Genomic DNA, 113,518 nt, shown 5'->3' on the forward strand with positions numbered 1-113,518 from the left:
TGATGAACTTCTGCAAATTATTTCTATAACGCTTTTCATTATGGAAAGTGACAAAACAGCTCGCAACTCTACATTTAAGGTAAGGAATGACCCGCTCAGGCCCGGGGGGGGGGGGAAAGGGGGGGGTGCAGCTGGTAGATTGTTCTGGGCCTATGGAGCTCAAAGGGGACCCATGAAGGGGAATTTTAAAAAAAAAGTTTTACAAAACCCAATTTTTTTAAAGGAAAAGCACTATTGGATATATATACTTCATGCTCTGTACTTTGTGTCTATAACATACATGTCATTGCATCCCAACTATAATAACTGTTATGAGCTGGTCATTAATCTAGTATTCAATTCATTGCTTCTGAATATTGTTTCATTGTTTACCTACTAATGTGTACTGTTGCTTTTATTGTCTTTTACAGAGATACCTGTCCTCTTCTTAATATATTAGCAAGTACGTTTGAATGTAATTCATAAATGTGCAATTAGGACATTACTGATTTATGTGTCCATGTGTAGATGATGGGGGGGATATTAGTCCAATTCTCTCGGCGGTCCTGAGGACAATTCATGTGTGTTTGGGGGGAGGGCTGGATGCACGCGCGTGTGTGTCCGTGTGGAGGGGGTCTTCCATCCCCCATGTTTTCGGGTGGGGGCTCCGGGCCAGGACGGAGCTGGACGGCTCTTTCCTCCTTGCGCAACGGGCGGCCGGTCCGCTTCCAGCTAGGCGGTAGGTGGGAGGGGGGGGGCGACTGTCTCCGGATTGGCCGCCTCGCACCGCCGCTCGCCTGGGAGGCTCCGCGCCCCCCTTGCCCGAGCCTCCTCCGCCGCTGCTCTCGCCACTCGGAAGAGGAGCGGGAGACGAGGAGCCGGAGCGCGGGCAGCGGCGGGGCGTAAAGCCGCCAAGCGCCTGGCCAGTGAACAGTAACAAACTTGGAAGGGATCTGGGAGGTCATCTAGTCCAACCCCCTGCTCGGGTCAGGTAGCGAGGTGGGGCGGGGGCTCCCTCGGCGCCTCCTTCTCCTCCGCGGCGCCCTGCAAGACGGGCCGGCTGAGGGCAGTGGGAAGAAGGCGAGCAGAGCCCAGCAGCGCCGCCTCCTCAGCTGCGAAGTACCGTCCGGAGGGAGCCCGACGGCCAAGAGGGAGAGCGGCGCCCTCGGCACTACCAGCACCGCCGCTTTGGCTTCTTCGCCTCCGGCTCTTGGGAGCCCCGCGCCGGCCATGGAGGAGCCGTCGGGCCGAGTCACACTGAACGTGGGCGGCCTCCGCTACCGCACCTGCCGCGCCACCCTGGCCGCCTTTCCGGGCATCAAGTTGGCCGGGCTGGCGGAGCCCGGGGCGGCGTCCCGCTTCGCCTACGACGCCCGCGCCGACGAGTTCTTCTTCGACCGCAGCGGCCGCCTCTTCGAGCAGGTGCTGCACCTGTGCCACAACGGCCACCTGCACGGCCCCACCGCCTGCCGCGCCGCGCTGCGGGCCGAGCTGGCCTTCTGGGGGCTGGCGGAGGCGCGGCTGCCCGCCTGCTGCTGGAGCAAGCTCTGCCCCGACGACGAGGAGGAGGAAGAGGCCGAGGGGACCGGCCGCCCAGAGGACCAGCGCGGCCTGCTGGAGCGGGGTCCGCGAGGGACGGGCGGGCAGTGGGCGCGGTGGGCGCCGCCGGCCTGGGCTCTCCTGGAGGAGCCGCGCTCGTCGCCCTGGGCCATGGTGAGCCGACGTGGGGGTGGGGGCTCCTGGCCTCGGGTCGCCCCGGTCTGAGTATCTTCTTCCCCCACCCCCAGCAAAGAGCAGTCGCGGAGGGAACAGGCGCGCCTGAGCCAAATGTTGAAGGTCCTTGGACCTCTCTGGGCATGGGAAGAGGAGGGGGAGAAGGGGCGCTGAGGATTGCCTGCCACCCCTGCCAGTGGGCATCTGCCCAAAGAGCTAAGGGACCTGGGGAGGGTAGTACAGCTTCAGCCCAGGCAGGAACTCTAACCATAGTTCAGAAGTGCCATGGAATGGAATGGAATAAGGAATGCATTAGGAATAGAATAGAACAGCACAGCATAGCACTAGGAATAGAATAAAATAATAAAATAAATGAAATGAATAGAATAGAATAATGGAAGGGACCTTGGAGGTCTTCTAGTCCTGTCCCCTGCCTTGGCAGGAAACCCTACACCACTTCAGAAAAATGGTTATCCAACATCATCTTTAAAGCGTCCAATGTTGGAGCATTCACAACTTCTGAAGGCAAGTTGTTCCACTAATTAATTGTTCTGTCAGGAGATTTCTCCTTAGTTCTAAGTTGCTTCTCTCCCTGATTAGTTTCCACCTGTTGCTTCTTGTCCTGCCCGCAGGTGCTTTGGAGAATAGTTTGACTCCCTCTTTGTGGCAGCCCCTGAGATATTGGAACACTGCTATCATGTCTCCCCTGGTTCTTCTCTTCTCTAGACTAGACATACCCAGTTCCTGCAACTGTTCTTTGTATGTTTTAGCCTCCAGTCCCCTAATCATCTTTGTTGCTCTTCTCTGCACTCTTTCTAGAGTCTCCACATCTTTTTTACATCGTGGCAACCAAAAATTGAATGCTGTATTCCAAATGTGGCCTTACCAAGGCATTATAAAGTGGTATTAACACTTGACATGATCTTGATTCTCTCCCTCTGTTTATGTAGCTTAGAACTGTGTTGGCTTTTTTGGCAGCTGCTGCACACAGCTGGCTCATATTTAAATAGTTGTCAACTAGGACTCCCAAGATCCCTCTCACAGTTACTACTATTGAGCAAGGTATCACCTATACTGTACCTGTGCATTTCATTTTTCTTGCCTACATGTAGAACCTTACTTTTTTCACTAAAAAAGTTTTAGGAAAAACTTTTGTGTTCCCTAGATTCTCTGCCATAACCTGTATAGCATTGTCAGCTTCCATGCTTGTGAAAATTCATGGTCAGAGGGTTTATCAAGAGTTAGTGGCTTTGTGGCTGTTTTTTAATCTCTGGAATTTCCCTGTGGTGTCCCTTTCCCCAGGCTGACCAATCCCCAATGCCTCCGACCATTCCTTGAACATGCTCCGATATGTCAGTGTTTCTTCTAAAATGCCACGCATGGTGCAGTGTTCTGGGTCAAAATAGAGAAAGGAGCAGGGAGCAGGCATGATCCCGAGCTTCTCCTGTGGATGTGGCCTCCACCGACGCATAGTTTTATACCTGCATGGCGCTCCTGCCTCTTGTGGGGCTTCTGTCCACCACATCTTTTCTCCGGTTCCACCACAAAACCGCGGACGACAAAATCGCACTCGACGAAAGCGCGTACGTGACATCATCACAGCGCGACGAAAACATTGCGCTGTGATCGATAAATGTAAAAATAAAGCGAAAACCTTACCCTAACCCCCCCAAACCTAACCCTAACCCTAACCCTTAACCTAACCCTAAATCTAAACCTAAACCTAACCCTTAACCTAACGCTAAACCTAACGCTAACCCTTAACCTAACGCTAAACGTAACCCTAACGCTCTAAACCTAACCCTAACCCTAACCCTTAACCTAACCCTAACCCTAACCCTTACCTTTATGTGAATCGGCTTGCTTTAATTTTATTTTTATTTCAATTTTTAATTTTTTTCGTCGCGCTTTCGTTGAGCGCGCTTTTGTGGACCGCGGTTTTGACGGGTCACGCTTTTCTCCTCCACTGCTGTTCCTGGTCCTGCCTATTTCATCCCCCTTTGATTTTGTCCCTCCAATTAACCCCATCCTTTTTCTTTTCTGATCCTTGTTTTGGGATTCTCTAATCTCTAACAGAGCTCTTCTGACGATTGGAGGGCAGGTGGGAGAGCTAATTTAGAAGCCTCCCTTAGAAGCAAGAGAAGTTCAAACTTGGCCAGAAGATCTGCTGGGATCTGTTTTCAGGGTCTCCCTAGAAAAAAACTAATAGGGAGGCGGTGGCTCAGTGGCTAAGATGCTGAGCTTGTCGATCGAGAGGTTGGCAGTTCAGCGGTTTGAATCCCTAGCGCCATGTAACGGAGTGAGTTCCTGTTACTTGTCCCAGCTTCTGCCAAACTAGCAGTTCGAAAGCATGTAAAAATGCAAGTAGAAAAATAGGAACCACCTTTGGTGGGAAGGTAACAGCATTCTGTGAGCCTTCGGCGCTTAGTCATGCCAGCCACATGACCACGGAGACATCTTCAGACGGCGCTGGCTCTTCGGCTTTGGAACGGAGATGGGCACCGCCCCCTAGAGTCGGGAATGAGTAACACATATGTCCAAGGTGAACCTTTACCTTAGAAAAAACTATTTGACACCATAGAGGTCTATCACTGTCATTTAGTCATGAATATTCTTAAGTGATGAGTTATCGATCTTGGAAAAGGGCACCTTTCATTTTCAATGTTTTCTGGCCCAGCCATTTGAAATCCAGAGCCCAAACTCCTTCAACGAGGGCTGCAGAACACCTTCTGGTGACCAAGAAATGTATGTTTTGTTTTTTGTCTTCCTTTTGTAGACTTTTCAAGGAAGAAAATAGGAGTGGAAAGTCTCCAGGTGGCCCAAACTACGTCACCAAAGTCCAATGACAGAAGGGTTAAATGATGGTGGTTTGGTTTCGGAATTTAAAACTGTTAGCCTCCTATAGACATTCTCCCATTATCCCTACCACTATTTGTTTTTTTAATAGTATTTATTACATTTTCCAACATTTAAAAAACAAAACGCAAATGTACACTTGTAACAGCTTTTCCATATCGGTATACCTATTTTTCGTAACATTCCTATTCACAAAAAATTATATCTCCATATCAGTATCCTAAGTTATATCCTTATTTAAATACTCTCTATAACCCTTTTACCCTTTTTAACTTAAGTTCTACATTTACTCTCAAGCCAGGAATACCATCTATTCCAAATTTGATAATACTCGGCTTCTTCCCTCTCCTTCATTTCCATAGACAGTCTATCCATTTCTGCACATTTCATAAATTTTCCTTCTTATAATCGGGTCTGATTATCCCTACCACTATTTGATGGGAGGGGAAGAACTTAATCATAAAATAAGAGAAGGGAGAAGTGGCACATACCGGGGTGGGGGGGAGGTGAATGTAGAGTTGTATGTAGGTTTAAGGTGAAGTGATGACCCTTGGCTGGCGGTTGTGGCTGTGTTCCTCCTCTGGGTGATTTACAATCGAGTTGGGGAGGAGATGCTCCTGTCAACTGACAAGGGATCTCTCTCTCCTCCCTTGTAGGGCTTCGCAGTCATGTCCCTCCTGTTCAACGTTGCCCTCATCACCATCCTTTGCACCAAAGGAGGCCAACGTGAAGACTCCCTGGGACACCACGACTTCACCCACACCCACCACCTCTCAGTGGAGTCATTGTGTCCACAGAAACCTTCTCTCCTCCACCTGGAGCTCTTCTTCGTTCTCTGCTTCATGGGTGAATTTGTCATCCGGCTTGTTTCCTGTCCAGACAAAAAGAAATTCTTCCGGAAGCCCCTGAACCTGGTCGATTTCCTGGCGCTTTTCCCAGTTTGCCTGGACCTCTTTTTCAGTGGACGTGGGCACCAGCCTGAGGTTCTGCCCTGTTGGCTGAACTTGTTCCGTGTGGTGTATATCGTCAAACTCTTGAAGGTCTTCAAGCTGCTGGAGACCCCGATGATGCTGAGAGTCTTCCCCTACATGTTCAAGTCTGTCTTGAAGGAGACGGCCATCCTGATGTGGGTTTTCCTTTTCGAAATCCTTTTCTTTGGCACCCTCGTATTGTTTGCTGAATTGATTGCGGGTGACCCAGAATCGCTGTTTCATGACATTTTCTCGTCCTTCTGGTGGGGTGTGATCACCTTGACCACCATCGGCTACGGCGATATATACCCCGTCCAGACAGCTAGCAAAGCGATTGCGGCCTTAGCGGTGCTTTGTGGCCTGCTAACCATCATTATCCCCATCCCCATCTTTTTCATAAAATTCAAGCATTATTATACCTCCGCCGTAATTAAGGAGAAGAAGAGGAGAGAGGAGAAGGCGACGCCGACTGTGGCATCCTCGGACGTCTAATGCGGGGATTGAGGTTTTTATTTGGGGAAGGAAGCCCCTTTCCCTTCAACACTTCCATGCAGAACCAGCCCAATTACCGTATGAGATGCACCTTTTCCCCTCAAAAAAGAGGGTGAAAATCTGGGTTAATTGTTCTCACTGTCAGGAAATTTCTCTTTATATCTAAGTTGCTTCTCTCCTTGATTAGTTTCCACCCATAGCTTCTTGTCCTACGCTCAGATGCTTTGGAGAATAGCTTGACTCCCTCTTCTTTGAGGCAGCCCATGAGATATTGGAAGACTGCTATCATGTCTCCCCGGTTCCACCACAAAAGCGCGTAGGACAAAATCTCGCTCGACAAAAGCGTGCTGTGACGTCATCACAGCGCGACGAAAAAGTTCGAAAAATGTAAAAATAAAGCGAAAACCTTACCCTAAGCCCCCCAAACCTAACCCTAAACCTAACCCTAAACCTAACCCTAAACCTAACCCTAAACCTAACTCTTAACCTAACCCTAAACCTAACCCTAAACCTAACCGTTAAAGTAACGAAAAACCTAACGCTAACCCTTAACCTAACCCTAACGCTAACGCTCTAAAGCTAACCCTAACCCTTAACCTAACCCTAACCCTAAACCTAAACCTAACCCTTACCTTTATGTGAATCGGCTTGCTTTAATTTAATTTTTATTAATTTTTATTTGAATTTTTCGATCTTTTTCGTCGCGCTGTGATGACGTCAAAGGCGCGATTTTGTCGATCGCGATTTTGCCGTCCGCGCTTTTGACGGGTCACGGTCTCCCCTAGTCCTTCTTTTCATCAGACTAGATATACCCAGTTCCTGCAACCGTTCTTCATATGTTTTAGCCTTCCCTAATCATCTTTGTTGCTCTTCTCTGCAATCTTTCTAGAGTCTCCACATCCTTTTTACATCGTGGTGACCAAAACTGGATGCAGTATTCCAAGGGCAGCCTTGCCAAGGCATTATAAAGTGGTATTAACACTTCACGTGATCTTGATTCTATCCTTCTGTTTATGTAGCCTAGAACTGTGTTGGCTTTTTGGCAGCTGCTGTACATGGCTGGCTCCTGTTTAAATGGTCGTGCTGTGCTTGGAATGAGCAGCAGGAAGTAAATGAGAGCCCAAGATAAGTTTGTGGCATCTCCAAATGGAAGTTTTTAATCATATGGAGATTCTGTGAACTTCTTGAATTCCTCAGCAACTTCAGGCCACCATCTGCAGCAGGGGTTTAGTAGGGCTTCATACTTGTAAGTCGGGTGTGCCCGTATAAAGCTCAGCCTAAGCTGGGATCCCAGAAGTTTTAGGGCTCCGGAGAAGTTGCTCTCAGGTTTAAGACTAAGCAAGGAGCATCTGTTTCTTCATCACATCAATCTGAAGGATAATTCTGTGAACATTACTGCTTCTATTTACTATATTTTTCAGAGTATAAGATGCACCAAAATTTTGAAAAAGTAAATTTTTTTTTAAGTTTTTGTGCGCTGCAGGCCTCCCAAACCCTCTGCATGCCACATTTTCTGTGAAAAATGGAGCATCCAGAGAGTTTGAGAAGCCTGCAAAGTGTTCCTGGGGGATTGGAGGGGGAGGGGGGGCAAAACAAGCAAAAATGATTGTTTTTGCCCCTTGTTTTTCTGAAAAAAACAACAGGCCATGCCTAGTTCTTTGGGAGGCCTGTAGAGTGCTCCTGGAAGCTGGTGTGTGTGTGTGGGGGACTAGCAAAACATTCTGCACGTTCATTTTTGCAAGGGGGGCATGGTTTCAGTAGGGCAAAATGCTGTATTTGGTGTATAAGACACATGTAACGTTCCCGTGGTTCGCCCATGAGGCCAATGTTGAGAAAAGACAGGACACGAACTTTCTTGGGATGGAGCGACGACGACCCAGATTGGGGGTCTGAGAGTCCCTTTTATTGAGATAGGACAAAGGCAGGAGGAGCAATAGCATGTGAGTAAAAACAGCCTGTAAAAGTACAATTTCTAATCTACTGCTCAGTCTATATATGGTCAAATCCTGGACGTCAATGGTAGGGCACATCTCAGAATGTTATGTTATACACTATCAGGATGTTATGGAGTTTTAGGAGTTTGTTTTCTTCTGTGTGGTTCAGCGTGGCTCTGCATGCCCGGGATGAACTGGGCCATGGGTGACCGCTACGCCTACACAAGGAACTATATTACAACAGACACACCCAGATTTTCACCCTTTTGGGGGGGGGGGAAAGGTGCATCTTATACTCTGAAAAATATGGTAGCTTGTGTTATTTACTCATATTTGATGAGGGAACTTCAACTTTGTCAACCATTTACTGTCCTGTGGATTTTTTCCTCTGCAGCTTCCAAATTGCTTTTTCCTTGCTGAAAATTTAAGCTATGTAGCTTAAATCACTTTTTAATGTTTTAGTCAGCTTTTCCAATTATTCTTTTGAAAATAGTAGCAAATGTATGCACCAATGGAAATATTTCAGCACTGTAGCTATATGACAACATTTGTTGTAAAACATTTCCTAAAATTCTTATTCAATTTAGGAATACTGAAACTCAGCTTCATTTAAATAATGCTTTTGCATTATACATCTATGATGCTAACTTTTAAACAGCTCAATTTTAGCTGTTGTTTTTAAATATGAACGTATCTGATTGTTATATAAAATATAAATTTGATTTAAAAATAAAATTTATTAAACTGAATAACATGTTTTTGTTTTAAAATCTCAAACTAGTAAAGGAATGGCAATAACAGAATTTAGGAATTAAAAATTGAAAACCACAAATGAGAAACTGGCACTCACCCATTTAGCATCCTGGAAAACAGCTTGTGAGTTTCCTCCTTTGCTTGCATTTTAGAAAAACAACCACCTCTTCCCAGCAGAGGGAGCTCTTGGACTACCTAAAGGTGGTCCAAGATTTTACTTTAAAGATGATTAGGGGGCTGGAGGCTAAAACATAAGATGAAGTGTTGCAGGAATTGAGTTTGTCTAATCTAATGAAAAGAAGGTCCAGGGATGACATGATAGCAGTCTTCCAATATTTAAGGGGCTGACACAAAGAAGAATGGATCTCCAAAGCACCAGAAGGCAGAACAAGAAGCAATGGATGGAAACTAACTGAGGAGAGAAGCAACCTAGAACTAAGGAGGAATTTCATTACAGTGAGAACAATTAATCAGTGGAAAAACTTGCCTCCAGAGGTTGCGGGTGCTCCAACACTGGATGCTTTTAAGAAGATATTAGACAGCCACTTGTCTTGAATGGAGTAAAGTCTTCTGCTTAAGCAGGGGGTTAGATTGGAAGACCTCTCTAAGGTCATTTCCAACTCAGTTATTCTGTTAGTATTCTCTTAAAGGTGCAGCTGGGTGTGCAGAATAGATTCCAAGGATTAGCTGAGCATCACGAGGCCACAAGAAAAAGGAGGTCAGTTGACCCATTTTCCCCTCTGGGTATAATGATATTACAATGCTTAGTTATCTCCATTTTCTTTGCTCAATACATTCATTGTACATTTACAAAAGCTGTTGGTAATTCCAATCACAGCCCACCGGCCCCACAGGATTGAAAAACTAATGGACTATCTGTAGCTCCAGATTGAGCTGTAGGGTCCTTGGTGGTCTTTGAGCTTGGTGGCTTTCTTGCACCTTGAAGATGGGCAGACCTGGTTTTTACTGGCTATTATTACCTGTTTCCACAGACATTCCTCAGAGGAGCAGCGCTGCCATTTTCTGCTCTGGGGTGAAAATAATGTCTGTGCCATGGTCACCACAAGTGCGCTCTGTGTGGTGACCATAGAGGTGCGCAATGGGGAGCGGGGCCTTCTGTTGGTTCCTTCTGGACTGGCTGGCACGTGGAAGGAAGAAGCCCTATCTGATTGGCTGGTCACTTTTGTTGGGGATAGTCATGCAGTACCCTACTAGCAGCCTCCCTCCCTCCCTGCCTTGAGGAGCTGGAGGTGATCCACAGAGCTCTTCCCGCAGAGTGGAGGTGCCATTCGGTGTCCCCTGAGGCTCAACTGCTGTTCCAGCCATCTGCCAAAGCTGCATTCATTCCAGAGTGTCCCAGGCCCTCCACACGAGGGAGGACTGGGGCTGTTCGTTCTTCCTGGGTGGGTGACCCATCGTGGGTGCTCCACCTCTTTCTCCCCAGAAAGCTCTTTGGGCAGCTGAATAGCTAGGGATGGTGGTTGTCAGGATGCAGCCTTAGGAATGACGTGGGGAAGATGGAGCTGGCTGGAGAATACTGGGAGTTGAAGTCCACAAGTCTTAAAGTCGCCAAATTTGAAGACCTCTGTAGTAGACTTTTGTTTCTGCCACTGGCTGCCTCAGCTGCTGGGATTCCTGTTGTTCTGTCGTTGGGCACCCTACCCGATGTGTCCGGGGCACTTTTCACAGCATTTTCTTTTATGCAGAGTAGTTCTCCAGGTCTTTCTCCAGCTCTTTAACTCGCTTTTTGACAGCTGCCCAGGGACAGCAACTGCTGCAGTCCTTGTTACCCTGGGCATTATGGGGTTGTTTTTCTGTTGTCTCATCATGATTAATGGGTTTGTCTTAGCCTGGCTCTTCATTTGAGACCTGTCTGCAGAGGTGGCATTCATCAGGTTCTGACCAGTTCTGGAGAATCGGTAGTGGAAATTTTAAGTAGTTCAGAGAACCGGCAAATACCACCTCTGGCTGACCCTGCCCACATCTATTCTCTGCCTCCCGAGTCCCAGCTGATCTAGAGGAAATGGGGATTTTGCAGTAACCTTCCCCTGCCATGCCACACCCACCAAGCCACACCCACAGAACCAGTAGTAAAAAAAATTGCATGCCACCACTGCTTGATATACTTTCTGGTGCAATTGCCCTCCAGCACAGATCTCACTCTCAAAAAGGACACACTAGCCCCTTCCCCCTCCCCTGCCTCACCTCACATGCAGGAATTTATTTTTTGTACTTTTTATTTTCCAGTTTGTAGGATGTACGCTGCCCAGGGCCACTTGTTGAGATGGGGGGCTGTGGAAAGCGCATCCACAATGAAAAGTAACCATGCAATTAAAGCCCACACCCTTGTTAAGATGGATGCAGGTCAAAAGAGTCAGGATTTGCAGTCATGCAGCAGTTAGAGCTGCCATCTGAACTTCTTTCATGCTGATTTCTTTTTGAGATCTCTTATTTTTCTTCTTCATTGGAATTGTGCTAGACTGGGTTTTTATAATCTCGCTTTTCAAAGTTTCCCAAGATGCTTGTGTTGTTTTCCCCTTGATTATTCGCATTCGTGGAATCCTTCTCAATCTCTTAAATTGATTGAAATCAACTTTCCTAAAGTGGATTGAAATTCAACTCCCAGAATTCTGGGAGTTGAAATGCCCAAATCTTAAAGTTGCCAAGTTTGAAGAACTCTTGTTCTAAGTTGTGGAAGCTCACAATTTCAAGGCTGGTGACATAAGGGTGAAGAGGAGCGGAGATCCACTCCTCGCAACAATCTTGGTCCAGAGCAAGTTCACAAAACTGGTGTAAGCAGAAATCCCACCCCACATTCCCGCGCAGGAAAAGCGGGGCTGTTGGGGGACAGAGGGGCTGCAGGCGAGCTTCATGCCAGGCAGGGTGGAAGCAGGCCGGAGCCCCTCCGGGCGAGCGGCTGGGCATTCCGTAGCCCACCTGAGTCGGATCCCGAAGAGGAGGCGCCTTGGCCGGAGGCCGCCGCCCAGCAGAAGAGCTGCTCTGCGGAGTGGGGGGAACCCGAAGGCCGCCTCCCGCTCCACCCGGGGCGGCTTCTCTTGCCTCGGCTCCTCCCGCTTCATCTCCCTTCGGTCCCGGCCATATAAGGCCGAGCATCGGCCCCTCGAGGAGGAGGAGCCCTCGCCACGCCCATGAGGTCATCGCGCATTTTGGGCTACAATCGCAGGAAATCCTGGCGTGTTTGGCCGGGCCGTTTCCTGCCATTCAGCACTCCGCCGGGAGGGGAACGGGGGCATCCCTCTTGCCCCTCCCGCCCAAGGGGCTTTTTATGGCTTCTGAGAAAAAGCCCCTTAGGGACAACCGGACGATTGAGAAGCCCCCTCGACACCCACTGCCCCCCTCAGAGCCCCGGGGGGGGCGTTGGCTGTCGGACCCAGGTGGTGGGCTTCCTCCGGAGAGCGGAGGTGGGCCTGCAACGTCCGGGGGTCTTCCTGGGCATTCCCCGGGCGGGCCTTTGCATGCTAGGTTGCAACCGGAGATTTTGCTGGAGAAGATCTGGCTGAAGGCGGGGGGGGGGGGGAGGAAGAAGGCGACCAGGGACCGTCTTAGCAGAATGAGAGGAGGAGAAGAAACTCCATTCAGTGGCCTCAAATCGGGAGCTGAGCTGCCTTGTGGCTGCTAGAAGGGAAAAGCCTCTGCCAGCAGCTGCCCAGCTGGGTTTGGTTGAGACCCAGCTCAGAAAAGCAGAGGTAGGAAATTCATCTACTGCAAGGGTTTCAGTAGAATGGAATAGGATTTGGAATAGAATAGAATAGAAAAGAACAGAGAATCAGGAATAGAATAGGAATGGAATGGGAATAAAACAGAATTAAGAATCAGGAATAAAATAGAATAGGAATAGAACAGAAGAGAATACAATTCTTTATTGGTCAAGTGTGATTGTACACACAAGGAATGTGTCTTGGGTGCAGATGCTCTCAGTGTAATAAAAAGACAAGATGCATTCTTCAAGAATCATAAGGTACAACACTTAATGATAGTCATATGGTACAAATAAGCAATCAGGGAACAATATCAATATAAATCGTAAATATACAAGCAACAAAGTTACAGTCCTGCAGTCATAAGTGGGAGGAGATGGGTGATAGGAACGATGAGAAGACTAATAGGAATAGTAATGCAGCCTTAGTGAATAGTTTGACCGTGGTGAGGGAATTATTTGATGATAGCCCACAGGCCGCATGAGTCCCATGTGGGCCATGCCCACCCCAGCTCCGCAAATGGAGAAAACGTCACAAAATGTTACACAAGGGCAACGTGACACCAGAAGTTCGACACTTGTGTTCTAATGAGACTCACAAAGGAAGTCAGATCTTTGACACAAATCCTAGTGGCCCCATAGACCGGATGATGTGGTTTCCGTGGCTGCCATTCCCGCTCAGGGAGTTTGCTTTCTTCCTTCGCCCTGTAGTACTTTGATCTCCTGGTGGTCTCCCATCTCAGTAACAATCAGGCCTTGGTCCAATGGAGCAAAGCAGCCATTTGGCCTCACTGGTTGCATTTGCATAGCACCAGAGTTTGCTGGGAGGAGCAGCTCACAGTGAGTTCAAGAGGACTCAGGCTTCACCCAGGGCTCCTTCCCACCGCAATTGCCATCTGCGTTTGGTCAACTAGAAATCCAAGTAAATGAGGACAGATTTGATACTACAATTAGTCCAGAATGCAGCTGCGCGAGCGATACTGGGTGTACCAAGGTACACCCACACTACACCTATCCTCCGCGAGCTGCACTGGCTTCCCATTGGTCTCCGAGCACGATTCAAGGTGCTGGTTATCACCTTTAAAGCCCTACATGGCCTAGGGCCCTGATATCTACGAGACCGTCTTCTGCCGCATACCTCTCTAAGACCGATAAGATTGCACAGGATGGGCCTTCCCAGGTGCCATCAGCTGGACAATGTCGGCTGGCGACGCCTCAGAGTAGGGCCTTCTCTGTTGCCGCTCCGGCCCTATGGAACAAGCTACCCCCAGAGATCCGGACCCTACCCACTCTCATGGCCTTCCGAAAAGCTATCAAAACCTGGCTTTTCCGGCAGGCCTGGGGCTGTTGACCTCTTGATTGAGGTCCAACCCCGCTTAGACTGGGTGCATGTTGTGTTCTTTTAATTTGCTGTGTCTTATTTGTTTTAATCTTTTCTTAATATTTCTTATTTCTGTAAGCCGCCCGGAGTCCTCCGGGATTGGGCGGCCTATAAATTCAATAAATGGAAATGGAAATGGATATTGTTGCCATTACGGAAACTTGGTGGGATGAAACTCATGAATGGACTATACAGCTAGGGCCATTTAAATTGTTTAAAAGAAACAGACCTAATAAAAGAGGAGGTGGCGTTGCTATTATAGTTAAGAAATAACTACCGTAATTTTGGTGTATAAGACGCACTGGAGTATAAGACACACCAAGACTTTGAAGAGGCAAGTTTAAAAAAACCTTTTTGCACTCTGCAGACCACCCCAAAATGGCCCGTTTTTCTTGAAAATGAGCCAACTTTTTGTCAAAAAAAAAGAGCATGCATAGCTTTTAGGAGACTTATAGAGTGTTCCAGAGGGCTTGGCAGGGAGCAAAAATGAGAAAAAATAGTCCGTTTTTCACTCGTCGTTGCTCTCCCCAGCCCTCAGGAGCACCCTGGAAGCCTCCTAAAGGCTATGCATGGCCATTTTTACAAAAGGGGTGGGGTTTCAGGAGGCGAAAAATGCTGTATTCAGTGTATAAGATGCACCCAGATTTTCACCCTCTTTTTGGGGGGGAAAAAGGTGCATCTTATACTCTAAAAAATATGGTACATCTGTACAGAAATATAACAGAAGAATGATAAAAAACTGTTTTGATTTCATTGAGGTGCATATAAAAGGGAAAAAGAATGATGTTGCCATAGGTTTATGGCAATAGATGGACTTTTTGCTAGTCCCTTAACTGAGTTATGTAGGAAACACATCACGATAGTAACGGGGACTTTAGCTACCCTGACATCAACTGGGAGACAAACTCTGCATCCAGTGGAAGATCAGATTTCTGACAAACTTAGCAGACAACTTTGTTTCCCAAAAGGTACAGAAGGGAACTAGAAGGGTCAACCATTCTAGACTTAATTCTCATTAACAGAGATGAACTGATAGAAGGCATTGAAGGTACAGGAAATGTGTGTGTGTGTGTGTGTGTGTGTGTGTGTGTAAAACCATGCAATATTGGAATTCAAAATTATGGAAGCACAAGCAATAGAACAAAGTGAAACTAGAGTCTTGGGCTTTAGGAGAGCTGATTTCAATCAATTTAGAGATTGAGAAGGATTTAAAGGGGAAAACAACACAAGAAGCTTGAGAAACTTTGGAAAGTGAGATTATAAAACCCCAGTCTATCACAATTCCAATGAAGAAGAAAAACAAGAAATCTCAAAAAGAAACCAGCATGGCTGCACAAAGAACTCTGATAAACTGAAAAAACAAAAGAACAATTATAAAAAAAGGAGGAGAGCAGTACGTAACCTAAGGCAGAATATCAGCAAGTAGCCCAAGCCTGCAAAGGTGAAGTCAGGAAAACGGGGGCTCAAAATGAAGTCAAAAAACAACAATAGCAACAACCACCAAAGCTTCCTTCAATATGTAAACAGGCAACTGGACTATTAATGGGAGGAAAAAAAAGGCAAGAAGGGGATAATAAGCAGCAGAGAGAAAGCGGAACAGTTTAATTTATCTTTACACAAGGAAAAAAAACAGTCCAATCTATCAAAAAAAAACAAAAAAACAACAACCAACAACCATAAAATGCAGATTAGGAAAGCAAGTCAAAATAGGTAAGAAAATGGTAGGAGAACAGCCCTCGGTTCGCCCACATAACACCTATCCTCCGCGAGCTGCGCTGGCTACCTGTTGATCTCCGGGTGCGCTTCAAGGTGCTACTTACCACCCATAAAGCCCTTCATGGTAGTGGATCTGGGTACTTGAGAGACCGCCTCCTGCCAATTACCCCCTCGCGACCTATTAGATCACACAGATTAGGCCTCCTCCGAGTTCCATCCGCCAGTCAGTGTCGACTGGCAACTACGCGGAGGAGAGCCTTTTCAGTAGTAGCTCCGACCCTTTGGAATGATCTCCGAACCTTTGGAATGATCTCCCTGTGGAGATTCGTACCCTCACCACCCTTCAGACCTTCCACACAGCCCTCAAGATCTGGCTATCCCGTCAGGCCTGGGGTTAAAGATTATAATCTGTCCCCACCCGAATGATGAATGTTGCTTCTATTTTTAATTATGTATTTTAATTATGTATTGTTTTATATGTCATTGTGTGTATTCCCTACCCCATAAGTTGTAAGCCGCCCTGAGTCCCCTCAGGGAAAAGGGCGGCCTATAAATAAACTTATCTATCTATCTATCTACTCTGGACAGGTTCAGATCAGAAGTTGTGGATGCTCCATCACTGGAGGGTTTCAAGAAGAGGAATTGGGTATGTCTAGTCTAGAGATAAGAAGGACTAGGGATAACATGCTAGTAATCTTCCAGTATTTCAGGGGCTGCCACAAAGAACAGAGGGTCAACCTATTCTCCAAAGCACCAGAAGGCAGGACAAGAAACAATGGATGGAAACTAACTAAGGAGAGAAGTGACCTAGAACAACCAACCAGACAAACAACTTGCCTTCAGAAGTTGTGGCTGCTCCAATACTGGAAGCTTTTAAGAAGGGACTAGGCAACCATTTGTCTAAAATGGTACAAGATCTCCTGCTTGGGCAGGGGGTTGGACTCGAAGACCTCCAAGGTCCCTCCCAACTCCGTTATTCTCCTGTTCACTCCGGGACCTCCCGTCCACCTCGCTCAGAGGCAACCTGTGGCGGTCGGCCCCCTTCCCTCCGCCCCACCGGAGCTCCTGGGCGCCCCTCCTCGGGAGCTGGGACGGGGGCGGGGGGAAGAGAGTCGCACTTTCTTCCGCTTCAGCCTTGGAAGAAACTCCGCCAGAGGCCGCTCACACCTCGCTGGGGCGTCGGGACCCAACCGGGCAGGCAGCGGCGATGGAAGCAGCGCTCTTGGGCGGCTCGCATTTGGGGAAGGGGCTCCTGATCCCTGCCTCCCTCCCCAGCGACAGGCTCCGCCTTTTCCTCCCGGACCCCCAATTCTGGCAGCGGCTGGGGGGGCGGGGTAGTCCCTCCCGCGAAAGGGGGCGGGAAGGGGAAGGGCCCGGGGCTGAAGCGGGCTGGGGGACCCAAGGACCCTGAAGCCCATCCTGCGCGGCACGACCCAGCTTCCGAAAGGGCTCCGGCGGGGCGGACAAACCCAGCCAAAGGAGGGTGACGCTTTTCCTTGCAGATAGACTGCGCCGGGCTGCGGGAGCTCCATTGCTGGGCGGAAAAGAAAGGGGGAGAGACGGAGAAGGCAGGTGGGAATGCATAGATTCCAAAGACCGCGAGGCTGAATGAAGGGGAGCCGGCGACGTGGAACGCAGGGGAGAAAGATTAGAAGCAACAAGAATTGAATCTTGTATGACCAAATGCAAAACTCTGGAGGAAAATCCCACATCCCGTCTTGTGCCTGTGATCTGCGGAGGCGATTGCCGGATCGCCCGTCCTGATCCCCCCCGCCCCCGCGCGCTGCACCTTACAGGCCTCCCGCAGCACCCAGCATCTCATCGTGGCTTCCTTTAAAACGCCGGGAATTGCATTCCAGAAATTGAACGGCAAAGGAAGCCGTTTACAAACTTCGAATTATTTGGTTCTGCTCTTAAAATGTAATTTTATTTTAACCTCTTAATGCAGTGTTTCTCAACTTGAAGATGTCCGGACTTCAACTCCCAGAATTCCCCAGCCAGCAAATGGGAATTCTGGGAGTTGAAGTCCGGACATCTTCAAGTTGCCAACGTTGAGAAACACTGTCTTAATGGTTTATTCTAGCTTTTTAAAAAGCAAGGCGATCCAACCATTATTGCTACTTTGTCATACTGCAGTCAGTCTGTATGATCTTCTTGCAATAACTAACCAGGTGGTCCACTATTTCTTCAGCTTTTTTGCCTAGGCGTCACTTACTGTTTTCTCAGTTCTGGCTCTGTATTCATTTGTCCTTAAGGCTCCATCTTGTGCAGCCAGAATTGGTCCCTCGGTCAGGAAATTTCTCCTTAGATCTAAGTTGCTTCTCTCCTTGATTAGTTTCCACCCATTGCTTCTTGTCCTGCCCTCAGGGGCTTTGGAGAATAGCTTGACTCCCTCTTCTTTGGGGCAGCACCTGAGATATTGGAAGACTGCTATCATGTCTCCCCTAGTCCTTCTTTTCATTAAACTAGACATACCAAGTGGTACCATACCTGGACGAATGGCCAAAGACTGAAGCTACACTTCTTTGCACTTACTAATCACTGATACTCCTTCCTTGTGCAAAAGGGTCACCTTTGCAGATAGAAACTTGGGAGGTTTTGGGGAATAAACTGACTCTCTTTATTTAAGGGAAAGGAAGCTGAAAAAAAGGGGGGGTTTTTCTGCCTTCCTGTGGCTCTTAATCAATCTGGCCTTTCCTGTCAGCTGCCATGAATGTTGACAGCATTCATTGATCCTGGGCTGAACTGACCATCTGCATTCAAGGCGCTCTTGTCAGTATTTCCCCTCCATTCCACGGGTTCTTCTGCACCTTAATTATTACCCATTCTCTCAGCACTCTGCTTGTGCTCAGAGGCACACCTTCTAGCACAGCTTCCACTGGAGTAATCTAATCTCAAATCCCAATATTTGCTAGTGGTACCCAATGGATAAAATCCCTCACCAGACTCCTGGCAAACATCTGGGTGTTTTTTTGTTGGTTTTATTAACCACAAGTCAGAGAAAGGCCCTTTACTGACTCTGGTCTAATCTTGAGCAAATAAATACAGTCCTGGAACCCAGGAGAGTCAACAAACAAAGGATAATGGCTTCCCTCCGCTTTGTTGAGCTACTGTAACCGCAGCCAAATAAGAATAAAAAGGAAAAACTGAAAAGCACACACAGACACCTAACCTTAAGCTGACCTGCCTCTACAAGGAGGAGATGTTGTGATCTCTGGGGCCAAAGGAGTGTGGCTAAAGTCAATTCTCCAGGTTGCAATTCTGAATGAGTTGGGAAGCCAAAGCTGTCTGGCCAAGCAACTCAGTGCTTAGCAGGGAGTCTTCAGGTGTGTTCACAGGGGGGTGGGGGGAGAAGAGGAGGCGGCAAGATGGCAGCTTTTAACCAGGGCCATCATCTTGGCTTGTTTTACTCTTCCAAGATTCACCCTAACTTAGATTATTTGTCATGAGGTCAGAGCTAGTAGAAAGTTGGAGAGAACCTGGAGAAGAACAGTTCTGAAGCAGAGGTGGTATCTAGCACTTTCTGACCAGTTCCGGAGAACCGGTAGCGGAAATTTTGAGTAGTTCGGAGAACCAGTAAATACCACCTCTGGCTGGCCCCGCCCCCATCTATTCTCTGCCTCCTGAATCCCAGCTAATCGGGAGGAAATAGGGATTTTTGCAGTATCCTTCCCCTGCCACACCCACCAAGCCATGCACACAGAACTAGTAGTAAAAATTGTTGAATCCTACTACTTTTCTGAAGCTCTTGCCAATCCATTCAGCCTCATCTTGGGTCATGTGACCAGGAGGGGGAAGGCTGAGAATGGCAGTGCACCTGCTGAGCCAGGGTGTGTGGGGGTGATTCTGGAGTCCCCCATCATATGCACCGGACAAAGAGGTAGGCTTTCTAGCAGTGGTCATGCCTGGCAGCTTGGGCCCCTCTGTAGGGATCCCTGTTTGCTTGCTTATTTGCTTTTTTGTTAGCATATGGCATTTACAGAAGTCATGCAATCCCTGATATACAAATTGAGTTTAAATAAAGCATCAGCATAAAAATATGTACAACTTGCAAATAATATGAGGACAACACAATAATGGAGGTACTATATTAAATTAAGATTAAAAACCATAATAAAATCTCCATAATATAGAAATGCAGCAGAATAGATAGATGTTATAATTTGATATCTAAGGAAGCTAGCCCTCTAAAAGCTCCTGGTGGGACCTTGAAATGATCACCTTGGGTGCCTTGAAATGGTTCCATCACAAAACCACGTTCGACTAAAGTGCGCTCGACGAAACCGCGTAGCTGACATCATCACAGGGCGACAACAGTACGGAGACAGAAGCACGCTGTAAACGCTAAACCTAAAATTAACCCCTAAACCTAACCCCCCTAAACCTAATCCTAAACCTAACCCTAACCCTAAACCTAACCCTTAACCTAACCCTAAACCTAATCCTAACCCTTAACCTAAACCTAACCCTAACCCTTAACCTAACCCTAAAGCTAACCCTTACCTTAACTTGAATCGGCTTGCTTTCAAAGCGCTATTTAAAGCACGCTTCTTTCTCCGCGCTCGCTGTTGTCGCCCTGTTGATGACGTCAGCGACGCGGTTTAATCGGGCGCGCTTTAGTCGAGCGCGGTTTTGTCGTGCCACGCCTTGAAATTTCCTAAGGAGACCTAATCTTGAATGATATGGATTATCTTTTGTTCCGGTGCCCCACAGTCACATGGAGGCTCTCGGCTCCCACTTAAAATCCTACTCAGGGGACTGGATTTCCAGTGGGGCTGTCCACAGGATGGTGACTACAACCAACATCCTCATGCAACTGGTCATGCAAAAGCCAGGGACCCCACTGGCAGGACCACTTCTTGACTTCTTTTCACCACACCATGCAAGCTCCTGCCTTCAGCCCACATCTCCAATATCTCAGTCAGTCTGCATCAGAGGTGGTATTCAGCAGGTGCTGACTAGTTCTGGAAAACCAGTAGTGAACATTTTGAGCAGTTCAGAGAACCTGCAATTACCACTTCTGGCTGGCCCTGCCCTTATCTGTTCTCAGTCCCAGCTGATCAGGAGGGATTGGGGATTTTGCAGTATCCTTCCTCTGTCATGCCCACCTAGCCACGCCCACCAAGCCACACCACACCCACAGAACCGGTAGTAAAAAAAATTGAATCCCACCACTGGTCTGCATCCTTCATTCCGTGGCAGGAACTGGATGGCAGCCAGACAGTACCACCAAGCAGAGCAGAGCCAGGATGCCTCCTGACTGGCCCTTCAGCTTCGGGTCAAGCGGCCCAGCCAGGGGATCTCTGGCCAAGCAGCTTTTCCTCCGCTTTGCCATCACCAGCTGCAGATCACCGCTGATTTCATCCACCCCTTTGATCACTCAAAAGAGAGGGAGAGGAGAGCTGGCAGGCAAGCGCTTGGTGGGCACCTTGCCAAGGAAATATCTTGAGATTTTGTCATTTGCAGGGTGACGCATCAGAAGACCAGGCGGATGTGTGTGTGTGTCTGTGTCTGTCTCTGTGTGTGTGTGTGTCCTTCCGCCCAGGATCTTCATTTCCGTTGTCTTTTTAGTAAAAACGACTCCGTTTTATCTCAACAACTTCCTGTTCACATGATTTGCCATCAACTTCAGCACCATCTTCTCTCCCTCATCTTTCTTCAACCAGTAATGAAACTAATGCGATTTCTTGGAGCTCCACCCTGAATCCCATCGAGGTCATTTCAATTTCCTTCTGCTTCTCTCCCACCAGAATCACCTCTCAGATCCCTGAGCCAGTAGATCCTGGATCCCCTCTAGCATTTTAAAAACATGACATAGTCGTCACAATAATATGCAGTCCAGAAAAGTTAAAAATTCCAGTAACCACCACGTTTTCTTGAAAATAAGACAGGGTCTTATTTTCTTTTGATCCTGAAATAACCACTTGGCCTTATTTTTGGGGAGGTCTTATTATTTTTGAGCTGCAGGAGGCAGCGAGCATGGTCACCTCATGGATGCTGTTGTTTTGCAATGTTTTCAGGGAGGGCTTATTTTCCGTGGACGGCTTATTTTAGTGCATGCGCTCAAAAGTCAGATTGGGCTTATTATCCAGGGAGGTCTTATTTTGGGGAAAATGGTAGTGAAAAACACAATGGGTTCCTAAGATCAAAACCAAGATGTGGATCAGAATCTGAGCCAGCTTTGAGAGGATCGAGATATTTTCTGAATGAAAGTTGCAGGAGTACTACCTTGGGCAGGGGGGGTGGCCTCTCCCCTCCGGTTATTTGCATGAATGGTGTTGTGACTAATCTGTGTATCCATGCCAGGATGAATACCAAAGAATAAGAACACTAAGGGAGATGCCAGGACAATAATGAACCTTGTAGAAATTTTATTAGGAAAACTCTCCCCAAATATACTGCAGGGGTCTGCTCTCAATCTGCCAGGTGAGCCCAAGTGGCAACGAGGGTCCCCAGGATTTGACTCACAAAGGGATTGGTTTGATGGGCAAGTGTTAGAGCCCCCCGCCTCTCTTTCCCCCTCCACCCACAAACCTGCTTAATTCAGGCATCAGCAAGAAAAGTTATCTGGGGTCTCCAAACTTGGAATTGAAGTTCACAAGTCTTAAAGTTGCCAAGTTTGAAGACCTCTGGGTTAGATAGTAATAGCGGTTGTTTGTCTCCTGGGCAACCAAAGAGGGGAATAACTACCTGACTGAGGTTAGAGCAAAACCTTGGTTATCTCACAAAAGCAAATAGGAAGAGCAGCTTGTCTAAGCAACCTCCCTTCCTGATGCCACAGCATTGAAAAATGCAGATTACCCTCCGAAAACATGATAATTAAAAATAATAACAATCTGCGCGGAAATGGTCAAATTAACTTTTAAACTGCAAGATAAAGAAGATAAAGAATATTATGCAGAATGGGATAAATGGTATCAGTGGTTAGAGAATAGGAATAGCGAATACAAGTAGAATATTTATATATGTAAATATTAAGTTATAGGAATTATAAATATAAAGAGGAAATTGTAAATGTAAAAGGAATGGAAAGTACGTAAGACGATAAACAAAATGGGATATACTGATGTCTTAGGAATGGGAAGAATGGATGTTGAATTTGTTTTTTTATATTTTGTTTTGTAAAAAGTTTAATAAAAATTATTTTTAAAAAAATGCAGATTAATCACCATCAGGTAGCTTGATCCTGCAACCCCCTCAAAGGTCTTCTAATCCAATTCCTTGCCCAAAACCAAAGATCTTATTCCATCCCAGGCAGATGGCTGTCCAGTCCTCCTCCTCCTCCTCCTCCTCTTCCTCTTCCTCCTCTTTCTTTAAAATAAATTTTTATTAAATAAACATTAAAACATTGGACATAGATCGATCTTTCTGGCTTTGTAATTTCCATACATGTTTTAACATAACAACAAATTCAGTTCCTACTTATTGTAGATAGCTACTTTGATCTTATAAACATATCCCTTGTCTTCCTTTGTATATTTCTCAATGTATTATCCAGTTCCAATTTGGCAAACCCTCAGTATATTCTGTTCCGACTCCTTTTCCTCATTTCCAACCATTGATACATTTTGGTCAAAATTTCAAAATATTCTGTTATTCCCTTATTTTTTATCTCTAGTGTCAGTCTGTGCATTTCTACACAGACCAGCATTTTTATTATTACCTCTTCTTCGGGGGGGGGGGGGCATCCCTGTTTTTCCAATTTTGCACATAAATCAATCTTGCTGCGGTTATAACATGAAGCATTAGATATATAAATCCTTTACTATATTTCTCTCTTGTGATTCCTACTAGGAATAGTTCTGGTTTTAAGTCTACCTTTTGATCTAGCATCTCTTCCAACCATGTCTTTATCTGACGCCAAAATTCCTTGGCTTTTCTTCATAACCATCACATATGATAAAAAGATCCTAATGCCAAGTTACATGTCCAGCACTGTAGAGATTCTTATTCATTTTTCTTATTCATGTCCAGTCTCTTCTTGAAGACCTCCAGTGATGGAGCACCTAGAACATCTATTTGTTAGAAATTCTATTTGTTTTATTATATAAAATACAAAGAACAGGAAGTAAAATTGGAAATCAAGGGAAGGAAAAGCAGTGGGGAAAAGGGGGTGTGAGATACAAGCACCCACAACTTCTGGAGGCAACCTGTTCCACTGGTTTATTGTTCTCACCGTTGAGAAATTTCTCCTGAGTTCCAGGAAGGGCCTCTCTTTAAGATCACGTCAGTTGCCAAGTGCCCAAATTTTGATCATTTGACTATGGGGGATTCTGTGATGGTTATATGTGTGAGAACTGGTCATAAATCATTTGTTCAGTCCTGATGTAACTTTGAATGGTCATTAAACAAATGATTGTAAGTCAAGGACTGTATAGCCTAGAAACAAATTATTCCAAGTTACCATATTTTTTGGAGTATGACACACTACCCCCCCAAAAGGGGGTGAAAATTTGGGTGCATCTTATACACTGAATGTAGCCCTGCCCACCCACTGATCCCCACTCTTTGTCCTTTGCCTCCTAGCAATTTATCTCCTTGCAGGAAACGGGAAAAATGGGGCTTGCGGAAGTGGCAATAGGCTATGGCAGGGGTCGGCAAACTTAAATACTCAAAGAACCATTTGGACCCATTTCCCATGGAAAAGAAAACACCAGGAGCCACAAAGGTCCTAATCGGAAGCCCCCTGTTTAATTCTGGAGCTGACCGCAAGTTCAGTTCCCCTCCATAGAGTCTCCTCTTAGCGTGGCATACCTTTTCATCTACCTGTCATAACCGAAAGCCCTATCAATTGTGTAGACAACTGGAAAACCCTCCCCTTGCCATAGAGTCTTCTCCTGGTGCACTGTGCTCCCCCCCCCCCCCGGAAGCTCCTCTCAAAATTGTGGCGCCGACTAGTGACAGAGCTGCAGCAGAGGGAGGAAAGAGCCATATGCGGCTCCAGAGCCGCAGTTTGCTGACCCCTGCGCTACGGCAATCCCTGCAGCCTGAAACAACTGATCATCGGGAGGCCTGTGCTGAAACTGAAATTGAAAGTGAAACGGGCTGTTGGCTGTTAGCTGTTTGCTGCAAGGAGGCAAATTGCTGGGAGGCAGAGGCAGATTTATTTTTCTTCTGCTAATCAGGCTAAACTGAAACAGGCTGTTTACTGATTGTTGCAAGGAGATACGTCAATAACTATAAATGCCTATAGAATGTTGGAACTATTAGACTTATTTTTTAAAGACTCCTTTATTATTGTTCTAGACAACAAAATGAAGAAGCTTTTAGAAATAAATGCTTGATCTGAAGAGGCCCAGTGCTATTGTATCTTCTTTTAAATAGCAGAGAATATTGTATACTTCCAGAAAGCCACATAAATTTTAACAGCATCTGTACAAGTGTAGTCTGAAATGTAACATGACAAACAGTGTGTATCTTTTGTACTGTTTGCTGCAAGGAGGCAAATTGCTGGGAGGCAGATTTTCCCCCCTTGTTTTTCTCCCCAAAAAGCTAGGTGTGTCTCATACTTTGGAGCGTCTTATACTCCAAAAAATACAGTAGCTTAACTAGGAAAATCAAAGGGCCATCAAAGACAAGGAATAATGGATGGAAACTGACCAAGGAGAGATTTAACCTGGAAATAAGGAGAATTTTCTGACAGTGAGAATAGCCAACTAATGGAATGGCTCCTTAAAAGCTGCTCAGGCTGGGGCAGGCAGAGGAGGAGGAGTGGAGGAAGCTGCTTCTTACTTGGCCTGTGCAGACCTGCCGGGGTTTGAGCAGGTAATGCAGAGTAAGAAGTCTGGAAGGAGTTTGCCAGGATTATGAGAAGCTGTCAAAGAGCGGAAGCAAGAAGAGTTGGTTAAATCAAAGGCCAACACAAAGGGTTTAGTTTATTTTTGCAGTTACTTTTTAGTTGCCTTGTTTTATTCACGGGAGCAGGTCCCACAACTTCCTTTATTCTTTCGAGGCTTCGTAATATTACAAAGTTTGAAAGTCAGGCCAAGTGTGTGTGGGGCAGTTGGGTGGGGTGAATGGGTGTGTGAGTGACTGAGAGAGAGGGAGAGCATAGCTGGCTGGAGAATTCTGGGAGTTGAAGTCCACAAGTCTTAAAGTTGCCAAGTTTGAAGACCTCTGTTCTAGAACTTGGAAACGGAGTCTGGCACCGTTGCATTTCCACAAAGTCCGTTGTGGCTGACAGCAGCTGGCAACGCCCAGGTTATTTTTAGTTTTTTTAAAAATAGATTTTGACATAATGAATAGAGGCAAATTTTGGATGGAAAGAACCACCAAGGATTTTCTATGAGGCTGTGGATTGTAGTGGATTGTCGCCATGTTGAATCCTCCCAGTCCTCCCACTGTGAGACAAAGCCCAGATTTATTTTTGCTGGGCCTTTTGAATTACCAACTGATTCTGGAAACCATCTTTTGCAGAACTTTGTATTATAGAGAATAACAGAGTTGGAAGGGACCTTGCAGGTCTTCTAGTCCAACCCCCTGCCTGGGCAGGAAACCCTACACCACTTCAGACAAATGGATATCCAACATCTTCTTAAAAACTTGCAGTGTTGGAGCATTCACAACTCCTGGAAGCAAGTTGTTCCACTGATTAATTGTTCTAACTGTCAGGAAATTTCTCCTTAATTCTAGGTTGCTTTTCTCCTTGATTAATTTCCATCCATTGCTTCTTCTCCTGCCTTCTGATGTTTTGGAAAATAGTTTGATTCCCTCCTCTTTGTGGCAGCCCCTCAAATATTGGAAGACTGCTATGCTGTCTCCCCTAGTCTTTCTTTTCATTAAGCTAGACACACCCAGTTCCTGCAACCATTTTTCATGTTTTAGCCTATTACAGATAATGTTTGATTTATTCCCTCCTTACGGGGTTGGGACCCTTCCTTTAGCAAAGATCTCCTCCACCACCTCTCTGCAGTCCCGAGTTCCCTTTGCAGAGAACTCTGCTGGGTGGCCTTGAACTCTCAAGATGGCAAAAGGAGTTTGGCAAACAGAACTCAGCCCAAGAAGGCTTATGTTGGGCATTTGGAAGTTAAAGATAATGGGACATAAGAGGGATGGGCTACCTGTTCCAATTTTTAGCTATTCTGGTCAGTAATGAAACCTATTCTCCACCACACCCACCTGGTTCTGTGGGCGTGGCTTGGTGGGGGGAGGTCATGTGACTGGGTAGGCATGGCCAACTTAAAAAAAAACTTTTAAAGCATTTTCCCCTGGCAGTTTGGGTGAACCAGCAGGGGAAAAATGCTTTAAAAGTGTATTGGGGAGTAGTTTCCGAGGATCGTGTGGCATTTTTTTTTACTACCAGTTCGCAGGACCAAGGACAATCATCTGTACCGGGCCGAACCGAGAGGATTTCACCCGATTCTAGGGCACAGCTGCAATTGCTAACGTAGCATCACTACAAGAAAGTCAGTGCAAGCTTTTGCCAGAACTCTTCAGCAGCAGCTGCTGAGTATGGCTATAATCTGGAGGTTGGTATAGTTTACAGGGCTGTCCCCACCAGAAGTGGTATTCAGCAAGTTCTGACCAGTTCTAGAGAACCGGTAGCAGAAATTTTGAGTAGTTCAGAGAACCAGCAAATGCCACCTCTGGCTGCTCCCTCCCCCATCTATTCTCTGTCTCCCAAGTCCCAGCTGATCAGGAAGAAATGGGGATTTTGCAGTATCCTTCGCCTGCCATGCCCACCAAGCCACACCCACCACACTGGTAGTAATTTTTTTTGAATCCCACCACTGCCCAAGGGAAGACGTACAGAGCGCAGGCCCTTTCCGACTGCCTTTTAGAGAGGGTGTCCCCTCTCCTGGTTGCTCGGCTTTCAACCTGCTGATCCAGGTTGGGCTTTTTTCAGGGACAGATGCTAACACGCACTTTCACCTGCTACCGGAAGCTGAAATGTGCTGCCTTTGGCTTCAGCCTCCCCCACACCCGTCCCCCGTCAAAACATTTTTTACTACTGGTTCTGTGGTCGTGGCTTGGTGAGAGTGGTAGAGGAAGGTTACTGCAAAATCCCCATTCTCTCCCGATCAGCTGGGACCCAGGAGGCAGAAAATAGATGGGGATGGGGGCAGTCAGAGGTAGTATTTACCAGTTCTTCAGACTACTCAAAATTTCTGTCTCCAGTTCTCCAAAACTGGTCAGAACCTGCTGAATGCCACCTCTGATGAAGGTGTGTTGAATATGTTTGCTAACTTGAGTAAAAATAAAAAGGCAGGAAACAAACAAATCCTGTGAACATGGCTTATAAAATGCTTATCTCACTACGTTTGTAAATGTATTTATGAAGCATTCATATAATATTGTGTTGACAATTAAAAGCTGATGAGAAATCCTGTATCAAGGTAGCCTTATAACAGTAGCACTTAAGAGTTATATACCACTTTATAATCTTTTATAGCACTCTCTGAGCTGTTTACATGTGTTAGCATATGGCCCCCAATAACCTGGGGCCTCATTTTACTGACCTCAGAAAGATGGAAAGCTGAGCCAACCTTGAGCCCATCAGTATTGAACTTCTGGCAGTGGGCAAAGTCAGCCTGCAATACTGCATTCTAACCACTCACCCCCATGACTCTTATATGAATAAGTTAGCAATTAAATGGATAAAAATCCAAAATCAAAATAGCACAACAAATAATTTCAATTTGGAATTCAGAGTACGGAGACGCTCACCTGCTCTAAAAGAAATAAAAGCAACTAGATGGCAGAGCCCACTGTCAGAATGGATGCCTATTGGAGATGACCTAAAACCAGGAGACTAGGAGTTCTGGTCCTGCCTATAAAGCAGTGGTGAAATTAATTTTTTCTTACTGCCAGTTCTGTGGGCGTGGATTGATGGGGGTGGCAGGGGAAGGATACTGCAAAATCTCCATTCCCATTCCACTCTGGGGTCAGCCAGAGGTGGCACTTCCCAGTTCTCCGAACTACTCAAAATTTCCACTACCGGTTCTCCAGAACCTGTCAGAACCTGCTGGATTTCACCCCTGCTAGAAAGCATGAAAGCTGGCCAGGTGACTTTGGATCTATCACTCTCTCTCTCTCTCTCACGCAAACCCACTTCACAGGATTGTTGTTGTGGATAAAATAGGAGGAAGAAATATGTTTGCTGCCCTGAGTTACTTATATAAGGTAATAAAGGTAGGACAAAAGCAAGTCAAAGCAAAACTGCCTGGGAAATTCTGGGAACTGAAGTCCACCTCAATGATCGGACACTTGCTGCCCAGTGTGTTCTGCGCAGAAGGACGTTGGTGAAGTCCACCTATCTTAAAGTTGCCAAGGTTGAGAAACATTGTGCCAGTCTCTCAACAGATACATTGTTTTAGGAAAGAAAAAAAAACACCAATCAAAATTCTAGGGAGGTTGTATAGAAGGATTCTCTGTAACAGTGGGGGCAAACCTTTTTGGCATCGAGTGCCAAAAAGATTGCATGGAAAAGTCACGTGTATGTGCTCATCAGGGCCAGGCTCCGAAAAGCTGAACTTCCAGGTTCTAGTGCGCATGTGCACCCATTGATCAGCTGGCCGGCGAGCATGCACAGGCCCATTTTTGGCACTGCCGCACGGGCAAAGAATTGTGCTCTGGAAAAGCCAAACCTCTGGGTTCTGGCATGCATGCACACCTAATAATGAGCTGGGCTGCACACATGTGCACACTGGTTTTCGGCATTGCCGCGTGTGCAAAGGACAGTTGATCGTCACACGTACATGCTCACCAGAAACCTGGAAGACAAACAGGCAAAGCCATGTGTGCCGGGCGACATGGCTTCGTGTGACACTTTGGCCGTAGGTGCCATAGGTTCACCATCACAGCTGTAGAACTGTGGTCCTAGTCATAAGATTAGGTTGGATAAGGGAGTCGAGTGACAACTCCATTCATTCCTCATGGTATGAACTGCCCCCTGGGCTACTAACTGGCCATTGAGGAAGATGCCCCCCAAAGATTCAGCTGTTGGGTAAATGGCCTTCACCTCCGTCCCAGACTTTGGAGGGGCTACCAAGGAGGCTCCCTTGGCCCAACATTCCAGGATTCAGGAAGATGGCAAGCCCCCCCCCCCCCCCCGCAACTTTTCTTGACCATCCTCATAAATTCCTTGATTGTTGGAAGTCACCTGGAATGTTGGTATATATAGAGAAAATCAATCAAGAAAACTTCTGGGTAGAGTTCCTGAGTGGGCAGGGCAGGAGAACAGCATTAAATGAATTCAACTTCTGCATGTACACAATACAGGATCTATGACCAAGGCAAACGGGTCAGCAGCACCGACACGTTGCAGGAATATTTCAAAGAGTCGTCAGGCAACCGTTCCAAGGGAAGGCCCGTTGATTTAAAGGCCCAACCCGTATGGCTGGACGTGCTGATTTGGGGCTGGGATGAGGACGGTGGAGGGAAGCAGCTCAGCGCTCCCGCCCGGGCGCCCGATGTCTGGCAAGCGGCCCGGGGAGGGGAGTTGAGGCATCGCCCATGGGTCGCCCTCCACAGGCCCAAGAGCCGCTCTTCGCCGCCCACCGGGGAGAAAAGCGGCAGAGCGAAAGCGGCGCGTCTCCATCGCAGCGCAGAGCCCGTCGGCCGCTCGCCAGAGGCTCCCGAGCGTTTCCTTCCCGGGAAGGGAGCGATGCCGGAGCCCCCACCCCCGTCGCCGCCCGGTACCCATCCTCGACCTCGCCGGGCGCCCATCACATAGGGCGCAGAGCCGGGGAAACCCCGAGGCGGGGAGGGCGCGAGGCCCGCCCGGGAAGGGCGGGAGAGCGGCAGGAGCGTCGGGGCGGGGGCTCCAGAGCGCCGGCCCCGAATAAAGGCGGCGCGCTTGGCCGAGGCTCTTAGCCTGCCGACGAGTCATTCCCGCCGCTCAGCGAAGCTCCCAGCCGAGACGCCCGCAGCCCCAGGACGCCCAGCCCGCCGGCACGATGCCGAAAACGGTACGGATGGGGGGAGGGGGAGAGTCCGGGCCGGGGAAACAGCGGTCAGGGGGGCGCCTCTTCTCCAGCGGCGTCGCATCGCATCGCGGCTGTTCAGAGTGCGCGGAGCGGAAGGGCGTCTCCCGGGGGGGGGGACAGGGAGGGAGCGCCGGGGGCGCCCGCGAGGGTCTCCCCTCGTACCGGCCGTGGAGCTTTCTTGAGCCGGACATCGGGGGGAGGCAGAGGTGTCGCTCCGCCGTTCCGGCCGTGAATGGGGGCGTCGTTCTCGGAAAGGGGCCCAGGCCGGGGCGCACCCCCCTCGCACACGCGCTGGCCGCTTCCGCCCACGGCCGCTGGGTAGGGGACGAGTCCCTCGACCTCGGAGCGAGCCGGGCCAGTCCCTGGCGGCGCTACCAGCAGTCTCGCCCGCTGCGCCAGGCGGACCCCGCCCGAGGAAAGCGCTTGGCGCGGCGGAAAGTCCGGCGGCGGGGGGCGAGATAGCCGGGCCCGAGGCGGCGATGGGCGGGAGTCGCCCAGTGACCTCAGGGCCGGCCGTGGGGAGCCGGTCGGAGTCCCCCCCCCCCATGGCACCGGGGTTGGAGCGCCGGGCTGCCGTCGGGCGGGAAGGAGCACAGGGAGGGGCGGTGGGCGCGGCAGCTTTCCCACAGACCCGCCTTCCTCCTCGGGAGCAGCGTGGCTGAATCGGGGTCCGCGCGGGGGTCTGTCTGGGAACCGCCGTGCTCGGCTGACCAGTCGGCAGCGGCCGGGCCGGATGCCGGTGCTCGCCCGTGGGAAAGTGGGCCTCGCTACCGTGGGGTGGAAGGGGCGAGGCGGCCCAGCCTCTCCGGGTCCCGCTCCCGGCCGGCCTCCCCCCCTCGATTCTTGGCCGGGCAGGAAGGCCGCCCCGCGGAGCATCGCCGGCTGCGCTGCGGCTGGCAGGAGGATGCCGCGGCTGCTGAGGGGTGGAGGAGGGCAGAGGCCGGAGCTTTCCCGCTCTTAAGGCGGAGGGGCGGCGGCTCCGGGAGGGAGTTTTAGCAAGGGCAGAATTTCCCCCCGCGTGGCCATTTGCCCACGTGAGGCCCAGAGGCGTCCAGGCTGGAGAGGCAGCCAGGGAGGCGCTTCTGCAGGCTAGACCCGGCTCCCCCTCCTCCTCCCCTCGCCCGTCGAGTAAGAGAGTCCCGGTTCCTTGAGGGCGGAAAGGGCCAGTCCGGCCTGCCGTTGTTGCTCAGTGTTGGGACCAGCGGCGGGTGGCCGTCGGTGCTTCAGCTGGGAAGGGACATTTTGAGATGGCGTGGTGGTTGTTTTTTTTTAATGAAGAAAAGCTCCCATTTCCCTTGCTGGGACTCCCATTGTCTGCGTGCCTCAACGTTTTTCTCAACCTCGGCAACTTTAAGCTGTAGGGCAAGGGTGTCCAAACTTGGGAAATTTAAGACTTGTGGACTTCAACTCCCAGAATTCTCCAGCCAGCAGAGTTGAAGCCCACACGTCTTCAAGTTGCCAAGTTTGAAGACCTCTGTGTTCAATCATACACTGTGTTTTACAGACTGTGGTGCTGGGACTAAAGGAGACTTCCGGCCATAAGCAAGTGATCCAGATTAGTTTGGACATCCCTAGCTTAGATCTTGGAGCAGCCTTGCCCAACTTCTCATGACCTCCAAGGTTTGCAACTGCAACTTCAGGGCTTCCCTGGCTGGGGAATTCTGGGAGTTGAAGTCCACAAGTCTTAAAGTTCCCAAGTTTGAACACCCCTGCTGTAAGGCCTTCAACTCCCAGAATTCCCCAGGCAGCAGGACCTGCCCGCCATAATGTCTGGCCAGCTGCTTTTGGTGTATTTCTTTGCATTGCTTCAATGGCTTTCAGTAGCTCATACCTTTCTCCCATAACCGTTGCCTCGGTGGGGAAAGTTGGATGGACTCCTTCGGGCATAGGCAGAGGCCTTTCCCAGTAGTTCCTCTCTGAAGCCTCCTTTGTCTGGAGATCCCAGAGATGGAAGATAGGCCTTCTTCCTTCCAGGCCTGGGGGGATCTCCTGACTCCTGGTGCAGAAGGGCCCTGGTGGAAGAGTTGCAAGGGAAGCTGATTCTTTGGAGATCCAGAAACCTGAGCAAAAAAGGGGGACGGTCCACCTTTATTGCAAAGAAGCGAAAACTGCACCTACCCTCAGTAGTAGCAACGATGGGTCTAAGGGGAGGAGGGGTAATTTTCCCAAGAGACCAACATGACAAACTGGGTCTGTTGTAGAGGGCTGAACCAATGGAACTGAAGGTGTGGAGGCATGCAGGCACATGTGTAAACTGAAAAATAGTTGCCTTAAAATTTTAAAAAAAGCAACGTAGTTGCATTGTGTGCATGGTATATACACTTGTTTACATTTGATTTCTAATTTCTAAGTGATCTCAATGGGTCAGATGTAACCCTGGGGCTGTACAATGCCCTGCTCTGGTCTAAGGGATTTGCAATCCAGTATTGTGGACATCATCCCAAGTCTAAAACAGAAGCAATTTCCTTGAATGTGTCAACCTTACCAGATCAACCAGATAGGGAACACAACCAGATAAGATTAATTCTGCTTTATGGCAAAGCTACATGAACAGAATGTGAAAGTACAATTAATTCTGCAAGCCTGAGATCTTGGGGAGGGTTCCTTCTAAGTCCCTTGCCCCACCTAGCCACAGGTTGTGCCCTCTTATCTGGCCACTCCTAGGCAACATCTCTTTGCTCCTTTCCCCCAAAGTCATTCTGACATACCATTGCAAGATGTGGGCCCTGGGGACTTTGATGCTGTCAAGAATTGTAGTTGGATCCCTGTGGAAAGTTAGAGACTGCTGAGCAACTAGGGTTCCAGTTCTAGGGACCCAGGGCAAGGTAACTTGTGGAGAGCTTTGCGCTTTTGAGAATTGTCACTGGTTGCCTGTGGCTGCTCATAAGAATGGCTGCTGTGTGGGCACAGCTGTTTACAAACTGGTCCTTTACCAGAGGGCAGCAGTGCTGGAGAGATGCTCTGTGCCATCCCTTCTGGGATGCTCCCGCTCACCTGCCTTACCTGCATCTTTGCATGGGATTGGTTGGCACCCTGCCAAATGAAGCCATGTTTATTTTTGAAGAATGCCAATGGGACTGCTGCCCTTGGAGGCTGGCCTATTAACTTGTGTTGTTTTGTAATATTCTTTAAGTTAAAAATAAGTCGGATGGTGCAGAGAGATTGAGCCCTGCAGGAGAAACTGTTGATGCCAGGAGCAAAGCAGAGTTCCCAGCTACAGTTGGGGGGTGCGTGGCCTGGGGAGCAGCACATGGCTCATGTGCCTGGAGACTGGAGGCATGTTCCTGGAGCACCTTGTCTTGGGGGATTGATGGGAGCTCCCCGGTTTGCTAATCACATTTGTGGTTGGCCTGGTTTTGCTGCCTTCTGTTGGACGAGGGCCAGCCACTTTGGAGAGCTTCCATATCTTGTATTCTTCCTTGCCTCTTTCAAAATGGAATTTCATAGTTTTTCCCTGGGATGCTGAAATATCCATAGCTGACATAAGTTGCAATAAGCTATATCTTTCTGACTACTGGCTTTGGAAGAATAAGTTTTGAACTGAAATCATTGCAATCACTGTGCCGAGAATATGTTAGTTTGGAGCTGGTAAGATGAGCTTGGAGTTGTTGCAGAGCCTTGTCTGAGCTTGACTGGAATGGCTTCCTTGGCTAAGGAAGGTGAGGTGTGCTAAGTGGAGCGTGTCAAGTCTGTACTTGACTTCCTTTTGGGGGAAAAACAGGAAAATTTTAGGAGAAAAGATTCCAAGAGAAACGAGAAGGGACCATCTTGACTTATTTTTTAGCTGAAAAAACTTTGAAGGAGCAAAATAAGAGACTGGTTTGATTCGCTCACAACAGGAGAATGTTTTTCAAAGCGGCCTAGATGGGGGTGGGGGAAATGCAACGCACAGCTTCCTTAAAATACTAAGGGTATTGTGAGTGGATTCCCCCCCCCCGCCTCCCCCCTCTCACTGCTGGCGAGAAAGATCAGTTTGATTCTCTAACTCCTTGTTCCTTGGGTTGTACAATAGCTTCTTTAAAGAGATGGGCATCTGATACTTGAGTGGTATAACCTTTGAAATGAGATGGAGCTGCAGCTTTTTTTCTTCAGGTTTTTTTTTAAACTGCCATTTTTAGAAAGAAAGAAGGCAAATGACTGCTTTGTTCCTAGACAGGAGGAGGGCTTTTTTTTGACATGCCAGGCTAGCCCTATGGTAGGGTTTGAAAACCTTCTCTTGAGAAGGCGGATGTCATAAGAGCCCCCCCTTCTCCTCTCTTCCTGTTCCTTCGGAGGCCGTCTCCCTTCTGCGCCGACTCCTCCCTCTCTCCCTCCCTCCCCTCCCCCCCCAGGCATGGGGCCACCAGCAACAAATCTGCATTTTCAGACATTGGGTACATTTGCAGCCATCTAGAGCTGTGATTTCATAGCTTGAAGGTGGATCTGGGAAGCAAAAGCATGAGGCTGTCTCTGTATTCAGCCTTCCGAATCAAATTCCTAGTCCTTTGGGCAGGGGTCATTTAGGCACCACTGATGGCCAGAGTAAGCACGTGCTAGTTGCCAGGTGAACTCTTGATTCCCCTGGGTCAGTTGTCCTTGCTTCCAGTGATCATGGATCGAAACTGTTTTGTCTGATCTGATTTCATATTAAAAAAGTAAAACAAAACAAAGTCAGAATTCCTGGGATCTATTCGTGCAACTTTTCTCCACTTTGGCAACTTGGAGGAGAGTGGGCTTCAACTCCCAGAATTCCCCAGCCGGCCAGGAAGCCCTGGGAGTTGAGGTCTACACACCTTAAAAGTTGCCAAGTTTGAGAAAAAACGTGTCTTTGTGTTTGCAATTGCTGTAAATGATAAACTAAGAATGCACACTTAACCTTCTTAAGGCAAAAGTATGTCTTGAGTGAGCCTGAGTAGCACTCTTGCTTTAAGTGTGCCAGAATTACCCTGATGGTCTGACAAGTGCCCCTTTTCCCAGGCAGAAATCTTCACTGGGGTGTTATTTATTTTTTGTGTTATTCAATTTCTAGAGCTGCCTATCTCAGATGCAAGATTAAGTCTTAGATTATTTATTTATTTTAATCCCACCTTTATTATGTTTGTAAATAACCCAAGGCAGGAAACATACCTAATACTCCTTCTTTAGGGGTATCTTGTTTCTCCACAACCCTGTGAGGTGGGCTGGGCTGAGAGGGAGGGAGGGAGGGACTGGCGCAACAGGGGTCTTGCTTCAAGAGGAAACCTGAATGTGGTTAATTCAAATTAATTTGAATTAATTTGTTCATGTGATTCTTCATTTAATAATTTCTTTTTGTTACATTAAAATTACATTGGGAAGGGTTTATGGGTCTGAGGGCCAACCAAGGCCTCCACCAGCCTCAGGGTATTAGTAAGATTCCTTGCAAGCTGAAGGAGTTGGTGACTCATATTCCTTATCTTCTCCTCAGAGATTACAGCAGGTATGTGCAACTTTTTCCCAATCATGTGTGGGGCCACATTCCTGGTCCTGCCCTGTCTGACCTGCAAAGCCCAGAAATAAGCAGTTGATGACTGTTAAAGCTCCCCGTTTCTTGTATCACTTTGCTGCCCTCTCATGGCTGCCTGGACTTTTGCAGCCCAGATTTGTTTGCACAACATAATCTAGAACAAGGGTCAGCAACCTGAGGCTCCGGAGCCGCATGTGGCTCTTTCATCCCTCTGCTGCAGCTTCACAATTGATAGGGCTTTTGATTAAGACAGGTAGAGGAAAAAGGACGCCACACTAGGAGGAGACTATGGTGGGGGAAGCGGACTTCCGGTTGGCTCCAGAATTGAACCGGGGGCTTCCGGTTAGGACCTTTGTGGCTCTTTGAGTGTTTAAGGTTGCTGACCCCTGACCCCTAGAAAGTGGACAGGACAAAATGAAGCTGTGGTCAGAAATAAAACTAATTTAATAGAAAATTGAATTAAAATATTTATTATGCCAGTACTTTGATTACTCCTTGTGTGTTTAATAACTTTCCACTTGTACTAGAATAGAAATTACAAGTTGGCAGTAGTCTTGCTGGTTATTTCCATGCCTCTGGCTTGCATTCAGTATGTTTGTTTGATTTCTGTAATGATCAGTTAATATCTAAGGGTGAAGCAGCCTTGTGATACAATATCTTCATTTTGTCTCATAACAGCAAAATCCAGGGCCTTGGTGGTTGAACAGATAAACTATCTTTCTTAAAACTTGGTGCCTTCAACATTTGCGAACAGCCTTCAGAATTAAGTTTTTGAAAAAGTTCTTCCCCTGACCTCAAAATAGAGCTATTTGTGTTGTCAGGGATTCATCACAATTCCAGAGTTGTCTTCTGAGCAGAGCAGAAGTGTGGCGTTTCTGTACAGCTTTGTAGACGGTAGCACTTTATTGCTTTCCAACTCCGTAGTGAATGGCTAAAGAAAGCAGCCGTGCCTGAAGTGCGTTTATTCTCCGGATGCATGGAGGATACTTCTCCCAAAGGTGCTTTTTCAAAAGGCAGCTGGATTTTTTTCCTTTTTTCATTGAAGTCATTTCTCTTCTCATCCAAAAAGCTTCTACAGAACTGAGGAACTTTCTTGGAAGAGAAGTAAAACACCTCCAGTTACCTTTTGAAAAAGCACCTTTGGGACCATCATAAACTGGATGACTGAGAATCTTCATAGAAATTGAGGATACCTATGCCTGGTTTACATCTGTGTATATTTGTATGTTGAATACTTTCATAATCATTATCAGGGCTACTAAAAGGAGAGCAAAACCCATGGAAGCAAAAGGATTTTGATTTGTCTTTCTAGGCTTAAGGAATAAAAGAATTCTATCATCTTTGTGACTTGATTTTTTTTTAAAAGAATGCTTAGTTAAAATTTAAGGTTAGTTACTCTAGGGCAGTGATGGCTAACCTTTTTGCCATCGCGTGCCAAAAGCGGGGGGAGCGTGTGTGTGTGTGGGGGGTAGTGCGCGTGCATACCCTCCCCATGCACATGTGCGTGCAACCCCCTCTTGAGCGTGTGACCACCCTGCCCTCCCCCCACTTTTGGTGTGCAATGGCACGGTGGACCGATTTTTTGCCCTCCTTTCTAGGAGCCTGGGTAGGGCGAAAACTGCCCCCCCCAGACCCATTTCCTGTCTTCCTGTTTGCATGTTGGGCCATTTTTCACCCTCCAGAGGCTTCCTCCAGAGGGAGAAAAATGGCCCAACATGGAAACCAGAAATCTGTTTCTGAACTTCCGGTCTCCAAGTTGGGTTGTTTTTTGCCCTCCGGAGGGTGAAAAATGTCTGAAAATGAAGGCCGAAATCAGCTGGCCAGCATACACATGCACGCTGGAGCTGACAGGGCAACGTGTTGCATGCCCAAAGAAATGTTTCCGTGTGTGCCATAGGTTCACCATCAAGGCTCTATGGTTCTTTTTAGGTTAGGATAATTAAAAAAATTTTTTTGGGGGGAAGTAGGCTTTGTTCCTTATTGCTTAAAAGAGCTAAGTTACAAGACCATAACTTAACAACTCTGAATTAGCCCAGTAAAATAAAAGAGTCCTTCCTTCATATCAAGGTTTGACTGCTGGAATTGTATGACTCCTGGAAGTATTGACCAACTGCAAATATTTCATTCTTGGCCAGGGAGATCAAGTTGGCAAAGGCTTCTTGAGAAATGTATCCTCGTTATATCTAGAAGTGATCTGGTCCATTTCAGACCTGCTTTTGGTCAGGATGTGGGATGGAGTCTCCTGATTGATGATTGGAGCGTTGATCGGTTACTCTACAGCCCCCCCTGGCAGCAGTTGGTTGCTTATTACATGCCTGGTGAGTGGAAAGGGCTGGTTTCCTTGCTTGTCAGCATGGCCATTAGCCTGGGGTGCCTCGTGGGGCTCATCTTGTTCCCTTATTTGCCAGCAATGCAAAAGAAATCAGCTGGAGCTTTGCTGTGAGTTTTCATCAGTGTTTCAATAATGGTAGTTTTATTGCTGCCTGTCATTAACCCCAAGCAAATTGGCCTCAGATGTTGCTTCAGTTCAGTAGTATGTGGGATGAGGGTGAACAAGCTGAAATGAAAGCCAGACAAACCAGGAATCCAAATGTCTGTAAGGAAATCTGGCTCAGGGCTGGAATTCAGCGCAACTCCTCTGGAAGTGTTCTTGAAGTGTGTGTGTGTGTGAGGGGCTTCCTAGCAGTGCCCTATGGCAATTTTCAGATGAAAGCTGGGGAGCACATTTACAGAACTTGGCAACAGTTATCCATGCCTTTGTTGAATTGCAGTAGGGCTGCTCCAGTACATTTATGCATGAAAAGTACCCAAGAAAGCTGCTAGCCATGAATGGAATTGCAATCGTCTCATGCCCACACAGATGCTGTAGGCTGGTGCTGGTCACCGCTTAATTCAGTGTTAAACTCTTCTTTGAAAGCAGCACCGGCCATCTTGCTTGCCAACAAAATCTGGGGGACGGGGGGCAAGGGGTTCTCCGAGGGGGTCAAGATCCTGTTCAAAAAAGTGAAAAGAATATTCAGGATGGCTTGCTTTTAAGACTTTGGAAGAGTGTTCTATACTTTGCAGTATTGGAAGTGCTTAGGACAGTGTTTCTCAACCTTGGTGACTTTAAGTCCTGTGGACTTCAACTCCCAGAATTCCCCAGCCAGCTCTGCTCTGCTGGCTGGGGAATTCTGGGAGTTGAAGTCCACAGGACTTAAAGTCACCAAGGTTGAGAAACACTGGCTTAGGAATCGATGTGCTTTGCCTTTTAAAATGGGACAGTGCTCAATGGGTTGTGGTTATGAAGCTGGTTGGGAAAGATCATCTTCCCTTTTAAGGGAAAAAACTGAGTAATAATGCAAAAAGGAATATATGAACTGTTCTGTCTGCTGCCTCTCATATTCTACTATTTCATGTCTTGGAAGCATTTTACTAGCCGCTGCCAGAAACAAGATGTTCCTTTTATTGATGCCAGTTTATTACATTTTTACTAAAGACCTGCTCTTTTTTATGCTTCCTCCACTAATTTACTAAGCTTTCTGTTGTGTTACTATGATGACCAAGGAAAAAAACAGGGAAAAGGAGATGGAAAAGGACTTTCATAAGGTTCTCTAAAGGTGGTTTTCCTATAATTAAATTTGACTTTGGAGGACCTCAACAAACATCCTTTCCCATCTTCTTCCTCTTTTCTTTTTCTTTTTTGAAACAAAGATTTTTTTATTACATGTTTTAACTTCTTTTATAAACAAAATGTTGCTTGGGTTTCCCCCTTTACATCTTCTATTGTGCATAGTTCATTTTACATCATATTTCCATTTCGCCTTTCAGCCATTTTATTTTCTTTCCATATTTTCCAGCTTAACTTTAATTTCTTCTTAATCTATAAGCAATATCATTATTTGCCCCTCCAAGTTAATCAAATTTAACATTTCACTTTCATCTATTATTCTGTTTTACTCTCAATAACATATATCCTCAAATTTAATTTTGTATAGCAAACATTTCACTTACGGTGGTTAATTATCCACAATTAATAGTATTAATCTATTTCCCTCACATCATATTAGCTATATACCATTGGCTATATTTACCGAATTTCACTCTATTCTACTAGTAAATCCTTTTTCGTCTTTCCTCCTTTCAATCATTTTCTCTTAGTCTCTCAGAAACTTCATTTCTCTTATATTCTCTTCTCTGAACCCTTTTGCCTAGCCTTTTCTTTTTCTTGTAATTTCTAAATTACAAAATTCTCCAAATGATGGCTTTTCTTTTATTAAATTCAACTTTGGAGGACCTCAACGAACATCATTTCCCATCTTCTTCCTCTTTTCCCTGTTCATTTAAAAAACAACAACAATTTGCGCATGGAAGGAAGAACTTTCCCCGTTTCTGATTTTTCATGAAGAGAGCTAGAACTTCCTTGCTTGCTAGGCCTCTTGATTTATCACGCAACTGCTTCACCAGTATCCTTCCCTGGCAGGATATTGCCCACAGTGTGACCAGTGTGTTTCCTCTTTCATTTTAACACCAAGAGAGGCTTGGTTTTTATTAAAAAGGATTCCAGCTCTTTGTGTTTATTACTTAACATGGCTCCCTTGGGATGGTGAAAGTACTTGAATCCTTGTGCCCTCTCCATGATTTCCCCCACAAATGGCATAAAACACAGTGTTTCTCCCTTCCTCTCTCCAAAATGGGTTTGAAGCTCCAGAAATTGCTACAGCCATGCAGTTTTCACCATAAGAAGGGGAAATTGCTAAATAAATGCAAAGTGATCAAGTTTACTTCCGTTCAGTTGTATCTGATCTCAGAGACTGCCTGGACAAGTCCTTGCAGATTTTTTGGCAAGATTTTTCAAAAGTGGTTTGCCATTGCTTGCTTTCCAGGGCTGAGACAAAGGGACTGGCCCAAGATCACCCAAATATGGGACTAGAACTTACGATCTCCTGGCTTCTAGCCTTCTGCCTTAATCATTACACGAAACTGGCTTTTAATTGACTTACTGTTTAATTTTGTTGTTGTTAGTTGTGAAGTCATGTCTGACCCATCACGACCCATGGACAACGTTCCTCCAGGCCTTCCTGTCCCCTACCATCCCCTGGAGTCCATTGAAGCTCACGCCGACTGCTTCGCTGACTCCATCCAGCCACTTTATTCTCCATAGTGAGGGGGGAGGAGTATCCAGGATGGGTGTTGACTTTGTCCTCTCATGATTGGATGAGTCAGATAAGCTCTTTGGGTAACGCCCCCTGGCCAGCAGGACTACCCATTCTTCTGACTCATCTCCTCAAGGAAAAGTTGCACTACTCAGTAACTCCAGTAATTTACAAAGGAGTAAGGAAAATAAACTTGGATCCGGCGAATCCTGCCTCCCTTCATCGAACACAGCCTCCTCCTGCAAGGACTGGACTGCCACAAGCCCCCTGGGGCGGCACGCTGCCCTGGCCACTGAGTGAGACGGAGTCACTCAGGGAGGACAATTGCCGGGCAGGCAGGAGGAGAGGGCAATATGCTTCCTAGAAGCAGCCCTTGATGCAGAGGCTAATCAGGAGCAGAAGCGCTCCTCTGCTCCCCTCGGGTTGAGCCACGAAGCTGGCTAAAATACCCTGGAACACCTGTGCTGGCAGCCGACAAGGTGAGAGCCGGAAAGGCTTAGAGCTGCGGAAGACAGGGGAGAGAGCTGCAACCATGGCAAGCCTGCAAAGGCAAAAGCCATTTCCATGTGCTCCAGCAAGGAGGAGCCGTTTGAATTTGGAGCCGGGGCCATCTTGAAACCACATGGTCCAAAATGGCTGCCCCCAGCAGCTCAGAGCCTCAAATCTCAGCCCTCCGGCCACAACCGGAGGCTTGTGGAGCCCTTGAAAGGTGAGAAACCATCGCAGAGGCATTAGCCAAGGGCGGGGGATGCAGCAAAGGGCCAACAGGAGGCTTGTTAAGGGAGTTAGAGGCAGGCGGTGGATCTCCCCCCCCCTACTTCCTAGATGAATCAAGACTGCACGAACCCCCCCCCCCCCCAACCTGAGAACTCCTCACCTCCCAGAGGAGGATTCCCTTCGGCTTGGTGCTTCATAAATCCTGCCTAAAAGCCCGTTCTCTCCCTTTCTAACTGCATAGTAACAGGAAAAGCCCCCCCCCCCCCTTAAGGACACTCTCCTTTAAGGAGGAGAAAGAGACTTGGCGAGAATGCCATCAGAAAAAGGCTTCCAGCAAGAGCAGCGTTTTTTTGGGGGGGCTAAGTCTCCTTCACCCTTAAGAAAATTCTCCTTGAGTAGGAGAAGGAGGGGGGAGGGGCGGGAAGCCCCTGAGTAGGAGGCAAAACAAAAGCTGTTTTTTGTGGCTAAGTTCTGAGGGCGGGGCGATGGCAATTGCCTTGCAAAACCATTTGGAAAGAAGGGGGGAGGGGCCCCACGTGGCCAAGCCGAGGAAGAGTATTCAGCCCCCAGGGAGAGACAGAAGAACCTCCAATCAGGTTAGAGATTACCCCCCTCCCCCAAGGCTTTCCAAGGGTGGGGGTGAATAGGCAAAGAGCAAATGCTATACAATGCAATACTATGCAATACAATAGCAGAGGGGGCAGGAACCTTGTAGGTCTTCTAGCCCAACCCCTTGCCTAAGCAGAAATTCCTACACCATTTCAGACAAATGGCTATCATTACTAGTCAGCCCTGTAGCTCAATGGTTAACAGCTGACTCTGTAAACCACTTAGGGCTGAAAGCCCTATGAAGCAGTATATAATCCTAACTGCTATTGCTATTACCATCCAACAGCTGCTTAAAAAATCTTCCACTGTTGGGGCATTCACAACGTCCGGAGGCAGGTTGTTCCACTGATTAATTGTCTAACTGTCAGGAAATTTCTCCCCAGTTCTAAGTTGCTTCTCTCCTTATTAGATTCCACCCAGTACTTCTAATTCTGCACTCAGATGCCTTGGAGGATAATCAGGTTGCCTCTTCCCTGTGGCAACCCCTGAGATATTGGAACACTGCTATCACGTCTCCACTAGTCTTTCCTTCAGTAAACTAGACCTGCCCAATTCCTGCAACCGTTCTTCATAGGCTTTAGCCTCCAGCCTGATCCCTCTGTTGCTCTTCTCTGCACTCTCCCTAGAACCCCCACATCCTTTCTACATCATGGTGACCAAATTGAATGCAGAATTCCAATCTGGCCTTTCCAAGGCCTTATAAGGTGGAATGAACACTTCACGGGAGCTTGATTCTATTCCTCTGTTTATGCAGCCAAAAACTGTGTTAGGTTTTCTGGCAGCTATTGCACACCGCTGGCTCATATTAAAGGGTGGTCCACCAGGACTCCAAGATCCCCTTCACAGTTACTACTGTGGAGCAAGGTATTCTGTATCTGTGCACTTCACCTTCGTTGCCTAAAGGTAGAACCTTACCTCTTTGAATCCCATTTCCCTAGGTAGTGCCCAATGTTCAAGGGTACCAAGATCCTTCTGTATCTTTAGCCTGTATTCTGAAGTGTTGGCTATTCCTGCCAGCTTGGGGTCACCTGCTAACCTGATGACCCCCCCCCCCATCAGCATTTAACAAACAGAGAGCTAACAGTCATTCTGGCTCCTTCTCATGACCGCTTAAAGAAACAGTACTACTATCATGGCATTTATTTTGCTATCCCAAATGTTAGCTTACACACCTAACACCCTCATTCAAATCACTGATGAAGATGTTGAAGAGTACTGGGCTCATCACTCAGCCTTGGGGGACTCACTGCACTCTTCCTTCCATGAAGAGGCAGTCCCATTGAGGAGTACAGGTGTGTACACCAGTTACCAAGGCACCTGGTGTGACTAGGTCTAATCCTCAGTCTTCTACTTTATCTAGTAGTAGATAAAGTAGTAGTAGGTTATGGTCTACCTTATCAGGACTTGCTGAAGTCCAAGTTAACTATATCAATGGCATTCCTATGGTCCACTAGGGTTGTCACCGTAATCTAAGAAGATTTGTAGATTTAGATTTATTGAACATTTATAGACCGCCCTTTTCCCTGAGGGGACTCAGGGCGGCTTACAACAATGGGGGAAGGGAGTGCAAAACAAGACATAAAAGAAACGTGAATAAAAAATTAACTATAAAACACAACATTCACTATGGCTAATCTAGTATGATCTGTTTTTGACAAACCCATGTTGGCTTTGGGCTCTCGAGCCGGTTTTCTCACTTTCTGAAGGGGGGGAATCACATCAGCAATTCTATAGTGGTTCTCCGGTACTCCAGGAGCTCTGATAGATATAGTTTCAGTTGTTTGGAGATCTCATCCGCCAGCTCCTTCAGATCCCTGGGGTGTAACCCGGTCCTGGGAATTGGACCTTGCCTAAGATAGACAGGCTACCATTTCTTCCCTATCTCATCTTGGGTCCCTAATCTGAATTTGGGGTGCTGTTTTTGATAGGTTGGATAGTTTATCCCTGCTGGTAAAGACAGATGCCAAGCACGAGTTAAATAGTTCGGCTCTACCCCTGCTGCCTGTCACCTTCGGGCCACTTTCTCCCAGCAAGGGACCAATTGTTTCCTTAAGCTTTCTTGGTTTTATCAGGCGGGAAGATGCCCCCCTTTTTGTATTTTATTTTATTATTATTATTGTTGTTGTGATTCTTGTTATTATTATTATTTTACCTTTGTGGCAGGCCTTTATTGTGAGCCTTAGCTTTCCTCTCTTCATCGTTACACACACTCTAGTGGCCGCCCATTAAACTCCATCGGTGTTTACATTCAGAATATCTCTGCGCTAATCCTAGCCATAGAATCATAGCACCCTTATGGCCGGGGGGAAAAAAGGGTCAGATAGGCTGGTCCCCATGCCAGAACCCACCACAAACTCAGAATGGGATGCCCGACTATGAGAGATCGCAGAAGCACCTCAGATAGCCTATGAATTTAGACAACTTTCGCTGAGGGCAGAACATATAGCAGGGGTGGGATACATCAGAGCCGACTGGCTCAGCCGGACCAAGGGGACAGTTTGGAGCGGAAGCTGCAGCCAGCAATCTTCAAGGAAATGGCAAAGTGCTTCGGACACCCGGAGATCGACTTATCCGCCACGCCCTCAACGCTCAGCTCCTGAGGGTCATCTCCAGGTACCAGACATTGGGGGGGGGGGGGGCAGAAGGGGCGGACGATCTGCGAAGCCCCTGGAGCAGGGGTTGTCGGTATGCCTTCCGCCCTTACCCCTGATCCCCAGGGTCATATGGGAAACCCTTCGGGAGGGGGCAGAAGGGGTTCTCTTGGTGCCTCTCTGGCCCCGGAGACTGTGGTTGCAGAGCTCCAGTCGCCTTCAACGGAGAGGCCATGGAGATTCCCCCTGGAGGGAATATCCCTTAACCAGGGGTCGCTGGAGCACCCAGACCGTCAATGGCTCCAGCTGACCGCTTAGCTCTTGGAACGGAGCATCCTGGGGAAAGACCCTCCCCCCCCCCCCCAGGGTGATGCAGACTATCCAGACTGCCCGCACACCTTCCACAGAGCGTATATATGGCTCCATGTGGCAGGCCTCTGCCTCATGGTGTAATTCCCTGGGGCACAATCCTAGCCAGGCCTCAGTGCCTCAGATTCTGGACCTCTTCCAGGCAGGCCGGGACAGAGGGTTAGCTTCTAACACAATTAGGAGACAGGTCCCAGACTTCTCGCCAGTTGTCCTGCGTGGCAGGAACCAGAGCTTGACTCACCTTCCTGTGGTCAGACAATTCCTCAAGGGGGCTTCCAACCCCAAACCGCACGCAGCGTTCAAGTACCATTCCCGGGACTTACACAGGGTAGGGGACGCTCCAATAGGTGCTCCATCTGAGCCTTTACGAACAGCTTCCATTAAGTTCCTGATTCTCACGGTGGCCTTTCTGGTGGCCATCCCCCCCGCCAGGCAGATATATGAACTGCAAGCTCTCCACCGGGGAGGGTCTCTGCTTCCCCCACTAAGACAGAGTGGGGTTACGCCCTTCATCCCAAGGTGGGCTTCTGCTTCCATCAAACCCAGGAACTGATTTGCCCAACTTCTGTCCAGACGGGGGGAAAGAAGGGGCTCACTCTGGGCATAAGGAGGGCCCTGAGGATTCTCTCAGGAGAACCAGGCCAGTCAGGAAATCCGAAGCTCTGTTTGTTTCCTTCCAAATAGGGGCCTGGGTAACAGGGTGACTTCCACCACAATAGGTAGGTGGTTGCAAACCTGCGTTGCCACTGCATACCAATCACAGGGCTTACAGACACCAATCATATCACAGCTCACTCCACGCGGAGCGCAGCCACATCCAGGGCCTGGGCCACGCAGACAGCCCTGGCCGGAATCTGCAGGGCAGCCACGTGGGCTTCCCCCTCTCCCTTTGCTAGGAACCATAAACTGGACTCTTTACCCCGCAGGGCAAAAGCCTCTTGGACGCAGGGCCTCTTGGACGCAGGGCGTTGCAGGTGGTTCACAGGGCGGAGCCCACGCCTCAACTGGCACAAGCGGGGGACATGGGGCCTCTGGGGTCTCCCTCCCTAGGGACGTGCAGGCTTTGGTACGTCCCATCCTGGATACTCCTCCCCCCTCACTATGGAGAAAGGGCGTTGGTACTTACCTGATACGCCTCTTCTCATAGTGGGGGGAGGAGTATCCAGTCCCTCCCTGACTATGTTTGTACGACTAAGTTTTATGTTCACAGTTTTATGAAGTTATATAAATATTGATGTTGAAGACGATAAAAGCTAAGAACTGAATTAAGAGTCTGGAGTGAATGGTGCAACGAGTCGGATGGAGCTCTTCGTCAAAAGAATGGGTAGTCCTGCTGGCCAGGGGGCGTTACCCAAAGAGCTTATCTGACTCATCCAATCATGAGAGGACAAAGTCAACACCCATCCTGGATACTCCTCCCCCCACTATGAGAAGAGGCGTATCAGGTAAGTACCAACGCCCTTTCTCTGCTGTCCCGTGCTTCTTTTGCCCTCAATCTTTCCCAGCATTAGGCTTTTCTCTGGTGATTCCTTCCTTCTCATTAGGTGGCCAAAATATTTGAGTTTCCTCTTCAGGATCTGGCCTTCTAAAGAGCAGTCAGGGTGGATCTCCTCTAGGACTGACCAGTTTGATCGCCTTGCAGTCCAAGGGACTCGCAGGAGTGCGTATAGTCAAGAGTATGGTTTTCCCAGTTGCAACTTATGGCTGTGAAAGTTGGATCATAAGAAAGACTGAGAGCTAAAGAATTGAGGCCTTTGAACTATGGTGCTGGAGAAGACTGCTTAATTTTCTTACGGTACATTTAAATCAGATTTAGTTTCTTTTTCTGTTCTTTGGAGTCCAGCTCTCCAGCAGGTTCCTCAAAGACTAAGAAATAACTCTTTGTTTCAAAATCTAGACTGAAGAGATGAGCTAATTCTTCAAATTAGTCTGCCCTGGGGTGGGTGGGTATGTCATGAATTGACCTGCAACCAAAGGATGGATGGGCTCCAATAGCCCCACTGGGATCCTTGTGTTCTGACCTGGGAGCAATACTTGCCAGGGATCTGCTCCAGGATCCCACATTTGTCACTGATTTGTCCCATTGAATCAAAGGTACAAAACTTTGGATAGAATCCAGAACTTCAATGTTTACCAGTTCCCTGAAGTTGGCCTCTGAATAAAATTGGACTGAAACTAATAGTTAAGAGCCATCGTGAAATTCATTTTTTTTACTACCGGTTCTGTGGGTGTGGCTTGGTGGGTGTGGCAGGGGAAGGATACAGCAAAATCTCCATTTCCTCCTCACTCTAGGGGAAGGATACTGCAAAATCTCCATTCCCTCCCCACTCCAGGGGAAGGATACTGCAAAATCCCCATTCCCTCCCTACTCCAGGGGAAGGATACTGCAAAATCTCAATTCCAGAGGAAGGATACTGCAAAATCCCCATTCCCTCCCCACTCCAGGGGAAGGATACTCAAAATCCTCATTCCCTCCCCACTCCAGGGGAAGGATACTCAAAATCCTCATTCCAGGGGAAGGATACTGCAAAATCCCCATTCCCTCCCCACTCCAGGGGAAGGATACTGCAAAATCCCCATTCCCTCCCCACTCCAGGGGAAGGATACTCAAAATCCTCATTCCAGGGGAAGGATACTGCAAAATCTCCATTCCCACTCCACTCTAGGGTCAGCCAGACATGGTATTTGCCGGTTCTCCGAACTACTCAAAGTTTCCGCTACCAGAACCTGTCAGAAGCTGCTGGATTTCACCCCTGGTTAAGAGCTCTTGTTACTGTTTTTTAGATGCTTTGGTTGTTTATGACTTCAATTTACATGGCCACCCCTCTCAGATTCATGACTAGCCAGGGCGACCAATACAATAGACTGGGATGAAATGGCTCTGCTGGATGGGTGGGGGAAAGGTCAAGACTGCCCTCTTCAAGGTCAGACGGTGGGGGGCAACCCTGTATTGCCCAAGAGGCGCTTGCACCTTAATGGCCGGTGGAAGGGAGTGGGATGCCTGAAGATTGTGAGGGCAGGTTTTATTTTTTTCTCTGGGGGGTATTTGTAGGATTTTGTTTTGGTCAATTAAATACAATTGCCTATTTTAAGACCATGGGGGTTTGGGGGGGGGGTTGTCTCTCCATCCCAAATTCTGCAAGTTGTGATGGTGATATTTAGGGAACGGGTCACAAAAGAACAACAGGAAAAAATTCAAGAGGCCCACCCTTCAAGGAAGTGCTTGCTCTTTGAAGGGCAAAGAAATTTAAGCAGAACACAGTATAAAGTATTAACCAATCTATTAAAAATGGCGGATCAAACACCTCCTAAATATCTTGGCGCAATCCTCTTTGTTTACAGCCTGTTAATAAATGCTGGCTTAGAGGCCTCTTCTCTCCTTTGCCAGGTGCCGCTGGCTGCCTGCCTGCCTTGGTCCTTGGGTGTTTTTGTGGCTTCCAGGGAGTTGGGGAGGAAGAGAACGCAGGAAAAGCTGCTGCAGGGAATTGAAGGGGTTATGGCAAAATGCAGCCGAAGGACATTCACCACAGTTGCACCAGGTTGTCTCGCTTGCCAGCGGGAAAAGTGGGTTGTATGTCCTTGTGCAAAGCTGTTTCTCCCCAAGTGGAACTAAATGTTCTAGGGATGGTAGTGCATTGTGAAGTGTCTGCCTTCACTGCAGCTGCCTTATTCATTCCCTCAAGTTGTGCTTGTAGAGTGGTCAAAGTACCTAAAAACCTATGGAAGAAGTTCAAAAGCAGACAAAAGATGAGGCAGTTAGAAGTACATTCGGTAAGCAAATGGCTGGCATTGTTAATGCCAGTGAAGCTGGTTTTAGTCACTGGTCTCCAGGGCTGGGTTTCAACCGGTTCGCACCGGTCCCTGCGATCCGGTTGGTCGCCGAACCCGGAAGTAAGTAACTTCCGGGAACGGCGAAGCCCCCCCCCCCGCGCCCGCGCGCGCCCGCACACCCGCGCCCGCTCCTTACCCGGTTTTTTTGAATTTCGCGCTTTCCACGCATGCGCAGAACGCCTGCGCGATCCTCCAGGAGCAGCTGGAGCATCGCGCAGATGCTAATACGCATGCGCGCGGCACGTGCGTGCACGCGCGCGGCACGTGCGTGTGTGCAGACGCTGCGTGCGTGCACGCGCGCGCTGCGTGCGTGCGTGAGGACGCCGCCGGCCTCATTCCAACCGATCCGGTTGGAACGGGGCGAGAAACCCACCCCTGCTGGTCTCACAGTTTGATGTTAGCAACCACCTAAGTAGTAGTGGGATTCAAAATTTTCTACTGGCTTGGTAGGAATGGCATTGCTTGGTGGGCGTGGTTTGGTGGGCGTGGTAGGGGAAGGATACTGCAAAATCTCCATTTCCTCCCCACTCCAGGGAAGGATACTGCAAAATCCCCATTCCTTCCTGATCAGTTGGGACTCGGGAGGCAGAGAATAGATGGGGGCGGGGCCAGTCAGAGCTGGTATTTACTGGTTCTCCGAACTCCTCAAAATTCCCACTACCTGTTCTCCAGGACTGGTCAGAACCTGCTGAATACCACCTCTGCACCTGAGGCAAAAAAACTGAGCAGACTTTCTTCCAGGCTTTTCCAGAAATTAAAAGTCTCCGGAAGGCCAGGGCGCCTTCTTAGCTCTGAGGAAGTGTCCTGTCTGGGGGGGGGGGGGGGGCACGGGTCCCTTCCCTGCGATCTGCTCTTGACACGGATGGAAGTGAGAAGCCCAGGAGAAAATCCCCCCATCATAATGGACAAGGTGTTGCTGCTGTGTCACTTGATCACTAAATAGGTGCAAACACCACCACCCCAGTTGGGGTTTGCTCCTCTCCTGCTTTGAAAGGAATTTCAATAGTAAATTGATTGTTTCCTGATTGCTTATTTGTACCCTGTGACTATCATTTAAGTGTTATGATGCTTGACAAATGTATCTTGTCTTTTTATGTACACTGAGAGCATCTGCACCAAAGACAAATTCCTTGTGTGTCCACTCACACTTGGCCAATAAAGATCTGTTCTGTTGTGTTTTATTCTATTCTATATAAAAAAGGGGTGCTAAGCCTCTCTAAGGACTTTCGGCATGCAATTCATTTCTATTCTAATTCTATTCTATTCCCACTCCCTGTTCTGTTCTGTTCTGTTCTATTCAATGCTTTATCTGCTGGAACAAGAGCTGGTTGGGGGGAGTCAGGGAATTTTTCTACCTGGCATAAGAGAGGAGTTGGAGAGTGAGGTTGAAAAGCAGCAAATTCTAAGCATTGAATAGCTTGAACTGGCAGGATGGGGGAGGCTGGCAACATGCTTGGGAATTCGCAAGTGAACTGGGTGGACCCACCAGCTCCCATTTTCAAATTGCTGAGAGTAGCATAACTGTATTTTAACTGTCAGATCCAGCAGCTTTCAAATCCTTCCTTCTTTTTTAAAAGTTGAAGTTCATTTTTTTTCAGTGAAGCCTTGCTCACAACATCCTGCAGTGCTGTAGTAGTTCACAAGGCTGTCTTCATAATTCCTTGTGCAGACCAGGCTAATACGCCAAGAGGGCTGTTTTGCGGGGTGGAGTCAAAAAAGTCAAGATGGCAGCTGTGATGCATGTAAAAAGGGTGTGGCTTCAATCAAGGGGGTGTGGCTTCCTGTCAGGGAGGATCTTTTTTCTAGGACAGAGGTCCCCAAACTTGGAAACTTTAAGACTTACGGACTTCAATTTCCAGAATTCTTCTGGAGAATTCTGGGAGTTGAAGTCCACACATCCTAAAGTTGCCAAGTTTTAGGACCCCTTTTCAGCCTAGTTAGCTTGCTTGATTAAGTTGAAACTGAAAATATTTGCTCCATTTTGTGCCACATACTTATTTGGACATAAATTCACTTAAAAAAATAGGTTTGTCCCCTCATAGCTATATAATAATAATTAATACATTTTGTGAATCAATTTTGGAGTTGCTCACTAATGCCTCTGGTCTGGATGGTGGATTAGGGTTAGGTTTACTTCATTGCTTGTTTCCAGGCCATGAGTGTCTGTGTTAATTTTTGCATCTGAGGTTGGTGGAGGTTAAGATTTGCATGCTTGGCATTTAAAGCAGATAATGGGAAGGACTGTGCTTTAGAATCTGAGTCCATGGAGCTGATAACAAAGAATTTTATTCCAACTTGGAACAATCACAAACGTGGGATTTAGCTCTTTCTTTCTTTTATTAATTTTTTATTAAATAAACATTAAAACATTGAACACAGAGTGACCTTCCCAGCTTTGTCCTTTCCATACATATTTTAACATAACAACAAATACAATTCCTCCTTATCCTACATTGCTACTTTGATCTTATAAACATTTCTCTTGTCCTCCTTTGTATATTTATCTATGTATTATCCAATTCCAATTTTACAAATCCTCAGTATATTCTGTTCGACTCCTTTTCATTTCCAACCATTGATACATTTTGTTCCAAATTTCATAATATTCTGTCTTGTCTTTATTTTTAAGTTCTAGTGTCAGTCTGTCCATTTCTGCCCAGACCAAAATTTTATTTATTACCTCTTCTTCAGAGGGGGCATCTCTGTTTTTCCAATGTTGTGCACAGATCAATCTTGCTGCGGTTATTCCATGCACCATTAGAATATATCAATCCTTTACTGTATTTCTCTCTTGTGATTCCTAATAGGAATAGTTCTGGTTTTAAATCTTATCTTTTGATCTAGCATCTCTTCCAACCATGTCTTTATCTGAGCCCCAAATTCCTTGGATTTAGCTCTTCCTAACCAGCTGAAACTTTTGAGTCTTTTTCCGCTCCGAGAACTCGCTTGAATCTGGCAGGATAAATTCTGCAAAGGAATGCCGGTGTCCCCCACCCTCTTCTGCCAGACTTACTCTGCCATTGTCTGCAGCCCCCTGCCCGCCCCAGAAAGGCCAAAGGGAGCGAAGCCGCGTCGCCCCCTCCCCGTCCGGGGCCAGGAAACGCAGCGCCCTGCGGCGTCCCGCGAGCCCACCGCCTGCCGCGCTTTGGGGCCGGGGCGTCTCTGCTCCTCTCCGGGCGCCGCAGCCTCCCTCGGCCCCGCGCCAGGCTCGCAGGAAAGGGTGACTCAACGCTTCCTCCGGATGACGTCGCCGCGAGCCCTTCCCGGCCGCTGCGGCTCCAAAAGTGCCTTATTTGGCCGCCTCGTTCTCCGCCCGCCGCAGCCGCGCAAGGAAGCCTTGCGGTCGCGCTTTGGGGAGGCGGCTTCTCCGGCCTTGGATGCGGGCTCTGTCTGTCGTTGTGCAAGGCAGTGGCTGCTCTACGGAACGGCCCGCAAAAAAGCCCCCACCCCGCCGTCCGTCCGTCCGCCCTGGTTGCGGATTGACTGCTTTCTCTGTAGCCGCCTCTTGAGGTTGGCTCCCCTTTAATTGGCACTGGTTGGCAAACCATCCTGGAGCTTCGGGTATTGGGGTACAGCTGCCCCAACTCTCCAGCACCCCCAAACTCGCTTGATAAGAGGGGAAAGGAATCCATGGGCTGCAAGGGTTAGGTTGGAGGGAACCCTGCTGGGGGATGCTGGGCGTTGCCCCTTGCCCGGTCCTGGGAGGACGAGAACCCATTTTTGGGAGAGGGGGTGCATTACGATGAGGAGCAGTGAGAGGCCTTCAGATGCTGGTGCGTTTGGCTTGGTTTTCCTAGAGTTTTCTGTGCCCCCCTCCTGCCCCCACCTTCCCATGAGAAGGGTGGGCAACTGGGCAAGCCCACATCACATTTGTGTTTAGGGATGCCACCTCACTTTCTCCCCAGCATTGGCCAAACAAAGGGACATTGATAAGGCCTTTCCTTTCTGTTCTGTTATTTGCAGGCAGCCTTGGAATAAGTAACTTTCTGCATAAAAATAGAACAATGTCATGGAAAGGAGCAGAAACCCAGAATGCAGCAAATTAAGAAAAAACAGAACATTAAAACCAACCAATCAACCAGGTTAAGGGAGAACAAAAGTGGACAGAACAAAAACTTGTGTGAGCTTAGCAGACACACTTAATAACAGGAAGTGCCTCTCCTCCTGTTTCTGAATCCCCCACCCTCTCTTTTAACTATGGCTTCCTAGCAAAGCAAGCGGCTCTGGTTTCCTGTGCCTTCAGCATGCTGAAAGCGCCTGGCTGTTGCCCCAGTGGCTCTAGCAGGGCGCAGGAGGCCTCTTAAGCAGGCCTCTTGGAAGTCTTGGCCCTAGGCCCATACTTGCCCTTCTGCAAGGAAGTGGGAGGTGGTGTGAGGGGGAGGGGGCAGCGCGCCTGCAGCTCTTTTGAATTTGCTTTAGCTGGGGTGCTGGGGGGCCCTGTGGATCAAGGGGTGCCTTGAGCTGTGCTTGGCTCGCCTGGTCTCCCTTTGGGAAAGTGGCCAGGGGTATGTCTGTCTGTCTGTCTATCTGTGGGTTTTCCCAGGGTTTGTGAATTCTGTGTTGTGGAGAGGATATATCTGTGATGGCAAACCTATGGCACATGTGCCCACAGTGGCATTCAGAGCCATGTGCGGCATCGCCCGTTCCCCTTCCAGGTTTTTGTCATCACTGGCCTATAGAAACTCCCTCCTATTGATCTCAAGCCCCTGATTCTGAAGACGAGGAGGAGATGCTGGATGCCAGTAAAAGAAGCCAGACCCAGTTTGCCCATGGATGGCAGTGGGCAGACCCCGCCGTCACATTCCTTGTTGAGTTTGGTTTCCTCTAGGCTGCTTTAAGGACGGCTCTGTTCAGCTGTTCACCTCTAGGAAAGGGCTAAACTCTGAAGGAGGGGTAGAAATGTGCAGCAGTGATAATACCACAAGGATTCCCCCCTCCCCCATGCTCTGTGCTTCAAGGATAAGTCTTGCTGTTCTGCAAAGCTCTTGGTGGCTGGTCCTGGTCTTCAGAGCATGCTTGGCATTTCTGCAGGAACAGCTTTACTGCAGAGCTAATATTGTTACTTTAAAACTACAGTTTGCATGTTCGGCAATGCAAACTGGCTTTCTTAGCAGTTTCTGGGGCACACATGCACATGGCCATCTGGTCTTCCGGTTTCTGGTCTGCATGTGTGCATGAAGTCCTGCTGGCTGGTGTGCATGCGTGTTCCGGAAACCAGAAGATCATCTTCCTGGTGCGCATATGCGCTCTGGGCGGCTGCTCTTCCAATTTCTGGCACTCCCATACACATGAAGACCAGCTGGATTGCTGGAACCCAGAAGAGCAACAGGCAAAAACGAAAACTTTGTGCGCAAGATGGAAGCAGAAGGATGGAAACTAAGGAGAGAAGCCACCTAGAAATTAGAATAAATTTCCTGAGAGTGAGGATGATTCATCTGTGGAACAACTTTCCTCCAGAAGTTGTGAATGCCCCAACACTGGAAGTTTTTAAGAAGATGTTGGATAACCATTTATCTGAAGTGGTGTAGGGTTTCCTACCTAGGTAGGGGGTTGGACTAGAAGACCTCCAAGGTCCCTTCCAACTCAGAGATTCTGTTAATGTATTGCAAAGTGAAGGGAGGCACTACAGCCTTTCTAGAGAAGCTGTGCTCCTGCATTTCAGCCACCAGCTGCATTCACATGCTACATCTGTCCGGGATGTGAGACTGGCAGGCCCCGTGTTTTTTGGGGGGCCCAAAAAAATTCTACTCCGTGCCACATCAGTGTTAATGTGACAGAAAGAAAAATGATTCACTTCAACTACAGAGTTAATCTCATGAATCACACTATATTTTAATTCAAATATAAATTCTATGAAATAGTATCTTTCATACTTTTATTTATCACAAGGAAGGAGGGAATGCTTGTGCAACTTACACATGATACAGAACTGTGGGAGAGCTAATATCTAATACATTGGTAGAAAAATATGTATTGTGATCAATAAACTGCCTTGATTGGTTGTGTTGATGCCTCCATTTGTGACTTATTTAACTGTGTTTAATAATGGTTTGATACAATCTGAGTCCAGATAGGGTTGTGCACAAACACCCCTTGCCCCTCAGTGTCTGGAAGACAAAAGGCAGCTGATTCCACTTTAGTGATTGCCAAATTTAAGGTAAAGGTTTCCCTATGTGCTAGTCATTCCCGACTCTAGGGGACGGTGCTCATCTCCGTTTCAAAGCCATAAGAGCCAGCACTGTCTGAAGACGTCTCCGTGGTCATATGGCTGGCATGACTAAACGCCAAAGGCATATGGAACGCTGTTACCTTCCCACCAAAGGTGGTCCCTATTTTTCTACTTGCATTTTTACCTGCTTTTGAACTGCTAGGTTGGCAGAAGCTGGGACAAGTATCGAGAGCTCACTCCATTACGTGCTGCTAGGGATTCGAACCGTCGAACTGCGGAACTTTCTGATTGAAAAGCTCCGCATCTTAGCCACTGAGCCACGGCGTCCCTTTCTCTAGAAAGGCCATGCCCAATTCTTTCAACTGTTCTTCATGTTTTTCTCTCCAGGCCCTTAATCATCTTAGTTGCTCTTCTTCGTACTTTTTCCAATGTCTCAACATCTTTTTTGTAATGTGGTGATCAAAACTTGTCTTCTGGGATGTTGGCTAGTCCTGTCAGCTTTGTGTCATCTACAGATTTGATGAGTTCCCCTTCTATTCCCTCATCTAAGTCATTTATGAAGATATTGAAGAGTACGGGGCCTAAGACAGAACCTCTGTGTTACCCCTCTGCTTCCTTCCATGTAAATATAGTACCATTAAGGACTACCTGTTGAGTATGGTTTGTCAGCCACAAACACATCTGGTGGTGCATTTTTCTTGTTTTCTAGAAAACTAGATTTTTTTTTCTAGGTTTCCCACATTTTTCTAGTGGGGTCAATTTTAGTTAGGCCAATCTGCAACCAAACCATTATGCAGAATTGGGTTCTGCATTTGCAACTAAGCAGAGAAGTGTTCCTGCTTTAAAGGAAGCATATATCTCTGAAGAGAATTTTCAGTTTTTAAATTTTACACAGGGCCCAAGGGAGGGGCATATGTCTGCTTTGGATCCCATTCAGCATATTTTTTGAACTGTCATCTGAATCAATTCTTTGCAACAAAACTAATCAGCTGAAATAGTTCAAAGTATTATTACATTCTTTTGAGCTTCCCCTTGCCTTGGAACTTTAGTTGTGATAACAATAGCACTTAGACTTATATGCTACTTCCCAGAGCTTTCTAGCCCTCTCTGAGCAGTTTACAGAGGCAGCATCTTGCCCTCAACAATCTGTGTCCTCATTTTACCGACCTCGGGAGGAAGGATGGCTGAGTCAGTGACAAGAAAAAATGACAGTGACATAAGAGGCACTAAGACACATTTTGGGAGTGGGATTTATAGGTAGCAGAAATCCATTGGTCACTAGATGGGGAAATAGGGGAAATGATTATTACCGTTTTTTTCAGAGTATAAAATGCACCTTTTCCCCCTCAAAAAAGAGAGTGAAATTCTGGGTGAGTCTTACACACTGAATACAGCATTTTTGGCTTCCTGAAATCCTGCCCCCTTCACCAAAATGGCCATGTATAGCCTTTAGGAGGCTTCCAGAGTGCTCCTGGGGGCTGGGGAGGACAGGAATGAGAGAAAAACAGGCTGATTTTTGCTCATTTTGCCCCCCTCCAGCTCCCAGGAACACTCAGCCTCCTAAAGGCTATGCATGCCCTTTTTTTTTTTTGACAAAAATAGGCCCATTTTTGTGAAAAATGGGCCATTTTTTAGAGGTCTGCAGATTGCAAAAACTTTTTTAAAATTTGCCTCTTCAAAATCTTGGTGTGTTGTATACTCCAAAAATACGATATTTGTGCCATCTAATGCTCATCTTGATTTTCATAGCTCAGATAGTCCTCTGGGTTGCTGGCCTTGTACCAAAAAAGCTGGGATTGAGTGGCTCCTTCCAGGAATTTGGGGCTGAGAGGAAGCTGCGAATGTTCTGGTCAGTTGCCTCCTGATTGATGATCCTTGCTAATCAGATCGGGCTACCTGAGGTGGCACCACTGAGGCGAGAGGAAGCTACTTTCAAGCCTTGTTGAGGAAGGGAGGGCTGAAGGCAGTCATTCTCTTCACGGGTTGGGAAATTCCTAAAAACTGTTGTCAAAAGTCATTTTGATTTAGTCATGCATGCACCATATTGTTCAGGAACAAATATGATAATTGTATTTCAGTTAACAATCATGTAACAGTTTTAAGGTTGGAAAATGTGAGCACCCCGGAGAGACTGATCAGTTCTGAAAACATGCAGAAGAATGCAGTCTGGGCTGCCTGATAGTCTGTTCTGACAGAAAGGTGGAGTCAAATAGTAGTTTGTTTTGTATAACACACTAAACCAAATTGTAGCTTGTATATTTTTGACTTTGCATGTAGTTTGAACTCCATTACTGTGTTTGCAAACATGGTTTGATTGAACACAAGGTATGGATTCAGATTTCTTTTATGTCAGGGTTTCTCAACCGTGGCAACTTGAAGGTGGGTGGACTTCAACTTCAACTCCCAACTCTATGCTGTGTGGTGGTGTGGGCTGCCAGTGGCCCGCTGAGCTGGCAGCAGATTCGCACAGTGAGGAGGTTGCGGAGGAACATGGGCAAGTCTTGGATCCTGGGGAAGGCTCGGATGAGGGCTCTGCATCGGTGGCAGAGAGGGGACCAAGGCCATGTGGTAATTATTTGCTGCCTGCGGAGTCTGATATCAGCGAGGCAGAAGAACAGCAGGAGCCTGTTCCCAGTGTGCGCCTGTGCAGAGCGCCAGAAGGCAAGAACAGTTGAGAAAACAGGGTCGACTTGGGAGTAAGGCTTGGAGATGATTGGCCCCTCCCATAAGACATAAAAGAGGAGCGAATGGGATGTGAGCCTTTGCATGAAGCAATTAGTTCATCTGGTTGGTTCAAGCTTTGAAAAGTTCTGTTTGACTCTGTGCTGAGTTTGGCCTTGCTCTGCATTTGGCAATTAGGCCTCTGGCAGCCTTCCCAGGGAGATAAGGTGGCTGTTTTTCCAGATTCCCCTGAAAGACTGTGGCAACTCGAGCAGACATGTGTCAGAACCTTCACAGACTCTTTGTGAAGCCTTGCAGACTGTTAATGACCATAATTTCCAGCCATATAAATAAAAGAAGGTTTTTGGGACTAAGATTGTGATTTATGCTTTCTCAGGTCAGAACAGATGGGGAATTCTGGGAGTTGAAGTCCACCCACCTTCAAGTTAATGTTGAGAAACACTATTGTATATAACCAAGAGTGACTCAGCCTGAAATATAAATGCAGCCAATGGAGGTCAAGTGGGATTTTTCCAGCCCCCTCAGTAAAGAGGATGCCTTTAGTACAAGGAAGCGCAGTAGATGAACAGTCTTCTTTGATTCGTGCCTCCCCCCCCCCGATGGTTCTGGTGATGCCCCCCCCCCAACTCCTGGCCAGCTGAGGCTTAAGAGAGTAAAACCCCAGATTGCCTTAGGAGACAGCGGAGGAATCGGCTTAGAAAAAGAGTGGCTGCTATTTTAGAATAGAATAGCAAAGTTGGAAGGGACCTCAGAGGTCTTCTAGTCCAACCCCCTGCTTAGGCAGGAAACCCTACACTACTTTAGACAAATGGATATACAACATCTTAAACATCCACTGTTGGAGCATTTTCTGGAGCATTTCCACAATTTCTGGAGGCAAGTTATTCCACTGATTCATTGTTCTTACTGTCAGGAAATTTCTCCTTAGTTATAAGTTGCTTCTCTCCTTGATTAGTTTCCACCCATTGCTTCTTTTCAAGAGGAATATGTTTCTTCTCCATCTGTGGGATGTTGCAGCTAGATTGGAGTCTGCCGACTGGGGGAAGTCTGCTGGCTGTTTTGCAGCATGTCAGTTTTCCAAAAAGGGACACGGTGGCTCAGTGGCTAAGACACTGAGTTTGTCGATCAGAAAAGTCAGCATTTGGTGGTTCAAATCTCTAGTGCTGCATAACGGAGGGAACTGAACTTCAAAAAACAATCTCAGATAGACGCCAATAAGTGATGGGGGCTGCAGGTGCCAGGCGATTGAAGCGCTCTGCTCTACCCAGAGGGAAGGAGGAGGCAACCACCAGGAGCAGCCCCAGAGCCTGCCAGGCCACACGGCAAAATGGATGTAACGTGCCTGTCTGAACTGAGGCACAAGCTGCTGCCGCTGCAATTCCCTCAGCACCGCCGCCTCCCTCCCATCCATTGCGCATTTCCTTCTGCAGAGGCCAAGTCTACCCTTGAGATGCTCCCGCCTTTTATTCATGACCGCCTTTAAGTTGCTTGTGCAGTGATTGGCTGGGCCTGGCAAAAGACGGAATTGGCTTGGTAGCGCAGCCACTCCTCAATAAGCTTGAACGGAGTCCTGGGCCAGGGGTTGCTGGTGGCGGTGGCGGGGGAGGGTTTTTACCTGCCTGGCTTGTCAATTCCTCTCGGTCCTGAATTGCATGGCGTCATTTCAGCTTCATTGCTCGCCCCGGCTGGGCAGTTTTGTTTCGGGGGAGGAAGTCGGCTGGCAGAGCCGAGGTTTCATCATGCTAAAAAACACTGTGCGGCAGTTGGAAACTGCTGTGCGGCATTTTCTTGACATGTGCGCAGCTGTGCAGCCACGCAGCCGTGCAGCTTAGAGAGAACATTGGCGAGCTCCCATTCCTTGTCCCAGCTTCTGCCAACCTAGCAGTTGGAAAGCAGGTAAAAATGCAAGTAGAAAAATAGGAACCATCTTTGGCGGGAAGGTAATAGCGTTCCATGCGCCTTTGGCGTTTAGTCATGCCGGCCACCTGACCACTGAGACGTCTTCGGACAGCGCTGACTCTTGAGCTTTGAAACAGAGAGGAGCACCGCCCCCTTGAGTCGGGAATGACTAGCACATATGTGTGAGGGGAACCTTTACTTTTACTAGTTTTCCAAATATTTTTTTAATGATAAATAAAAGGGGTTATAGGATTTTTTTGCCCTAAGACAGGTAGTTCAACGAGCTGATGTCTCAAAATACCGCATTGGGGACCCAAGCTCTAGTGCCAAGCCAATCATAACACGCAAGGTTATCTCTCAGTTTGCCCATTGTTCATTGAAATCTCAGCCAAGCAAAAGCCAAGAATATATAGAAAACTAAGGAGTGCTGACACTGGCTTGCAGAAATAAATAGGTTGGACCTAGGTTTTTTTCCCCTTCAGGAGACCTGCTCTGCTTTTATATGTATTCTTCATCATCAGCTTGAAGGAGGCTCATTAGCAGGGCCTTTGCAATAAGAGAACCAAGCTGATTTCTGCTGTGGTTTTATCTATTGTGTTTGCATGCAGGCTAGCAAAGTCACAAGGAAATTGCTCTGCAGTGTGTTCGGTTAGGTAAGAAACGGTTAATACCAGAGGGCACTTCTGGATAAATCTGCCTTGCCCCTTTTCTGACAATACCCTGAGATTTACGATATTCTTCTGTTCCTTCTTGCTCCCTCTTACACTCAGCTAATTTGTGAGAAACGCTTGTGCTGTGGAAGACTTTTCACCATTGGAGAACTATTTCGATATCCAAGGGCAGGCTAATGTCTTTCAGCACAGACCTCGTTTCCTTCTCTCTGTCTTTTCTAATCTGATAAAAACAGTTGTAAAGTAGTTTGGTCAAAAAAGGAAGTTTTAAGAGGATGGGCACAGTCCTGTAAAGACTCTTAAAAATAGTGTTAAAAATACCCGCCCAGCAAAGACCAGGATCCATCCGGGTGGGGGACTTCTGACCCTGTGATGGCTCATCGTGTTGGCTGAGTAACTGCCGAGAAGTCCGATTGCTCAGAAAAAGTGATGGTTGGGTCATTGGGCCTGCCCAGACGATGAGGTCTGCTCCAGAAATAGCTTTGGCCAGAAATGGTCATCTCGGGGAAGCCTCTTATCTAGCTCTGATTCTGCCTGCCTGTGGTACCAATGGACAGGGCCTTCACAAAGGGTGTGTGGACATTTTGCAAGCTGGACTCACTCTGCTGGGGTTATTTTGGAGAAGTCTTACACCCCACACTTCTGCAGCCCAGATTTGCCTATCGGTGGTGGGGGCCAAGAAAAGGAAGGGCTTAGCAATGGGGAAATCCTGGACACTGGATTTCCACTCACCTTTTTATTGTAGGGGAAGTGTCTGCAACTTTAAACATTCAAAGAACCATTTGGACCCGTTTCCCACAGAAAAGAAAACACAGGGAGCCACAAAACCTAGTTGGGTGAGGCCAACTCGACATCACTCTCTCCCACCCAGTCACATGATCCCACCCAGCCATGCCTACCCATGCTTTGTGGCTGCTGGTGTTTTCTGTGAGAAACAGGTATCTCTCTGTGTGTGTCTCTCTCTCTCACTCACTCTTTCTCTCTCTGTCTCTCATCTCTCTCTCTCTGTTCTCTCTTTCTCTCCCATATCTGAGGCAAGCGAGGAGTGACTGGAAGGAGAGGGCGAAGGGCAGGGCCAGCCAGTGGTGGGTTCATCTGACAGGGAGCCACAGCAGGGGGACGAAAGAGCCACATGCGGCTCCAGAGCTGCGGGTTGCTGACACCCCGTGTAGGGGATGGGTCAGGTGCTGAGGAGACTCCAGTTCTAGTTCCTCTAGCCCAGGCAAAGTCCCTGGGAGATATTGAGCCACCCTATCCCACGCTGAGCTCTTAAATGAAGAAAGATGGGTATCTCCATCCCCATCTCTGAATCTTGTCCAACCTGGATCTGCTGTCCAGGGATCCCAAGGAAGTAACTTCCAACTCCTGAAGGGGCACTGAAGCAAAGGAGATCTTAAGGACATGGGTTTTGTTTAGAAATATAATCTTTCTGCCTATAATGGATTTAATGTAGTTGTCCCTGCAACAGTTTATGTGTAACACGTTTTCTGCAAATTTTCATTTTCTGGAAGTTCAATTATGCCATTTGTGGAGGAGTCAGAGGTGCCTGTTATTTCCCAGACCTGTGCTTTCTGACTGTGTTTACACATTACATTAAGTTATAATGTGGTTTGTTTAGCTGAAATCTGGGATGTTACATGAATCTAATCAATGATGATCAATCATAGCTTATGGTTCACTTGGCTGATTGTCGTACATCCATTGTAGAACAGTGATGCAATATTGCTGCCCCCTGATTTCTAAGCCACAGCTTAAGTCTCAGTATACTGTGCAGGATCCAATTACAGTTGAACTCAATAAACAATGATTGCCCAATCCTCAGCTTGTTGTGATTCTAGGAAACACATTAGACAAATGTGATGATTGACTTTCTCAAACTGTCCTGCGTCTCTTTCTTAATCTCTGGCCCAAAACACGTGTGAGTCGCAGCCTAATTGCCCGAAGCAGTGAAGGGAGACAGGGAGGGTTGGGGCAGCCTTGTATTGTAAGCCAGATCAGGAGGAGAAATAGCAGAGACTCTGGAGGGACGTGAAGGATGAAGTGTCCCTTTCAGCCCGTTGGGGTTGACCCATGTTAGAGGACTTGGCTCTGCCGGGTGCTTGCCTCTAGTGAGAGTGGCCATCCAAAGTGAGCGTGCACGGGGGTCGGGGATCAGGCAGGGGGTCATGCACGCATGCACAGGGCGGGCGGTGTGTTGCATATGCATTAAATTATATGTGTGGGTAGGCACGATCGCACACTTGTTTTCGGCGTGCAATGACAAAAAGGTTAATCATCACCGGTATAAGGCATTGCAGCTGCCATACGCACAACAAGGGTGGGCGGGGGAAATCTGAAATGCAAGGGAGGAGTGGACCATGAAGAGGGCGGAATCTACAGAAATGATAAAATGGACCTATTCGATCAGGGATAAAAGAAGTCCTTTTATAAAAATCTAGAAACTTTATGGACTTTTGGCTGAAAATTGAAAAAAAAATGAGTTGGGGATTTTTTGGATCTGTTGATAGAAAAGGGTTGAGTACGGAGAGAAGGGAATGATGTGTTGTAATTTTAAAGAGGGAGGAGAAAGAACTAAAGTCACTTGAATGTTTCCCCCCCACCTTTTTAAAAAAAATTCGTATAAAACTTTCTGGTTCTGGTTTTGCAAAGCAAAATAAGAGCTACGGATGGATGATGGTGTGGTGCCTAAAAGTAAATCCCTCAAACACTTCGGGGGTGTGTGTGCTTTTCTCCTGCTTGTAGAGATGTTGAATCTTCTCATTGCAGGCATTTAACTGAAGAGGGGGCTTAGGACTCATTAAGCTCTGCCCCAGAACCCCCCCTTTCTCCTCCCCCAGGGCTGAGAGTGGGAAGCCCTCCTCTAACCAGGTGGATGGCTGCAAGATGAACCGTGAATGTCGACCGAGAATGCAGGGCCCTTCCATCACAAACGTTGCTAAAAATAAGCCACGTTTAGCGAGTCTTTCCCTCTGCTGCTTTGGGGGAAGTCATCTTTGAACAGGATGTTTGTGGCTTCCTGTTCTGCGCCCAACCTGCCCTGTCTCTTAACTGTTCGGCTCTATCAGAGGCAGATTTCTGGTGGAACAGGCTGTTGGGAACAAACATGCTAAGGTTTTGGGAATGCTACCATCCCTATCCTGGTCGCATTGAGTCATGCCGGCCACATGACCACGGAGACGTCTTCGGACAGCGCTTGCTCTTCGGCTTTGAAATGGAGATGAGCACCACCCCCTAGAGTCGGGAACGACTAGCACATACATGCGAGGGGAACCTTTACCTTTTAAGGAGCACTCTCAACTTCTGGAGGCAAGACGTTCCATTTGTTAATTGTTCTTGCTATCGGGAAATATCTCCCCCTTCAACAAATTAGATTACGGGATAAAAGAGGAGCTCATCAAATTTTCAGACAATGCCAAGCTTGGGGAGAGTTGCTAACATTCTAGATCCGTGATGGTGAACCTATGGCACGTGTGCCAGAGGTGGCATGCAGAGCCCTCTCTGTGGGCACGTGTGCCATCGCCAGCTACTCTTCTGGTTTCCGGCACTTTGCATGTACCATAGTGCCGGAAACACGAAGAAGAAACAGCAGGCTGATGTGCATGTGGGTGCCGACCAGCTGGTCTTTGGGTTTCTGACACACACACACACACACACACACACACTCACACACACACACACACACACAGGTTCCATTTTGGGCACTCGGTGCCATCGCTGCTCTAGATGATTCTCAAGAAGCTGAAGGATCTTGACAGAGTGAAGACTGGGCCCTACCTATCTAACAAAATGAAACTAAGTAGAGAGAAAAGTAAGGTTTTACACTAAGGCAAGAACAACCCAATGTACAGATACAGACTGGGTGGCACCTGGCTCAACCATAGTAACTCTGGGAGGGATCTTGGAGTCCTAGTGGACAATCACTTAAATGTGGGTTGGCCGTGTAGCTGCCAAAGAAGACAATGCCGTCCTAGGCTGCATCGATAGAGGGATAGCATCAGGACCATGTGCAGTGCTGGTACAGTTTATACTGTGCTGGTAAGACTGTGATTGAAATGCCGCATCCATTTCTGGTCAGCACGATGCAAAAAAGGATGCTGAAACTCTAGAAAAGGTGCAGAGAAGAGCAACAGAGATGCTAAGAGGTCTGGAAGCTGAACCATATGATGAATCAGTGATGGCTAACCTTTTTGTCCTCATGTGCCAAAAGCGCGTGCATGCGCGATAGTGCACACATGTGCACATGTCCATAATGCAATGCATGCTGCCCCCGTGCATGTGTGTGCCCCCTGCACCCTATTTTGGCCCTAGCAGGCCTCCCTGAAGCCTCCTGGGACTGAAAATGGTGCACGAGGGACGTGCCACACTCCCTGTGCTCCCCCCGCACATGCGTGTGTGACCCCCTCAACCCCCACACATATGTGCATCTCCAGGATATGTGGCAGAGACCTGAAAATCAGCTGGCCAGCGGGAGGCACGCACACATGCATGGTGGAGCTCAGCTGGGGTGATGGCTCGCAGAGAGGTTTGCCATCACGGTGATAAATGAAGGACATACTGTAGGTATGTCTATTCTAAGGAAGAGAAAGAATAGGGGAGGTTTGAAGCAGTCCCAGTACTTCTCCTCACAGAGTAGAAGGAGTTGGGTTGACTTATTCTGCAGCGTCCCTGAGGGCAGTATAAGATTTTCAGAGAATCAACCTAGAACTAAGGATAGATTTCCTGATTTCCTAATTAATCAATGGAACAGCTTGTCTTCAGAAATTGTGGGTGTCTCATCACTGGAGGCTTTTAAAAAAAGACTGGACAGCCACTTGCCTGAAATGATATAAGAGTCTCTTGCTCAAGCAGGAGGTAAGACTAGAAGACCTCCAAGTTCCCTTCCAACCCTGTATATGCTATGTTGTAATTGCAGAGGAGCTGGTATTGAAGCTGCGTGCTTTTGGTGCCAAGTTTAGTCATTTTAAGCAAGAGTAAAATACATAAAAAGGTAATAATTCCCCTCGCACACATGTGCTAGTCGTTCCTGACTCTAGGGGGCAGTGCTCATCTCCATTTCAAAGGCAAAGAGCCAGCACTTTCTGAAGATGTCTCCATGCTCATATGGCCAGCATGGCTCAATGCCAAAGGCACACAGCTGTTACCTTCCCACAAAAAGTGGCTCCTATTTTTCTACTTGCATTTTTTACCTGCTTTTGAACTGCTAGGTTGGCAGAAGCTGGTACAAGTAACGGGAGCTCACTCCGTTACGTGGCACTAGGGATTTGAACTGCCAAACTGCTGACCTTTCTGATCGACAAGCTCAGCATCTTAGCCACTGCGCCACTGCGTCCCTTTTCTAAAATACGAAGGAGTGCCTTTATGCTTCACTGTACTGAGGGGACACACCTTGTTCTCTGTACTCTTTGGTGAACATGGCAGTGGTGTTTTGCTAATTCTAGTTAGTGCGTGGCTGGAATTCACAGCCAACGTTTGACCGATGTAATTGCTATCCTAATTTTCTGTCTTCGCTACCAAGGATGCCCTACCTCTGATTTATCATTTCAGTCCAATTCTCTCAAGCAGCAAAACCCTGCTGGTTGGAGTTGGCTATGCAAACAAACACTCCTTGTCTACATGGAGAAAGAAGAAGGCAGTAGGTTGGAAAAACTGAGTTATTTTCAAGATATGTAACTCCCACCCTGTACTGGCTGCCCCTTTCCTGGCAGCTATTTGAAGAAAACCTGGTTGTCTGGCTGGAAATCTCAGGACTCATTCCAAGTGGAAGGTGAAACATGCTTCCATGCTCCCCCTCGAAAAAAACCCAACCAGGGCCATAAACTGGGAGTGCCTTCTGCTTCTGATTAGCTTAAGGATATGAAAAGGCCTCTTTCAGTGAAGTTTGCTTTAATTAAACATAATCCCTTCAGCAATTGCAAGCATTTGCCTGTTGCCATAGTTGGGATTTTCCTCCCCCAGGCAAAGTGCCAAGACTAGAGATGGAGAAGGGGAATCGTTTGCAAAAGTCCACTGAAAACTATCAATGCATTTAAATAAATTTTAATAAATAAATATGTGAAGGCAGCCCCATCCCTTGAGATGCATCTTGGGGTGGGACATTCCTGCTCTCTCCACGGTGGTGCAACTCTGAAGCATGGGGAGCAGTGGTGGGTTCCAGCCGGTATGGCCCGGTACAGCTGTACCGGTAGTAATCAGGCGCAGCAGCCACTGTACTGGTACAGTGGCTCATTTGGCCCACCCCCTGCCAGCGTTTCATACTTGTTTTTGAAGCAATGGGGCCAATTGTGCATGTGCGCACAGTGTGTGGTGCCTGTGTGACTTCCAACGACAGCTGGGTGTCGCAGGGGCGGTGGAGTGCGCACGTTCGGACCATGAGCAGCGTACTGTTAGTGATGGTAAGAGCAATTTACCACTGATGGGGAGTCAGAGAGTCTCTTCCCAGAAATACTTTGGGAGTCCTTTGCAGGGCTTCTTATTCACCTGGGACTGTTTCTGAACTCTGGAAGTTTCCAAATGTGTGGACTTCAACTCCCAGAATTCCACATCCAGCATCCGGAAGGGCCAGAGTGTGTCCAACAATGTGGTCGGTCTGGAAGTTGCACTGCTCCAATGGGCGTGACATAGGCGCACCCTCCAGTGGCCTCTGCAGCGGCTGTCTCTTTGTTGCCCTACTTCAGGGGTCAGCAACCTTAAATACTCAAAGAGCCATTTGGAAGGGTCTCCCAACAGAAAAGAAAACGCCGGGAACCACAAAACCCTTTTGACATCTAAAATGAAGATAGCACTGCATTTTTTTTAACCTTTATGCTATATATTTTTTAAAAAAACTGTAGTGTGTTGCATTTATGAAATCAATGAACTGCTACAGAGAAAACTAATTTTTATTTTTGCATGCGACAAAAAACATTTTGAACTCCCCCCCTCAAAAAAAGAGGGGTCGAAAACCTCAATAAATTGTGTGCCAGTGGATATTGCACATTGGCAGTTGTGACTCATATTTTGAGCGACAGGGAGCCGCAGCAGAGGGATGAAAGAACCACATGTGGCTCCAGAGTCACAGGTTGCAGATCCCTGCCCTACTTGATGGAGTCTGGGCCAGTGGGCAAGGGGCAGATTAAGCCTAGCCTAGCCTCCCAAGTAGCCAGCAAAAGGCTTCTAAGGAATTTGGGAACTATCTTTTTGTCTGAATGGGTGGTGTTTTAAGGCAGTGGTCCCCAACCCCCGGTCCGTGGACCGGTGCCGGGCCGTGGAGTACCTGGCACCGGGCCGCGCAGCGGCCGGGGGTCATGATCGCTGCAGCGGCCGGGGGCCATGATCCCTGCTGCCTCTTCACCCACACGCGCAGCCTGAGATCAACCCCGGGACTCGAACCCGAGAGCCGCCTCTCCGGTCCAAACCCCACTCCCACCCCGGCCGCCTTGGTAGCCCGTGGAGACGGAGCGCGTTCGGTTCGCTGCTACCTGGGGGCGCCGTCCCCATGACGTCACCGCGGAGTCCTCGCCTCCTTCCCTGGCGAGGCTTTCTCCCCGCCAGCCAATCAGAGGCCAGTCCCCGGGCAAGCGGGGACAAGTTGCTGGCCGGTCGAAGCAGAAGCGGGAGATTGGAGGGGGGGAGAGAGAGAGAGCGCGAGCGCTGGGCGGGTGGCAGCGCGTTCCACAGCGGACTAGGCACGCCGCGGGCTGCCAACCCCCCCCCCCACACACACAAGTACACACACTGCCTCTCTGGCAATTGGCTGCCCAGGGAGCTTTCACAGATAGGAACGTGATGGGGTTTGTTTTCTTCCCCCACTCCTGAGCCCTTTTTTTTTTTGTTTGTTTGCCTTCTGGGGTCTCCGCCGTGGAGCAGCCGAGGTCAGATGGGGAGGCGGGGAGAGAGAGAGAGAGAGAGATGGGCGGGTGGCAGCTGTCTGTGAAACATCTTCCCCTCCCCACCTCCTGGGCAGCCAATTGCCAGAGAGGCACGGTGGGGGTGGTGGGGGTGGAAGGAAATAAAAAGAGAAGTTGCCCTTTCATTTTGCAATCTCTCTCTACGACCTTGTTTCATTCTCTTCCCTTTTGTTTCGTCCTCATTTCTCAATCTCAGCAACTTTAACACTTTTGGACTTCAACTCCCCAAATTGCCCAGCCAGCTAGAATAGATAGATAGATGGTGGATAGGTGATTGATAGATAGAGAGGGATGGATGGATGGATGGACAAATAGATAAATAGATAGATAGATTATAGATAGATAGAGGATATATACACATACACGCATACACACATACATACACAGAGAGAGACAGAGACAGACAGACATGGATGGATAGATATCACAGAAGTGAGTACACCCCCTCACATTTTATCAATATTTAAGTATATCTTGCAGCAGTTTAGACATTAATGGCTGGGGGCCATGATCGCTGCAGAACAACGCCCCCCCCACCCCTGCGCGCGCTCAGCGGGCCACGGTAAAATTATCAAAGGCTGACTGGTCCGCGGCGATAAAAAGGTTGGGGACCACTGTTTTAAGGCATTCAGACCTTCCTTTTGGAGGTTCCGGCTTGCTCTGCTTTCCATTTGTCTTAGTGGAACACACCAGTCCAGAGCATGGCAGAGATTTCCACAGACTTTATGTGGCAAGAAGTGTTTCTGCCTCCACTGAACAAACTGCTCATCAGGTCTGTTGCCTTTTTCATTCCATCCTGACAATAACTGCTCAGTCACGCCTTCCTTCCATCTGATCATGCATCCTCCAAGCTTCAGATTGGGCGAAACCTGGCTCCAAAGCAGTAACTGTGAGAGGGAGCTTGGAGTCCTAGTGGACGATCACTTAAACAGGAGCCAGCCGTGTGGGGCAGCAGCCAAAAAAGCGAATACAATTCTCGGTTGTATAAACAGAGGCATAGAATCAAAATCATGTGAAGTATTAGTACCTCTTTATAAAGCTTTAATAAGGCTGGAATACTGCATCCCTCTTTGGTCACCACATTCAACAAAAGAGGTTGAGACTTTGGATAAAGTGCAAAGAAGAGCAATTAAGATGATTAAGGGCCTTAAGAGACAAAAACATATGAAGAACAATTGCAAGAATTGGATCTGGCCAGTCTAGAGAAAAGAAGGACTAGGGGTGACCTGATAGCAGTACTCCAGTATTTGAAGGGCTGCTACAAAGACAAGGGGGTCAATTTGTTTTCCAAAGCACCAGAAGGCAAGACAATGGAAGGCAAGGCAATGGAGGGAAACTAATCAAGGAAAGAAGCAACCTATAATTAAGGAGAAACTTTGTAACAGTGAGGATAGTTAACCAGTGGAACAGCTTGCCTTCAGATGTTGTGGGTGCTTCATCACTGGAAGTTTTTAAAAAGAGACTGGACTTGTCTGAAGGGACTTGCCAGGTCTCTTCTAGGTCTATTCTGATTGACTGATTGATTGGTATGGAAGTGCTTCCTTGGGGCTTGTGGAGTGGATTCTGAAGGTTCATCGCAATCTATGATGATGCCTATTGGCATCCAGTAGCAACCAAGAAGGTCCCACACGCATCACAGCAGGATGTGATTTGGTTTCTGAGGACCCTAGAAAGGGAACTAATGTGGAGCAAAGCTATATGGCATTACGTGCTCCACTTTGGCTGGCAAAGTGCTGCAGGAGGCATACATCCTGGGTCCCTTCCCCCTCCCCCCTGCTCCCCTCCCCCGGCCCATGGAGGAATACTGCAGTGCTGATCTGGCTCTTGAAGAAATCCAGTTTGACACCCCTGCTCTAGGCCTTTGAGGGTGAATTGGTGGGTGGGTTCTGATATATGCTCTGAACTAGAAGCCTGTTTGCACCACAGATGGCTCGCTTTTCATTGGGGACAAACTCTTGTTAAGACACTGAGCTTGTCGATCAGAAAGGTTGGCAGTTCGGCAGTTCGAATCTCTAGTACAAATCTCCTCAGTGAGCAGGGGGTTGGACTAGATGGCCTCCAAGGTCCCTTCCATCTCCGTTACTGTTTCTTGTTTCTTGTAGCTCTCCTTCCTTCCGTCTAACATTCTTGCCCTGGCTGTCCAATAGAAGACCTCATTTGGCTTCTCTTCCTGATAAGCTGAAGGCTAAAACATAGGAAGAACGGCTGCAGGAATTGGGTATGTCTAGTCTAGAGAAAAGAAGGACTAGGGGTAACATGCTAGCAATCTTCCAGTATTTCAGGGGCTGCCAGAAAGAAGAGGGGGTATCAACCTATTCTCCACAGCACCAGAAGGCAGGACAAGAAACAATGGATGGAAACTAACTAAGGAGAGAAGCGACCTAGAACAACCAACCAGACAAACAACTTGCCTTCAGAAGTTGTGGCTGCTCCAATACTGGAAGCTTTTAAGAAGGGACTAGGCAACCATTTGTCTAAAACGGTACAAGATCTCCTGCTTGAGCAGGGGGTTGGACCAGAAGACCTCCAAGGTCCCTTCCAACTCTGTTATTCTGATAGTTCATCTGCTTGTACTAAATGTTTTTCTACCTGCAGTAAAGGAGAGATAAATTGTGGGTTTCAAAAGCCAAGCGCTTTCATTTTTGGTCAGGTGGAAACCTGCCCTATGAAACTAGCATGGATTGTGTTTTTGAATGCCATAGTCCTGGCATATTAATTTAGGGCAGGGGTCCCCAAACTTGGCAACTTTAAGACTTGACGTCTTAGGAGTTGAAGTCCACAAGTCTTAAAGTTGCCAAGTTTGAAGACCTCTGATTTAGGGTGCAGTTAGTATTTAGAGTGCATTAGTATGCAACTTTCTCAGTCTCCGTTCTGCATTTGTGGGAGAGGTGGGTGGTTTGCAAAACCTTTGGAAAAGAGCAGATATCGTTCTGGAAACTTAAAAACAGTGGAGGTTGGATCTAATCTCAGCCACAAAAACTTCAAGATGTCTGCACTTCAACATAGTTCTGGCTGTTGAGGCTCATACATCTAGAAGTTGTTGAGGTTGAGAAATAGACTATATATACAAATTAGGGCCCTGGAACAACCTTGGGTCCTTCTAGAAGTTTCATTCCATTTATTAAGTTTGTCAAACATGTATAAGATAACAGATATAAGTATAAACATAAATATGAACACAGAATATGGGTACGAATAAATGGAGATAGTAGGACAGGGATGGTAGGAACGCTGGTGTGCTTAGCCACATCCCTTACAGACCTCTTAGGAATGGGGTGAGGTCGACAGTAGATAGTCCAAGGTTAAAGTTATGGGGGTTTGAGGATGTAAGAACAGAGTCAGGTAGAGCATTCCAGGCATTGACCACTCTGTTGCTGAAGTTGTATTTTCTGCAATCGAGTTTGGAGCGGTTTACCTTGAGTTTGTATCTATTGTGTGCTCGTGTGTTGTTGTGGTTGAAGCTGAAGAAGTCGACAGGTAGGACGTTGTAGCAGATAATTTTGTGTACTACATTTAGGTCAGACCGTAGGCGGCATAGTTCTAGGTTTTCCAAGCCCAAAATTTCAAGCCAGGTGGCATAAAGGATTCTGTTTTGAGCAGAGGAGTGAAGTCGCCTAATTATGATTTTTAATCTGGCAGAAGGGAGACTTACTAAAGGAATTATTCTAACTTACTCTTGATTTACTCTTTAATTTGATTCAGTTTATTTTTGGTTGTTCTGGTTCCGTTCAGTTTTGTCCAACTGCGGTTTGTAGAGCATTTACCTGTAAGGTGGATCCAAAATGTCACGGTTGGTTTTTTGCGTAAAGCCCATTTAGGGTTCACGCATCATGTGAAACCCTAACTCAGTTTGGTTTTAACTAAGAGAGCGGAATTTCTAGCTTAGCATGCAACGTGAATGCCACAACATCTTTGGCTGAATTATTCAATCTTTTAGAGAGTAGGATGCTGAAGGTGAGCCTTTGCCGGGGACGGGAGAGGGAAAAGGATGTCACAAATGACACAAGCACATCTATTTTATCTAATTTATCCTATTTGTGCAATTTACAATGTAACATTTCAAATTTCATGGCTGCTGCCATGATGTGATAATTTCTGATGCTTGGGCAATAGAACCTTTCTTGACAATTTCTGGAATCTCTTTCCCCTTTGTTCCCTCCACATCGCTTGGTCTCAGTGTTGGAGCTCAAGCTCGGGATACAGTTTTGGAATGCTGAAGAAGCCTTTGCCCATTAAAAGCCCATTAAAAGTTTGAGTGCAATCCAGTAAATGGTTAATGGGCTGCACTCCCCCGCCCCCCAATTTGTTTGACTTTGAGTCCTTCTCCCATAATCCCCCCATTGTTTGGCTTGTGGATTGGGACCTATGGAAGGTGAAATCATGCCTGAAAGGGCTTATATGGGGCGTGTTACTCTTTTTACACTGTTGATGGCTGCCTCCTCCTTTATCCTGCAGGCGGTTCCACTCTTTTGAACTCTCTTCCCTCTAAGGCGTCAGAATCTTTTTTGTAACCTGGGGGTGGTTATGATGGAGACTTCCTAGTAACTGTGATGCTATCAGTCCCCCCTATTTTTCAACACACACACCCCCAATCAGTATGGAAGGCTTATCCAGATGAAGTCTTGCCCTTTGAGAGATGGGAAAAACTTCTTTTTCTTCTTCTCCAGTTTGGATCAAGAGAATGGTTGGGAGAGAAAGAAAACAATGTCTGTGCCCAGTTGTGTGAAGCTCTTAGCTTGCCTCCTGGAGAGCATAAACAGATCCCAATTGCCTGGTTGTCACCCTGAACTTCATTCCCAATAATGGTACTGCCATTTTTAGTTGAGGGATTGTCTTGTAGTTAAGATTCTGTTTTTGGTGTGATGGGCTGGATTTTTAATGGATTTCTTCTTCCAATTCCAGATCAGCGTGCGAGTGACCACCATGGATGCTGAGTTGGAATTTGCCATCCAGCCCAATACAACGGGGAAGCAGCTGTTTGACCAGGTAAGGTGGCTGGCCCAGGAATCGACTGCGTCATTTAGAAGGCCTTGTTGAATTGATCCTCCTCAAATCTGCCCTGGTCAGATCCCCTCGAGGGCCCTGTGTTGAGTTCTGTTGAGTTCAGTTCACAAGGAAGAACAAATCGAATGGCTCCAGAGGTTTCTAAGGCTTCTAAGATGATGAATCTGGAAATAAAGTCCTGTGAGGAACAGTTAGGAGGACTAGAGAAGACTGACCGAGGAGAGATGCAAAAGCATTCTTTTTTTCTTTCTGAATTTTTTATACTTTATTGAAAAGACGGTGCCATGTCAGGGTAACAATTACAAACAAAGCAAAGCCAAAGAAAAATCAATAGCAAATCTTAATATACTTAACAAGCTAATAACTACAACAGTAATATATTTACAGTGATTATAATAATAATACAACCAAAGGGAAAAAAGAGAGAAAAGAAAATGAACTTTAGCTAAATTTCTACTTACATTAGCCTATTTACAATTTTTCCATATTATATCCATAATTCCAGAGCATCTTTATTTTCCATACTAACAGTTATTGACATTCATCAACTTCCCTCTCATTTCTACTTCTTGTCTCTATCCATTCATAAAATTGATTCCAGGTCCTATAACATTTCGAGTCTTCTTTATCTTTAATTTTTAAGGTTAATCCATCCATTTCAGCACAACCCCAAATTTTCCTAGAATTTCCTAAAAGCATTATTTAACTGAAGGTTTCTCATGCAGAGGAGGGAGTGCATTAGTTCTCTGTCACCCAGAGGACAGAACCAGAATCGGGGAACAGAAATTGCAGCAAAGGACTGCCAAAATGATGGAGGCTCCAGAAATCAAATTCTGTGGTTAGACGTTCTGAGTACCGTATTTTTCAGAGTATAAGATGCACCTTCCCCCCCCAAAAAAGAAGGTGAAAATCTGAGTGTGTCTTATACACTGAATATAGCATTTTTGACCTCCTAAAACCCTGCACCCTTCTTAAATATGTACATGCAGAGTGTTTGGGAGGCCTGCAAAGTGCTCCTGGGGGCTGGGGAGGGCAAAAACGAGTGGAAAATGAGCCATTTTTTGCTCATCTCCCCCTCCCCAGGAACACTTTGTAGGCCTCTTAAAGGCTATGCATTCTTTTTTTTAGCAAAATACAGGCCTGTTTTGGCAAAAAAACAGGCCGTTTTTTGCTGGTTTTCCCTCCCCACCAGGAATACTTTGCGGGCCTCTCAAACTCTCTGCATGCCCCATTTTTCACAGAAAATGAGGCGTGCAGAGAAGTGGTGGGTTCCGGATCCCGTTGCAACTGGTATGATTGCAACGGGGCTCAGTGTCCACTACATGAATGTGAGCAGCGCACGCGCACATGCATCCTTATCTCTTGTGATGCCTTCAGGAGCCTCCACAATGCTCCAGCTGCTTGGTGGAGTGTCACACAGGTGCCATGCGCTCCGTGCGCATGCACTGAAGCGCCAAAGAACTCAAATACAGGTAAGAAGCTTGGGTGGGTGGGCCCTCTGGAGCACCGTACTGGAACGGTACCCGGTTCTCCAGGCAGGCACTGGTATGTCTGTACCGGGGTGTACCACCTGCAACCTACCACTGGTGCAGAGGGTTTCCAAAAAATACGGTAGGTTAACTTACAGGAGAAAAGGCTAAGAGGAGAGAGATGGTAGCAGTCTTCAATCATGGGAAGCATTACCATGCAGTCGAAGACATGACATGAACTTATTCTCTGTTGCCTTTGAGGGGAGGATCAGGGCCAATGGGTTACAATTGGGGGGCTCAGCCAAGACAACAGGAGGGACATCCTAACACCCTGTCAGCCAGCGGGATGCTTGCCCTGTTAATTGGTGAATTCTCCTTGCTAGAAGTCTCCAAACAGAAGCCTGAGGCTCATTGGTCAGAGATCCAGGTATTAAACGTGGTCTAGAATGCCATAATTTTGTCATATGCTAAATCCATGTTAATAAAACACAATGGCAGGGCTCAATTAGTATGTTTTACCCAAATAAATATATACCTGGCTATGTTGCTGAGCCGGAAGGCATTAAGAGCCCCATTTCCGGCTATATTGCCAAGTATCTGGGCTGCTATTTATATTTATTTTTGGATGTTTCTTTTTAAAATGTTATTCTATTTTGATTGTAATGTATTTTTTGACTTGTAAGCCACCCAGAATCCTTGACTGAGATGGGCAGCTGTAAAAATTGAATGAATGATTGATTCATTGAATGAATGAATGAATGATCGATCGATCTAATGTAAAGGAGTATCTCACAACTTAGATCAAGGCAATGCTGTGGTTTTCACAACATACTGGACCAAAAACTTACCTATTTGACTCCAGGGGAGCACCCATGGAGAGCCAGAAGTATAAACATGAACGTGAACACTTTCCTTATCTATCTATCTATCTATCTATCTATCTATCTATCTATCTATCTATCTATCTATCTATCTATCTATCTATCTATCTATCTATCTATCTATCTATCTATATATATATATATATATATATATATATATATATATGTGAATGGCCACTCACACAGCATCATGAAATCTCCAGAGCCGTAAAGCCTACAAACTTGAAATTTGGCGTATATGTTCCTCTTGGCTTTTAGGTACTCGCTAAGAAAGGATGTTTTGAAATGACCATCAGATCACTAGCGTTTCTTATATTATTATTAACAAGCTCTGATGCTAAGTAGTTAGACGTTCTATTCCCCCTCACAACCTGAAAAGAACTCTGTTCCAACTGCCACTTGGGCGTGGCCAGCACATGACTCATCCGGGCTGGGAGTTTGGAGAGGATCAATGGGGCTAGCCTGAGGGAGAGAAGGGGATAAGATAGGAGAGGCCTCTGTAAGGCAAGCCTGAGGAAGAGAAGGGGAGAGGAGAGGAGAGGCTTCTTTTTTATTTTTTTTATATAAAAAGTTTTTTTATTTTTTGTTCTCTATATACAATTAATTATAGGTATACATTCACATAATTATTATTCTTTTCCCCCCTTTACAATCATGGTTCTTATACATTTATCATTCCATTTATAGAGTTATACTATTCCATTTGGGTTGCTTTGTTTACCATCCCTCGCCTGTTTTGACACCAACTTCTTCTCCCTTTCTTTTCTCCCTCCCTCCCTTCTCTACTTCCTTCCTTCTTTCCCTTCCTTCTTCCCTTGCCTCTCTCCTCCTCCTCTCTTCCTCTTCCTATCCTCTTCCCTTCTTTCTTTCTCTCCTTCTCCCTTCCAGCTTCCTCTCCTCCTCTCTATCTTCCTTCCCTCCTCTTCCTCTCATCTCTCTTTTCTTCCTTTCTCTCCTTCCCTCCCTTCTCTACTTTCTTCTTTCCTCCTTCCTTTCCCTTCCTTCTAACCTTACCTCTCCTCTACTTCTCTCTACCTCTTCCCCTTCAGGAGAGGAGAGGCTTCTGTGGGGCAAGCCTGAGGGAGAGAAGGGGAGAGGAGAGGCTTCTGTGGGGCAAGCCTGAGGGAGAGAAGGGGAGAGGAGAGGCTTCTGTGGGGCAAGCCTGAGGGAGAGAAGGGGAGAGGAGAGGAAAGGCTTCTGTAAGGCAAGCCTGAGGGAGAGAAGGCGAAAGGAGAGGAGAGGCTTCTGTGAGGCAAGCCTGAGGGAGAGAAGGGGAGAGGAGAGGCTTCTGTGGGGCAAGCCTGAGGGAGAGAAGGAGAGAGAAGAGGCTTCTGTGGGGCAAGCCTGAGGGAGAGAAGGGGAGAGGAGAGGAAAGGCTTCTGTAAGGCAAACCTGAGGGAGAGAAGGCGAAAGGAGAGGAGAGGCTTCTGTGAGGCAAGCCTGAGGGAGAGAAGGGGAGAGGAGAGGCTTCTGTGGGGCAAGCCTGAGGGAGAGAAGGGGAGAGGAGAGGCTTCTGTGGGGCAAGCCTGAGGGAGAGAAGGGGAGAGGAAAAGCTTCTGTAAGGCAAGCCTGAGGGAGAGAAGGGGAAAGGAGAGGAGAGGCCTCTGTGAGGCAAGCCTGAGGGAGAGAAGGGGAGAGGAGAGGCTTCTGTGGGGCAAGCCTGAGGGAGAGAAGGGGAGAGGAGAGGCTTCTGTGGGGCAAACCTGAAGGAGAGAAGGGGAGAGGAGAGGCTTCTGTGGGGCAAACCTGAAGGAGAGAAGGGGAGAGGAGAGGCCCTATTCATTGATTTTCAAGCTGTAAGTGTCTATTTATCAAGCCTGATCACATAGTTTCGTAACGGAGCATGGGTATCCAGCTAGTTCTCTATAGAATAATCGATAGGGATGTGACTGAGGGATGAATTGGCACTTCAGCTGTTTTAAACAAAACTCCACTGGCTGAAAAGGATTCTGTGTCCTTTTAAAATAGATCCTGGGTTTTCTCTGAGGGTTCCCTAAACGGTTTGCTTTTGCAAGCCTTCTGGACTCCGAAGCCAACTTGCTTTGGAGGAGGTTTTGCTGTTTCGGCTTCCATGTTCTGCTTCTTCTTGGCTGCAGAGGCAACAGGGGAGGGGAGGGGAGGAGAACACAGGCAGCAGGAGATCATTTGGGCAGAGATGTCACCCATTTGTGTCATTAGCTTGATGGCTTGTAATGGGTGTCACTGCCAGAACCCAAGTTAGTGTAATAGGAGTGTGTGTCTACATAGGTAGTCCTCGATTTACGACTGACCACTTAGTGACCATTGACAGATCGTCGACAGACCTGCTCAAAAGATACTTATAACCTGGATTTGAAGTTCTGATGTGTGCCACCCCGCCCCCGGTGTGCTATGACTACATTTTGGGCAAAACCAAGCCAAATTTAGAGCCATCTGCAACATCCTGGGCTCCTGTGGCTGAGAATTATGACATTTATGCCAGAAACCAGGTTTACATCTCAGTGAACTGGTTCACTTAATGATTGCTGCATTCTGTAAAAAGCACTCAAGGAAAGTGATAAAAATCAGATACGGTTGCATGATGATCCCCTTAACAACCATCATGACTCACAACCATAATTGCATAAGTTGAGGATACTGCACACTGTATCTACCTGTATTTTTGTAGGTATTGGATCATTAAAGTTACCCGCAAGATAACCTTCTTCTGAGTGACTAAATCCTAACCCTGATGGAGCCACGAAAGTAGGTCTGGAAGTGAGCTGAGACCTGAGTAGCTTTTTGCGAGGGGGCAGCTGGACTGAAGAAACCCGGTTAAGGAGCTTAGATTCATTCCAATTCCATAATCTTTGTAAATGCAGCGAATTAATCAAATTAGACTTCTGTTCCGTTAGATAACTTCCAGAGGGACAGCCATGCCCTTTGCAGCAAAAATAACATTTTTATGGTGCCACATCATGATTACTTATATGGAAGACCAATGGAGGAATCCTCAGCCGATAGATATTTATGATTTATGAGAAGATTTATGACTTTAAATCAGGAGACTTTTTCTTCTTAAGAAATTGGTTGTGGGATGTTTCCAGTGATGAAATGGTTCCATGCCCTAAAAATAGACGCATTTTACTTTTCATAGGTCACCTCATTTGGCTTTCTCTCTCTGAAGTACATTTTAATCTGGTGGTGGGGTTTATCTCACCTTTTCCAATATTAGCTTTTTTGTTTGACCTGTAATTTATTAGGTGTGTGTTATTATATTAATTATGTTATGCTATATATAAACATTTCTATTATAAATGAATATACTTAATAGTATACATTATAAATAGCTACACACACACACAAATCTCTCTCTCTCTCTCTCTCTCCCTCCCTCCCTCCCTCCCTCTCTATCTATATATATATATACATTATATACTGGTCTTGTTGTATTCAGGTCTTTTCCCGCGTAAGATTGAGATTGTCTTGGCAATGTTTCAGTGAGGTCCCACTCACCATCTTCAGGCTGGTGTTTTCGGCTTCGTGCTTGTGCAAGTAAAGCGTGGTCGGAGCTGCCGAACGAACACATGGTGCTCTCTAAGAAAGGATTTTTTGAAATGACCATCAGATCATCAGTATTCCTTATGCAGTATTATATTAACACGCATTGATGCTAAGGAATTAGATGTTCTACTCCCCCTCCCCACCTGAAAGGAACTCTGTTCCAACTGCCATTTGCCTTATATGAGCGTGGTCAGGGCATGACTCATCCAGTCTGTGGGCTGGCCTGATCACATGATTTTGTAGTGAAGCACGGGTATCCAGCTAGTATTTTTAAATATTATTTTGCATATTTATTAGCTGTAATGTATGCATTAGTAGGAAAGCAGATATAAATGCAAGGGATGACTTAAAGTTAAAAAAAACCTATAAGGGAGGGGAATGAGACCTTTAGGTCTCCTCGCTGGGGTTTTCCCTCATAGACCTGCAAAAGGAGTTGCTCAAAATGTGCCCACCCCCACCCTAACAATACATTCAACAGAAGAAAAAGAATACCCAGAGCTACCAAGGAAAACTTGGCTGACTCCAAAAACCACTCATTTGGCTCCTGCACCAGCCTTAACTTGGAAAGAAAGAGCCCTCACATCTAATCTGCTCTTTCTGTAACGTAGCTCTGGAATTCAACAACTGTCTCTGGACAATTGCAAGAGGAGGAAGTTGATTTGCAAAGGAAATATCCCATTCAGCCTGCCCACAATGGGAAATCAAAGTAATTGTTCCATGCTTTATATTTTTTTTTTCCCAACTGAATGTTCCAGCTTGCCCAGCCTGCCCTATCGAGAATGGAAAACAGCTTGGCTGATGTTCTCATCGCCTTCCAATGCCCAGTCTTGCCTTAGCCCAGCTTTTCACTCTGCAGTTAATAATGTTAAAGCTAAGTTTTAATACTGTTATGCAAGGCTAACTGTTGAAATGACTCCTTTAAAGATGGCGGTGCATCTTTTCAGCAATCAGAATGCAGCCTCCCTTCAGTTTTCTTGCCATAATAATAATAATAATCCCACCACACCCCTCTTTATCATTGAGTTGTTTTGCATTGAAGGGGATATTGACAACCAATTTCAAATGTTGGATTGGATCTTGTAGTTGCTTTTAATATGCTAATGCACGATGGTTGGCACAGAAGGCTATTTCCTCTTTAAAGATATTAACTCACCAGGGGTTGCCAGTGGAATGGACATGCTAGAGCAGGTTTTGGCAACCTTAAACACTCAAAGAGCCACAAAGGTCCTAACCAGAAGCCCCTTGTTCAATTCTGGAGCCGACCGGAAGTCTGGTTCCCCACCATAGAATCTCCTCCTAGCAGGGCATCCTTTTTCCTCTACCTGTCCTAACTGAAAGCTCTATCAATCGTGGAGCTGACAGGTGACAGGGAGCCACAGCAGAGGCATGAAAGAGCCACATGCAGCTCCAGAGCCACAGGTTGCTCACCTCTGCGCTAGAGGCATGGCTGTTATAGTTGCCAGTCCGGTCAGTTCAAATAAAGGGGACAATAGGTGCCTTCCGAAATGTCATAGGTACCATCTCTTCTCCCTGCTTTCTAAACATTCCTGGACATTCCTGCATTTTCCCAGGAGGCACAGGGCCTGTTGTTGCAAGAGCCCTGATCGAATAGGATATTCAAAGGTGGGACAAGAATGTGGCCAAACCAGAAGAGGGACGTTTTCTCCAAGGCTCATGGGCAATCACACAGCTTTCATCTTTGTTGACCTCTGCCCCCTTCAAGCTGCCCAAATGGACCTCCTTGCAAATAAGGAGGAGGAGGAGGGGAGGAAAGAGACCCAATTCTCACAGCAGAGTCCCAGACCTTTCATTGCATCTACATTGCCTGATTTGCCAGAGAAAACCTCAGCACAATTGGTGCCATGTAGACACCCCACATTGTCTGTCTTCCACACTTGGGCCCCTCTCTTTCCCCCAGCTGAGGCCTCCCCCATCTCTTCCCAGCAGCTCCACGTGGGAGCGCCTTATGGCAGGTCAGTGTCACATCTAATCTGCCTTAGAGGACGGACAAAATCTTGAACAACCTCTCACGTGGAATTCAGACTATTTGGTGGCTGCAGCTGCCTGTGGCTCTGCATGAATTTGCTTTTGGAAAAGAGAGAGAATGCCAGTGTGATATTAATGACTCTTCATACATTTCGAACTGAATTTGGGGATGGTGGTGGTGTCAAATAACTCAAGATAGTTCCTGCAATTGCATGCTCCTTTTTATGATACTTCTCCCTTCTTGACTTTTTTGACCTCCACGAATCTTTTCCCCCTTCCGTGCAAGGCTGATGTGGCCACACTGCGCAAAACCCAGTGGAGTTGCCTGGCAGAGAGAACCTGGCTGGAGGAGTAGCTGGTTTGCAGCACAGGCTCCCCAGGTGGAGCCCAGTAACGTGTGTGTGTGTGTGTGTGTGTGTGTGTGTGTGTGTGTTCGCACGTGGAAGTGCTCTTTCCCTTGGACGGAGCATGTGACACTCTTGGTCACCCAGGACCATCAAAGGCAGAAGGAGCCACAAGTGGTCACTCTGCTTTCGGGTTTTATTCTGAGTGACAGGATTTCGGCCAAGAGAAGCATCCCAAAATGGATCGGGCATCTAAAGAAGCAAAATTATTATAGCAAACCTAGGGCATGTGGCACATAGAGCCCTCTCTATGGGCACATATGCCATCGCCAGCTGCTCTTCTGGTTTCTGGCCAGCTGATTTTCGGTGTGTACGAGAGTGCCAGAAAATGGCCTGAAAACGGCCTGAAAAACGAGCAAAAACAGCCCCAAAACCAGGCTGTTGTGGGCTGTTTTTTTGGCCATTTTCCAGGCCATTTGGGGGGGTCTTTTTTCAAGCCAAAAACAGCCCTGAAAATGGCCAAACAACAGGCATGTGCATCAGCTGGTCTTTGGGTTTCGGATGCTCTCGTACACGCAAAGACCAGGTGGCCAGCATGCATGTGTGTGCTGGAAACCTGAAGACTAGCTGGCTGGTGTGCGCAGGCACATGCATGTGCACATGTTCCAGTTTGGGCAGAAAAGGTTCACCATTTCTGTGCTAGGACTTGTAAGGAACATTCAGTATTTGAGTAGAGAAATGACATCTAAGTAGTTATGGAAATAGTTGAGGTTCTCTTTTCAACTCTAACTGAATATTTGTCATTCTTTGTTGAATGTCCTGTATTTTTCCCTATCATCCCCCCACAAAAAAAACCATTCTTACTTTTTCCTAGAAAAAGCCTCTTCTTATAGTCATAGCTGTTGAGAATCTCCACTTAGCAGCTGGCCTGGGGAGTAAGGCTGTGTGGGAGCCTTCTGCAGAGGGAGCTTCTCTGTGCATCCCACTCTAACCCCCCACTTAGTCAACAGCTGTATGGGGGATGCCACCTCCGTCTTGGCCCCTGCCTGGGAAAAGAGGACAGCTCCTTATGGCAGGGTGGCTGCTTCCCAGCGGAATCCCAGTTTGTCTTAGAGCAGTGGTGGTGAACCTTTTTTAGCTCACGTGGCAAAAGCGGGGGGAGCGCAGGGGGTTTGTACGCGGGTGTGCCACACCCATAATGCTATGTGCACGACCCCAGCACGCATGCACGCATGACCAGTGAACTCCCCCATTTTGGGTGTGCTTTTTTCACCCTCCCCAGGCTCCAGAGGCTTTATAGGAGCCTGGGGAGGGCGACAACAACCTCCCCCTCCCCCCCGGAGGTCCTCCAGGGGCTCCAGACGGACAAACCAGAAGTTTAGGAACAGACTTCTGGTTTGCTTATAGGGCCAGTTTTAGCCCTCCGGAGCCTTCAAGGGCCTCCAGGAGGCTTCCCTGAAGGCTCCGGAGGGCAAAAAACGACCCTACAAGCAGACCGGAAGTTACTCCGGTTTGTCTGTCAAGTCATTTTTCGTCCTCTAGAGCTTTCAGGGAAGCCTCCTGAAGGCCTCTGAAGGCTCAGGATGGATAAAACCGGCCCAAGAGCAAACCAGAAGTCACTTCCAGTTTGCTCAGAGGGTCGTTTTTTTGCCCTCCCAAGCCTTCAGGGAAGCCTCCTGAAAGCTCTGGAGAGCTAAAACCAGCCCTACGAGCAACCTGGAAGTCTGTTCCCAAACCTCCGGTTTGCCCGTAGGGCTGGTTTTCACGCTTTGGAGGTTTCAAGGAAGCCTCCAAAGGGCGAAAAATGGCCTCAAAAGAAGGCCAAAGTCAGCTGACCAGTATGCCTCGTGTGCCCTGACAAATGGCTCTGTCTGCCACCTGTGGCACGCATGCCATAGGTTCATCATCATGGTCTTAGAGGGTATTTAGGGCAGAGCTTGTTCCGTGCAAAAAAAACCGGAAGGAAGGGAGTCCCCCATTGTTGCTTCCACATACCTATGCCTGCCATTTGGCCTTCTTGTAGCTGTGCCACAACAGACCTGGGTTGTGACCCATAAGCCCCTTCCTCTTGTTCACGTGTTGATGTCTGGTTTTCATGAACAGGTGGTGAAAACAATCGGCCTGCGAGAAGTTTGGTTCTTTGGACTCCAGTACCAGGACACCAAGGGCTTCTCAACCTGGCTGAAATTAAATAAAAAGGTATGGAAGTACCTCTCATTTTATTTTCTGCTTCTGCCCCCCCCCCCCGCTAAAAAAGGGAGTTTGCTTTCTTGGGCAGAGATGAAACAGGTTTGCCTTTGTGAGGTTGGGCCCCCATCAGTCTTTGTTGAATGAGAGTCACAGATGATGCTCTCGTCATTCTCTGAGACAGGCTGCAGCCCCACTTCTGAATCTGGATCACCTCCCCAGCTTTCCTTCCATCTAGCAGGCTGCTAGGTTGCAGGTGGCATTGCCAGTCTACTGCTTTGTCCACCTGAGCACCTTCTACTGTGTTTCCCCCAAAATAAGACAGGGTCTTATTTTCTTTTGACCCCTAAAATAAGGCCTTATTTTCTGGAAGGTCTTATTATTTTTGGGGTGCAGGAGGTGGCGAGTGTGGTCACCTCATGGCTGCTGCTGTGTTGCAATATTTTGGGGGAGAGGGCTTATTTTTAGCGCATGGGCTCAAAAGCCCGATTGGGCTTATTATCCAGGGAGGGCTTATTTTCAAGGAAACAGGCTAGGTGTAGGACATTCAGCACCCAACAGTTTCAACCATGGCCCTTCCAGAAAGGCTACAATAGTTGGCAAAGGCTGAGCTAGAAATACTAGGCTAGTCAACCCAGTGGAACAGATTAACAAACTGTCCTTGGATTTAGGGCAGGCACTCCAAACTGGGCCCCATGGCTGGGGTCGTGGATAGTGGATTCAGAGGGCCTTCTGGCTTAGAAAGTCCCCGAAGGGCAATTTTTCGAAAGGCAATTGGACTTTCTTGGTTTTTCCTTGAAGACGTTTTGCTTCTTGCCTAAGAAGCTTCTTCGATTCTGACTGAATCGTGGAGAATGGAAGGATTCAGATTCCTTCCTTATATTCCAGATGATTCCTCCTATTCTCCACCATTCTATCAGAACTGAAGAAGCTTTTTGGGTGAGAAACAAAATGTCTTCAAGGAAAAAATCAAGAAAGTCCAGTAGCCTTTCGAAAAAGCGCCCTTGGGAGAGCCATGGCCTGGATGACTAGAGACTTCCTGGTTTAGTATTTGTCCCAGGAGTTCTCAGTTGTGATGCTTCTCGATTAGTTGCTCTTGCCACCGCCCCTGTGACACTCAACTGCTTGTTGGGGCGTGCGCATGCTCTGCACGCTGTGTGCGTATCTGCAGTGTGTCTTTTGGCATAAATACAGCTATAGAGCGCGGGTGGGTGAGTGGGCCAAACAAGCCACCGTACCGGTTGCTCTCAGCTGCTCCAGCCCACTACTGGTATGGCTGTTCTGGATGTGTTTTCTCACCTGATTTTGCCCCAATGCGCTGCAGGTGACAGCTCAGGATGTGCGCAAAGAGAGCCCGCTGCTCTTCAAATTCCGGGCCAAATTCTACCCAGAGGATGTTGCAGAGGAGCTGATCCAAGACATCACGCAGCGCCTCTTCTTCCTCCAAGTGAAGGAGGCCATCTTGAACGATGACATCTACTGTCCTCCAGAGACGGCGGTTCTCTTGGCTTCTTACGCGGTCCAGTCCAAATATGGGGACTTTAATAAGGAGGTTCATAAGCCCGGCTATCTAACAACTGACAAACTGCTTCCTCAAAGGTAGAGTGAAATCTGGTTGCGGTTTCCCCCTTTAAGTGCACAGCTACCATATTTTTCAGAGTATAAGACGCATCCTTTTCCCCAAAAAAGAGAGTGAAAATCTGGGTGTGTACACTGAATACAGCATTTTTGGCCTCCTGAAACCCCGCCACTTTTGCAAAAATGGACGTGCAGAGGGTTTGGGAGGCCTGCAAAGTGCTCCTGGGGGCTGGGGAAGGCAAAAATGAGCAAAAAATTGTCTGTTTTTTTGCTTGGTTTTGCCCCCCCCCCCAGCTCCCAAGAGCACTCTATAAGCCTCCTAAAGGCTATGCATGCCCTTTTGGGGGGCAAAATCAGGCCTGTTTTCACAAAAAACAGGCCATTTTTTGCTCGTTTTTACACACACACACACACACACAGCCCCCAGGATCACTTTTCAGGCCTCTCAACTCTCTGCATGCCCCGTTTTTCACAAAAAATGAGGCATTCAGAGGGTTTGGGAGGTCTGCAGAGTGCAAAAACCTTTTTTTTTAAAAAAAAATTACCTCTTCAAAATCTTGGTGCATCTTATACTCCAGTGCGTCTTATATTCTGAAAAATATGGTATATATTTTTATTACGAGCTTCATATCCCAGTTTTTCTGTGCACAGTTTGGACGTTATTCCGCAATGGATGAGCATCACCCTCTCCGTTTTGAGGTTGGGTGGGCCTCACAGTGCGCTCAGCTGTGGTTTGGTAAATAAACCACAATTAAGGGAATTGCCATATGGCATTCAGACACAAATGAAGTTGTGCTGAGCACAGTGTGTGAATGCAACCCAAATGCCTTTGGTGTGTGTTTTTAATTTATTTCTTTTCCTTAGTAAAATAATACTTAGGTAAAGGTTCTCCTCGCACATATGTGCTAGTCATTCCTGACTCTAGAGGGCGGTGCTCATCTACGCAGCGCTAGGGATTCGAACTGCTGACCGTTCTTGACGACAAGCTCAGCGTCTTAGCCATTGAGCCACCACGTCCCATTAAATAATAATTGGATCCCAAACTACTATCGCTTTAAGAGCTGTGAAAGAGACATTCTGAAAAATTGGAAAACTGTGTGAGAAGGAATAACCCTCGGGAAGTAAAGACCCGAGAGGCGAGATATTTAAAAGCAACCAGAGAGAGATTCAAGCCTTGGAGAGGGCCCCTAAGCAATTCCAGTGTTATCTGCAGCCCATGTTCCTGTCGTCTCTCTTCCACTAAGTGGAAACTTTTGAGGTTCTTTTCATGGTTGAACTTCATGTGGCTGAAGAATCTGTTTTTGCAGAGCTGTCCTAATATGTCTTCCATCTCTTTGCCTTTTAGAGTTTTGGAACAGCATAAGCTTAACAAGGATCAGTGGGAAGAAAGAATCCAGGTGTGGCATGAGGAACATCGGGGGATGCTCAGGTATGGCTGGCAAGAACGGAAGGTGCTTTTGTGGTTCAAAACAGAGCATTATTTATGACTTTTGCAAGTCCTCTTGTGAGGCATTCTGCTTGCAGGGGCATCTGCAAGGTATAATTATGTCTTAATGATGCATGGTGCATGTAAAAACAGTTGGCGCTTTGGCCACACTGTTGCAATCACATCTTGATTTTCATTTATGGCCTTTGGTTATCCATCTACCCTTAAGACAGATGGGAAGATTGATAAAATTGTCTCTGTGTGTCTCCATGCCCTAGCTGGGCTAGTTTGTTGTTACTGTAAAGCAGGCAACCCTATGCACATTAAAAGTCACAATGCTCCAAGCAAATGGGCAGTGCCCTCTCTTGGATGCAGTACCAACTGTTGCAAAAAAAAAGAGGATGTTCTTGAGAATGTGCCACCAAAATTACCTTTTAACATGAATCTCTGTTTTGTTTTCTTGGTCCTTCCAGAGAAGACGCCATCTTAGAATATCTAAAAATTGCACAAGATCTGGAGATGTATGGTGTGAACTACTTTAGTATTAAGAACAAGAAAGGCTCAGAACTCTGGTTAGGAGTAGATGCTCTTGGACTCAACATTTATGAACAGAACGACCGGTAACAAAACTATTCTTAATCTTCCAATAGAGTGCATGGTGGGATATGTGTGTGTGTGTGTGTGTGTGTGTCTGTCTGTCTGTCTGTCTGTCTGTCTGTCTGTCTGACAGAGAGAGTGATTGAGACAGGGGAGGGTTTATAAGAGCAGGACACAGCTGGATTTGACTAAGTCTCCACAGATGGTGACAGCCATCTTCTCCTTTGATCAACTAGATGAGGGGTCCCCAAACTTGGCAACTTTAAGACTTGTGGACTTCAACTCCCAGAATTCTTTTCTTCTTCATTGGAATTGTGCTAGACTGGGTTTTTATAATCTGGCTTTTCAAAGTTTCCTAAGCTTCTTGTGTTATTTTTCCCCTTGAGGATTCTTATCCATGGAACCCTTCTCAATCTGTAAATTGATTGAAATCAGCTCTCCCAAAGTCCAAGACTCTAGTTCAGAGGTCTTCAAACCTGGCAACTTTAAGACTTGTGGACTTCAGCTCCCAGAATTCTCCAGCCAGCTATGCTGGGAGTTGAAGTCCACAAGTCTTAAAGTTGCCAAGTTTGAAAACCTCTGCCACATTCTTGGGAATATAGTCTGCAAACAATTCTCTTTTCATTTTTATCTTATGTGGTTTTGGCATTGCTCTTGATAATAGGTTGCTCTATTGGCACTCTCTAGTCCTGTCTTAGTCAGAGTGACTCTCTGTGCTGGCATTGATTTGCCATTACTTGCTTCCAGTTCTCACACAATTCTATGAATCTACTGACAGATTTTTTTGGAATATTCATTCATTCATTCATTCATTCATTCATTCATTCATTCATTCATTCATTCATTCATTCATTCATTCATTCCTATAGCTGTCCAACTTAACTTGGTTAAATGTCTCTGGGTAGCTTATAATTCTAAAATTCTAAAATAATTAAAGCCATTTAAAAACATTAAAACAATAAAAAACAAGTGTAACTTGCTTTCTAATCCCAATGTAATTATTTCCCCAAAATTAAATTACTTCCTAGGCTCAGAGGGATTTTGTGATTCATTTTAGCTCTCATGCTCATTGTCCTTGAAACAGAAGTGAGAAATTTCCTCAGATTGAAGAAGAGGGTGGTGGTTGTTTTTGCTTCCTGTTATATGAAGCTAAGATCACTGCTTGAATTGTCTCTGTATGGTCTGTATCTTTACATACCTTCAGGCTGCAAGAATTGTTCTGGGCAATCTTAATTTCATATATCAAGCGACTTTTCATATAGATAGATTTTAATTATTAGGAAAAGTTACTCTTCTGGCCCAGATTTGTGTGCATGACCCTTGTCTTGTTACTGTGTTTCCTCAAAAATAAGATGGGGTCTTATTTCCTTTTGAACGCCCCCCCCCCAAATAAGTGCTTGGCCTTATTTTTGGGGAGGTCTTATTATTTTTGAAGTGCAGGAGGCATCGAGCATGGTCGCCTCATGGCTGCTGCTGCATTGCAATATTTTTTGGGAGGGCTTATTTTCAGGGGAGGGCTTATTATTTTTGAGGTGCAGGAGGCCTCTTAACCCCGGCCCGCAGATCAGCTGATCCAAAGAGGGCCAGAAGTTCTGTCTCTGTTTCTGGCACACTCTTGCCAGCCCTAGCATTGCTTGACCTGCCACTCTTTTTGGGGCCACCACTAAGAGAAGGGGTGCGATAGCTAGGGTTTGCAGGAGCAGCCTCCATGAGGCCATTCTTCATGGATGACAGGTGCATGTGTGCTGCGTGTGGCATGTTCCCCCTCCCCCTCAGGAAATGACAAGGACCAGCTGTGCATGCGGTTAAATATTTTAGGCGAGGCTTTATTTTTGGGGAGGGCTTATTTTAGCACATGTAAGAGCCGAGGTGGCGCAGTGGTTAAATGCAGCACTGCAGGCTACTGCTAGATCAGCAGTTCAGCGGTTCAAATCTCACCGGCTCAGGGTTGACTCAGCCTTCCATCCTTCCGAGGTGGGTAAAATGAGGACCCAGATTGTTGGGGGCAATATGCTGACTCTCTATAAACCGCTTAGAGAGGGCTGAAAGCCCTATGAAGCGGTATATAAGTCTACTGCTATTGCTATTGCTATTGCTATGTCCTCAAAAGCCCGATTGGGCTTATTATCCGGGAAGGTCTCATTTTGGGGAAAACAGGGTAGATGATGACACCTACCCTAGTGTAGGAAGCAACGTTGAAGTAAATGTCTTCCTGGTCTTTGTGGAGTGGGGTGGCTGCACAATTTGCACCAAAACAGAGGTCAGAGCACGTATAGGGCAGGACCTAACTGGCATTTTAAACTGAGCATTTCCACCTTACTTGCGATCTCTGTCCTTTTGGGTTTCAAGGTTGGATTGGAAGGCATCTGCAGGATAAGAGACAATACAGGGAATCCTTGACTTCAACCAGGGGTGAAATTCAGCATATTCTGACCACTTCTGGAGAACCAATAGCGGAAATTTTCAGAAGTTCGGAGAACCAGCAAATACCACCTCTGACTGGCCCTGCCCCCATCTATTCTCTGCCTCCTGAGTCCCAGCTGATTGGGAGGGAATGGGGATTTTGCAGTATCCTTCCTCTGCCATGCCCACCAAGCCATGCCACACCCACCAACCTCTGGCTGGCCCTGCCCCCATCTGTTCTCTGCCTCCCGAGTCCCAGCTGATAGGGAAGGAATGGAGATTTTGCAGTATTCTTCCCTTGCCATGCCCACAAAGCCCCTCCCACAAAGCCACGCCCACAGAACCGGTAGTTTAAAAAAAATGAATTTCACCCCTGCTTACAACCATTCATTTACTAATGATGGGAAGAGGCTGAAAAATGTGGCTTATGGCCAGTCAGCACAGATCCCCATGACAAAAGTGCCAGATTTGGGCTCTTGGCCACTGGCATGTATTTGTGAGAGTTGCAGCATCCCGGGGTCACCATTTGGGACCCTCCCATCTGGCTTCCAGTAAGAAAGGTCAGTGGGAGACGCTGGATTTACTTAACAACCATAGGATTTGTTTAACAACTGCAGGGATTCTCTTAACAACTGTGGCAAAAGTGGGTGCAGTTCAGTGAATCTCTACCTTGCAGAGCAACAGAAATTCCGGACCTAATTGTGGTGGCGAGGACTACCTTTATGCATATCACAATGACATCACACATACAATATGGATTATACCCTGGTCATCCTTTGGACTTGACTCCCGGCTTGGACTGGACGCCTCAGATGGCATCTTCTTATTTTGAGCTGCCATTCATTTCCTAGATCTGTTCAGCTACATAGTTTGGTCAATTTGGAATTTCCACTGACATTCTGAATCCAAACACTTTCATGGGCGTGAAATGTTTGGAGGGTGTGAACAAGCACAGGTATTTGGATGGCTGCAACTGTTCATTGAGGTTTAAGTTTTGAAATTACACATCCTCTTTCACAGGCTAACACCCAAAATTGGCTTCCCCTGGAGTGAGATCCGTAACATTTCCTTCAATGACAAGAAGTTTGTCATCAAGCCCATTGACAAGAAAGCCCCAGTAAGTTATGTTTTGCAACTTAACTGTTTTCATGTATTAATTTATTCAGAGATTAATTAAAAAGAAGTGGAAAGTTTAGATCAAATGAAATCAAAGACTTGGGACCCAGCCAGGGGTGAAATTCAGCAGGTTCTGACAGGTTCTGGAGAACCGGTAGCGGAAATTTGAGTAGTTCGGAGAACCAGTAAATACCACCTCTGCCCATTTGAGATACCTTGCTGTAAAAATTGCTGTCTTAGGACACACACTTCTTTTCATCCAACTGAAAGTTACAAAAGATACAAGAATTTTAATAGTGTGTATTGGTAGATGCTTGCAAAAGAAAATACTTGTTTGGAAATATGCTTAATCATCCTAAAAATTACAGCCCATGTAATCAAGTTGTGTCGTTACTTCTGGAAAAAAAGAGGGCCAAGGGAAGCTGCATTCAAGGCTAACCTTGTCCTTTCTCCTTTGCCAAGGATTTTGTCTTCTATGCTCCCCGGCTAAGGATTAACAAGCGCATTCTGGCTCTGTGCATGGGGAACCATGAGCTCTACATGCGCAGGCGTAAGCCGGACACCATCGAGGTCCAGCAGATGAAGGCTCAGGCACGAGAGGAGAAGCATCAAAAGCAGATGGAGAGGTGAGTTGACTGAGCACAGAGTGGCCCTCTGGCGAGGCCTCTCCAGCCAGGGATTCTCACAGCAGGACATGGGTCGGCGTCCAGAGCCTGCAGCAAAATCCTGCAACTGGGGTGTGATCAGAAGATTCCCAAGGGACAGATAGACAAGTTGCAGCAAGGAGAGTGGCGGCTGACTCTTTGATGCAGGAGCCACATAAAACAACCAAGTCAGATGTGGAGGAGGATGTTCCAGGGTGCTTTTTTAAGGGGGGAAGGTTTCAAGAACTCTCATTTCATAAAGTGGGGGGGGGGAGAGTCAAAGGCTCTTTGAGGTGGTTTTGAACAAAATCTCAGTGTAAAGACAGCCTGGGCTCCCTTGTATGCTGGAATAATCCTGCACAAAAGCACATTCCTACATTTTAGGGATGCCAAGTGATAAAGTCCTTTTTGGCTCCTCCTCTTGGAGGTCCCAGAGGATGGGGACCGGTGTTTAAAGGGACTTGGCAAAGACAGGGGAATCCCTGACCCCTCCCTCCATTAGCAGGAAAGGTCCTCCTGATCCTGCCAGGGGATTAAAGAATTAATTAAAGAGTAAAGAGCAGGTTCCTTCAGCTTTTAAAAATGTGGAATACCTGTTGCGGCCACCCAGAGAAACATGGTGGATTCTGAATTGAAAGTGTACAATCCCCAGCAGAGATCAGTTTTCCAAGCCGTATTTTAATTTGAGATGTGCAGATTATGCGGTTGGATTAAAAGATCTGGATGAGACAAGTTTGCCGAGTCTTCCTTTTCAGTTTGTTTAGAAGTCACTAGAAGTCGTCAGACAGAAATTGGTGGAAGTGAGGTCATCCATCAGAAGTATGCTAGGGGAATCCTGTATTGAGCAAGAGGTTGGACTAGATGACCTCTAAGACCATTTTCAACTTTGACTAGGTAGAAATTGCACATTGAAAGTCCTTAGAGAGGCTTAGCAGCCAATTTTGTTGTATGGAATGGAATGGAATGGAATAGAATAGAATAAAATAGAATAGAATAGAATAGAATTCTTTATTGGCTAAGTGCGTTTGGACACACAAGGAATTTGTCTTTGGTGCAGATGCTCTCGGTGTACATAAAAAGATAAGATACCTTCGTCAACAATCCTAAGGTACAACACTTAATGATAGTCACAGGGTACAAATAAGCAATCAGGAAACAATCAATATCCATATAAATCGTAAGGATACAAGCAACAAAGTTACAATCCTGCAGTCATAAGTGGGAGGAGATGGGTGATAGGAATGATGAGAAGACTAATAGGAATAGTAATGCAGCCTTAGTGACTAGTTTGACAGGAGTGAGGGAATTATTTGTTTAGCAGAGTGATGGCGTTCGGGAAAAAACTGTTCTTGTATCTAGTTGTCTTGATGTGCAGTGCTTTATAGCGTCGTTTTGAGGATAGGAGTTGAAGCACTTTATGTCCAGGATGCTAGGGGTCTATAAATATTTTCACAGCCCTCTTTTTGACTCGCGCTGTGTACGGGTCCTCAATGGAAGGCAGGTTGGCAGTCATTGTTTTTTCTGCAGTTCTGATTCTCCTCTGAAGTTTGTGTCTGTCTTATTGGGTTGCAGAAATATAAAAGAGACAGGCAATTGCTCCATGTTTATTTTCCTCTCAGGGCTTTGCTGGAGAACGAGAAGAAGAAGAGGGAGATGGCTGAGAAGGAGAAGGAAAAGATTGAACGGGAGAAAGAAGAGCTTATGGAGAAGCTCCGGCAAATTGAGGAGCAAACAAAGAAAGCTCAGCAAGGTGGGCAGGAGGGCTGGCCTCAGGATGGGCCCTGGGAGAGGAGCACTGGGGGGCAGAAGGGGTGACGCCTCAGCCTCTTTCTCCAGAGCTGGAGGAGCAAACGCGCAGGGCACTGGAGCTGGAGCAGGAAAGGAAGCGAGCTCAGGAGGAGGCAGAGAAGCTGGCCAAGGAGCGGCAGGAAGCCGAAGAAGCCAAGGAAGCCTTGTTGAAAGCCTCCAATGATCAGAAGAAGACCCAGGAGCAGCTGGTAGGTTGTCTGGGGAGAGCTCAGCCCCAGGCATCTGGCATGGCTTCCGAGCTGCCCAAATGCCAGGGAAGCCTCTTTGGTGGAGGGGGCCTGCCTTTGTGGGTGGACGATGGGAAGATCAGCTCTGCAGCCAAGGTGGCCGAAGGGGAGGCACTGCTGTGCTTCACAGGACAGAGAGTAGGACGGGCCTGGTGGACGAGAGCAGAGGTGTGCAGTATGAGGTTGTGCAAGTCCTGGAAAGCATCCCCCAAACACCTCTCAAAATGTTGCCCTTGTAGTAGAACTCTCTGCATCAGACAAAGGGAAAATGATTCCTCCTGTCCATTTTATCATGCATTAATGACACTGCCAGGGAGGCGGTGGCTCAGTGGCTAAGGCACTGAACTTGTCGAACAGAAAGGTCAGCAGTTTGTATCTCTAGCGTTGCATAATGGAGTGAGCTCCCATTACTTGTCCCAGCTTCTGTCAACCTAGTAGTTCAAAAGCATGTAAAAATGCAAGTAGAAAAATAGGGACCAGCTTTGGTGGGAAGATAATAGCGTTCCGTGCCCCTTTGGCTTTTAATCACGCTGGCCACATGACCATGGAGACGTCTTCAGACAACACTGGATCTTCAGCTTTGAAACGGAGATGATCACCGTCCCCTAGAATCAGGAACGACTAGCACATATGTGCGAAGGGAGCCTTTACCTTTATCTTAATGACACTGCCGTTCATTTATTTCACTGAATTTAATTTTAAATACTGTTTCGTCCAGGAGCCCAACCAACTTTCAAAGGGTAGCCCCTGACATGGTTTCCAAAGATGCACATGCCAACAGAAGATGTACTTTCTGGTGTGGGGCATGCAAAGACACCCCCCTCCCCCAAAAGCAGTTCCCTGCTGTGAGTCATAGAATGTGCAGGAGGCCCCTTTTTGTACTGGATCAGCTCAGGCCTCCTGAGTTGGACTCCCAACTCCTCCTACCAAAGGCTGCAGCTGATTAACAGAATAACAATAACAGAACAACAGAGTTGGAAGGTCCCTTGGAGGTCTTCTAGACCAACCCCCTGTTCAGGCAGGAGACCCTATATGATTCTGAATACATGGTTGTCTTACTTCTTCTTGAAAACCTCCAGTGATGGAGCACCCACAACTTCTGGAGGCAAGCTGTTCTACTGATTACCATAGTTTTTGGACTATAAGACGCACACACACCCCCACCAAAGTGGGTGGAAATGTCTGCACCTTATAGAGTGAATACAGGCCTCCCAAACCCTCTGCGCTTCCCGCTTTTCCCTCTGGCGTCCAGAACCATTCTGCAGGCTAAAAACGGATTCATTTTTGGCCTCCCAAACCTTCTATGCATCCCGTTTTTGCCCTCCCTGCAGGCCAAAAATGTTTTTGCCCTCCCCAGCATTGGGGAGGCTGAAAAAGGGACACACAGAAGGTCTGCAGAGTGCTTCTGGATGCCGGGGAGGGCAAATGCAGGTCGCGTGGAGGCCAAAAACTACTTTTTCTTGTTTTCCTTCTCTAAACCTAGGTGTGTCTTATGGGCCGAATAATACGGTAATTGTTCCCATTAACAGGAAATTTCTCCTTAATTCTAGGGTTGACCTCTCTTAATGATACAATACAATAGCAGAGTTGGAAAGGACCTTGGAGGTCTTCTAATCCAACCCCCTGCCTAGGCAGGAAACCGTACACCACTTCAGACAAGCGGTTATCCAACATCTTCTTAAAAACTTCCAGTGTTGGGGCATTCACAACTTCTGGAGGCAAGTTGTTCCACTGATTAATTATTCCAACTGTCAGGAAATTTCTCCTCAGTTCTAAGTTGCTTCTCTCCTTGATTAGTTTCCACCCATTGCTTCTTGTTCTACACTCAGGTTTGACTCCCTCTTCTTTGTGGCAACCCCTGAGATATTGGAAGATTGCTATCATGTCTCCCCTAGGCCTTCTTTTCATTAAGCTAGACATACCCAGTTCCTGCAACCGTTCTTTCACTCTTACTTCTTGTCCTGCCCTCAGATGCTTTGGAGAATAGATGGACCTTTCTTCTCTGTAACAGATTCTCAAATACTGCAAGGCTGCTGTCATGTCTTAATCCTTCTCTTTGTTAAACGTTCCCAATTCCCGCAAGCATTCATCATATATTTTATCCTCCAATCCCCTAATCATCTGGGTTGCTCTTCTCTGGACTCTTTCTAGAGTCTCAATTTCTTTTTTAAATCGTGAAGAACAAAACTGGATCCCGTATTCCGAGAGTGGTCTCATCAGAGTGCTATAAAGCAATATTACAACATGGGATCTTGATGCTGTCCTTCCATTGGTGCAGCTCAGGACTGCATTGGCCTTTTTGGGAGCTGTAGCACACTGTTGGCTCATACATGGTTGTCCACCAGAACTCCCAGATCCCTCTCACAGTTATAGCTGTTGAGCCAGGTGTCACCTATTCTCTATTGGTGCATTTGTTTTTCCATGTCTAAGTGTAAAACCTTACTTTTCTCACCTTGAATTTCATTTTGTTGTGGCCCAGCGTTCAAGTCTGTCAAGATCCTTCTGGATCTTCAGCCTATCTTCTTAATGAGGGGTGTCAAACTCAAAGCCTGGGGGCTGGATCTGGCTCAGGGGATGCTTAGATCTAGTCTGTGGGCCACCCTGGAAATAGCAAAGGCCCGGCCCATGGTGTCTCTGCCAGTGGAAACAGCTCATGAAGCCTGTGTTCGTCCCTCCCGAGCTCCATTTTAGCTGGCAGAGGGTTGCAGGAAGCCGTCCCAGCCAAAAACGGAGCTTGCGAGAACCGCACGTGTACCCCCCACCCCCAGCTCCGTTTTTGCTGGAAAGGGGTTGCAGGAGGCCGTCCCAGCTGAAAACAAAGCTCAGGAGCCTGTTTTCGCTGGCAGAGAACTTGGGCCACCACAAGTGCCCCCCTGACACAAGTGACATCATGCTGGCCACACACCCCTGGTCACGCCTACCACACACACACACCGAGGTCAAACACAACCCTGATGCAGCCTTAATAAAATCGAGTTTGGCAGCCCTGTTTTAAAGTGTTGGCTATTCCACCTAGCTTGTGTCACCTGCAAATTTGGTGAGTTCCCTTCTATCCCCTCATCTAAATCATTTATAAAGACATACTTTCCTCCATGTTGAAGCAGCTCCATGGAGGACTACGTGTTAATTGTGGTTGGCCAGTCAGTTACAAATTCATCCGGTGGTGATGCTGTCTCCAGAAACACTGGGATGGGAACCCCAAATCCTACCAATTGCCACCCCCACGTATTTGGACAATGCCATGCTAAGACACCTCCCCAGTCTTTCCCACTCCCACCCTTCCTCTCCACTTTGGCCCTCTCGTAGACTTATAAGGCAGGTCTGTTCGGAGGTTAGCTGAGCAAACACAGAAGGAGCCTTGTAAGTAGGAGCAGGGAAAAGAAATGAAGGGAGATGCAGGAAATTGTCTTTTCCCCCAGTGGCTATGATTTAGCAGCTAATCTGGAAAATATTAAAATAGGAGTGGAAAATAGGGGTGGGGGACTTTCACTAGTCCCTGAATTGTGGCCTGGAACTCCTGATGGTGGAGAAGCCCCCCCAAAAGGGCCCTTCCAGATGCAGCTGGTGACTTCAGAGGCTGGGGAAGGTGGCTTTGACCCTGAGGTCGCCAGGCTTTCTAAGCTTACAGAGTTTTGACTGGGCTGCTCTATTCTCCTTGCAGACCACCGAGATGTTGGAGCTCACCACCCGGATCTCGCAGCTGGAATGTGCGCAACAGAAGAAGGAGAGCGAGGCGATGCTGTGGCAGCAGAAAGTGAGTGCCCGCTGCTCTCCTCCGCTTCCCCTCTGGGACTGGTGAAGGGAGAGGGCTGGGGAATTGGAATAACTTTCAAAGAATGCCAGTTTTTGTTCCAGAGAAGTGGGAAAGCCAAGCCTGCTTTTAAAGGGTGTCCAGCCAACCTACGCCAAGGCTGGCAGTTTGTGCATATAAATACATGTGGACATGACTTCTTGTTCTCTGGACTCTGCTCTTTCTCCTCACTGCATGCTACTTTGACTCATTCGCCAGGAGATTCACTCGTCCTTCTGGGCCGAGGAGCACAAGGGCTCTGGAAGTCTCACTAAGGCCTATGTGAGCCCTAGGGAACTTAGCTTCTTATCCACATGGAGTAGTAGCTGTAGTAGTCAGAAATAGCCTCTCAAAGCAAAATGAAAGTGGCTGCATACAATTTGTGCAAACATTGTGGCTTGCCTATTTTTGTTCTGACCCCAGGCTTCCCTAGTAAGCAAAAGCAAAGTCTTAGTCCCAACAAAACCTCTTTTATTTACACGACTGTGAATGCCTTTCATTCACAGTCAGCAAGGCTTTAACAAACAGTCTTTCAGAGGAATGTTTATGCACACGCACCTTATCTCATTTAGAGCGCTGCCAGATAACTAGTGTCCAAACACAAAGCAAAGCAAAACTTGGCACAGAGTTTCTCACAAACTGAACTTTCCAGACCGGTGAATGAATTGTTTCCTGCAAAAGCCCACTCCCCATTTGTTCCTCTTTTGTTTCCCATGGGAGGGGCCAATCACCTCCAAGGTGTGGCTTTACTCTTGAGTCAGTCCTGCTTCCTTAGTTGTTCTTGTCCTCTGGCAGCTCTGTGCATGCTCACACTGGGAACAGACTCCAGCTGTTCCTCTGCCTCGCTGCTGTCTAGCTCCCTCTCTGTCTCTGACACAGCCCTCATCTGAGCTTTCCTCAGCCCTCAGGACTGGCCCATGATCCTCCCCAACCTCCTCACTGTCCAATGCTGCTGCAAGCTCCGCAGGCCGCCAGCGGACCACAATAATTTTGGATACTGGAATTTAGCTGGGGGGGGGGGGGGAACCAGTCATATCCAGAGGGAAAAATGCATGAAAAACTCCCGGCAGACAGGTGCCAGCAGAAGGCTGGCTGGAGAGGCAGCTCATTTGCCTGGCATCTGCAAGTCGCTCTGCGATGCTGGAATTTGGATTCCTGCTCTGGAGGAGGAGGAAGCAAGGAGCCTGTGATGATGACAAACACAACATTTCTCTTTTTACCTGGCAGTGCTATTTTCCTCTAATTGCCAGGAGAGTGTTTCATTTTAATTTGATTAAAAATTCTTCGTAGTTTCTACATTTAGCAGCCATTTTTTTTACAGTTTGTAACCTGAAATCAGGCAGAGAAATTTGGCTCTTGGTCGTTGAGAATATAAATAACGAAAACCTTTTGACCCCAGGCCAAGTTTATAACAATTCCTAAGCCTTTTCCATGGGCACCATAACAAAGGGTATAAAATGGGCCATTGGGATTCCTTAATATTTTGGCTGGTGACAGAATTCCAAAAATCTTCATGGAGCCCCCACTTCTCTCCTCCCATTGACTTTCTCTGTTTTGTAAAGGCACCCAGGGTAACTTTTCTGCACAGAGTGCTACTTGTGTGACTTAACTTGTTCTGAAGCTTTCTTGCCAGTCAAAAGAGTTTCCAAGATGCAAGACCAAGATATATCTGGAGATGTGAAGCTGATGCATTTTTGTTGCCCGTAAAACTTTGCATGCAGACTCCTCCTTGCTCTGCTTTTGCTCTTACTGTATTTTCCCCAAAATAAGACAGGCTCTTATTTTCTTTTGACCCCCCCAAAATAAGTGCTCGGCCTTATTTTCGGAGAGGTCTTATTCTTTTTGAAGTGCAGGAGGCGGTGAGTGTGGTTGCCTCATGGCTGCTGCTCTGTTGCAATATTTTCGAGGAGGGCTCAAAAGCCCAATTGGGCTTATTATCCGGGGAGGTCTTATTTTGGGGAAAACAGGGTAGTTCTTGCAAAGGTCACATTTCTGATGCCACGGAGGGAAGTGTTTCTCTCCTGCTGCTCCAGTCAAATGGCTGGATCGCCTCACCAATCTAGTTTCTGCTCTCTTGACCTAAACGGGTTTCTCAGGGTGCTTTCAGCTGCACGCGCTCTCTCTTTCAGGCCCAGTTGGTTCAAGAGGACTTGGAGAGGACCAAGGAGGAGCTGAAGTCTGTCACCACCACTTCACACGTGTCTGAGCCCATGCAGTCGGAGAACGAGCACGATGATGAGCAGGACGAGAATGCAGCAGAGGCTAGTGCAGAACTGCGGGCGCACGCCTCCATCAAGGACCGCAGTGAGGAACAGCGCACCACCGAAGCAGAGAAGAACGTGCGGGTTCAGAAGCACCTGAAGGTGAGCTGGGCCTCACTCCGCCCGGTGAAGCTGATGGACTAGGGGGGCGCTTCTCAACCTTGGCAGCTTGAAGATGTGTTGACGTTGCTGGCTGGGGGAATGCTGGGAGTTTGGAATCAACACACCTTCCAGTGGCCACGGTGGAGAAGCACTAAACCCATGATGGCAAACCTATGGTGCGTGCTTTTGTCAGTTGTTCTTCATGCGCACTGGCCAGCTGGTCTTCACGGCCTGAAAATAGCTCCCAAAACAACCATTTTCTAGGCTGTTTTGGAGTCTTTTTCCGGCTGTGTTTTGGGCCTTTTGGGGGCTGTTTTCAGGCTGTTTTTCAGGCCTACAAAACACCTGGAATCCTCCCTGAAAAACAGTCAAAATGCCTGAAAATAGTCCAAAAACAGCCAGAAAACAATCATGTGCACACCAGCCAGCTGGTCTTCGGGTTTCCGGCGGTCCAGCACGCACGCATGCACACATGTTCTAGTTTCGGCACTTAATGCCGAAAAGGTTCGCCATCACTGCACTAGATTAAGGAGAAAGCCAAAGGCCAGGACTGTAGCTTCTCTTGGATGGGACAAAAGATGGATGGCTTCAGGATCTTTGGAGATGGTAGTTACACAATTGTTTGCCCCATGAATATAGGGCAGGGATAAGCAATCATTTTTACAGTTAGGTCTTTTTTTTTTCAAAGAACAGGAGGAAAAAAATATTCTAGCTTGGGATCACCAAGAAGCATGGCAATTTTATGTGACATTATCAAAATAGGCTGCTTGGAATTTTTAGACTTTTTGTAAAAAAAGGAAAGAAAAGAAAAGCCAAATCATGGTTTAGGGTATTTTTTTTTTAAAGAGAAGGGAAAAGCTTCTTGAGCCCTGGTGGCACAGTGGTTAGAATGCAGTATTGCAGGCAAACTCTGCACATAGTCTTTAGTTCGATCTTGAGTGGCTTGAGGTTGACTCAGCCTCCCATCCATTTGAGGTCAGCAAAATGAGGACCCAGACTGTTGGAGGCCATATGCCGACTCTGTAACCTGCTCAGAGAGGGCTGTGAAGCACTGTGGGGCAGTAGACAGGCCTTAAGTGCTGTGCTTATTGCCATTCTATGGGCGGCTGAATTTCACCAACATGGCCTCGAAGCGAGTGTAGCTCTTGGGGGCAAAGAAGCAGCCAGAGGTGAATTGCCTCACCCAGTCTAAACAGTATGGCTGCTGCCCAGCCCACTATCTTGAGAGCACCCACTGCCTGTAGCCCTGGGTGGAGGTTCTCACTCCCAGGGCATCTTCTCATTATCCCTGATCTTGTGGGCAGGAGGAAGAGATCCAGGCAGCTTCTTGGGTGGCAGGCAGCCTTGTGGGATCTCTGCTCCGACCTCCAGGCACTTTCAGCCTGGGATCCCTGGACGTTGGCGCTCAGTATCAACACCAACATGCCCATTTCTGCCTGGGGTGATGGAAAACCGGAGGCCCCCAAACAGGGAGTGTTCTGCCTACCTGAGTGATGGTATCAGTTGTGGGCATGGCTTGGTGGGAATGGCATGGCTTGGTGGGCGTGGCAGGGGAAGGATACTGCAAAATCCCAATTTCTGCCTGATCAGCTGGGACTCGGGAGGCAGAGAATAGATGGGGGTGTGGCCAGCCACAGGTGGTATTTACTGGTTCTCCGAACTACTCAAAATTTCCGCTACTCGTTCTCCAGAACTGGTCAGAACCTGCTGAATTTCACCCCTGGTTTGTATGTCAGCATATATTCTCCCCTTACTAGAGAGATTGCCAGACAGGGCGGACAATTTTTATGTAAGCTTTTTCCTTCAGGACTCAAACCCGTCTACCATGCAAAATTCTGTGTTGCTGCAATGTCCACAACAACAACAAAAAATGGTTACAGAATTAGGGCTGTCAACTTGTACCAACTTTTTGGAGATATCTCTAACAATTTTTGGAACATTATATTTACTCACAGTTATCAGCTTTTCACCCACGTTAACTAGGGAGTGACAGTTTGAGAACATGTTTTTTTCTTAACAGGGATGTTATTATCCACTATTAATGTCAGTAAAATTTTTTGTTTTTAATATATATTGTCAAAAGTGATGTCTGCTGCTGGTCTATGACCGTAATCAAAATATATTCTATTCTCCCTTCCCCCTCCCTGCCCTGCAGGCTCTTACCTCTGAGTTGGCCAATGCGCGGGACGACACCAAAAAGACGAGCAACGACATGATCCATGCAGAGAACATGCGGCAAGGCCGTGACAAGTACAAGACACTCCGCCAGATCCGTCAGGGCAACACCAAGCAGCGCATTGATGAATTTGAGTCCATGTAGTCATTCCTGCCTCTGCTGTACCTCCCCCCTCTTCTGCCCTCCCCCTTCCCCCCATGCAAATTTGCGATGCTGGAACCATCCACTACAGGAGAGTGAATAGATCGGCCTCCTGGGCTGGTGTTCATAATAGGACCAAAAAAAAAAAGCAAAAAGGAAGAAAAAGCAAAAGTCAGTTGTGCCTTATTATTATTGCAGTTTTCCAGCCGCCTTCCCCTGTGTAGCAGGGCTGATGAGCTTATGTATCCCAATGCTTTTGATTGCTTAGAAGAAAAATATTAGTGCTGCTGCCGCCAGCACCACTAAGCTGCCGGTGGAGCTGCTGCCTAATCATGGACCGCTTCCCCCTCCTAAGCGCCTTTGCCGGGCTCTAGAGGGGCATGGCCTTGCTGTGTCCTAATTCCTGCTGAAGTCCCTGCCAGAGCTTTTGGTCCTCCAGGTAGATGCCCTACTTGGGAAGAGGATGTTGTGGAGAAGGGAAGGAAGCACCCAAGGGCGATGGCTAGAATGTGCCTTCTTCCCCTCTTGGCGCCAAAGATCAAACCTCTGAGCAGACTAAGCCAGTCCCTCGGGTCTCCTTACGTTCTCCAAGTGCTCCTTACTGAGACTGTTGAACAAAATTGGATGCTCCTTCCCTTCTTCCGAGTAGATTTGCTACAGAACCCTTGTTTTCCCAAAAGGAAAGAAAGGTTTGGCCAGGGAGCGGTCGTCATTCATTCTGCCAACCTTGTCAAAACATTTCAGAGAGAGGTTTTTGGGTCAGCCGGAAACCTCAAGCGGTGTGGCTGCAAAACTACACCGCTCAGCCTTTTAAGGCGTGCCTCCCATGGGCCTGGGCCCACAGACATGCCTGAAGGTGCCTTAACGCCACTCCCTTTCCCTCCTCTTAGTTGTGTAATGTTTTACAAAAGTCTTCTTAGTTCCAGCAATGCAAAACCAAAAATACTTTACACAAAGATGCATTTTGTGTGTTAATCTCCCATGTTGCCAGCCATTCTACTGTTAGGAAGGTGAGGTTTGGTTTTGGAAAAGTGCCACTTCTGCTGCTTTCTTTTCTGTTGGAAGGGCTCCCGTTGCCAGAGCCCGTCCCCCTGGGGGCCTGCAGGTCTTTGGCTCTAGACAAAGGCAGGTGGTTGGTCTCACCAGACCATTGAAGGGTCTCATTGAAGTGGTTGAGCCGCTTGGCTCTTTGAAAGGAACTTCTCTTTTTGAATTGTCCTGGGACTCTTCCCAAGGATGTGGAAGGGTCAGAGATGAGTCTGGGGGTCTTCTGCCTCCTCTCCCAAACGTATAAATGGCTTCCTCTGCAGGAAAGCTCCCACCCATCATCCCCCAAAGCCCCCTTTGCTTAGCACCCTTCAAGTCTTTTCCTACACTTTTGGCCTTTTTCTGCCTTCCTCCTGCACACAAACACACACTGCACACGTACACATGCACACATGCACTGCCCCTACACACATGCGCGCACACACCGATCCCAGCTTGCATTTACCCAGAAAGTATTATTCTGAAACAGCACCACAACTCCAAAAGCAAATTGTACTGGGTGTAAGGCTGGCCAAAGTCAAGTCCACGAAGGGTGGTGAGAAGAAACTGCCCCACAATTGTCAATTGTCCCAAAGCCCCACCCGAAGCCCCTTGGGCCTTGAGGCAGTGCCGGATGACCTGCCCCTTGCAGCCAGAGGGGCCTCGGCGTAAGCAGCCCAAGGTTTCCAAAGAAATACCCTGCAGAATTTCCCCCTCCTCCTCTCTTCCTCCCTTTCCTTCTTCCGATTCCACGTGCCTTTGGGAAGGGATGGATGAGAGGGTGGAGACAACCATCTCCCCCCCCCCCCCGCTGAAATACACAATGCCATGGCTTTGAACCATTTCCTAAAAATTACTCGTTGAGGTGATTTCCGTTCCTCTGAGTCAGCATTAAAACTTGTGGTGCTGACTTTTGTTTTCCGGGCCCTCCTGTAAACTCGGCCTGTTTGGATTTCCTTTCTTTGCCCCTGCAAGAATGCCTCCCAGGTGGTTTCTGCCTCGCCCCAGGCACTGTGGGGCTGCCGGGCATCCAGTCGCTTCCAGGACAGGCAGCCGCCCACCGGGGGGAGGCTGTGAGTTCGCCCTCCCTCCTCCTCCTCAGTAGTTGGTTCAGCTCTTCCCTGTTTTTAACCAGTATTATGTACTCCAGTGACAATGGTATTGATTTCATGCTCTTTTCTAGCTATGCATGATTAGAAAATATTAATCTCAGAAGTGTTGAGGGGGAAGCAACTCTGTTCTCCCTTCCTAGAAAATGTATACTGTGTTGTAAAGAGATGATATTTTGCAGAAATTAATGTAAGTTGCATTCAGTATTACAATGAGAGTTTTAGATTTTTTTTAATTATTGGGTTAGAAAAGACGGAGGCTTTTTTCTCCCTCTCCGCTCCCCTCCTCCTCCTGTCTGTTTACTGCTACAACTGGGTATGTGCTATGCCTCTGGGGGAGGGAGTTTGCCCAATTAATCATCTTTTTTTTTGTCTGGCTTTATATTTGTGTTACAGAATTTTTGCTGTAAATTATGTCGTCTTCTTTATTTTTGACCATCCTTTTTACATGTAATGTCGAAGCACCAGCCTTCTCAGGGGAGGGTCTGCAAGGCGGCCTGTGGGGGGAAGCGGAGACCCCCCAGCACTTGCTACTGTCCGAGGTGTTTGACTTGATTCCCCCCCCCTCTCTTTGTATCAGTGCCAATAAAGTTTAGACAAGGCAGCTGCTGTGGCTTCCTCCAGCCTCATCTTTTCTTACCTGGAATGTCCCATCTGGCCTCTGCCCCTGCTGGAGGATGGAATGAAGCCACTGGGGCAGTGATGAAATTCAATTTTTTTTACTACCGGTTCTGTGGACGTGGCAGGGGAAGGATACTGCAAAATCCCCATTCCCTCCCCACTCTTGGGGGAAGGATACTGCAAAATCCCCATTCTTGGGGGAAGGATATTGCAAAATCCCCATTCCCGCTCCACTCCTAGGGGAAGGATGCTGCAATATCTCCATTCCCACTCCACTCTGGGGCCAACCAGAGGTGGTATTTGCCAAATCTCCGAACTACTCAATATTTCCGCTACCAGTTCTGAATTTCACCCCTGCTTAAGACCAAACAGGCACTATAGTTTTTCACTGATTAGAAGCAGGCAAGTTTTAATTGATGGGGGGGGGCACACAAACTCTGGAGAGATGCCAGGGGCATGATGGGTGGGCCTTTATCCTGCATGAGGACTTTCTTCCCCAGTTGGAAGTAATTCTACTTCTCTTCTGTTTCTGAGCTCACACCTCTGTTTCCTTCCAAAATGCCCAGTAACCTGCACAGTCTTTCAGCCAAGTCCTGGAGGCCAAAGGAGATGGGCCTGGGCTTGCTTGCCCTCCCAGCACTGGCCTTAGGGAGCACTCAGCCTCTTTCAAGGGGGTCCATCAGAGGTGGTTCATCAAACTGGATTTGGGTCTCAATTGGATGCCCCACCACGAGCATCTTTATTCTTCAGTATTTATAACAGTTCAGAAGAAGAGGTGGGGGGGATGCACAATCAATTTGCAAATGCAGGGAATGAGGAATAGCCAGGAGACAACAAGCAAAGAAACATTTAGAATGGCCTTTATAAGCCTAGAGAACAAAGCTACAAGTAGCGAGGCTTTGAAAAATAAGTAGATGCAAAATGAAATAGAAATCAAATGCATTGTTGTAGGATGTGACATACTAGGTTTAATAATTGCACAGCGGGTGGGGGCGTAGAATCTTGTAGTCATTGCCTGTGGACAGAAATGAACCAATAACAGGACAGGCTCCTAACCTTTTATGTGGTCGCTGTTTATACAGTTCTGTACAAATTGAACTGCATTGTAGGCGAATTGCAGCACTGATGAACTATCCGGTGGATTTTGTAGACTCCTCCTTCCCCACCTCCTTCAGGCGAAACTCCACATTTATGCTACATGCCTGTTTCCCCGAAAATAAGACCTAGATAATAAGCCCAACTGGGCTTCGAGCGCATGCACTAAAATAAGCCCTCCCCTCAGAATATTGCAACACCGCAGCAGCCATGAGGTTACCACACTCACTGCCTCCTGCACCTCAAAAATAATAAGACCCCCCCCCCCAAAATAAGACCCAAGTGCTTATTTCAGGGGTCAAAAGAAAATAAGACCCTGTCTTATTTTTGGGGAAACATGGTAGTCGGATGCAATTTTAGGGTTCATCCAAGAGTTTCCAAATAACAAGACAAAATCTGGCTGCACTAAATAAAATTATGATTAAAATTCAGAGAAGAGAAAGAGATTCATTTAGAAAGTAGAAAAAAGGCCAGCAACAATTGTGTAAGGAAAGGAAAATGGGTACATTTAATGTTGAGAAAAGAGGGTCGTAACAGGCCCAGCATACCCGTTTTTCCCAGAATGGGAAACTTGAAAATGGTGCCATTAGATGGCGCTCTAACCTTTTATGTGGTCAGCACTGATGAACTATCCGGTGGATTTTATAGATGACTCCTTCTCCTCATGGAGCCTATCTCCTTCAGGCGAAGCTCCACATTTATGCTGCAGGCCTGTATCTTTTTCAATGCTTTCATGCTCCATAAGATAGTTCTGCTTTTTTTTGTGTTTTAATGAGTTTCCTTAAAAAACAAAAGCATTTAGAAGCTCAACAGAAAAGTGAATTCAAGATTTCCAAGCAAATCATCCAGTGGTGGGATTCAATTTTTTTTACAACTGGTTCTATTGACGTGGCTCAATGGATGTGGCATGGCTTGGAGGGCATGGCAGGGGAAGCTACTGCAAAATCCACATTCCCTCCTGATCAGCTGGGACTCAGGAGGCAGAGAATAAATGGGGCGGGGCCAGCCAGAGATGGTATTTACTGGTTCTCCGAACTACTCAAAATTTCCGCTTTTGGATCCCCAGAAATGGTACAAACCTGCTGAATACCACCTCTGAAGTCATCCCAGGTAGGTGAAGGATTACTTATCCTAAGCCAAACACACCAACTCAGCTGCTTTTCTCGGTTCTCCTTCTATAAGGCAGATAGCAGACGTGCATTATAGGCAGGGTCCCAGTTAAGTAGCAATACTGACAACATCCATGTAAAATGTTCCCAACATTTTCTAGACCAACACCACCTTCACATTTCTCATAATTTGCATTGCTGTTAAAAGTGCCCAGGAATCTCTTGACAAGCCCTGCCTCTCCATTCTCGCGTACGTTTTCCAAGTAAGCTCATTCCCAAAGCATCATCACTTCTGTGCCTTGTCTGGTCAGAGAAGCTGAGCAAAGTCTGGCCTCATCAGTCTTTAGCTTCTCTTTAGGTTCGATTCCTAGCAGATTTCAGATAGGAAAGGATAGTGCAAAATGCTGAAATCTGCCCTTCCCCCATCCTGTTGGTGGCATCTAGAAAAGTGTTCATTCCAGTGGTGGGATTTAAATTATTTTACTACCGGTTCTGTGGGCGTGGCAGGGGAAGGATACTGGGAAATCCCTATTCCCTCCCCACTCCAGTAGAAGGTTACCATTCCCTCCCAATCAGCTGGGACTCAGGAGGCAGAGAATAGACTGGCCAGTCAGAGGTGGTCTTTGCCAGTTCTCCAAACTACTCAAAAATTCTGCTACAAGTTCTCCAGAACTGGTCAGAACCTGCTTAATACCACCCCTCGTTCATACCCTGCAGAGACCGCCTTTGACTGGCACCTGGGGGCTTCTCTCCCAGGCTGGCTCCTTTTCTTGCCCTCAGCATTGCTGTCTCTCCTCACCCCCTTTGGGCTTCCAGACCCTTCTGCCCACCCAGAGGAATGCTGCTGTGATAATGTGAAGTAAACCCTTGACCGGGCTCCAGGCATTTCTGTACAACATGCTGTTGTCCCAATTACCCTGTCAAACACAACAGCCACCTTGTCTTTGATAACATTAATATTCAGCTTCATTGGATTGGATTAGTTGAATCCTTTCTTTGGCCAAGTGTGAGTAGTCACACACGGAAATTGTCTCTGGTGCAGAAGCTCTTAGTATACCTGCAAAGCAACAGAATAATAATAATAATAATAATAATAATAATAATAATAATCATCATCATCATCATCATCATCATCATCATCATCATCATCATCATCATCATCATCATCATCCCAAAGGAGTGGGGAGAGTAAAGAAGATAATAAGAGTACATAATTATATTACAGCCCATGTATAATACTACATGGGTACATACACATAGACACTACACAGTACTGTGAAAATTAGGTGTTGAGAAGAGTGATGGCACAAGGGAAAAAACTGTCTCTGTGTCTAGTTGTCTTGGCATCAGTGCCCTATAGTGGCATCCCGAGGGGAGTAGCTGAAACAGTTTATGTCTAGGATGTGAGGGGTCTGTAGACAGCCCTCTTTTGGGCTCATCTACAGTATAAAGGTAAAGGTTCCCCTCACACATATGTGCTAGTCGTTCCCAACTCTAGGGGGCAGTGCTCATCTCCGTTTCAAAGCTGAAGACCAAGCGCTGTCCAAAGACGTCTCCGTGGTCATTGGCCGGCATGACTAAATGCCGAAGGTGCACGGAACGCTGCTATCTTCCCACCAAAGGTGGTTCCTATTTTTCTACTTGTATTTTTTAATGCTTTCAAACTGCTAGGTTGGCAGAAGCTGAGACAAGTAATGGGAGCTCACTCCATTACGCGGCACTAGGGATTTGAACCACCAAACTGCTGACCTTTCTGATCGACAAGCTCAGCATCTTAGCTACTGAGCCACCGCATCCGTATATTGTGCAGTATACCGAGAGTCAATGGAGAGAGCTCACAGTCCTGGGGGCTGCCTGTGCTAATTGCCCGAGTACTAGATGTAATTTTCCCTAGCTTTATCTGTTGCTTCCTATCTCTCAAAAACAGTCTCCTCAATGTATCTTTAAATCTAACTAATATGGATTGCAAATTATTTTGATTCTCACAGCAACACAATATCATTTCCCCACTAAAATATATGCCTCATCTAATGCCTCTAGAATCCTTGCAGACATCCCTGTACATTTATCTCTCAAGACGTTTAAAGAACCCAAGGAATCCTGGTCCCCGCTGCTCCTTCCCTCTCTCTCTGTCTATATGTCCAGAATGATGCTCCACCATTTTCTTCAGCTGTTGAGAGATACACCCCAACATGCCACCCCTCCTCATGATGGTCATCCTGACCGGCTCCACTGGCTCCACATTCCAGAATGGAGAGAGGTCACCAGCTAGCCTGCTAATGTCCTTGGCACACCGCATATGTCTCTTCTCGTATCTCTCTGCTCAAGGTTCTCCAGGGAGATAAGCAGCTTAGTGGTTCTTTCCCAGCCACTTCTACAAGTTGATGTGATTGGCCAGTTTTACAATCAGTGTGGATATGGGATGGAACATGGCAGGAGTTCATCACTGCTCAGGGCAGCTAAAGAATTAAACCCTACAAATCCTGGCCAGGAAGTTAATGGATGATTTTGCAAAGGGACCTTGCAACTCTTCTAGTTCAACTCCCTGCCAAAGCAGGAGACCCTCTACCCTTCTGGACAAATGGTTGTCCAGTCTCTTCTGAAAATCATCCAATGATGGCGCACTCATAACTTCAGGATACAAGCTGTTTCACTGATTAATTCTTCCCACGGTCAGGAAATTTCTCCTTAGTTCTCCTTCATTAGTTTCCACCCATTGTTTCTTGTTCTTCCTTCAGGTACTTTGGAGAACAGATTGATCCCCTCTTCCCTTAAATATTACAAATTGAAAGACAAAAAAGATAAATATAAAAAGTGGAAAGAGGAGGACATAATTAAGGCAGAATATCAGCAAATAGCTCGAGCCTGTAAAGATGAAGTGAGGAAAGCTAAGGCTCACAATGAAGAAAGGCTTGCCACAAAAGTAAAAAATAACAAAAAAAGCTTCTTTCAACATGTTAAAAACAAGAAAAATGTCAAGAAAACAATTGGTCCATTGCTGGGAGAAAATGGCAAGAAGGTGACAAGCAACAGGGAGAAAGCAGAACTATTTAACTCATTTTTTTGCATCTGTTTTTACACAAAGGGAAAAAACAGTCCAACCTACCAAAAACAGCACCATAAAAACCAGATTAGGAACACAAGTTGAAATAGGGAAGAAAATGGTAAGCGAGTACCTGTCTACCCTAGATGAGTTCAAATCACCAGGATCGGACGGATTACACCCCAGAGATCTTTCAGAGATCCTGGAGCACCAGGGAACTGCCAGAGGACAGGAAAAGAGCTGATGTGGTTCCCATCTTCAAAAAAGGGAAAAAAATAGATCCGGGAAACTATAGACCTATCAGCCTGACCTCAATACCAGGGAAGATTCTGGAAAAGATAATCAAGCAACGAATTAGCAAACACCTAGAAGTAAACAAAGTAATAGCCAAAAGCCAACATGGGTTTGTCATGCCAGACTAATATTATTGGATTACTAATATTACTGGATTCCTTTCAGTTGGGTTTCAGGCCTGGTTACAGCACGGAAACTGCTTTGGTCGCACTGATCGATGATCTCTGGCGAGCCAGGGATAGGGGTCACCCCTCTATCCTTGTGCTCCTTGACCTCTCAGCGACCTTCGGTATCATTGACCATGGTATCCTTCTGCGACGGTTGCGAGAGGTGGGAATGGGAGGCACCGTCCTTCGGTGGTTCTCCTCCTACCTCTCGGACAGGTCGCAGTCAGTGTTGGTTGGAGGACAGAGGTCGACCCCAAGGCCCCTCAATTATGGGGTGCTGCAGGGTTCGGTCCTGTCCCCCCTCCTATTTAACATCTACATGAAGCCGCTGGGTGAGATCATATGCCGGCACGGGATTAAGTACCACCAATATGCGGACGATACGCAGTTGTACCTGTCCGCCCCGTGCCAACTCAGCGAAGCAGTAGAAGTGATGTGCCAGTGCCTGGAGGCTGTTAGGGTCTGGATGGGAGTAAACAAGTTGGCACTCAATCCAGACAAGACCGAGTGGCTACTGATGTTCCCTCCCAAAGATTGGCCAAGTATTCCATCTCTCAGGCTGGGGGGTGAAATTATATGCCCCTCAGAGAGGGTTCGCAATTTGGGAGTCCTCCTGGATCCCCAGCTGACTTTAGAACACCATTTGTCGGCTGTGACCAGGGGGACCTTTGCCCAGGTTTGCCTGGTGCACCAATTGCGACCCTACCTGGATCGGGAGGCCCTTCAGACAGTCACTCATGCCCTTGTGACCTCAAGACTGGATTACTGTAACGCGCTCTACAGGGGGCTGCCCTTGAAGAGTGTTCAAAGACTTCAGCTGGTCCAGAACGCAGCTGCGGGAGCTATTGTGGGTGCACCCAGGTACACCCACGTCACACCTATCCTCCACAAGCTGCACTAGCTACCCATTAGTCTCCGGACCCGCTTCAAGGTGCTGGTCGTTACCTATAAAACCCTACATGGCATCGGACCTGGGTACCTGAGAGACTGCCTCCTGCCGATTGCCTCCCATAGTCAAGGTGGCGCAGTGGTTAAATGCAGCACTGCAGGCTACTGCTAGATCAGCAGTTCAGCGGTTCAAATCTCACCGGCTCAGGGTTGACTCAGCCTTCCATCCTTCCGAGGTGGGTAAAATGAGGACCCAGATTGTTGGGGGCAATATGCTGACTCTCTGTAAACCGCTTAGAGAGGGCTGAAAGCCCTATGAAGCAGTATATAAGTCTACTGCTATTGCTATTGCTATAGACCGATTAGATCTCACAGGTTAGGCCTTCTCCGGATTCCATCTGCCAGCCAATGTCGGCTGGCGACTCCCCGGGGGAGAGCCTTCTTTATCGCAGCTCCAGCCCTTTGGAACGACCTCCCCGTGGAGATCCGGACCCTTACTACCCTCCTGGCCTTCCGCAAAGCCGTTAAGTCCTGGCTGCTCCAGCAGGCTGGGGGGCTCTCGAAATATCCAGCCCCACGGAAACTGTGACTGTTGTGTATTTTAAAGTGTTGTTTTGTGTATTTATCTCCTTCCCTTGTTTATTGTAAGCCGCCCGGAGTCCTTCGGGAGTGGGCGGCATACAAGACCAATAAACATCAAACATCAACATTGCATTCTTCGACAAAGTGACAAAATTAGTAGACCAGAGGAATGCCGTCGATATAATTTACTTGGACTTCAGCAAGGCATTTGATAAAGTAGACCATAACCTACTACTAAATAAAGTAGAAAAATGTGGGTTAGACAGCATCACCACCAGATGGATTCGTAACTGGCTGACCAACTGCACTCAACGTGTAGTCCTCAATGGAACTGCATCTACATGGAGGGAGGTATGCAATGGAGAACCCCAAGGCTCTGTTTTAGGCCCAGTATTCTTCAACATCTTCATCAATTATCTGGATGAAGGGATAAATGGGGAACTCATCAAATTTGCAGATGACACCAAAATGGCAGGAATAGTCAACACTCCAGAAGACAGGCTTAAGATACAGAAGGATCTTGACAAATTTGAACATAGGACACTATTTAACAAAATGAAATTCAATGGTGAAACAAGTAAGAAAAACAAAATGCACAGGTACAGTATAGTGGTACCTTGCTCAATAGTAGTACCTGTGAGAGGGATCTTGGAGTCCTAGTAGGCAACCATTTAAATATGAGCCAGCCATGTGCAGCAGCTGCCAAAAAGCCAACACAGTTCTAGGCTACATAAACAGAGGGATAGAATCAAGATCACGCGAAGTGTTAATACCACTTTATAATGCCTTGGTAAGGCCACCCTTGGAATACTGCATCCAGTTTTGGTCACCACAATGTAAAAAAGATGTGAAGACTCTAGAAAGAGTGCAGAGAAGAGCAACAAAGATGATTAGGGGACTGGAGGCTAAAACATATGAAGAACGGTTGCAGGAACTGGGTATGTCTAGTTTAATGAAAAAAAAAGGACTAGGGGAGACATGATAGCAGTGTTCAAATATCTCAGGGGTTGCCACAAAGAAGAGGGAATCAAACTATTCTCCAAAACACCTGAGGGTAGAACAAGAAGCAATGGGTGGAAACTAATCAAGGAGAGAAGCAACTAAGAACTGAGAAGAAATTTCCTGACTGTCAGAACAATTAATTAGTGGAACGGCTTGCCTCCAGAAGTTGTGAATGCCGCAACACTGGAAGTTTTTAAGAAGATGTTGGATAGCCATTTGTCTGAAGTGATGTAGGGTTTCCTGCCTAGGCAGGGGGTTGGACTAGAAGACCTCCAAGGTCCCTTCCAACTCTGCTATTTTATTGTATCGTATTGTATTAGAAGACTGCTATCACGTTACAACTAGTCTTTCTTTCATTAGACTAGATCTGTGATGGCGAACCTATACAGAACCATTTCTGAAGGTATGCAAGGCATTGCGCTGTCAGCTCCAATATGCATGGGTGCACTGGCCAGC

The 113,518-nt window shown here is 47.2% G+C and overlaps 2 protein-coding genes across 2 annotated transcripts; both read left to right on the top strand.

Annotated features, from left to right (window-relative positions):
- Positions 1-851: 851 nt before the first annotated feature.
- On the top strand, positions 852-6,275 carry LOC106553622 (voltage-gated potassium channel KCNC1-like). The gene is made up of 2 exons (XM_014072158.2): positions 852-1,692; positions 5,205-6,275. Exons 1-2 carry the CDS (start codon positions 1,210-1,212, stop codon positions 6,009-6,011), a joined length of 1,290 nt encoding a protein of 429 aa, XP_013927633.2. The 5' UTR covers positions 852-1,209; the 3' UTR covers positions 6,012-6,275.
- Positions 6,276-30,266: 23,991 nt separating this feature from the next.
- On the top strand, positions 30,267-104,865 carry MSN (moesin). Its single transcript, XM_087728150.1, has 13 exons — positions 30,267-30,422; positions 73,366-73,449; positions 83,773-83,868; positions 85,181-85,455; positions 86,780-86,863; positions 87,334-87,480; positions 90,881-90,977; positions 91,439-91,602; positions 93,240-93,370; positions 93,457-93,617; positions 97,318-97,410; positions 99,576-99,809; positions 101,965-104,865. Exons 1-13 carry the CDS (start codon positions 30,411-30,413, stop codon positions 102,127-102,129), a joined length of 1,743 nt encoding a protein of 580 aa, XP_087584276.1. The 5' UTR covers positions 30,267-30,410; the 3' UTR covers positions 102,130-104,865.
- The last annotated feature ends 8,653 nt before the right edge of the window (positions 104,866-113,518 follow it).

The sequence above is a fragment of the Thamnophis sirtalis genome, unplaced genomic scaffold (genome assembly GCF_051295495.1).
Source record: "Thamnophis sirtalis isolate CommonGarterSnake01/CBP01778 unplaced genomic scaffold, rThaSir2_p1.2 scaffold_13, whole genome shotgun sequence".
In the NCBI taxonomy this organism is placed as follows: domain Eukaryota; kingdom Metazoa; phylum Chordata; class Lepidosauria; order Squamata; family Natricidae; genus Thamnophis; species Thamnophis sirtalis.

Bases quoted from the DNA above. Each gene is read 5' to 3' on its own strand.
- MSN (XM_087728150.1), top strand. The intron at 73,450-83,772 runs GTAAGGTGGCTG...TTTCATGAACAG, and splicing joins GGAAGCAGCTGTTTGACCAG to GTGGTGAAAACAATCGGCCT. The intron at 93,371-93,456 runs GTGGGCAGGAGG...CTCTTTCTCCAG, and splicing joins AACAAAGAAAGCTCAGCAAG to AGCTGGAGGAGCAAACGCGC.
- LOC106553622 (XM_014072158.2), top strand. From the start codon at position 1,210: ATGGAGGAGCCGTCGGGCCGAGTCACACTGAACGTGGGCGGCCTCCGC. The intron at 1,693-5,204 runs GTGAGCCGACGT...CCTCCCTTGTAG, and splicing joins GCTCGTCGCCCTGGGCCATG to GGCTTCGCAGTCATGTCCCT.